Source organism: Phoca vitulina, unplaced genomic scaffold (genome assembly GCF_004348235.1).
Source record: "Phoca vitulina isolate PV1807 unplaced genomic scaffold, GSC_HSeal_1.0 scaffold2, whole genome shotgun sequence".
NCBI classification, from domain to species: Eukaryota; Metazoa; Chordata; class Mammalia; order Carnivora; family Phocidae; genus Phoca; species Phoca vitulina.
The window spans coordinates 54597632-54741810 of record NW_022589705.1 but is presented as its reverse complement, the minus strand read 5'-3'; the positions used below and the strand labels follow the sequence as shown (position 1 = coordinate 54741810).

At 39.6% G+C, this 144179-nt stretch overlaps 2 protein-coding genes and 1 long non-coding RNA gene across 5 annotated transcripts; 1 reads left to right on the top strand and 2 right to left on the bottom strand.

Annotated features, from left to right (window-relative positions):
* Positions 1-32999: 32999 nt before the first annotated feature.
* On the bottom strand, positions 33000-112593 carry OMA1 (OMA1 zinc metallopeptidase). Of its 3 annotated transcripts, none has more exons than XM_032427926.1 (10): positions 112412-112485; positions 111865-111979; positions 103586-104104; positions 100657-100885; positions 98381-98554; positions 98173-98280; positions 95394-95522; positions 91057-91131; positions 51445-51594; positions 33000-33450 (listed from the first exon to the last, which is right to left on the bottom strand). In XM_032427926.1, exons 3-10 carry the CDS (start codon positions 104083-104085, stop codon positions 33238-33240), a joined length of 1578 nt encoding a protein of 525 aa, XP_032283817.1. In that variant the 5' UTR covers positions 104086-104104; positions 111865-111979; positions 112412-112485; the 3' UTR covers positions 33000-33237. The 3 variants fall into 3 exon arrangements, with proteins under 3 accessions (XP_032283817.1, XP_032283808.1, XP_032283822.1); XM_032427917.1 differs by having other exon boundaries at positions 111865-111982; positions 112412-112465; XM_032427931.1 differs by lacking the exon at positions 111865-111979 and having other exon boundaries at positions 112412-112593.
* A 128-nt stretch (positions 112594-112721) lies between these two features.
* On the top strand, positions 112722-122608 carry LOC116646907. The gene is made up of 3 exons (XR_004302239.1): positions 112722-112801; positions 120803-121013; positions 122343-122608. It is a non-coding gene; the product is annotated as an uncharacterized LOC116646907 (long non-coding RNA).
* A 7848-nt stretch (positions 122609-130456) lies between these two features.
* Positions 130457-132295, bottom strand: TACSTD2 (tumor associated calcium signal transducer 2). Its single transcript, XM_032416666.1, has one exon. It carries the CDS (start codon positions 132163-132165, stop codon positions 131194-131196), a length of 972 nt encoding a protein of 323 aa, XP_032272557.1. The 5' UTR covers positions 132166-132295; the 3' UTR covers positions 130457-131193.
* Between the last annotated feature and the right edge of the window lie 11884 nt (positions 132296-144179).

Below are 144179 nucleotides of genomic sequence, written 5' to 3'. Positions count from 1 at the left end.
ACAATGGACTGCTCGCTCATTTGTACATCCATTCTTTCATTCAACAATTAACTACAGGGGCCTCTTTTGTGCCAGGCGCTGTGATAAGTGCTGAATATGCTGTGGTGAGCTGAACTGGGATGGTCCCTGCCTTCCTTACAGTTTGGTACTATGCCGCCCAGTATGGTGGCCACTCGCCATGGGTGGCTACTTAAATTTAAACTGATCTTAATTAAATACAATGAAAAATTCAATTCCTCATTTCTATGAGCCACATTTCAAATGCTCAATAGATACATGTGGCTAGCAGCTACCATAATGGAGGGACAGGAAACACTTCCACCATCACAGAAAGTTCTATTGGACAGCACTGGTTTAGTGGGACAGGGGGACACTTCGCATATCTTCCTGCATCTAGCCCTCATAGAACCTTTTGAGGTGGATGTTGGTTCCCTTATTTTAGAGAGGAGGGAACAGTGATCACCTGGTGAGCCGTGGAACCAGGGACTGTTCTACTCTAAAACCTGTAAGTAAATGAGAGGAACCAGGATCAAAGCCGCAGGTAGAAAGGCAAAGTAGTTTAGAGCATATGGCTTGCAGTGTGACCTATCAATGTTTAAATACTAATGTGGGCCAGTTGTTTCTTTAACCTCTCTGAGCCTTGGTTTATTCATCATGTGGGGATAATCATATGGTCTTCACTTCATATGCTGGTAGAGATGAGAGGCAGGATAGCGTAGGTGCGCACATCCTTAGAATGGGATGACTGTTCAATATTCGGTAGCCACTGTTGTTTTGGATGAGGAAACTGAGCTCTAAACAAGAGAGGTAGCAACAGTGGTTTGGCACCAGAAACAGGCAATAAAATCAGAAATCATTTGTTTTAGAAAACTCAAGAAAGCAAAAATTAAAATCAGTGAGGAACAAAGAAAGTGGGCCTAGGATTTTGAACATTTTATTACATATCTTTTTCTGTGTAACGAATTACCCAAAAACTCAGTGCCTTAAAACAACAAATATTATTATCTCCTAGTTTCTGAGGGTCATGAATTTGGAAGCACTTGAGCTGGGTGGTTCTGGCTCAGGATCTCTTTTTTTTTTTTTTTTTAAAGATTTTATTTATTTATTTGACAGAGAGAGACACAGCAAGAGAGGGAACACAAGCAGGGGGAGTGGGAGAGGGAGAAGCAGGCTCCCCGCGGAGCAGGGAGCCCAATGTGGGGCTCGATCCCAAGACCCTGGGATCATGACCTGAGCCAAAGGCAGTCGCTTAACCGACTGAGCCACCCAGGCGCCCTGGCTCAGGATCTCTTACAAGGTTACAGCCAAGCTATTGGCTGGGCTGCATTATCTGAAGGCTTGACTCAGGCAGGAGAATCAACTTGTAAAAAGACTTAATCACAAGGCTGTTGGCAGAAGGCCTTGGTTTCTCTCTGGCTGTTGGCTGGTCATGTTGGATATTCGCCATATGGGCCTCTACACAAGGCTCCCTCAGTGTTCTTGAGACATGGAAGCTGCCTTTCTCCATGGCAATTACCCAAGGGGGAGAAATAGCAAATGAGAAAGAATCACAGTTTTGTTTTTTGTTTTTGTTTTTTTTTATAATACAATCTCATGAATGACATACCATCACTTCTCCCATATTCTAGCTTATTAAAATCAAGTCACTAGATCCAGCCCACACTGGACCAAGAGCTCCACATCTTAAAAAGAGAAATATCAGGGGCGCCTGGGTGGCTCAGTCCTTAAGCATCTGCCTTCAGCTCAGGTCATGATCCCAGGGTCCTGGGATCAAGCCCCGCATCGGGCTCCCTGCTCAGCCAGGAGCCTGCTTCTCCCTCTTCCTCTCCCCCTGCTTGTGTTCCCTCTCTAGCTGTCTCTCTCTCTGTGTCAAATAAATAAATCTTTAAAAAAAAAAAGAGAAATATCAAAGAATTTGTGGACATACATTAAAACTACCACAAGTATGAACTGGGCTGAGTGCCCAGAGCTCTCTTCAAGCAGAATGCATAGACGGATCAACCAGAGTTAAAGACACAAAATCTAGGAGAGGAAAAGATGGTGGAGGAGTAGGGGACCCTATTCCAACCAGTCCCCAGAATTGAGCTGGATATCTACCAGACCACTCTGAACACCCACAAAATCAGCCTGAGATGTAAGAAGATATATCTGGATCTCTACAAACAGAATATCACAGGTGGTTGGTTTCGAGGTACGAAGCGGGGAGCCGTGATTCCACGGGCACATATCTGAAGATAAATGGAAGGGAGAGGGAGCCGTGGTGATCCTACACCACTGGTAAGCAATAGCCTCCTGCGCTGGGGACGGGGCACAGACTCGCAGCAGACCAGTGGCGGTGGGGAAAGGACTTTAGGGCAGCCCCCCAGACTGAAACCCGGAGTGGCCGGCTGTTTGAGCGAACTAGGGGCAGCTGGCGGTTTTAGAAGCACAAAGGGCAGAGACGTGCCCCAACCTGGAGGCGAGGACTGGGAGCACTGCTGAGGGGCACACAACTCAGGACGCTGCAGTTTTTAGCAGCATAGACAGAAATGGAGATAGTGTAGCCTGGAGAGCTCACTGAAGAACAGACTGTGATCTCTCTGTTCTGAGGTAGAGGGTTGGAAACGGTCTCTTTTGCTCTGACTCTTGGAAGAGACGTGGAAAGCCACCAGGGAAAGTCACCAGAGAACAAAAGCCCCAAAAAACCGGTTTTCACTGAGTCCATCCTCCCCCACAGGGGACAGGGCAACTATGCCCAAACAGGATTGCCTGAGTAACAGCGCAGCAGGCCCCTACCCCAGAAGACAGGCTGGGAGAACAAGAGGCCGGCAACCCTAAGGTCCCTAGAAAACAGGTGCATCTTGGGTTGTGGTCAATAATTTGGACTCTGTACATTCCCTCAACCACTCCTCAACAGAATGACTAGGAGGAGGAACCCCCAAAATAGGAAAGACTCAGAGACTGTGACTTCTGCCACAGATTTACAAATGGATACAGATATAACCAAGATGTCGGAACCAGAATTCAGGGTAGCAGTTGTAAAGACAATAGCTAGAATAGAGAAATCGATTAATGGCAACATAGAGTCTCTAAGGGCAGAAATGAAAGCTGAACTGGCAGAACTTAAAAATGCTATCAATGAGATCCATTCTAATCTAGATAATCTAACAGCTAGGGTAAGCGAGGCAGAAGAAGGAATTAGTGATCTAGAAGGCCAATTGATAGAAAATAAGGAAAAAGAGGAGACCAGGGGGAAAAAAACTCAAAATCCATGAAAATAGAATCAGAGAAATAAGTGACACCATGAAACATTCCACTGTCAGAATTATTGGGATCCCTGAGGGGGCAGAGAGAGAGAGGACTAGAAGACATATTTGAGCAAATCGTAGCTGAGAACTTCCCTAATCTGGGGAATGAAACAAACATTCATGTCCTAGAGGCAGAGAGGACCCCTCCCAAGATCAAGGAAAACAGGCCAATGCCCCGGCATGTAATAGTAAAACTCGCAAATCTTAGAACCAAGGAAACCATCTTAAGGGCAGTTAGGGGGAAGAGATTCCTTACGTACAGAGGGAGGAACATCAGAATAACGTCAGACCTATCCACAGAGACCTGGCAAGCCAGAAAGAGCTGGCAAGACATATTCAGGGTACTAAACAAGAAGAACATACAGCCAAGAATACTTTTTACAGCAAGGCTGTCATTCAGAATGGATGGAGAGATACAGAGCTTCCACAACCGGCAGAAACTGAAAGAATATGTGACCACTAAGCCGGCCCTGCAAGAAATATTAAGGGGGGTTCTATAAAAGGAGAAAGACCCCAAGAGTAATATAGAACAGAAATTACAGAGACAATCTATAGAAACAAGGACTTCACAGGCAACATGATGACAATAAATTCATATCTTTCAATAATCACTCTCAATGTGAACAGCCTAAATGCTCCCATAAAACGGCACAAGGTTGCAGATTGGATAAAAAGACAGGACCCATCCATATGCTGTCTACAAGAGACTCATTTTGAACCTGAAGATACATCCAGACTGAGGGTGAAGGGATGGAGATCCATCTTCCATGCCAGCGGACCTCACAAGAAAGCTGGGGTAGCAATTCTTATATCAGACAATTTAGATTTTAAGCTAAAGGCTGTAGTTAGAGACACAGAAGGACACTATATCATTCTTAAAGGGTCTATCCAACAAGAAGATCTAACAATTGTAAATATCTACGCCCCCAACATGAGAGCAGCCATCTACATAAGCCAACTGTTAACCAAAATAAAGAGTCATATTGATATTAATACGTTACTTGTAAGAGACCTCAATACTCTACTCTCAGCAACAGACAGATCATCTAAGCAGAAAATCAACAAAGAAACAAGAGCTTTGAATGACACACTGGACCAGATGGACCTCATAGATACACACAGAACATTCTACCCTAAAACAACAGAATACTCATTCTTCTCGAGCGCACACGGAACTTTCTCCAGAAATGACCACGTACTGGATCACAAATCAGGTCTCAACCGATACCAAAAGATTGAGATTATTCCCTGAATATTTTCAGAGCATAATGCTTTAAAACTGGAACTCAATCACAACAAAAAATTTGGAAGAAATTCAAACACTTGGAAGCTAAAGGCCACTCTGCTCAAGAATGTTTGAGTCAACCAGGAAATCAAAGAAGAACTTTAACAATTCATGGAAACCAATGAGAATGAAAACACATTGGTCCACAACCTATGGGATACAGCAAAGGCGATCCTAAGGGGAAAATACATAGCCATCCAAGCCTCACTCAACAAAACAGAAAAATCCCGAATTCACCAACTAACTTTACACCTTAAAGAACTAGAGAAAAAGCAACAAACGATGCCTAAGCCCTGCATTAGAAGAGAAATAATTAAGATTAGAGCAGAGATCAATGCATTAGAAACTAGAAACACAGTAGATCAGATCAATGAAACTAGAAGGTGGTTCTTTGAAAGAATTAATAAAATCGATAAACCACTGGCCAGACTTATCCAAAAGAAAAGAGAAAGGACCCAAATTAATAAAATTATGAATGAAAGGGGAGAGATCACGACTAACACCAAGGAAACAGAAACAATTATCAGAAATTATTATCAGCAACTATATACCAATAAATTAAGCAACCTGGAAGAAATGGATGCCTTCCTGGAAACCTATAAACTACCAAGATTGAAACAGGAAGAAATTGACAACCTCAATAGACCAATAACCTGTAACGAGATTGAAGCAGTGATCAAAAACCTCCCAAAAAACCAGAGTCCATGACCTGATGGATTCCCTGGGGAATTCTACCAAACATTCAAAGAAGAAATAATACCTATTCTCCTGAAGCTGTTCCAAAAAATAGAAACAGAAGGAAAGCTTCCAGACTCATTCTTTGAGGCCAGCATTACCTTAATCCCCAAACCAGGCAAAGACCCCATCAAAAAGAAGAATTTCAGACCGATATCCCTAATGAATATGGATTCCAAAATTCTCAACAAAATCCTAGCTAATAGGATCCAACAATACATTAAAAGGATCATCCACCACGACCAAGTGGGATTTATCCTCGGGATGCAAGGGTGGCTCAACATTTGCAAATCAATCAGTGTGATACAACACATTAATAAGAGGAGAGAGAAGAACCATATGGTCCTCTCAATTGATGCAAAAAAAGCATTTGACAAAATACAGCATCCTTTCCTGATTAAAACTCCTCAGAGTATAGGGATAGAGGGAACATTCCTCAAATTCATAAAATCTACCTACAAAAAACCCACAGCAAATATCATCCTCAATGGGGAAAAGCTGAGAGCCTTTCCCTTAAGATCAGGAACACGACAAGGATGCTCACTCTCACCATTATTATTCAACATAGTACTAGAAGTCCTAGCAACAGCAATCAGACAACAAAAAAATAAAAGGTATTCAAATTGGCAAAGAAGAAGTCAAACTCTCTCTCTTCGCAGATGACATGATACTTTATGTGGAAAACCCAAAAGACTCCACCCCCAAATTACTAGAACTCATACAGCAATTCAGTAATGTGGCAGGATACAAAATCAATGCACAGAAATCAGCTGCTTTCTTATACATTAACAATGCAACTGTAGAAAGAGAAATTAGAGAATCGACTCCATTTACAATAGCACCAAAAACCATAAGACACCTCGGAAAAAACCTAACCAAAGAGGTAAAGGATCTATACTCTAGGAACTACAAAACACTCATGAAAGAAATTGAAGAAGACACAAAAAGATGGAAAAACATACCATGCTCATGGATTGGAAGAATAAACATTGTTAAAATGTCTATGCTATCCAGAGCAACCTATACCTTCAATGCCATCCCGATCAAAATTCCAATGACATTTTTCAAAGTGCTGGAACAAACAATCCTAAAATTTGTATGAAATCAGAAAAGACCCTGAATCACCAAGGAAATGTTGAAAAAGAAAAACAAAGCTGGAGGCATCACGTTGCCTGATTTCAAGCTATGTTACAAAGCAGTGATCACCAAGACAGCATAGTACTGGCACAAAAACAGACACATAGACCATTGGAACAGAATAGAGAGCCCAGATATGGACCCTCAACTCTATGGTCAAATAATCTTTGACAAAGCAGGAAAAAACATGCAATGGAAAAACGACAGTCTCTTCAATAAATGGTGCTGGGAAAATTGGACAGCTATATACAGAAGAATGAAACTCGACCATTCTCTAACACCATACACAAAGATAAACTCAAAATGGATGAAAGACCTCAATGTGAGACAGGAATCCATCAAAATCCTAGAGGAGAACATAGGCAGTAACCTCTTCGACATCAGCCACAGCAACTTCTTTCAAGGCATGTCTCCAAAGGCTAGTGAAGCAAAAGCCAAAATGAACTTTTGGGACTTCATCAAAATAAAAAGCTTCTGCACAGCAAAGGAAACAGTCAACAAAAGAAAGAGGCAACCCACGGAATGGGAGAAGATTTTTGCAAATGACACTACAGACAAAGCGCTGATTTCCAAGATGTATAAAGAACTTCTCAAACTCAACACCCACAAAACAAACAATCAAGTCAAAAAATGGGCAGAAGACATGAACAGACACTTCTCCAAAGAAGACATACAAATGGCTAACAGACACATGAAAAAAGTTTCATCATCATTAGCCATCAGGGAAATTTAAATCAAAACCACATTTAGATACCACCTTACACCAGTTAGAATGGCAAAAATTGACAAGGCAAGAAACAACAAATGTTGGAGAGGTTGTGGAGAAAGGGGAACCCTCTTACACTGTTGGCTGGAATGCAAATTGGTATAGCCACTTTGGAAAACAGTGTGGAGGTTCCTCAAGAAATTAAAAATAGGGCTATCCTATGACCCAGCAATTGCACTACTGGGTATTTACCCCAAAGACTTGGATGAAGTGAAAAGAAGGGCCATATGCACCCCAATGTTCATAGCAGCAATGTCCGCAATAGCCAAACTGTGGAAAGAGCTGAGATGCCCTTCAACAGATGAATGGATAAAGAAGATGTGGTCCATATATACAATGGAATACTACTCAGCCATCAGAAAGGATGAACACCCAACTTTTACATCAACATGGATGGGACTGGAGGATATTATGCTAAATGAAATAAGTCAAGCAGAGAGAGTCAATTATCATATGGTTTCACTTATTTGTGGAACATAAGGAATAGCATGGAGGACATTAGGAGAAGGAAGGGAAAAATGAAGGAGGGGAAATCGGAGGGGGAGACAAACCATGAGAGACTATGGACTCTGAGAAACAAACTGAGGGTTTTAGAAGGGAGGGTGGTGGGGGGATGGGTTAGCCCGGTCATGGGTATTAAGGAGGGCACGTCCTGCATGGAGCACTGGGTGTTATATGAAAACAATTAATCATGGATCACTACATCAAAAACTAATGATGTATTGTATGGTGACTAACATAACATAATAAAATAAAATGAAATAAAATAAAATAAGAAAAATTTTAAAAAAGGAAAAAAATTAAAAGTTCTAGTCATAAAAAAAAAAAAAAGACACAAAATCTACATACATAAACATCACTTTACCATCCAGGAGCTTGAGTCAGGTCTAGGAGGGTAGCAAAAGGCCTGACCTTATCAGATGAAGAAATTGGCACCAGTGGGAAATACCAGCAGTATATGTTTATGTGGGGCAGGGTAGGAAGGGCACATCATCTGTATTGTAATAGGATATGAACTTATTGTGCAGGCCTTTCTCCTAATTGGGGCATTGTGTTCATGGAAGAACCACCAGAAAGACAAACAAAGAAGCACTTCCAAAATTGCACTGTTTTATTTCTGGCCAGAATATCTTCCCTGAATCCATCTCCTTTCTTTCACTTGGCCTCAGGTTGAGTAGCAGAGAAGGGGAAGGAAGGAATCAATATTCATTGAACATTTACCATACCATTTTATTTATTTCTCATAATTATCCTATCAGATAGGTGTCAAAGATAGATTATTAAAATATGGTGCCCTCCCACTGGAGTATGTAGCTGTCCATAGTTCTGAATCTCATTGTTCTCTAGCACAGTGGTCTCCAAAATGAGGTTGACCAACCCAGACAGCATGCACAATGATTCATGGAAGCTTTAGGGGAAAAAATATATTAGCCCTCTATTTATATATTTAAATATAAAATAAGTAAAATATTAAGGTTTACTAAGGTGTAATGTACAGATTGGACACCGATGCCGTGATATCCTATTTGTTACCTATTCTCTGTGAGGGATCCTGAGGAAACTGTAAGTGTCTTACAATGCAGAAGGGCTACCTATGGAGTCCTCGTTCAATTCTTGGTTTTCAGTATTTCATGGTTTATTTTAGTTGGCATATGCACAGTTAAGTGGATTTATAGATTATGTTATCTGAAATACTAGAGCTAGGTGAAGATAATGAAAATCTTCTATACCAAATAGAGGTTCACTAGTTATCCCAAAGCTAAGTAGTTGAGGGAGTTGTCTAAAGTAAAGAGGACATATGCAACTGTTTTTCAAAAAGTCAAGAGTTTGCAACATTTTTGCAAACATTTTCTGTGATGAAACCAGCTATCGGGAGTCTCTTACAGCTTAGACAATGATTAAATTCAACCTCTGGCATAAATTAAACATTGGACTAGATCTTTGAATAACTATCTCAGAAAGTGTTAAACCAAGATTTTCAAAAGCATAATATTTTAGTGTGAGCAAACATTTTTGTCTCATTAATAAATTATTTTTTAATTATTGTTTATTTTTATCTCATGCTTTTTTTTAAAAGCCCCATCTTAGAAATCTCCATTTGTATATGTCTCATGCATAAAGTACTAGTAGAGAAGTAACAATATAATTTGTGAACAAAGAGATATGCATACACTGGTACTAGATGCTCAAAATTTCCAAGGCCAATAGAGGCTCATGATCAAAAAAGATTAACCTAGAAACCAGTTGTTTCTCCTAAAGTGGTTGAGACCTGCACTCATTCTCTTGAAAGAATTCTAAATAAGAAAAAGACAAGGTGGGTGAGAAAGGAGAGACCAAGGATGGAGATACATCACAGATGGAGGCTTTGGAAGGCCAGGGCTCCTCAGGGATTGGCAAAGAGAAAGCAAGATTTGTTCTTAAGTTGTTTTCACATAAGCACAATAACTAAGGACAAAACCACAAACAACTCTTGTTAAACTACTAAATAGCTAAAGAGTGACACAGAGGCAGGCAAGCATCGAGATGAGCAATGGTGGTCCTGTGGGAGCCCCAATAGAGTGCCCATGAAGAGAATGAAGTCTCTCTGCAGCTGAGTTATTCCAAAGAGCTCCTGGTTTTTCTCTGTTCTTATTTTCTATCCTGATGAGAAATGTGCTGATTTCCACCCTGTCTCAGGGCAAATAGAACTTTGACGTATAGTTCACAATTTATGTAACTGATATCATATACTTCTGCCGGCTGTATCGTGTTTCTGACAATTATAAATACTGCTTTCCTCACTCGGAGGTGTTGTGGGGGCATCTGTGATCACTCTCCTGTGCCCTGATGCTCCAGTTACAGGTGCTATGGTTTCCATCGGACACTGCAGGGAAGCGAACCAAGACTCAGACAGGTATGTTACTTGCCCAAGGACACAAAAGGGATAAATGGCAGAGGCAGGATTTGAACCCAGGTCAATCTTAGGAAGTACCTTAACTAAATTCTCTTCCATATCTTAGGTGTCTCCAGCCTGGATCCCCTCAATCCCAAGGCATCTCAATCAGTAGCAATGTTTGGGAGGTTCAGGGTACCCCAAACTATTTTCAAAACTTCAAAAGTCTCATAGAAATGGCATAAGGCAAGCTATTTCTTTAAAAAAAAAGAGATTTATTTATTTACTTATTTGAAGGGGGGAGAGGCAGAGGGAGAGAGAAGGTCAAGCAGACTCCATGCTGAGCACAGAGACTGATGCAGGGCTCAATCCCATGACCCTGAGATCATGACCTGAGCCACAACCAAGAGTCAGAGGCTTAACCAACTGAGCCACCCAGGCGCCCCGAGACAAGCTATTTCTTAATGACTATACTGAATAAAATCTTTTAAGGGTGGAATCAGCGATGTATGAAAATCCTGTATGTGGTCATTGGTGGTCAGAGCATGGGGAGTCATTGCTTTAGATTTTTTCCCAAAAGACAAATACCCTGTGCCAAGTCCCTTTAACTGCATACAGCACCTGACAGAGCCAGACCGCTTACCAAGTAGGTGACTTCAGTCTGTTCATATGACCTTACTGTGCTTCAGTTTCCTCCCTGTAAAATAGGAATGACGACAGACCTACCTCTTAGTATTACCATAAGAATTTTTAAAAATTGAAACACGCAAAGTACTTAGAACAAGGGCCTCACACACAGTAGGAAGTCAGTGACAGCTATTTTTGCTGTTTTGACCTTGCTGTCCTCATCCGTAGAATGGACTTATACCACCTTTCCCATAGGCTTATTGTGAAACTCAGATAAAACGGTACTCAAGTGCCTTACAAGCAAGAGCAGGCTCTGAAGATGGGAGCGTGTGCTGTAATTTTTACTCTTATGACTCACACATGAAACAAGTCTAAGAACAGCATATTCCAGCCGGGAAATTAAAAGCTTTGTTCCTTTGGAGTCAGAGTGTGCCCCTGTATAGATCAATGTTGCTGAAGTGAAGAGAAAGATTTAATTACCTCAAGCCTTGGTGCCTTCCCTGCTGAGAGCAAAGAGTGCCTGGTGAGAGGAGTGGCTGAATGTGGAGGTGACAGGCCAGCGTGTGGCACCTGGGGAACCCCGGACCACAAGTTCTGGCTCTGTTCCTAGGGCCAGACAACCTGGAAAAGGCAGAGCTGGCCCCAAGGAGAAAGTGGGAGCCTGTGTCTTCCATGCTGTGATGGAATCTTCCTTGGGAGGAGTAGGCTACAGCTCCCTTCCTTGCCCTTCCACACATGTGTGTGTCTCCACGTAAGTGCATGTGGAGCTGTGTTTGCACACACTGGTATCCACATGTGGAGGGGGATGTGCACCACAGACCCAGGCTCAGTGGCACATGGTGGACACTTGAGAGTCTTGTGCGTACCCGTACCTGTGCATCTGGGCATGCCTGTTGTGTATAAAACATGAGTGGGTTTGCACGTGGGCCCTTTGTCCCCAAGGGCACAAGTGCGTGTCTCTGTCTCTGCTCTTGGCCCACTGGACCCATCTGTGTAAGTCCCCAACTTCACAGGTATAAATGAGTCTGTACCTGCACTTGACATGTGTCTCAGGAGTGCCCAAGAATGTGAGACAGGGCAGACTGTGGAGCTGCCCATGGGACATCTGTGGAGCGGGCTCTGGGAGATTCTGGGTGGATGCCCCAAAGCTAGGAAGAGGCAAGTTTAGAAGAGAGAAACTGAGCTCACACCTGGAGGGGTCAAGGAAGTGTGGATACTAACTGAGAGGAGATGCAGAGCCTGGGCTGTGGGGAGGAGAGAACAGGGAAGAACACAATGCAGAAATAGGGAAGCAAAGTATCTGGCTAACAAATCCATAGCTGCTGGTGGCAAAGACAGGAGAGCTGGTTTTTGTTTTTTTAAACAGAGTTGCCTCCTTAAAAATGGTGTCATCCCAGCTGCACCAGGCACATGCATAGAAGGTGTCAGCTTGAGTGATGTCATACACGCATGGAGTCTGTATTTGCACAGGGCTTTTCTAGAGCTTGACATATGATGGGATTGCATCTCAAGAATGTTGGCACTTAGTACCTACTGTGTACATGAGGTGTTTGGGAGGAATTAGAATGAAGTGGAATCGTGTTCTTATATTCTAAATGGAGGAATGAAACATGCAATGCAAAGAAAAAATATAAGCAACATAAAAAAGGTGGGTAGGAATTCTAATTTCGAGATTTGTGTTCAAGTCTGAACTCTGCCTTTTACTAACTGTGTGGTCTTGAGAAAGTTATTTAACCTCTCTGAGTTTCATTTCCCTCATCAATAAGATGAGATGGTAACACCAACATCACTAGGTTGTTGTGAGAATTACAGGAAGTAATGTATATAAGGTCAACTAATGAACTATAAAGTACGAAGCAAATGTGGTAGATGTGGGCTTGGTCAGGCAGGCTCCCTGGAGGAGGAAGGAGCTGACCAGGGGGATGAGCAAGGCTCACCCCTTCCCCAAGAGAGGATGTGGGCAATCCTAAATTCCCACACCTTAGTAGGCTCCAAATACCTGCTCTTGCAAAACCTTAAATGTCAGGGCAGAAGAGTTCCTTAGAACACAGATAGAACCCCTCATGTTACACAGGCAGAAACAGACTCAGAAGGGTTTATCCAGAAGTTTCTAGGAGAGCTAACATGCTGTGAGGCACTGTGCCATACTCTTGCACATGTTCTGAGCCCTGCTGATTGGCAGAGCTTCTGTTTGCTGACACAGCACCTTTTACAAATAAGAAAAGAGCCCTTCTCTGGGTAGGTGCAGCTCAATGATGCCCAGCTTAGCGAGCTGTCAGAAACTTTGTGTGAATGCAAATTAGAACACTGTGCCTCCTTCAGGCAGACACAGTGACCCTGAGTATACTGCACGGCATCCAGAGCATGAGCAAGATGGCAGCCTCGCTTCCCTCTCAGGTAGACGCCCTGTGAGACCATGCAGGATGACCCTGTGTCTGAGCCTTGTGAGGGTTGGGACGAGGCAGCATGCCAAGCTCTGAAGATGCATCAGTGAACAGGACACTGCCCCCACCCCACAGGAACTCTCAGTTTAGTGGAGGAAATGACAGCAGTGAGGAAATTGCAACCAGTCATTGTGAAAAGCTCCATGGGAGAGGAGACTGCAGGATTAAAGGACCCCAAACCAAGCCTCAGGGTCAGGAGAAGCTTTGCAGAGACATGGACAAAGGGTCAAGGATAGAGTGAAGCTCCAGTGAGTCTGGCATTTGTAGGGGTACATAAAGGGTTTTTACATTTTGAGCAGCCTTGTCAATCCAATGCATTGAAACAGCCTCTGAATCAAAATGGCTCCATTAAAATAATAATGGATAATGCTTATTAAGCATTCATCATGTATTTTAATTCATTCACTCCTACAACAATCCTATGAGATAGGAAGTGCTATCATCCACATTTTCAGATGAGGAAACTGGGGGGTCAGGTACCCAGCCGGTAAGTGGCAGAGCTGGGGGGGATGGCTCCAAGCTGCCTTCCTTACTACCTTACACCACCTCTGCTCAGATGTGTTTCCCCTGTTGCAACTCAGGAATAGGGACCAAAGGAGAGCCGGACTTTGGGATGAAAGACCTAGGGTGGCATGGTGGCCTCAAGAACGTGCCTCTTGGATGTCCAACTTCAGACAGTATAACTGACCAATGGTCCCACCAACTGCTCTCGGAAACTAGGCACCGCCTTTGCACCATGCTTGCCCCTGACCTCTCCCAGCCAGTGGCCGAGCCAGGGAGGGCCACTCATGCAGGGCTACTCCCGGAAGACTCAGCTCTCTCATGGGCAACTTTATCTCCAGGACTTCCAGGCAGCCTTGCCAAACCTAGCACTGTCTAAGACATTTCCTCCCAGCCTTCCTTCCCCCTCTCCCTCACTCGGGGTCAGATCAGCATCACAGACTACAGCTCACCCGGCCTTTCCTGGCCTCTCCCTCATTTTCTCTCACAGGTGGTTACCCTTCTGGACGTCTGCACATGTGATCCTGTCTCAGTTTCTGCTCTCTGCTTTTTCAGAGGACCTGGCCTCACACAGCTAGGGGTGAGTAGGTCTAAGTAGAAGCAAAGTAGGTGCCCAGGAAAGGTCTCTGAAGCCTAGGATCCTGAACCTGGAGGGCAGATGAGAGGGATACTCGGGGAGGATCCCAAAGGGTTGTCACGTAAAGCCCTGACACTTTATTTTCCCATCTTCAGACCTCAGAGAGGCTATTCTTTCCTAAAGGAACCATTTCCCTCCCCTGCCACACACCCTCTCTTGCCTTCACTGGCTTTACCTGGGTCTCATCTGGAGGTCATTTTTTTCTATAAAGACTTGACACCTTCTCTGGGTGATGCGCCACGTCTTCGTTCTGCCACTGCCACCTGACCTTCCCTTATTATGCAACTCACCCCACAGCACTGGCAACCTGCTTATGGCAACCCGGACAACCTCTGTCTGCCCTGCTAGGTGGGGAGCTCTTTGAGGGCTGAGTCTGTGCTGTTTATCACTGTATTCTGGTGTCTGTCACAGCAGCACCTGCAAGGTAGGAGTGCTGGATGGAAGAGTGGCCTCCCAGCAGATAGACACGTCCTGCCTCCTGCAAAACAGACACCTGACCTGGATGCAGAGCCCCGCGGTGGACAACTGAGACCACCAAGACTTTTGTGTGAACCTGGCCCTGCTCACTGGCCGCTGGGTGGTTTTGGTGGCTCTCCACTTTGCCAAGCTTCCCAGTGTCTTTCTCTGTAGAAAGGGGTGATGATGCCCAACTCTCTGAGTGGGGAAGACTGAGAGTAAAACACGTGACGCTGTTAATAAAGTGGCTGGTAGAGTAACAGGAAGTCAAGTATGTCAGCCCCTCCAGCCTGGCCCCAGAGGCACGTCACTGCAGATCCCATGCCACGTGCAGTGGGGCTCAGACCAGGGCTCAGTGCCTTCCTGGCCACGTGGAAGCCCTTGGTTATGTGTGCTCTGCCATCTCCTCCACCTGCCTGCCTTCTCTCTGGACAATCCCGTTTTCTCATCTCCTGATTATTAAACACACAATAATATACATACTGCTCCCCTGCTACCGTCACAGCCACCGGGGATTCCGAAATAAGTGTCTGAGCGTCTTCCTTCTTAGAGCTCGTGGTCCAGCAAGGGCTGGGAGAGGGAGAGAGTAGAATCAACACAAAAATAAGTAATTGCTGCTCAGGGCAGGACCAGCCACGAGAGACAAATCCCCAGCTGCTGGCAGGTGACAACACAGATCCCCGATTTTCCACGAAAGCCAGTTCCAAATCATTTTAATATTTTTTTTCAAAAGAGGCCCTGGGTTGGGTGTGATTTAACATGTATTAATTTTTTATGGAATACTTCAGGCATATAAAAGGCATAAGTACAATGCACAACCATGTACCCACGATCCAGCTTAAAACAGGAAACCTGATTGCCTTCTCCTTTCTTTATCCCCAGTGGTCACCTCTCTCCTGAATTTGGTGCTTATCATTCCCTGGTGTGTCTTTTATACTTTTATTGCATGTGTGTGTATCTACAAACAAGGTATTACCTTGTTTCACACATTCACTTTTTTGCCTTCCAGTTATTTATTTCCATCCTTTTGCCTTTTTTCAAATGAAGTCCTCCTACACATTTTTAAAACTTTATATAAACATTACATACTGCATGTATCACTCTGCACCATTTTTTGGGTTTTGCTCAACATTATATTTTTGAGATGTTTCGGTGTTGATACCTGTATCTCTGAGATCTTCGTTTTCATTGCTCTATAGTATTCCATTCCATGACAATATCACTCCATTGATCTGTTTTCCCAGCAGTAGACGGTGGGTTGAGGAAATAGAATCACTAAGTCTGTCCCTTAGAGTTCTCCAAGGAGCAGACACTGAGATGGGATCAGATGTGCAAGAGAGTCATTGGGGAAACACGTGAGTGATGAGGGGTAGGGTAGGTGGGAGTAGGAAGGGAGAGCCTTCAGACCACAGTGCAGGGGAGCAGGGAGGAAGGAGGATGGAATCAGAAGAGCTTCTGACTGTAGCACAGTTCTAAGAGGCTCAGCAAGGCCAACAGGAAGTCCCTGAGCAAAAGTCGCCCATTCCAGGTACCTCACGGGAGGCAGGAGTGGCCCAGCTCAGCCCTGGCACCCCTGCTGTGCTCAGTCACCTGCTGGAGGCAGTCCAGGTTAAGCATCAGTGGTGGATCTGGAGGAGTGGCAGCAGGAGCACTGGTCTCCCATGTTCCCCACAATGGGTTCTCTTAAGGAGGGGAGGGGTCTGAGTGGTGTCACACCTTCCATGACTGCCATACTGTAAACGAGCAGAGAGGAGGTAGATTCTTACTCTGTCTGGCAGACTTTCATTCGTTCATTCATTCACTCATCCGCTACCTTTGGAAAAAAGTGAGATGTTCGAGAAGGTCATCATAGAAGAGTCATTAATGATGGGTCCTGAGGGACTGTTTCAAACATCACTGCTGGAACCAGCAATCTTAGTAAGCACTTCCATGGATTTCTTGGTGATTACATGGAGCTCGGCTGCCAGGGATCTACAGTTAAGGTTACAAGAGGCTCTGTGCTAAGGTTCTAGAGTCAAACAGACCTGCATTTCATTCTCCTCTCTGCCACCTGGTCATTTATACAAGTCATTTCACTGCTATAGGTCTCACTCTTCTCATCTGTAAAATGAGGATAACCAGACCTATCTCACAGAATTGTTATGGGGACTAAAAGAGATGATATAAGCAAAGTGTTTGATACACATAGTAGGTGCTTTCAAAACCCTTAGTTCCTTCTCCTGTCCCTCTAGGTCATTGCTAGAGATAATTTTTGGATGCAATATATTTTCTCAAACTGAGAAATGTTTAAAAACTTAGAACCCTAGCTCTGCAAACTCTAGATATCTATAGCAATGGGGGTGAATCGAAATGATGTCCACTGAACCTTCTTATTCATACCCATCACTCTTTCTAAAGCAGCATTTGTGATTAATCTCACTCTAGGGCTAAATCGGTCCCAAGCGTTTCCAAGGCACTTGATAAAGAAGCTCTCTGATTTATAGCAAACACCATTATTGAGCGGTGGCAGAGAGAGGCCATTGGGGGATTTGTCTTGCTGGAAACTCTGTCCGTTGGAGCCATTTCTTCTATTTTCCTGGATAAGAGCTCAATTTATTTCAAAATAGATGAATGGGATCCTTCTTTTGCTCCCTTGGTGGGGTAGGAAGGAGAGAGAAGTTGCACAAATTTTAAAAATAAAGAATAATACTTAATATTTTAAATTTGGAAAGCTCTTTACAGCTTACACAGACATCAGGATTCAACAGAAGGCTAGGCACATAGTAGGTCCTCAATAAATGTTTGTGGAAGTGTATCATCATCTCCTTTAATCCTCACAGTGGCCCTGTGAAGTACACCGAGTCCATTCTTCCCATCTGGCAAAGGAGGAAGCTGAAGTTCCCAGCTAAGGAATGGCCCAACTAGGACTCTGACACAGACCTAGACCTGAACTTTACCAGCCACCACACCACAGCCCCCAGCAGTCCAGGAGCAGAGCTATTATGCCCATTCTCTACGCACAAATGCCTGAGACACTTGCTCAGAGTGAAAACCTGGTCAACCAAGGCTGCAACTTCTTTTTCACCTGGTCTTTGGGGGTTCATTCGGTTCTATTCCAGAACACATTTATGGAACATTTGCCTCTTAGAGTCCATCTTCCTTACTTTATCTGCTCAGAGCCTGACTCTCTTCCCCAACGACACTTATAGTCATCTTCACTTGCACATTTCCAGTGACACAGAACTCCCTACCCAGTGGAGCTGTCCACTATTGAGAGCTCTTCTTACTTGATTGGGCTAGTATATTGCCCTGGAATGTAATTCCCTGGACCTTAGTTGGACTTGGCTCCCGCAGAATAGTAGCAGTGAAAAGCTTAGGCTCAGGCAGACCTGGCTTAAAGCACAGCCATTCCACTTACTAACTCTGTGACATTGTTATTTAACTTGTAAAATGTATTATTTAACTCATAAAATGGAAAATGGAACCAGTAATGTTTTATCAGTTGGAATTCATTTGGGTGCAAGTAAGAAAATAATTAATAGTGGCATAAACAATAAAGACATTTAATTATCTCACTTCACAAAAAGTTTCAAGGGAGGCAGTGCCGGTGTTGGCTCAGCAACAAGGTGATATTAGGGTTCTTGGCTGGGATCTTCATGAGTCTCAGGTTCGTGAGAAGGCCACAGCAGCAACAAACATCGTATCTTAACACAGTACTTGCAAAGCAGAAATGGAAGACACCAGTTACAAAAAAAAAAAAAAAAAAAAAAAAAAAAAGAGCCTTCATGTGGCCTCTCTTATCAGGGAGGGAAATATTTGCCATCTCCGGAAAATATTACATGTTCCTTTGTTCCTCATTGACCAGATCTGGTCACATGCCTAACTCCTAGATAAATCACTGTCTTTGGGGGATAATGTTGCCTTGATTGACTTAAATGATCATGATTTATCCCCTTGGGCGGGGCACAGCCACCTAAACAGAACAAAGTTTTGCTAGAAAGGTAGAGGAAGAACAGCTGTTGGCTGGGCAGCAACAGTATTGGAGTTGAGGATAAAAGGGAAGAACATATGCAAAGTGTTTAGTTGAGTCTCTGACACGTTTTACTCTGTGTTAACTATAATTGCCTACTATTGTTATAAACGTTAATAAAAGTATCCAACTTCTCTCTGACCATCTCCTCTCCCAGCTAGAACTTGAGTTCACTGTAAATTATGTTCTACCTTGATGGTCATGCTCCCTGGCAGAAAGGATAAAGGGATCATAATAGATAGAGCTGCCTTGTTGCACAACTATACTGGGTGTTATCTACATTGTTCTGTGGGTGGATGGCGCCCCCTGGAGGTGTGCGGTTTATACCTTGTGTGACCATTCGATTCAGTCCTAATAGGAGTAAAATAATTATTTCTGCGTCATTTGTCTTCACATACCATCTTCTCCCAGAAGTGGTCCCCCCTGTCCATGGTATATTTGATCCCAACATAACCTTTAGTTTTAGGGTATTTTTTTTTTAGTTTTAATTTTTAGCTTTTTTAGTTACTTTGTTTTATTTTTATCATAATCACTTTTTCTAAGTTTCACTTCGAAAATTAGCCTGATTCAACATCTTGTCAACATCTTGGGTAAAAGAGGCAGTTCCCTTCAAGGGAGAAAGTCAATGATCAGTCATAGTCATTGAACTTGACCCTGGGAGCTCTATCTGCCCTTCATATGTCAGTGGGGCCTAGGGTGAGGAGGGCTCTCTGGCTCTACTAGGACATTTGAAACAGTTCAAGGAGAGAGATCTCGCCAGCAGAGGGCCAAGAAACCACAGCAGGTAATGCCTCATTAATACCTAATGTTACCTTGAGTAGAAAACAAATGACTTTGTTGAAAAATACTCTTATATTTGACTCTTGACATTCTCTGCCTTACAGAAGAATCTCTTAATTTGAGGCCTGGCCTCAAAGAAATGAACTTCCACTCAGATCTTGGCCCCAAACTTTCCTTTGTAAACCATCTTCAGAAGTAAGTGAACCATAAGCCACGAAGTTGAGAGGGAAAGAGAAATAGCAAGGAGGGATCAGTTACCAAGTGCCAAGCACCAACATGCCAAAACCCATTGCCTTCTTACACGTGTTCTGGGAGGCAAATACTATCAAATATTTGGTAGGAGTGAAATTAGTCCTGGGAGAGTGAAATAATTAATCTAACGACTATCTGGTTCGAAAGACATTTCTCTATATCACACTGTATTTTTGTGCACTGTATACCAACCAACCAGCCAAAGAACCAACGTACTACCACCTAACACCTCCAGATGGCATCAATCTGGGGCCCAAAAGCTTGGAAGGGCTAGGTAGTCCAAACCGTGGTGTCTACATGAGGTCACTGAGGCTCTCCGGGCTCTGATTTCTTCATTCCTATATACAGTGGGACAATCATAGCCACCTCACAGAATTGTTACAGGAATCAAATATGTCAAGGGCTTTGGGGGCCTGGTTTGTACGAGGCTTCAGCAATGAATGGTCACTCTTATTATTGCTCTGGTTACTGATCTTATTGTCTGTAACTTGATCTTGGTAAGCCCTAATGACCACGTCTCCAGAACAATCCAACCCCAATGTCCTCTGCAGAGTAAGTTTGAGTGCTGCTAAGCAGGCCTCCCCAAGACTGGCTTGTCTTTGCAGCCTGCCTTTCCTTCACATTTTGACTCCTGACAGATTTCTGTGCTCTGGACGAGGCCATTGAGTGGTAACTCTGCAATCTGTTCCGGCTGTTAAATAAACTTCTCCTGCTCCCGGACAAGCTGTCACATGTGTGTAAATACCACTTTATGCCTGGACTATGATTTCCAAGTCAAAGCTCCCACTGTATGGGTGGCTATTAGGGTCACTCCAGATCCAGAGCCCATGAATCACAGATAATAGGTTCAAACTGAGAGGCTGCTCTGGGAATTGACTGTGTGGCCTGAAGTAGGGATGATTAGCTATTGTACTTAGGCATGTTTATGGCTACTCTGGGCATCTGAGGATCACCGTCCACATCACCATCATTAGAAGAGGTAACACTATGAAGGGACAATATGCAATTCATGCCCTGTTCGACCATTTACAGGGCCCATTTATAGCTGATAGTTCACAAGACTTTCTCAAAACGATCCCCAGAGATAGGGATTATTAGAATCATTTGCGAAGCAAACACGGGCCAGTTACTTTACCTCTCTGAACTTCAGTTTCTTCATCTGTTAAGCAGGGTTGTTATGGGGAGTCAATAATAACAAGTTTGACAGTGAACTTCACAGTTTGGTTTCCCCTCAAAGCAGGTCCCAAGGCAGACACTAAGGTAGGGTAGGTGGGCACCAGGTCATTTGGCAGCGATCTCAGGGAAGCACATGCGAAGAAGTGGATGAAGAAAGAGGGAAGGGAGAGAAGCCTATAGAGTCTGCGTTAATGGGTGGGTTAAAGTTCTGGGCGATGGGGGAGCCCAGTCCCACCCACTGACAAACTGGACCACACCCTAGAATCATCCCAAAAGAATGAGACATTTACCCACTGACGCTGATCCCCTGGATGTGGGACACCCCAAAGGAGTTAAACCCCCTGTTCTTCTGGGGTACCCCTGCTGGTGACAGAAAAAAATCATGTGGTGCCACAGAAACCCCTGAGCCGATAAGAAAGCAGCCGGGTGAAAACGACGCTGGAAACTACCCCTGCCCCCGCAGGTGAGCTCGGGCGGGCCGAGGGGACGGGGGTGGGGCCTCCCGGGTGGTCCTGACATGCACTCTTGATGCACATACCTCCTACATGGTGGTAAATGGCTGAGCCCCAGGCATATATTTGGACCTCCCACCCACCCCCTGTGAAGGCCCAACTGTTATTACCTCCATTTACCAGAGGAAGAAAATTGAGCCTTACAGAGTAAAGTGACTTACTCAGAATGAGCCGGCCCCAAATCCAGCTCTGTCTCACTGCAGATGCTGAGCTCTTAAGGACAAGCCTAAGAAGAACATTAGCCTGCTGGATAGACCAGTAGACTGGAAGACTCGCACCGTGAGGAGTTTGCCTGACAACTTTGAGAGGCGATGCTAGTCACTATTCTATTCTTACACTGATCGAAGAGACCCATCTGGAGCAGTGCTTTGGATCAAGAGTAAGAAAGATGACTGCCACAGAGCTCTGGCCCCGGGTCACTCCCGGGCCGAGGGAGGGCTTGCCGTGCAATGCGGCTGGCACATGATTTGTCTCCACGGCATTCCAGGGGCTTGCTCCATCACATAGCCAGTGAGGAAGGCAGGATCTGAAGCCCGTTCTTCAGACCTCAAATGGGGTTTCCTAAACTAGTTCCCTTGACAAGGAAGAGTTGGGTCTTTGTGATCAGCTCCGGTCAAAGCTAGTGACCCAAATGACTTTGGGTAGTCCTGGAGTCAAATTAAGTCCACGATTTCGGAGGGGATAAGTGCTATGAAGATAAATAAAGCAGAGAATAGGGTCAGTGAGTGAGTGAAGGGTACAGAACTGGCAGGACTTTTCTGCACCTGCCATGGAGTGTTTGTGGGTGGCGCTGAGGTTTATGGGACACTGGGAACTGTGAGGAGGTGATATAAACATACCGCCAGTACATGGGTGAGGCTTTCCCTTCAATAACTCCTATTGCTCACTTGTTTGTATTCATTCATATGTATTCATTCGTTCGTTCTTTCAGTCTTTGGACTTGAAGTCAGTGAGTACTTACTTTGTGCTGATTTGTGTTCCTGAGGACTACTGGGCCCTTGTTATGAACCCCTTTCATTTAGCTGGTTGGCTCACTGCAGGTGTTGAGAGATGGTGTTGAGTGGGGGAGACCATGGAAAGTGTCAGGGATCATGGAGCAGGAGAAAAGGTTTGGGCCCTAGAACAAAGGAAGACCCCAAATAAATGTTTCCCGCATTGCCCTGACAGTTGCTCTCATTTGTCGTGTGCCAGACAAAGCAAGTGAATGTCAGTAAAAGCTTGAGTATCACAAACCTAGTTGAATTCCTAGGCTATCTGTGTGACCTTGGCCAAGTTACAGAGTCCTGTGAGCCTCCATTTCCCTGTCAATTGGGAAAATAACCTGTGCCTTGAGGAGGTGCTGTGAAGATTAAACAGAGAGACAGAGAGGATGTGGTATCTTGCCTTTATCAGGGCTCACCAAACATGAATTTCCATTCTCTCAGTCCATAATCTGGAGGATGGGCTGGCCGGGAAGAGGCTGATGTAAGCATCAGAAAGTAGAAATTGATGGAAACCAGATACACTCTCTAGACCAAGGTCATCATAGGATTAATAGAATAACTGGGATAAACACACACACACACACACACACACACACTCATAAACCAGACTAAAACAAAACATGGAACAAATAGGCTTCCCTTCGTCTCACACATTTTCAATTCTGTGTTGTACTAGATCAGGCAAATGGCCATCCTTTTGGAAATGACCTCTCCTAACTAATAATCTTACAGCCCAGACTAAGACAATGCTAGAATATAAGATCAGCAGGGGTATAGCAGTTTGGGTGCTGTACAAAGCATACACACATTACTATATTCAAAACCCATAATAATCCTGGGAAGTAATCAGGGCAGATGTTACTATCCCATGTCCCCCCCACCCCAGAATAAGACTAGTCATATTGCCCTTGATTCTCTCAAGATTACTATAGCATTAGAGGCATAGTTGTAGAAAAAAACAAATTCAACTTGTTTGTTTCTGTACAAAAACAATAATTACTTTAAAGAAATATATCCTTAAATATAGAACAACAGAACCTTTAAGTGGATCATTCATCATCCTTAACCCACAAAAATATGGTTCTACTTTGATATATTGGTCAAAATTAATACATGTCAATTTTACTTTCTTTTATAGTCCGAAGAGAAAAACAAAGCAATCTGACTTTAGACCCATGTTGCCCAGGATGAGGTCCCAGGCTCCTCGTGGTCTGCAAAGATGGTATTGGGCATCTGCCAGCTATGCTTAGTATTTGAAAGAGCCTAACTAAAAATTTTATATTTTCTCTCACATAATTAGGCCACCCCGACTAATTAAAATCACAAATTTTTCTTTTGGCTGGAATTTTGATAATATCAGAGATCACATGATGATCAGAGGTCCTGATTGGTCTTTGATGATATCACAGAAATTCTGAGACATGGAAGCAGGACCACACTGTGACTTCTGCCCCATGCCCAACGAACTCAACTTCTAAACAGCTAGCACAGCAAGAAACCCTGGTCATGAGCCTGGACCCTCCACCCCTTCAAGACAGAACTCTGCTGTCAAAGTCCATGCACACAGTCAGGCCAGGTAAAAGGAGTCTTTGATGACTGAAAGGCTGGGAGTCACTGGCCTACCTTTGGAGGCTATTGGTTTTCTGACAGAAATTCGGGGGGTAACTGTGAAGGGGTATACACTGATAGGGCTCTTTCTAGTAATGAAGTGTGAGATATTTCTCACCACAGATTAGGGAATTCTTGAGGCTCTAATAAAACACAATATAAGATGATTAACAGGAATTTTATCCCTCATGTATATGAATATACTTAAAATATTTTTACCACCTGGCATCTTGCTTGGGTTCTGGTCAATAATTTCGACTCTATACATTCCCTCAAACACCCATCAACAGAATGACTAGGAGGAGGAGTCCCCAAAACAGAAAAGACTCAGAGATTATGACTTATGCTGCAGATTTACAAATGGATGCAGATATAACCAAGATGTCAGAGATGGAATTCAGGCTAGCAATTGTGAAGACAATGGCTAGAATGGAGAAATCAATTAATGGCAACATAGAGTCTCTAAGGGCAGAAATAAAAGGTGAATTGGCAGAACTTAAAAATGCTATCAATGAGATCCAATCCAATCTAGATAATCTAACAGCTAGGGTAACTGAGACAGAAGAGAGAATAAGCGATCTGCAAGACAGTATAATAGATAAAAAGGGAAAAGAGGAGGCCAGGGAAAAACAACTCAGAATCCATGAAAATAGAATCAGAGAAATAAGTGACACCATGAGGCGTTCCAATGTCAGAATAATTGGAATCCCGGAGGGAGTGGAGAGAGAGAGAGGGCTAGAAGATGTATTTGAGCAAATCGTAGCTGAGAACTTCCCTAATCTGGGGAATGAAACAAACATTCCAGTCCTAGAGGCAGAGAGGACCCCTCCTAAGATCAAGGAAAACAGGCCAACACCCCAGCATGTAATAGTAAAACTTGCAAATCTTAGAACCAAGGAAACCATCTTAAGGGCAGTTAGGGGGAAGAGATTCCTTACGTACAGAGGGAGGAACATCAGAATAACGTCAGACCTATCCACAGAGACCTGGCAAGCCAGAAAGGCCTGGCAAGACATATTCAGGGTACTAAATGAGAAGAACATGCAGCCAAGAATACTTTATCTGGCAAGGCTTTCATTTAGAATGGATGGAGAGATGCAGAGCTTCCACAACCGGCAGAAGTTGAAAGAATATGTGACCACTAAGCCGGCCCTGCAAGAAATATTAAGGGGGGTTCTATAAAAGGAGAAAGACCCCAAGAGTGATCTACAACAGAAATTTACAGGGACAATCTATAAAAACAACGCCTTCACAGGCAACATGATGACAATTAATTCGTATCTTTCAATAATCACTCTCAATGTGAATGGCCTAAACACTCCCATAAAACGGCACAGGGTTGCAGATTGAATAAAAAGACAGGACCCATCCATATGCTGTCTACAAGAGACTCATTTTGAACCTAAAGATACATCCAGACTGAAAGTGAAGGGATGGAGATCCATCTTCCATGCCAGCGGACCTCAAAGGAAGCTGGGGTAGCAATTCTTATATCAGACAAATTAGATTTTAAACTAAAGTCTGTAATAAGAGACACAGAAGGAAACTATATCATTCTTAAAGGGTCTATCCAACAAGAAGATCTAACAATTGTAAATATCTATGCTCCCAACATGGGAGCAGCCATACACATAAGCCAACTGTTAACCAAAATAAAGAGTCATATTGATAACAATACGTTAATTGTAGGAGACCTCAATACTCCACTCTCAGCAATGGACAGATCATCTAAGCAGAAAATCAACAAGGAAACAAGAGCTTTGAATGATACATTGGACCAGATGGACCTCATAGATATTTACAGAACATTCCACCCTAAAACAACAGAATACTCATTCTCGAGCGCACATGGAACTTTCTCCAGAATAGACCATATACTGGGTCACAAATCAGGTCTCAACCGATACCAAAAGATTGAGATTATTCCCTGCATATTCTCAGACCACAATGCTCTAAAACTGGAATTCAATCACAAAAAAAAAATTTGGCAGAAATTCAAACACTTGGAAGCTAAAGACCACTCTGCTCAAGAATGTTTGGGTCAACCAAGAAATCAAAGAAGAACTTAAACAACTCATGGAAATCAATGAGAACGAAAACACATCGGTCCAAAACCTATGGGATACTGCAAAGGTGGTCCTAAGGGGGAAATACATAGCCATCCAAGCCTCACTCAAAAAAATAGAAAAATCCCGAATTCACCAACGAACTCTACACCTTAAAGAACTAGAGAAAAAGCAACAAACGACGCCTAAGCCATGCATTAGAAGAGAAATAATTAAAATTAGAGCAGAAATCAATGAATTAGAAACCAGAAACACAGTAGATCAGATCAACGAAACTAGAAGTTGGTTCTTTGAAAGAATTAATAAGATTGATAAACCACTGGCCAGACTTATCCAAAAGAAGAGAGAAAGGATCCAAATTAATAAAATTATGAATGAAAGGGGAGAGATCATGACTAACACCAAGGAAACAGAAACAATTATTAGAAATTATTATCAACAACTATATGCCAATAAACTGAGCAATCTGGATGAAATGGAGGCCTTCCTGGAAACCTATAAGCTGCCAAGACTGAAACAGGAAGAAATTGACAACCTGAATAGGCCAATAACCAGTAACGAGATTGAAGCAGTGATCAAAAACCTCCCAAAAAACAAGAGTCCAGGGCCTGATGGATTCCCTGGGGAATTCTACCAAACATTCAAAGAAGAAATAATACCTATTCTACTGAAGCTGTTTCAAAAAATAGAAACAGAAGGAAAACTTCCAAACTCATTCTATGAGGCCAGCATTACCTTAATCCCCAAACCAGGCAAAGACCCCATCAAAAAGGAGAATTTCAGACCGATATCCCTGATGAATATGGATTCCAAAATTCTCAACAAAATCCTAGCTAATAGGATCCAACAATACATTAAAAGGATCATCCACCACAACCAAGTGGGATTTATCCCCGGGATGCAAGGGTGGTTCAACATTCGCAAATCAATCAATGTGACAGAACACATTAATAAGAGGAGGGAGAAGAACCATATGGTCCTCTCAATTGATGCAAAAAAAGCATTTGACAAAATACAACATCCTTTCCTGATTAAAACTCTCCAGAGTATAGGGATAGAGGGAACATTCCTCAAGCTCATAAAATCCATCTATGAAAAACCCACAGCGAATATCATCTTCAATGGGGAAAAGCTGAGAGCCTTTCCCTTAAGGTCAGGAACACGTCAAGGGTGCCCACTCTCACCACTGTTGTTCAACATAGTACTAGAAGTCCTAGCAACAGCAATCAGACAACAAAAAGAAATAAAAGGTATTCAAATTGGCAAAGAAGAAGTCAAACTCTCTCTTTTTGCAGACGACATGATACTTTATGTGGAAAACCCAAAAGACTCCACCCCCAAATTACTAGAACTCATCCAGCAATTCAGTAATGTGGCAGGATACAAAATTAATGCACAGAAATCAGCTGCTTTCTTATACACTAACAACGCAACTGTTGAAAGAGAAATTAAAGAAACGATTCCATTTACAATAGCACCAAAAACCATAAGATACCTCAGAATAAACCTAACCAAAGAGGTAAAGGATCTATACTCTAGGAACTACAGAACACTCACACTCATGAAAGAAATTGAAGAAGACACAAAAAGATGGAAAAATATTCCATGCTCATGGATTGGAAGAATAAACATTGTTAAAATGTCTATACTACCCAGAGCAATCTATACCTTCAATGCCATCCCGATCAAAATTCCAATGACATTTTTCAAAGTGCTGGAACAAACAATCCTAAAATTTGTATGGAATCAGAAAAGACCCCGAATCGCCAAGGAGATGTTGAAAAAGAAAAACAAAGCTGGGGGCATCACGTTGCCCGATTTCAAGCTATATTACAAATCAGTGATCACCAAGACAGCATGGTACTGGCACAAAAACAGACATACAGACCAATGGAACAGAATAGAGAACCCAGATATGGACCCTCAACTCTATGGTCAAATAATCTTTGACAAAGCAGGAAAAAACATGCAATGGAAAAAAGACAGTCTCTTCAATAAGTGGTGCTGGGAAAATTGGACAGCTATATACAGAAGAATGAAACTCGACCATTCTCTAACACCATTCACAAAGATAAACTCAAAGTGGATGAAAGACCTCAATGTGAGACAGGAATCCATCAAAATCCTAGAGGAGAACATAGGCAGTAACCTCTTTGACATCGGCCACAGGAACTTCTTTCAAGATACATCTCCAAAAGCTAGTGAAACAAAAGCAAAAATGAACTTTTGGGACTTCATCAAGATAAAAAGCTTCTGCACAGCAAAGGAAACAGTCAACAAAACAAAGAGGCAACCCACAGAATGGGAGAAGATATTTGCAAATGACACTACAGATAAAGGGCTGGTATCCAAAATCTATAAAGAACTTCTCAAACTCAACACCCAAAAAACAAATAATCAAGTCAAAAAGTGGGCAGAAGAGATGAACAGACAGTTCTTTGAAGAAGACATACAAATGGCTAACAGACACATGAAAGAATGTTCATCATCATTAGCCATCAAGGAAATCCAAATCAAAACCACATTGAGATACCACCTTATACCAGTTAGAATGGCCAAAATGGACAGGGAAAGAAACAACAAATGGAGAGGTTGTGGAGAAAGGGGAACCCTCTTACACTGTTGGTGGGAATGCAAGTTGGTACAGCCACTTTGGAAAACAGTGTGGAGGTTCCTCAAAAATTTAAAAATAGAGCTACCCTATGACCCAGCAATTGCACTACTGGGTATTTACCCCAAAGACACAGATGTAGTGAAAAGAAGGGCCATATGTACCCCAATGTTCATAGCAGCAATGTCCGCAATAGCCAAACTGTGGAAAGAGCCGAGATGCCCTTCAACAGATAGATGGATAAAGAAGATGTGGTCCATATATACAACGGAATATTACTCAGCCATCAGAAAAGATGAATACCCAACTTTTACATCAACATGGATGGGACTGGAGGAGATTATGCTAAGTGAAATAAGTCAAGCAGAGAGAGTCAATTATCATATGGTTTCACTTATTTGTGGAACATAAGGAATAACATGGAGGACATTAGGAGAAGGAAGGGAAAAATGGGCGGGGGGAATTGGAGGGAGAGATGAACCATGAGAGACTATGGACCTGAGAAACAAACAGGGTTGTAGAGGGAAGGGGGGAGGGGGGATTGGTTAGCCCAGTGATGGGTATTAAGGAGGGCACGTATTGAATGGAGCACTGGGTGTTATACGAAAACAATGGATCGTGGATCACTACATCAAAAACTAATGATGTATTGTATGGTGACTAACATAACATAATAAAATTAAAAACTACAAAAAAAATTTTTTACCACCTGTTATAGAGTATTAAAATGAATGCTATTAAGAGAAAGGAGGGTACTGGCCCCGCTGTTCAGAAGTGAGCAGTTTTCATCGCCACTTCCTTTATGAGATCTGCCAACTAAAGTGGCAGTAACTGGATGAAGAGCACAGACTTTGGAGTCAGAAGATGAGGGTTTGAATCTCATTTCTGCCATAATGAGCTCAGTAGTGCTGGGCACACAGTTGCTTAATTACCTCTGAGCTTCAGTTTCCAGATGAAAAATGAAGGTAATACCTCCTTTTCCAAAGAATGTGGAATTGCTGAAGGAGCACTGGGTTACAACTCAGGAATACCTTCCTTCTCATCCCAGTTCAGCCATTTACTTGAAGTGCATCCTTGGATAACTTCCCTAATCCCTCCAAGGCTTAGTCTTCTCTCGTAGGCTGGTTTTGAGGATAAGGGATACTTCAGGTTGTAGATGATAAAGCCAATATAATGATGCAAATTCACTACCATATCAACATAGAACTTACGCTACATTGTTTTTGCTCAGGTTAAATATCATTTGGGACCAAATCTACAAAGAATTATCTTGTTTCTTTGCCTCCTGAAAGAGGATAAATGTAATAGGTTTTTATTCCAGCTACTTAGTAGAGCGTGTGGCTCTATGCTAGCCACTCTGTTTGAATGGTGTGGACTGTAACCATCCTCAGCTCCAGCCAGTGAGGATTATCCCATCCCCTGTGGTGGTTACCGGTGCAGTTAGCATTGAGGTTCTGCTTCAATAGTTGTGAGGTGAGCCACTCTTCCCAGCTGGATGTGAATGAAACATGTAGCTCTGGCAGCTACTGGCAGCCATCTTGACACCAGTAGGGAAGAGTGAAGCCAGAGCTGAGAAAAATCACAGTGAAAAAGAATCACTGCTCTGATGATATCATGATCCTCTGGACTAAATCATGTCCAAAGCTAGTGTACTTCTGGGCTTTTTTGTTAGGGGAGGCAATAAATTTTCTTGAGTTTCAGGCTTGTGTTTTTTTGGTTTTTTTTTTTCTGTTCTTGCAAGTAAAATAATCTTAAGAAATATATCACGTAACACTGAGTAAGTTTCATTAACCCTCTAAACATCAGTTTCCTGGTCTATAATGGGGAGGGGGGTGGGTAATAGAATACCTATCACATATAGGGCTGCAGTGAGGTTCAACAGTGCTTGAAAAATGCTGAGCACAGTGCTTGGTATAAAGTAAGCATTCAATAGATTGTGGCTATTTTTATTATGTTTGGAGCTCTATGCGTTATGCTAAATGCTTTCAGTACGTCATTTGCCTTAATCATCATGTCAGCCTATGAGGTAAGATCTCTTATCCCCATTTTACAAATGAATAAATGAGGGTTAGAGAGCTGAAGTGACTTGCCCAGGGTCCCATGGCTACAAAGAGGCAGAGATTTCATTAAGTATCTTTCTTTCTTATTTTTCATTATCCTTTGACCAGATGATGTTGAGTGTATGGTATCAGTAAAATACTAATTGAATACCCATAATGTGCCAAAAATTATTAGGTACTAGAGACATAGCAGTAAATATACATATTCTCTTTGAGTTTAGTTTTAGAGGACGGTCCTACAACTACCCAGATTACAGGAGAGATTAGATTGAATTTGTGCCTTGTATTTGCTGGCATCACGCTCCTAACCACTGAGCAACTAGCCAATGACACCTAAATCCTCTGGTGAAAAACCCTGACACTATGGTATGCAATTAAATGCAGACCTTAGAGAGGTCTTTTCTATATACAACTTAGAGCATACGTATACATATTACATTCCAACTGCTATTTAATTTCTCTTAAAACCCTGAGCTGAAATGTAACATTTCTTTTACATTTATTGATCTCATGGGTTAAAAAAATCTTTTTCATATGCGCTATAAAGGTATTCTCTCTATATTTTCTCTGCTCTTTCTAACATGTCAACTTCTATGTTTCCTAGGAAGTCTGAACAGTACAATTAGATGCGATAATGGGATGGAAGGAAAAATAGACTAGGGCCTCCACTACACTATTTTTTAGGAAATCTACAGGGAAATCTAATGGTGTGCTTTACTATTTACCCCTAGGTGACATTCTCCAAATGTCTTTACATGTTACGGAGTGCCTTTGACGGAACTGCAATCGCTAGGAGTGTGAACGACGACTAGGAGAACAGTTCATCTGAACCTCCTCCTTACAAGTGTTGTCTTGTGTGCAGATAAGAAATTCCTCACCAGCAATCTCCAGTAAGCCTGAAAAATTTAAAGAGCCTCTGAAATTCTCTTAACAAGTAGGTACATATTGTGTCTAAGGAAATGTGTCAGGACACATCCCAAATGAGAAGTCACCGGCTTTCAAAGGCAGGGGGAGAGGTTGTACTCTCCTAACCTGCCTCACCCAGGCTTTTCATGTAGTTTGGGAGAGAAGGGTCTGAGAGGAGGAAAGCCATCCTGCAGGTAAGTGATCCTGATTTTATTATTAGATTTTTACCTGTACTGAAGCCATACATGAGGAAACTAACACGCACCTGAGGATGGCGCTGGTTCCCTCTGATAGCTCAGCCTTAGATACCTTCGAGTTGTGGAGATGGACGGACATGCAGTCAGACTAGGTTTGCTCTTTCTAGCTGAGTGGCACTGGATGTACTACATAACCACTCCAATCTGGGTTCTCACTGTGAAAGGAGACTGCTGCAACCTACTTCATGGGGTCTGGGAATAGACTGGCCCAACTCTGAATAGACATTCAATAGACGATCGTTTCTTTCCCCTTTAATTCTTAAGAAACTATGTAATATAATGTGTTTCAAGAAAAATGTCCCTCAACATCACTAGACTTCACCAGTTTGGAAGTACAAATAATTTTATACAAATAATACATTTTAGAAATTTATTTCCAGACTAATATAACACAGTAACGTCTGAGTACCACCAGGGATGTGCCTTGTGCTCCCTGACCCATCTTCTTCCAGCCTTTTGCCCATGTCTGCTGCCCAGGGAGATCCAGTCGGGGGCGACACCTTCTCTTGCCCCTCCTGGTGGTTCCCCCAATGAGAACAGGGTGGTTGCCTTCTCTGAGAACTCCAGAGATTCCCAAAGCATAGTATTGTGAAGGAGCCAAGATGACACAACTTTCTGTCAGGACTTCAGAACATCAGCGGCACACTGTGTCTGCAAGGAAATGACCCTCTCTTACCATTTTGTTTCACACTTTGTCGCCTGGACCACGACGAGCACTACTTTTGCCTCCTACGAAAACAGCTTCTTTAGCTTCTCCCTACATATCCCTTTTTCCCTCAGAGTCCATAAGCGAGGAGCAGGAAATTCTCCATCCCACAGTCCCCTCTTCCACATAATCCTATCCCAGGGCAAATCAATTTCTGCAAACAGATGCTTCAGATTGTCAGCTTCCCAGTTCATCATAACCACCCAGACTCTGAACCCCAGTTTAGGCTCGGCTGGAACTCTCTCCACATTAAGAATTACTGCACATTCCGATTTCTCATCCACTAGAGGTCTGCCTTCCAAATGAAAAGCAAGTATGAGACAGAGTAAAATGTGTAATATAAATTTATTCTGTGACATTTTCCTCATTGAAGATACTTTAAAATAGATTAAAATACATCAATATTTCATGAAAATACCTAGAAGAATTTAGATAATACTTGTAATATACATGATTTGACCCTGAATATACTTTTTTATTTCAAACATCATTTTTTAAAAAATAACATAAAAATGGTAACGAATGCTGCATTCTTCATATATCCCATGTCTCATAAATTTTAATTCAACTGCCAGTTCTTTTCTCAACTATATATGTTAAGGGTATTTGCTTCTGTTGTTGAATGGTGAGAGTATCCATTTTCTGTTTCTCGGCAGTGATTTTTAGGTCTTCTTTCTCTGATTCTTCCAGGAAATGCTTCATGCTGAGTTTGAATAGTAATCGAGGGTCTGGTCCAGAAAGTGGTGGGCAATTACAGATCTCTCTAATTTTAAGAGCCTATAAATAAAGAATACAATACAATACAATATATATTTATTTATTTATAAATAAAATATATATACAAAATATATTTAAATTTATTTATTTATACATTTAAATTTATTAAAATTATTCCAGTAATTCCTAATATGCTTTTTGTAAAACAATGAAATATAAGAATACATTCTCTATTTTTGGAATAAAAGGTATCTTAATTATAACACATGAAAGAGAACCATACAGAAATTCATGGTACATAGTTACATTTTCATTATTTGTTCACATAGCAACATATTTGAAACAAACAAATCTGCAGTGACTGCCCAATGTCCTATTGGGGATAAACAAGCCTTCTTAGAGGTGTCTCTATGATTTCAGTCAAATAAGGCCTGACTGTGAGAATACCCATCCAGATTTAAAAAGATTAAGACTCAGAAACAAAAACAAGAGCATACAGAAGTGTGAACATACTGAAAAAAGACACACATAACTAGGGCAGTCTGCGGGAGCACGGATGCTAATAACCCAGAAAAGTAAGCAAATCAAAACCATAATTTTTAATTCCAGGAAAAATAAAATGCTATAGGAAAAGTAATCACAGTCTACAACATGGGTCAGCTGTGACTGGTGTTTCCAGTTTTAAAAGCACTGAATCTTGATCTAACCCAAATCACAACTCAATACCGAGAAGAGGGAGAGTTGGATCATGTGTGTGTGCGCACAGGGTGTGCCAGTGATAAGGGGAACCTTAGCTTTCATCCTCTGCAGGGGAAAGAAATTGGTAATGCCTAAAATTGAAAAGTTAGGAAGTAGCAATAGAAGTATGTTTGTTATGTAGACACACTGGGAAATACCAAAAGAATCATTTAAGAGAGCTGAAGATGGTTACCCTTAAAAAACTGAGGGCAGGGTAGGGGGACTGCTGCTTTAAATAAGTAGACTTGGAGACCCAGGTGATTCTTTAAAGTGGCTTACATAAATGACTTTAAGACACAAAAACTAAAATAGAAAATTTTTAAGGAAAAACATTTTATATCTAAGGAGGGGTTAAAAGAAAGATACTTAAGGGAGGGACCTAGTTTAATTTTTTATTTCTTCCCTTGACATGCATCACTATAAAAAAGTTAAAAGTAAGTAAAAAGCAGGGAAGGAGACAGTCTTTGTGGGGATAGTAAAATTTTGGAAAGATTAGCCCAGCGAGGTCTCACTGATAAAATAATGATGGCGGTGGGAGGGGTTGTGCTTGGAGGGGGGCCCAGGGAGGAGGGAAGGAGGCGGGGAGAGCTGAAGGACATGAAGGAAGAGGTCACATGGATACCTGGAAGAAGAGCATTCCAAGAAGCACCAGCAGGGAGTGAAAGGACCTGAGATGGAAGCACGCCTGGACTGTTCTGGAACAGTGAGGAAGCTAGTGCAGCTGGAGCCAGGCGGGGGAAGGGCAGGAGCAGATTATGGAGGATCTCATGTGCCATGGTAAGGATTTTAGGTTTTACCATGAGTGGGCCTACCCCTGATATTTGTGGGGTCCATGGCAAGAATGTAATTGGAGGATCAGATACCAAGTGTTTAAATATCTAAAAGCGGTTAAGTCAAGCTAATAAACTACTATAAAAAATATGTTCTATTCCCGTACCTTGAGGAACACACATTCAAAATGACCCTGAAGGCTGGGTCCAAAATTAGAATTCTTGAATTCTGCAATGTGTAAGGTTGCAGGGAGCCTGCCCACCTCCTGCCACTGACCTGCTGTCCACTCCCTTCTCCTCCCATCCCTGGCTTAGCGGGCACTGTGAGGGGCCTTGTGTGCATGTATCCAAGGGAAGAGATCCACACAGGCCCCAGGAGCAGGTTCAAAGGTGTTTGGGCAAGGAATTCCATTATCCCAAATACCCAGAGTGCACTGGTAGGGGCACAGGTTCTTAGGAATATTCCTTCAAGTTCCACAAGAGAGGAAGGCATGCAGCCAGAGGCAAACCAGAAAAAGGTCTTCTAAATGGATGAGGCCATGGAAGGAGATTGGATCTAGGAACACTTCTGATTCTGAAGGAGGTTATGAGTTACCAAAATAACTAACGAGGAAAAAGCATTAAAGTGAAATTCTGTGGTGACAGGGCCTCATTTGATTTTCTTTGTATCTCACAATCATCCATTGAGCATTAAAAAAAATTTCATTAAAGTAAACTGAAAAATCAAGAAAATGTTTCACAACTATAGCACTGAAGTAAACAGAAAGTCAGAGCCTCAGCTAAATGGCACCCTACTGTCCGAACCCAGCTACCTTTGAGAGCGGAAGCTGCTATCAAGCTTTACACTGAGACAGCCAGCACAGACTGAGACTGCCCTGGCAAAATGGGGACACACAGGCTACTCTTGCTCTAGCTCCTGTACAGCCACGGTGATGTCCTTGTCCAAGGAGAAGCTGCTATGTGAGGCCTACTGTATCACATGCCTACGACGTTCACTGGGGTCAGTAAAGGGGCGAGTGTGGAGTCCAGCACGTAACAGCGGGTACAACTGAGTGCAGCAAAGAGAAATGCAAAGCAGCAAACAAAGGGAAAAGCAGAATGCCATCGAATCTTCTATATTCAGCAAAAGCTCTTCTCTCTCCCCTAAGTTCTTTTTCAGTATTTTTACATTCAGCCAATATTTATAGAACACCACACTGAGTGAGGTGCTAGGCACACATCAGTCTGAATAAATAGTCATGATCCCTGCCCTCACACAATTTACTCTGCATTTCCCCATTATGGGGCATTTGAATTGTTTCCATCGTTTTTATTTTATTTGGCTTTAATAAATTACCCTACAGGGGAGCCTGGGTCAATCAGTCTGTTAAACGTCTGCCTGCGGCTCAGGTCATGATCTCAGGGTCCTGGGATCAAGCCCCATGTCAGCTCCCTGCTCAATGGAAGCCTGCTTCTCCCTCTCCCTCTGCCCCTCCCACCACTCCTCCTCTCTCCCTCTCAAATAAATTCTTTTTTTTTTTTTAAAGATTTTATTTTATTTATTTGACAGAGAGAGACAAAGCGAGAGAGGGAACACAAGCAGGGGTAGTGGGAGAGGGAGAAGCAGGCCTCCCGTGGAGCAGGGGGCCCAATGCGGGGCTCGATCCCAGGACGCCGGGATCACAACCTGAGCCGAAGGCAGACGCTTAACGACTGAGCCACCCAGGCGCCCTCAAATAAATTCTTTAAAAAATTTTTTTAAATTACCCTATGAAAATCTTTGCTTAAAGAAAAAATGTTATAACTTCCATTTGGATTTACTTGAAGTACACCCCCCAAAATAGAATGACCTGAACAGAGTATAATTTTAGTTTATATAGAACCAAACTGCTTTCTATCAGAAAGGCTTTACCAGCTTATAATGTCTTCAGCATATAGGCCTACCTAAGTTATTCATAATCAGTATAACATAAGATTTAATGATTTTTATCTAGATAACCATATCATTTCAAACCTCAGAATCCTTAAGAATCATCAGCTACAGTTTACAGATTGAGCAAATCGAACCCCAGAAAGGTTGTGACTGGCAGGGAACAAAAAATTGCTTGGCAAACACTTACTGCAGCTTTATTCACAACTGCCAAAACTTGGAGCAACCAAATGTCCTTCAGTAGGTGAATGGATAAATAATCTGTGTTATATCTAGACAGTGGAATATTATTGAGTGCTAAGAAGAAATGATCTATCAAGCTATGAAAACACATGAAGGAAACTTAAATGCATATTTTTAAGCAAAAAAAAAAATCTATCTAGAAAGACTATATAGCATATGATTCCTACTATAAACATAACATTTTGGAAAAGGCAAACTATGGAGATACCAAAAAGATCCATGGTTGTCGGGGCTAAGCAGGGAGAGAGGGACCAATAGGCAGAGTATTTTTAGGGCAATGAAACTACTCTCTCTGTGTGACACGGTAATGGTGAATACAAGTCATTATATTTGTCAAAACCCACAGAATATACACCAAGAGTGAAGCCTAATATAAACTAGGGACTTTGGGTCATAAAGATGGGTCAGTGTAGGTTCACCTTTTGTAATAAATGCACCATTCTGGTGCAGGACTTTGACAGTGGGGGAAACTGAGCAGAGGCAAGGGGTATATATTTCTCCTGTACCCTCCATGAAATTTTGCTGTGAACCTAAAATTGCTCTTAAAAATAGTCTAATTAAAAAAAAAAAAATTAAGGGGGCATAGAAGCAAAAAGGCTTAGAAAAAAAGGGATTAGAACCCACTTCTGTTGTTTTTGTTTTTGATGCTTTTACATTACAATGCTTTTGTACTTTTTTTTGCACCACATTTTGTTTCTTAAGTAAATCTTTTACTTAAAAAAATGTCCTCTCGATGGGGCGCCTGGGTGGCTCAGTCGTTAAGCGTCTGCCTTCGGCTCAGGTCATGATCTCAGGGTCCTGGGATCGAGCCCCGCATCGGGCTCCCTGCTCAGCGGGAAGCCTGCTTCTCCCTCTCCCACTCCCCCCTGCTTATGTTCCCTCTCTCGCTGTGTCTCTGTCAAATAAATAAATAAAATCTTTAAAAAAAAAAAAAAAAAAAAATGTCCTCTCGAGATGTCTAAGCTATGCTTCATTGCTAGAAAAACTATATATTCTTCATAAAGTTTTTCTCTTAATATTTTTACATGTGATGTTTCTCTCCAACTATCTGTCAAAACAAAATTCTAGGGACGCCTGGGTGGCTCAGTCATTAAGCGTCTGCCTTCGGCTCAGGTCATGATCTCCATGATCCCAGGGTCCTGGGATGGAGTCCAGCATCAGGCTCCTTGCTCAGCAGGGAGCCTGCTTCTCCCTCTGCCTGCCGCTCCTCCCTGCTTGTGCTCACTCTCTCTCTCTGACAAATAAATAAATATCTAAAAAAAATAAAATAGTCAATTTCTTTAAAAAAAAATCTATTACAGACCATACACATTTCTATCAAATCTTCGTCTATTCTGCATAGTAAGATTTTATCACATACGTTGGTAAATTTTTATTTTTTACTTTCCTTTCCACATTTATTTTATTACATTTCAGGGTGTCAACATCTTTTATTTTTATAAATTCAAATCTATCTTATTAAATGCACTTATTAGTGTATTATGCTAAGTGAAGTAAGTCAACCAGAGAAAGACAATTATCATAAGGTTTCACTCATATGTGGAATATAAGATATAGGGCAGAGGATCAAAGGGGAAGGGAGGGAAAACTGAATGGGAAGAAATCAGAGAGGGAGACAAACCATGAGAGACTCTTGACTCCAGGAAACAAACTGAGGGTTGCTGGAGGGGATGTGGGTGGGCGGATGGGGTAAATGGGTGATGGGCATTAAGGAGGGCATTTGATGTGATGAGCACTGGGTGTTATACACAACTAATGAATCATTGAACACTACACCAAAAACTAATGATGTACTACATGTTGGTTATTGAATTTAAATTAAAAAAAGATGCTAACAAATGATACTTTTTAACCAGGTGAAAAAAAAAATAAACGAACTTATTAAATATCTCCTTAAAAGTGAGCAACATTTTCCCACTATACAACTAAAATATGCCTTTCCATTGCCTTTATTTTGTTTTCTGCATTTAACTTTATGCACTACACATAACAGGTACTTAATAAATGCATGCTGAATTTTAAAGAAACACCTATAGAACACAAACTATGAATAAATCATTATGATAAATGTCATAGGGAAAACACTGAGTTGAGAGAATAGGAGAAAGCAAGAATGTACTGTAATAGCAAAAACATACAGTTCCCAAGAGAGAATCCCAAGGAAGACCGGAGTTAAATATGGAATTGGCCAGCCTACAGATTCCTACTAGAAGTGAAAGAAACGAACATATACTGTTCACTTTCTATGTGCCTTCAACTGTGCCAGGTATTTTATTTATGTTATCTCTATTGGTGTTATGGTAGGAAGCAGTTCTGAAATTTTTAACCCAATATTATTTTACTTCTTTTGCCTATTATGACCTATCATGCAATCATGTAACGAATATTCATGAAGCATCTCAGAAACTGTCACAGGCACTAGGGAGACAGCAGTGAACAAGGGCCTTACATTCTGCAAGGAGGAGACAGACAATAAACAAGTAGTAAACAAGATCAATTTAGTTAAGTACATGAAGAAACAAAACCGTGAACTTTGTTAGAGAACGACTGCACAGAAGAAGGGCTATTTGAGACTGGGGGAATCAAGGAAAGCCTCCAAAGGGAGATGGTGTTTGGGTAACAAGAGCTGAAGGAAGAATATTTCAGGCAGAGAAGTCAGCAACTAGAGGAGCAGTGAGAAGGAAACAAGCTCAGTGTGAAATAACTGGACTCAAGGAAAACCTGGGGAGGAGGGACATGTGAAAAAGTTGGAGAAGGAAGCAGTGGCCAAATTACCTGACTTAAAGACAGCGGGAGTTTGGATTTTTATCCTGAATTCGAGAGATGCCACTAAAAGGTTTTACACAGGGAAACGACATTTAAAAGATCATTCCGGCTACTGTACTGCAAACAGGCTGTTGTTAGGGGATGAGGTGAAAAACAATAGGAAGATTAAAATATGAGATGACTGTAGTTAATCCAGGCGAGGGATGACGGTGGTGGAGAAGGGGCAGTAGACAAGATCTTCTTGTGGGTAGGATATAGAGAAGGAATCAAAAATGAGTCTTGAGTTCCTTCCTCTGTGTTAACAGCACTGCCTTTATTACGCTACCCATGTATCTAAGGATAATTTACTTGTTCCGAGTAAATAATTATTGTTACCTAGTACTGTACTCTTTGCTGGTTAATGACCCCAGTCTATAAATTCTTTTAAAAGTGGTATTTTTATCAATTTGTCAAAACAAAATGTTCACAAAATGAATCAGATAATTAACAATGTCCCTTTCTATATTTTGAAGCTACAGTTAATTATTCACTGAATAACTGTTCTTTAAACTTCCGAAAAATTCTCCAAAGTAAATCCCCATCAGGGCTAGGTGCTCTTTTCTTTGCTAATTTGTTATGACTCTGGGTTTGTGATACAGTTGTTTTTATTTATTTGATTTAATTATACCTTACCTCTTCAAAAATTAATTTGAGGAGGTACATTCTAGTTACAATTTCTACTTCTAGCTGTATCCACTTTGGCAGTTCTCTCTCTCTCTCTCTCTCTCTCTCTCTCTCACACACACACACACACAGGCATGCATACACTTTAATTACTTCTGATTTTGACCTGAGTCATTAATTAACATCATCTACCTAAAAATAATATTCTCTCAAGTATTTTGGTTTTCCTGCATGTTAATTATCACAGCTCTTCTCCTGACCCTATTTACCTTTTACTCTTTGTCTAAATAAATGACTTGATAATTTTCACTTTGACAAAATTTCTGAAAAAAACCAACTATTATAATTTTATTTCTGCTTAATTTTATTTTCCCTGTCTGGAGCACACTATGTGTATCAATTTTGTTTCTCTTTTTCTGTCTAATATAGACATTTAAATTGGTAAAGTTTTTTTTTTACATATAGGTTTGACAGCAATCCATGAAAATACAACTACAACCATTACAAATTTTTTTTATTCTAAGGCAGCTCTTATTGTTATGGATTTCTTGTCTTATACATACAAGAATTTTATTTTAATTTTCATGTGGCTGCCCATATTTTAATTTTTGTTATATTAATTTTAATATATTATGTTCTGATAATTTGAACCATAACATTTTTATATTAAGTATACATATTTTTGTTCAAGTTAATGACCAATATTTTTCTGAAAGATGTATGTACATTTGGAAAAAAATACATCTCTTTCTCAGCATTTAGTTTTTTGTCAGTTGAATCTTATTTATCGTACTTTCAACTCAATTCTTTATTAGTTCCTTACTTTATCTGTGGTTTTCTAAGAATAGCAGGGTGCAAGCTAGCATCACAATCATATATAAACAGAATAAACTACAAATTCTATCTAATTCTTGATCATCTGGATTCTGGAAGGAGAACTCCAGCTACTAAGTACTTTACTGATATATTGTTCTATGTGTTCCATGTGTTAAGGGATCTTCTATCTTCAAAGAAAGAAAAGTGGGTTTCGCTAGATAGCATACCAAAGTGTATTACTTCCACTGGTTTTTTTTGTTTGTTTTATTTCTTTTACCCTAAACTCTTACACTTCTCCAAAATCTAAAAGGTAAGATCTAAAGTCATTCTTACTCATATGCATCTTTATATTTTCTCTTTACACTTGGCAGCTTATAAAATCCTATCTCTGCAATGAAGATTAAACACTTGGCAAATTTAAATATCTAGGCATTGTTATTTCAGGGCATCTCAGGCATGATGCTCTGGGGTTCTAAAAACCCATCTTGAGAAATGTTATCTAAATCAAACGTGTTACAGAAACCACAGTCAAAGAAATTAAGACATAAATGAAGGTACTGGTGTTTTCTACTGTTCTATGTAGCTTGATTTCATGTTTTTCAGTGTTCTTCCATTTTTCAGACTTTTTTTTAGCTTTGGGTGTTTTAATTTGGCTGTGCTATGTTCCTTTATCTCCAGCATCAATGAGTCTTTGCTCTGGGGCATCAATTCTGTTCTTCACAGCCTCCACTGAAAGTTTTACAGCTTGTCTGCTGTATTCACAAGTTTAGCAATTTTCTGGAACGGATGTATCTTACATTTGTAAAGTCATTCTTTCTTCTTCTGTCATTTTCAATGTAGTTAAATCAGCCTTCTCATGCCAGCTTCAGGGGGCACCTAGGCTGTCCTCTCCAATGTAGGAAAGCTTTTAAATTATACCTGAGATTTGTTTTTTTTAGATTTTTTTACTCTTTGAAGCTTATCTTACTGGAAGAAAATGGGCATTTCAGAGGCTTTTTGTTGTTGTTATTGTTAGATTTAGTTTGGATGAAGGTCTTTGTGGTGTTATTAGTTAAGGACACTCATACACAAAATGTCTATTAAATACAATTACCTATGATCATCTTTCCTTTCAACTCTTATTAAAATCTTTCTGATTTTTTTAAAAATCTCTCCCATCTACCTCTTACATCTACTCTTGCATAGGAGAAAAATGTGGCTGCAACATCTTTTCTTCCATTAGATTTAATTTGGCTGGTCTGAGTTCCTTCTTCACTGTTCTATATAGATTCCTCCTGAAGACGCACACACAGGTTAGCCTTTTGAGACAGAGGACAATGATAGTTCCCCTCAATCAAAGAAACTTCTCGGGTTGTTGAAAAACTGGATATTTATGGAGTGCTAAATCATTACCCTACAACCACTTGCTGGCCAGACGAGGGAAAACCATATCGACAAAGGAAGGGGCAGGCCATCACCACCCAAACCCCTGATCAAATGTGGCATCACTAAATGTGAGCAGCCAGATCAAGAGAATCCTGATGTAAAACAATATGAAGCATAGCTGCACTGCCTATAAAATATTCTTGCCAAAATTTAACTTCTGTTTACAGGTATACAGAGAAACAAGTGTTAAAAAAAAAAAAAAAAGAGAGAGAGAGACCACAGGCCCAAAATAGACTCAAATGTGGTAAGCCCCACATCAGCAAACCAAGACTTAACAGCTAACCTAACTGCAGTTTCAACCTCTTCCAAAATGGAATCTTAAACCAGTAAATCTGGAATTTCCCAGTCAGCATTTAGTGAGGTAATCTGCCAGATAGACCCCTTCCGTCCCACAAAGAAAGATGAGGTAACTCCTCTTTCCTTGTCCCTGCCCCTTACTGCTTACAAAAGTCTCTCATTTTATTGAATTTTTTGGAGCTCCTTTCTATTGCTAGAAGGATGCTGCCCAATTCACAAACTGCTGAATAAAACCAATTTGGTCTTCAAATTTACTCAGTTGAATTTTGTTTTTTAACACAAATTAGATGATATCACAAAAAAGCAATCACATAAATCTAGAATGTGAGGCTAGATTTATTCAACAAGTCAACGGCATATTTAAAAACAAACAAAAACAAAGGGAGGGGGCACTGTTCTGAAGTCAAAGAGACAAGGGACAAAATAATCAAATGCAAAACATGAATTTGATGGATCAGGATTTGAATAAACCAACAGTAAAACTATATTTTGAGACAGAAAAATCTGCATATGGACAGGATATTTATTTTTAATAAGGAATTACTATAAATTTTCTTAGGAATAATAGTATAACTGCGGATGAAAATGGTACTACTTTCTAAAATACATATTGGAGTAACTGGGGAGAAAGCCCTCATGTCTGGCATTTACATTAAAATTCTAATGGGAAAAAATAAGAGGAGATTCAAATGAAGCAAGTTACAGAACGGTTGATACTAATGAATGTGAGCGGAAAATGAGGATTCATTAAATTATTCAAATTATTCTCTATCTTTACATGTGTTTTTAAGATTTATAATAAAAAAATTCTTTTAAAGATATTTTTCCTATCCTCCATTTTCCTGTCATTTCTGCATTTCTGTGACTTCATTCTTGATTTTATATCTATACCTTTAGTTCAAAATAATTCATGAAAGGTTTAAATGTTTTTCCTTGAAGGGGTACAGAAAAAGTCTCCCTAAAACGTGCCATTTTGGCACATAGACTATTTTGAGTTGAAAGCAATAAACCCCAGTGGGTTCAAGAGAAGATTTTGCTCCTCTCTTAACTACCTAGAAGAATATAAATTGGGGGGTCTTTCCCAGAATAAGAGTTATTACCAGAAATAAATTTTATCTGAGTGACCCATCTGTATGAAAGAGCAAACATCTCATTACCAAATATCTGCTCTTCTTCTTACTGCCCTGGTGAATTGCTCTCCTCCCCTTTGAAGCCCCAGGGCCTTATCCCATTCCTTAGTGCAGAATGGCATATATACTTCATTTTACCTGTCTTTGAATCTCTCATGTATGTGGTGTTCCCATATGTACAAAATTAAATTTGTTTTTCTCCTGTTAATCTATCTCATGTCAATTTAATTTAGACCAGCCAGAAGAACCTTTGAAGGGTAGATAAAAATGTTTTCTTCCCAACATCCTGAAAAAATGAAACCAATCCCTTTATACCCCACTTGAAGCTCTCTCCCTTAATTTCTATAGGCAAGCATACACTTCAAAAAAAAAAAAAAAAAAAAAGCCTAGGATTTTAACTAACCTCAATCAAAAACTCACTGGAAACAAATTTAACAGGAATGAATGAGAACAGTAGTTTGTTACTTTAAGAGAAAGAAAAGAAATACAATAAGGATAATGGCTATGTGGCTACTTACAAATAACAAAACAAAAACTTCTATTTATATATTAGCCTTATAGGATGATTTTAGTGTCTTTACTTGAAAGGCAAATGGATGACAATAGAAAATAAAAACAGAAGAAACTGTGAAAGACTTTGAAATGGGCAAAAAAGAACACTGGATATCCTATCAAGTGCATCCTTGAATGTCACCTCTGCCTTTCAAGGCCTTAGAGCTGTTTTACAACTCCATAATCTGTAGAAAACTAATAACAATGCAAATAATACAAGTCTGCAGAAATGTAAGCGAACTGTCTCGTGGAATGCAAATTGATCATTGCCTCATGAATAGATCAGTTTTCCATCTGTCTGTAAAGTCGGTTCAGCATTCCTGATTGTCTATATACCTATGGTTCTGAAATTCTCCCGTGAGCTAGCTGTAACATATTACTGGCTCTCTCAGTAATAATAAGTTAAAGAAAATCTCAGATATTGCTCATCTTATATTTGTGTAAGTCACAATTTTACCTTTAAAAATGTTTTACCCTCAGTCTCATAAAAATGTTTTCCCTCTAATTCATTTCATTTCCTTTCATAATAAACTGCAATGGAAATTGGAATCTGACTAGTTTTTGAAGTGGTCTAAAAAAGTTAATTATTTAAGTAACTCAAAATTTTAATAAATACAAAAAATTTAAAAATTAAGTCCACCTTGACACATGTCAATTTTCCTCTAGAATGATAAATAAGAAAAAGTTTTCAAATAAATTTTATAATCAACCACTCCTGACACAGGAGAATAATAAATTATGAAATGGCTGTATTTATTCCCAATAACAACCAAAGTATTTATGAAACTGCTGGTACACATCAGGATTCTTCTAGGCACTTCCTATCAAGTAAAATAGCAATTACTTATTCATAAAAAATAAAACCACAGTAATTAGGTTTAAAAAAAGAAAAAAAAACAAGAGAAAAAAATTAATGGCCAGAGAAGCTTCATAATTAGATTAAAAGCTTCCTTTGAAAGTAGAAACCAAGTCATTTCAAGAGAAAAAAAAAATCAACTCCATTTTTCAACACATTTTTCTAAAAATATCATACTTTTCTTTCCCCCTAAAAGCAATTTTTTCTAATGGCCCATTCACTTCAGCCTCAAGTAGATACACATCACATGCACCATAATATTTTTTTAAGGTTTTAGACAATGTTACTGTCAGGCTTCCTGGCTTTATATGATTCAGAGGCCAATTCAATTACAGTAGCTGCTATGATATTTGCCTTTTCCTCAACACTCTCCATGTCAGACAAAATGAAATTCTGTAAGGTGAACAGTGTACGTTTGTGTACACTGGCCAACAACGACATTTCACTTCAATGTTAAACATTCATATTTTCTACTCATGGGATGTATAATATTAATGATTTATGCATTTACTTCGTCGAATTATAAATGCATAAGAATGATTTACAAGATCTCAACCCCCAGATTCCTGAAAGTTTAAAGAATTCAAGATAAAATGAGATTAAAATGAATGCATTTATAGCCTGCCAGTATCTATAAAAACTGAATGCAGTAAATTTGAACACCAAGATTTAAAAAACAGTTTACAAATAAGGCTGACGTTGAAAGTCCTAAGAGTCATTAAAAAATAAATCCTATTCAAAATTATTATAATAACATAACCCTAAACAACAGTAAGGCCAAATGAAATGTTTTTCCTATACATTCTATCATTCCCCAACTCCTTCCCCCAACCAAGAAAAGGATGGCAGAGAGTGAGTCAGTGAGAGAAACAGAAAATAAAAAATTCAGTCTAAATGCTTCCGGTTGTAAAATAAATCTTTCAAGTAAATTTCTATCCTGGGTTATCATACCATTTCCTTTATTCACATCTATTCATCCATATTTTATAACAATCTTTACAGAAAGAAAGTTAAATAAGGGATCTCTTTCAAGGACAACTTATGTTATACATAAATTTAAAATCTGAACAGTGTTAAGTATAATCTTAAAACTGTCATAAAATTAAACATCAACAGGTTGATTTAACATCTGTTCTTCAATTTTTCACCCAAGTTGTTATGGTAACCAAAATGCGTGGAATATTTGTTTCCTAAATTTAACTGATTACTTCAAGTAAATAAAATTATAGCATATCATCTCTTATTAACTACAAATATTATTAATACTATAACCCTGTATTTATCATTTTTAAATGCTGGTAGATTACAGGATTATATTTAACTACGTATTTATGCATGCTTTATCTCAGAATACACATTAAAAAATAGCAAAGGTGTAGTTTTTTCTAACTTGGGGGCATTTTCTTGATTTTAAAAGCAAAACAAAACAAGGAACTAGTCTATTTTCTGAACAACATACTATATTAAAATACTTCAAAATTATATTTTAGTGCTTTGTAGAGAAGCTATAGATCACATTCTCTCCAAACATAAGTCAATCCTGTTACTCCTCTAGTGCTCTGCTCCAACTTTCCACTGGTGTCCCACCTGTGACCAAAAGCCAAAGTCCTTACACTGGCTTCAAAACCCGCACTCTCCACTTTCCGTTGCTTACCCCATCCAGCCACATTGGTCTCCTTGCTATCCCTCAAATACACCAGGCTCACTCTGACCTCAAGGCTTGGTACTTACTATTTCTTCTGCCTGGAAGGGTGTTCGCCTAGGAAGTCACATGGCTCATTCTTTCATTTATTTCATTCTTCCTTCAAATACCATCTTCTCAGTGAAACCTTCTCTGACTAACCCCATTTCAAACAGCTGTTCCAGGACCTTGACCACCTCTGCTCACATATTACCTACCCACTATGGAGTGGACTGTTCCCCCCTACCCCAGATTCTTATGTTGAAGCCTTAACCTCCTATGTGATGACAGTATTTGAAGATAGGGAGATGAGGTAATTTAGGTTTAGAAGAGGTTATGAGGGTGGAGCCCTCATGAAGGAATTAACATGCCCTTATAAGAAAAGGCTAAGTCAAGTGTAGTATCTGTTATCAGTTTGATAAGAAAAGGAAGAGACACCAACACACTCACTCTCTCCACCAGGTGAGGACACAATGTTTTAGAAGACAGCCATCTGCAAGCCAGAAAGACCTCACCAGAAACTGAATCTGCCAGAAAAGTACTGGACTTCTAGCCTTCAGAATTATGAAAAAATTAATTGCTATTGCTTAAGCCAGAACCTTGACCTTGGACTTCTACCCTTCAGAACTGTGAAAAAATAAATTTCTGTTGCTTAAGCCACCCAGTCTCTGGTATTTTGCTACGGCAGCCCAAGCTGACTAATACATTGTTCTTCCTTTATTTTCTTCATTAACACTCATTACTGACTAGTATACAATATATCAGTGATCTATTCTATACATTACTAATTAATGCTATTTATTGTCTGTCTCCCTTTACTGCATAAGCTTCATGAGGACAGGGATTTTTGTGTAATTTGTTCACAACACTTGTAACACCTATGGTCTGGCATAACACATGATCAATAAATATTTGTTGAATGCACCAAGTATAGATTTAAAATATCTTAAATCTTGATATGCTATGGTAGGAAATAATACATTTCTTTGATGATATTCAGGGAATCCAGTAAGAAATAAAAAATACACAATCTTCAATAAGTTAATTTTTTTAAAAAAATCAAAATTATCAAGATTTATCATAGAACCAAAGAATCTTACTTTCCTGATTTTCTTGATCTTTTCTCCTCCTATAAATCTGATTTACTACAGGCTCAATCTTCTTCCTACCAATTAAATATGTAAACTACTTTATACTGTTAACCTCTGTCCAGGATCTTTTTCTCTGTTTACTTCCTAAGTGAACTCATCTACTCTGCTTCAACTATCACCTTTTTCAGGTGACTCTGAAATCCTCATCTCTTGCCTAGATTTCTCTGTGTTCTGGTGCTGTATTCCCAATTACCTCTGAGATGTACATCAATTCAAGCATACTGTCAGGAGCTTTAGGTAGAATATAACACTGTATTCACGTAAATGAAGGGAAAAAAAAAACCTTAAATAAAATTTAACTACAACAACAACAAAAGTAGTCCTTAGTAGTAGTCTATAGACTCAGATAATTCTATATATTGCCTGAGGAATCACTTTGTTTCATTATAGAAATTAGAATGGTAGGGAATTCCAATCCCCCTCATGCTTATCACTACTTGACATTCTAATTAACAGTATACTCTTTCACTATCAGCTTCACTTCAACCACTGAATTATTCCCAATATTGTAGTAGAGTTTTATTGCTTTCAAATTGAATTTAATCACTTGGGGGTAAAATGTAAGAAATTATATGAGGTTTTCAAATTAAGTTTCTGAACTAGGATAGTTTATTTTTAGAAGAAAAAAAAAAATCTCCCAGTGTTTTTCATCATTGGTTCCCAAATAACATATTTGTTTCTCCAACCACTTTTCCTCATACTCACTAATCAATTCATTATTATTTTAAAGACTTCTCTACAGCACATTTTTTACAGAATATAGGACAAGCTTCAGACGAAAGGTGGCTAGAATTCATTATCCAGCTTAAGCAAGCCATATATTTTTAGAATTTCACTGAGCAAAAATGCAAAGAAAGGAAATTCTAAAAGAAAACCATGTGGTTATTAGGAATTAAGAGATAGGCTAAACTTGCCAGGGCAGTAGAAGGGCCCTGGGTCGTAGGTATCACTGAGAAGACTCTCAGAGCCAGTGAGCTTCAGTACACATCAATTACTAACACAATATAATCCCAGTCCTATGTTGCCCTTTTAAGATGAATTATTACTATATATTATATCAAGTAAATTTCACTGTTATTTCTTTCTCAAATATTTTTTTCTTCGAATTAGGAGTATAAATGAAATATATTTAGGAAAGGTCTTAAGAACCCATGTCTGGCTATTCCCAATGCTCATGAAAGGTACAAAGTATGCCCAAGCTGTGGACAAATTCTGTTATCATCCCTTTCAAAATATATCCAAAATCTGACCACTTCTCTCACTCTCTTCTGTCTCCATAATGTCTTACCAGGATTTTTGCAAGAGCCCCCTAAATAGTCTCCCTGATTCCACCCTTGCCCCACTACAGTCCACTCTCCACACAGGAGCCCCAGTGATCACTATAAAGCACATGAGTCAGGTCAATTCACTCCTCTGCTGCTCACACCAGACCTGAGTGATGAGGGAACTAGCTTCCCTCATCACTTGAAATAAAAGACCTTACAGTGGTCTAGAAGACCCTTCATGGTCTGGTCCCCCTACATCTCAACCATTCTCCCCTCCTCCCTTACTCCATTCCACCTCCATGTCTTCCTGGCTATTCCCTGGACACATCAAACATACTCTCACTTTAGGTCCTGTGCACTGGCTACTTCCTCAGCCTAAAAGACTCCCTCCATATATTCACAGGATTTGCTCCAGGGCTTTTCCAGATTCTATTCAGTGAGGCTCTCCTTGACACATGAACACAGACTAGTAAACCTTCTCTGCTGCCCAGCCCTCTCTACTACCTTTAACCTGCTTTATATTTCCCCCTCATGCTTATCACTACTTGACATACTACATGTATGTTTGTTTGTTTATTATTTGAATTATCTAATTAAAATGTTAGCTCCAAAAAAGCAAAGACTGTTTTGTTTTGTCCTTGCTCATTCCCCGGCAACAGAACACAGAACAGTAGATTAGAAATGAGTATCAACAAATACTGATCACATAAACAAATGAATGAATCTTGCGATTGTTTCTCATTCCAAACTAGATGCTGGCTATTATTACTTCAAATTGCATACCACAACCTTTTTACTTTTCTTGTAAGTCATATTCCCTGTTGTATTAAGAATCAATCTGTACTTATCTTAGCATGAAAGTATCAAGAACCATGTCTTATTTCTCTTTGTACCCCTGTACTTACTAGCATCATTTCTTTCTTATAACAGGAACCCAATATATCTTAAGCTGAATTTGAAGTCATACTGAAAGATAACTTTTATAATACACCTGGATCCCTTTTTATCCTTTAGCAAACAGACCAATACCAATTCTTAAATTCCTAAAGAATAGTCTGCTTTTATAACTAATCAGCAAATTTAGTTCAAGTGAAATAGAAGAGAGATGTAGCCTGGCTTAGACATGCCTGACATCCATCCTGTACCAATGTGATAACTACAGAAAACATCTTGAATGAAGTCAAAAGATTTTCAAAAGATAGTAAAAACTACTTGAGAGAAAGCTGCTTCAACTTGATCCACTGAATTCTACCAAAAAAGAAAGAATGCCACACAGCACATGCTTTATAAACAAATAAATAACCAAAAAGCAAACTAATACAAAGAGATTTTTTTTCTAAGAAAACAAATTCCAGCATCACTATCAAAATTAGTAATTAATTGACCCCAAAATTTTGCACAGTTCATTAACTGGTATTTTTAACAAGCTTTTTAACAAAGCTTAAATCACCAAGAAAAGACTAAATTATGATCAGTATGTATGAAAAATACATACTTTGAGTTTTAGACTTTTGCCAAATCAGTTAAAATTAAAAGGTATGATTCTAAAAAGGTTAAACTTTCACCATCAAGAAAAGTCAACTAAACAGCAATTTATTCCCCAAGACTTGTGGACAAGCAGGATTTTTACTTTTCAGTCAAATCCTTTAAAAACCGAGAATCCATAATTACAGTGATCAAAATATTTGATAGGCTAGACTAGAACTCTCTTTTTCTAAACACAAGAAGCAACTACATTAAAAATAAATGATACAGTAAAAACAATGTCTTGCCTTATACAGCGTTAGCTCACCTGAGGTATGAGTCTATCCAAGTGCTCAGCTCGATTTCCATGAGAAGGGTGTGTGGATAACCATTCTGGCAACTTGGGATGGCCTTGGAGGCTATCTGCAAATTCCATCTGCTGCCAAAATACTGAACTGGCTCTGACATCCACACAAGCCTAAAACCAGAATTAATTAAAAAAAAAAAAATGAGCTTAGTTAATGAGAACATTTTTTAAAATTTAAATCATTATGTTTTAAAACTATTTTCTATCATTATTTGCAAATGACATATCTGATAAAAGGCTAGTATCCAAAATGTAAAAAGAACTTATAAAACTCAACATCCAAAAAACAATCCAATTAAAAATGGGCAGAAGACATGAACAGAGATTTATTTCTTCAAAGAATACATACAGACAGCCAACAGACACAAGAAAAGATGCTCATCATCACATTATCAGGGAAATGCAAATCAAACCTACAATGAGATACCACCTCACACCTGTCAGAATGGCTAAAATCAAAAACACAAGAAACATCATGTACTGACGAGGATGTGGAGAAAAAGGAACCCTCGTGCACCACTGGTGGGAATGCAAAGTGGTGCAGCCACTGTGGAAAACTGTATGGAGGTTCCTCAGAGTTAAAAATAGAACTACCCTACAATCCTGCAATTGCACTACTGGGTATTTACCCAAAAAATACAAGAACACTAATTCAAAGGGATATATGCATCCCTATGTTTATAGCAGCGTTATTTATAATAGCCAAGATATGGAAGCAGCCCAAGTGTCCATTGATCAATGAATGGATAAAGAAGATGTGGTTTAATACACAAACACACAATGGATTATTACTGAGCCATCAAAAAGAACAAAATCTTGCCATTTGCAGTGGCATGGATGGAGCTAGACAGCATAATGCTAAGCGAAATAAGTCAGAGAAAGACACCATAGGATTTCATTCATGTGCAATTTAAGAAACAAAACAAGGAAAGGGAAAAAAATAAGAGAAAGACAAACCAAGAAACAGACTCTTAACTATAGAGAACAAACTAATGATTACCAGAGGTGAGGAGGGTGGGGGGAAGGGTGAAATAGGTGATGGGGTAAGGAGTCCACTTATCATGATGAGCACTGAGTGTTGTATGGAACTGCTGAATCACTAAATTGTACACCTGAAACCAGTAGAACTCTGTATGTTAACTAGAATAAAAATAAAAACAAAGAAAAAGCAAATGAAAAAGCAGTAAGAAACAAAAAATAAAAGTGATTGCAATGAAAAAAATATTTTCTTGCATTTTAATAAAAGTAGAATGTGCTCATTGCTTTAAAAAAAAACTCATACAATATGGTATTAGAGAAGCCCAAAACTCTCCCTATACAGCACTCAAAGATAATCCCACTCCCAAAGATAACCCACTATTTTCAGTATGACAGGTAATAAGAACACATATTGAGGACAAAAATCTTCCACGCAAATTAATATTTTGTTTTCATAAAAATATGGATTTAAAATCTCATTATTAAACTGTACTACAGAAATTTTATTCTTAATCTATATCACTAGAATAATTATAAGACTTCAAATAAACTTAAAGAAATTATATTTTTGTTACATTTTTAATGTTCGTATCAATTTATCTACTTTTCCTCAGTGTGTGTGCTAAAGAACATATTTAAGTCACTCAAAATACCTTATAAAAGTATATCTTCTTTTAACAAATAGGATACATACGTCTTGTATACGTGTGTATAATTCCATTAGACAGTCATACACATATACTTATCTACACAAAGAATATTTCTGGAAGGCAATTGAAGAAACTGTTAATAGTAGTAGCAACCCTAAGAGTATAAGTGGGATGTTTGATGATGGAGAAGGAGGACTTTTATTTCTGAATTATATAAACTATATTATTTTTATAATATAACTACTTCTAAATCCTATATAGGGTGATTAAGTAAATATTATTATAAGCATGTTCAATTTTTTTTTTTTTAAAGATTTTATTTATTTATTTGACAGAGAGAGACACAGCGAGAGAGGGGAACACAAGCAGGGGGAGTGGGAGAGGGAGAAGCAGGCTTCCCGCCGAGCAGGGAGCCCGATGCGGGGCTCGATCCCAGGACTCTGGGATCACGACCTGAGCCGAAGGCAGACGCTTAACGACTGAGCCACCCAGGCGCCCTAAGCATGTTCAATTTATTGACATTTCTAATTTTTTCTATGAGAAGTGATTGGATAAAGTGATTATATTTCCCAACTAGTTTACTTTTGAGTAAGACAATTAAGAAAAAACTTACACCGTACTGACTAAAATGTGCTATCAAAGAGCCTTAATGTGCTTTCAGCCTTAAAACAGTGAGATTGTGACACACAAAAAGGCAAATACACAATATCATGCTGACCTAGTCAACATCCATGCCACTCTTTAACACACACCATTAAAATATTTTCAAATGCTGGAAAATGAGAAGAAAAAATAATTTGAAATCCAAGTAAATTTTATTCAATGTTTAAAATAATACAATTATTTTTACTGTGGTAAAATACACATAACATAAAATTTGCCATCTTAACCATCTTTAAGTGTACAGTTCACCGGTATTAAATACATTCACATTGCTGTGCAGCCACTACCACCAACCATCCCCATAGCTCATTTCGTAAAACTGAAACTCTATACCTATTAAACAATTAATTCCCCATTCTCCTCTCACCCCTGTCCTGGGTGACCACCATCACAAATTCTGTCTTTATGATTCTAACTACTCTAAGTACCTCATACAAGTGAAATCATACAGTATTTGTCTTCTTGTGACTGGTTTACTTCACTTAGCATAACATCCTCAAGGTTCATCCAGTATTATAGCATATTGCAGAATTTCCTTCCTTTTTAAGACTGAACAAAATCCCGTATGTCTCACATTTTGCTTATCCATTCATTGGTCAATGGACACTTGGGTTGCTTTCACATTTTAGCTACTGTGAATACGCTGCTATGAACATGGGTATACAAATACCTTTCTGAGGCCCTGCTTTCAATTCTTTGAGGAATATATCCAGAAAGGGAGCTGCTGGGACATACGGTAACTGAATTTTTTTTTTTTTTTTCTGTGAAACTACCATACCATTTTCACGATGGCTTACCATTTACATTCCCACCAACAATGCACAAGAGTTCCAATTTCTTCACGTTTTCACCAATATTTGTTAATTTGTTATTTTGATAGTAGCCATCCTAATGAGTATGAGGTATTATCTCATTATAGCTTTGATTTGCATTATCTAATAAATCAGTGATGTTGAGCATCTTTTTGTGTGCTTAGTGGCATTGAGATATCTCCTTTGGAGAAATGTCTACTCAAGTCCTTTGTCCATTTTACAATCAGACCTTTTGTGTTGTTAGGCTTTAAAAGTCCTCTGTAGGGGCGCCTGGGTGGCTCAGTCATTAAGCGTCTGCCTTCGGCTCAGGTCATGATCCCAGGGTCCCAGGATCGAGCCCCACATCAGGGTCCCTGCTCCGCAGGAAGCTGCTTCTCCCTCTCCCACTCCCCCTGCTTGGGTTCCCTCTCTTGCTGTGTCTCTGTCAAATAAATAAATAAAATCTTAAAAAAATAATAAAAAATAAATAAAAGTCCTCTGTATTCTGGATATTGATTCCTTATCAGATATATGACTTGCAAATATTTTCTCCCATTCTGAGGGTTGTCTTTTTACTGTGGATGGTGTCTTTTGATGCAAAAACTTTTTTTTTTTATTTTCATGAAGTCCAATTTGCCTAATTTTTTCTTTTGTTACCTGTATCTTTGGTGTCATATCCAAGATATCATGACCAAATCCAATGTTGTGAAGCTTTGGTCCTATATATTTTTTCTAAGAGTCTTATTGTTTCAGGTCTTACACTTAGGTTCCTGATCCATTCTGAATTATTTTTTTGTATACGTATTATGTAAGGGTCCAATTTCATTCTTTTTCTGAATATCCAGTTTTCCAGCATCATTTGTTGAAAAGACTGTCCTTTGCCCAGTTTCCATCCTTGACAAAAATTATTTGACCATATACGTGAGGATTCATTTCTGGGCTCTCTATTCTATATCTTTTTATTATGTTAATCACCATACATTACATCATTAGTTTTTGATGTAGTGTTCCATGATTCATTGTTTGTGCATAACAACCAGTGCTCCATGCAGTATGTGCCCCCTCTGTAATACCCATCACCAGGCTAACCCATCCCCTCACCCCCCTTCCCCTCTAGAACCCTCGGTTTGTTTCTCAGAGTCCATAGTCTCTCATGGTTCGTCTCCCCCTCCGATTATCCACCCTTCATTTTTCCCTTCCCACTATCTTTTTTTTTTTTTCTTTTAACATATAATGTATTATTTGTTTCAGAGGTACAGGTCTGTGATTCATCAATCTTACACAATTCACAGAGCTCACCATAGCACATACCCTCCCCAATGTCTATCACCCAGCCACCCCATCCCTCCCACCCCCCACCACTCCAGCAACCCTCAGTTTGTTTCCTGAGATTAAAAATTCCTCATATCAGTGAGATCATATGATACATGTCTTTCTCTGATTGACTTATTTCGCTTAGCATAATACCCTCTAGTTCCATCCACATCGTTGCAAATGGCAAGATTTAGTTTTTTTGATGGCTGCATAATACTCCATTGTGTATTTATACCACATCTTCTTTATCCATTCATCTGTTGATGGACATCTTGGCTCTTTCCATAGTTCGGCTATTGTGGACATTGCTGCTATAAACACTGTGGTGCACGTACCCCTTCGGATCACTACATTTGTATCTCTGGGGTAAATACCCAGTAGTGCAATTGCTGGGTCGTACGGTAGCTCTATTTTCAACTTTTTGAGGAACCTCCATACTGTTTTCCAGAGTGGCTGCACCAGCTCACATTCCCACCAACAGTGTAGGAAGGTTTCCCTTTCTCCGCATCCTCGCCAACATCTGTCGTTTCCTGACTTGTTAACAAGTCAAGTCTATGTGTCTTTTATGCCAATACCACAGTTTTGATTACTGTAGCTGTGTAGCAAGTTTTGAAATCTGAAGTGTGAGTCCTCCAGTTTTATTCTTTTTCAAGACTGTTTTGGCTACTCTGGTCCTTTAAGATTGCATATGAATTTTAGGTTTAGTTTTTCTATTTCTACCAAAAAAAAACAAACAAAAAAAGTCACCAGGATTTTGATAGGGATTGTATGTAATCTATAGATCACTTTGGGTACTACTGACATTTTTAAAATATTAAGTTTTCCAGTCAGTGAACATAGGATCTTTCTATTTCTTTATGTCTTGTTTCAGCAATGAATTTTTAGTTATCACTGTGTAAGTCTTTCACCTCCTTGGTTAATTTTTAAATCTTTTATTCTTGCTGAGGTTATTATAAATGGAATTGTTTTTATAATTTCCTTTTCAATGTTCATTGTTTGTGTATAGAAATGAATTTTTGAGTGTTGACACTGTATCCTGATACTTCACTGAATTAATTTATTAAGTTCAAACAGCCATTTTTCAAGTCTTTAGAGTTTCCTACATTTAAGATCGTATCATCTGCAAACAAAGATAATTTTACTTCTACCTCTCCAATGTGGATAACTATTACTTCTTTTTTTCTTTTTTTTTTTTTTTTTTAAGATTTTATTTATTTATTTGAGAGAGAGAGAACGAGAGACAGAGAGCATGAGAGGGAGGAGGGTCAGAGGGAGAAGCAGACTCCCTGCCGAGCAGGGAGCCCGATGCGGGACTCGATCCCAGGACTCCAGGATCATGACCTGAGCCGAAGGCAGTCGCTTAACCAACTGAGCCACCCAGGCGCCCCTATTACTTCTTTTTCTTGCTCTGACTACAAACTTCCAGTACTATGCTGAACAGAAGTTAAAGTGGGAATCCTTGCCTTGTCCCTGAACTTACAGAAAAAGCTTTCAGTCTTTTACCACTGAGTATGATGTTTGTTGTGGGTTTTTCATATATGGCTTTTATTATGTCGATGTAGCTTCCTTCCATTCCTATTTTATTTTAATCATGAAAGGGTGTTAAATATTCTCAAAAAAATTTTTTACATCAATTGAAATGATCATGTGGGGTTTTTTTCCCCCTTCCTTTTGTTAGGTGTGGCATATTACATTGATAAAGTTTTATATGCTGAACCATTCTTTCATTCCAGGAATAAATCTCCCTTGGTTATGGTGCATATCCTTTTAAAATGCTACTGAACTCTGTTTGCTAGTATTTTGTTGGGGATTTCTGCATCTATGTTTTTAAGGGATATTGGTCTATAGTTTGCTTGGAGTGTCTTTGTCTTTCTATCAGGGTTATGCTGACTTCAAAGAATGAGTTAGAAAATACTCTTCTGGGAAAGTTTGAGAATTGATATTAATTCATCTTTACATGGTTGGTAGAATCTACCAGGGATGCTGTCAGCCTTTATTCTTAGTTAGATATTGATTACTGATTCAATCTCGTTACTAGTTATAGGTCTATTCAAATTTTCCATTTCTTCATGATTTAGTACTGGTTAAGGTTTTGTGTTTCTAGGAATTTGTCCATTTCATCTAGATTGTCCAATGTTTGGCATGCAATTGTTCACAGTACTTTCTTATAATCCTTTTATTCCTATAGAATCATTAGTAATCTCCGCACTTTCATTTCTGATTTCAGTAATTTGAGTCTTCTTTACTTCTTAGTTCAGCTAGCTCTAGTTTTGGCAATTTTGTTAATCTTTTAAAAGAACAAATTTTGATTTTAATGGTTCTCCTCTAATTGTTTATCTAGTCTCTATTTCATTTATCTCTGCTCTAATCTTTACTATTTCCTTCATTTTACTAGTTTTGGGTGTAGTAATTTTTGTAATCCATTAATTTGTAAGTTAGGCTGTTCATCTGAAATCTTTGTTTTTTAATATAAGTATTTATAGTTATAAATTTCATACTCAGCACTGCTTTCACTGCATCTCATAACTTTCTGTATGTTGTTTTTGTTTTCATCCATTTCTAGTTTTTATTAAATTCCTTGTAATTTCTTCTTTAATCCATTGGCTATTTAAAGTATACCGTTTTGGGGCGCCTGGCTGGCTTAGTCAGAAGAGCATGAGACTCTCGGGGCTATAGGTTTGAGCCCCACATTAGGTGTAGAGATTATTTAAAAAAAATAAAAATCTTAAAAAAATAAAAAATAAAGTATACTGTTTAATTTCCACTATTTTGTGAACTTTCCAGTTTTACTTCTGTTATTTATTTCTAACTTCATCCCACTGTGGTCAGAGAATATACACTGAATGATATATACCTTAATATATGAGAATTTGTGGCCTAACATATGGTCTATCTTGGAAAATGTCCCATATGCCCTTGAGAAGAATGTGTACATTCTGTTGTTTTGGAATAGAGAATTCTGTAATATTCTCTTAGATCTATTGGTTTACTGCAGTCCTTTATTTCTTTATCTCCTATCTGGTTGTTCTATCCATTATTCTGGGTAAAGCTACTGAAGTCTCCAACTATTATTACAGAACTATCTATTTCTTCCTTCAGTCCTGTCAGTTTTTGCTTCATATATTTTGATAGTATGCAATTAGGTACATAAATCTTTATAAATGTTATGTCTTCTTGTTGTTTGAAACCTTCATTACTATATAATGCCATTTTTTGTCTCTTGTAATCTTTCTTAATAAAGGTCTATTTTGTGTGATATTAGTATAGCCATTCCTACTCTCTATTGGTTACTATTTGCATGGAATATCTTTTTTCATCCTACCACTCTCAACCTGCTTATGTCCTTGGGTCACAAATTAGTCAACTATAGACAGCATATAGTTGGGTCATGTATTTTTATCCATTCTAGCAATCTCTGTCTTTTGATTGTAAAGTTAATCCACTTATATTTAAAGTGATTAATGATATAGAGGGACTTACTTCTATGACTATGCTAATTGTTTTCTATATGCCCTCTACCTTTTTTGCCCTCATTTCCTACATTACTGTCTTCTTTGTTTAGTTGATTTTTTGTAGTGAAATGTTTAAATTCTTTTCTCATTTCCTTGTGTGCATATTCTATAGCTATTTTCTCTGTAATTACTATGGGGATTACATTTAAAAACCTAAGTTTATACCAGTTCAACTTCAGTAACATATAAAAACTCTGCTCCTTCACAGCTCTGTCCTCATTCTCTTCAGTCTCTAATGTAACAAAATTACATCTTGATACATTGTATAACCAAAAAATAATAATAAAAAAATAATTCTTTTAAATGCATTAGTCTCCTAAATTACACAGAAAACAAGATTTGGAGATACACACTAACCTTACAGTAATACTAGCTTTTATACTAAATAGTTGTTGTTTTTTTCTTTAAATATATTTCTTAAATTGTGCAGAAACAAAAAAGTATAGTTACAAACAACTGTTACAATAATACTAGCTTTTGAAATTGTCCATATATTTACCTTTACTACGATCTTTATTTCTCCATAAAGCTTTGAGTTACCATCTCGTATCCATTCATTTCACCTGTGGGACTCCCTTGAGCATCTTTTGCAGAGCAGTTCTGGTGGTCATGAACTCCCTCAACTTTTGTTTAACTGAGAATGTCTTCATTTCTTCCTCACTTTTGAAAAAGTTTTGCTGGACATAGGATTCTTGGTGACAGTTTTACTATTTTATAGCACTCTCGATATAACAAACACTGTCTTCTGGACCACAACATTTCTGATGAGAAATCTGCTGATAATCTTAGTGCAGATCCCTTGAATGTGATGATTCACTTCTCTCTTGCTACTTCCAGGATTTGCTCTATGTCTTTGGCTTTTTAAAGTTTGATTATAACATATTTCAGTGTGGGTCTCCCTGGTTCATCTTTCTTGAAGTTCACTGAGCTCCTTGGACATTTATATTTAAGTATTTCCACAAATTTGGGAAGTTTTCAGCCATTATTTCTTGAAATATTCTCTCTGCCCCTTTCTCTCTTCTCCTTCTGGGACTCCCACGTTGCATATGTTGGTCCTCTTGATCATGTCCCCCAGGTCTCTTAAATCCATCTTTTTTTTCTGTTCCTCAACTTTGGTAATTTCCATTGTCCTAAGTTCAGGTTCACTGATTCTTTCTTCTGCCTGTGAAATCTCCCTTTGAATCTGTCTAGATTTTTGTTGTATTTTTCAGCTCCAAAATTTCTTGTTAGTTTTTTGGGGGGGTTTCTATCGCTATACTGATATTTTCATTTTGTTCATAATCACTTTCTTGACTTACACTTTCCCTAACTTCTTTAAGCATCTTTAAGACAGTTCTTTTAAAGTCATTGTCTAGTATGTCTGCCATTAGATATTCTTAAGGAACAGTTTCTGCTAATTTTTTTCCTATGAATATGCCACACTTTCCAGTTTCCTACGTGCCTGTCCTTTTTAGTGAACAATGGGCATCTGAATCTAGTAATGTAACTCTGGATATCAGATTCTACCCCTTCTACAGAGTTTGCTTTTTTTGTTACTGTTTTGTTATTGGTTTTTTGTTTTTTTGTTTTTTACTATTGCTTTCTCTGTACCTAGGGTTAGCCTGAGACATAAATATAATGTCTCCTCAGGATTTTTCTGAGCATGTGCAGTCACTTTCTAATTTTCCTCAATATGCAGTTTCAAAAGTCCTAGTCTTTAGTATCTGGCTCCCCTCATCAAAAAGTGAAGTGGGGAGGTGGTGGGAGAGGAATATTACCAGATGTTTAAGTCCCCTGGAAGTCACTTCAGCCAGGGGGGCAGGGCTTGCTATAATAGGGAGAGGTACAAAACAATGGCTGACCACCTCTATGCACCTAATGATCAAAAGCAGTATTCAGTGACCAGAGCACAGATCACTGATATTTGGAGGACAGGGACCTTTTTGCTTACCCTGTAGTCTATCTGGGGAGACAAATCCCTGGTGCTTCCTACTCCACCATCAGAATTGCAACATAATTCTTTAAGACCTCTGAGTACTCTAAATTAAAAAGAATCCAAGGTACTTTGCCCTATTGTACATATATAGACAGACATGTATACATGTTTATAAATAGGAATATATATTTAAGACAAACATATAAATATGTGACCCAAGTCTACACGTGTATATCTATATATGTGTAAGATACATATGTAACATATGAGTGAGCTTGTGTGTGTGTATATCCACACATAAAAAATTATCTGATACTGAATTCTAAACACACACAGAAATATGTCCTTCAATAGCAGATCAATATATTCATAATAATATAAATACAAGCTGAGACAAGCAAGATATTCTTCTAAGATAATTCATAAAAATATGAGTTGAAAGAATTTTAACTGAAATAAGTTACTATTTTAAAAAGCACAGCCCATATAGCAGCTCAAAAAAAAAAAAAAAACCTGAAAACTGTAAGATAAACACTTCAATAGACATTACAAATTCAGGAATTATCTACTATGAAGGATTCTGCTACACATACCAAAACAATATCCAACATTTTTTCACATTAAAAGTGTTATCAAGGGTGTCTGGGTGGCTCAGTCCATTAACCGTCCACCTCTTGATTGTGGCTCAGGTCATAATCTCAGAGTCATGAGATCAAGCCCCACGGCAGGCTCCACACTGAGCATGGAGCCCACTTAAGATTCTCTCTCTCCCTCTTCCTTTGCCCCTTCCTCTCCACTTGCATGCTCTCTCACTCTCTAAAATAAAATAAAAATAAATAAAAGTGTTAATTGAAAGTGAAATAAAGCACTTCCCTCTTCAATCTCTTAAAAAACACAGAAGGCAATCTTTAAAGCAATATTTGATATGCAGAAATAGAAGAAAATAATTATCCCAGACTGAAAAATATTCCAAACTTAAAAGTATTCCAAAAGGACTGAAGATATCTGCTTTAATAGTAAGATAAAGGTATTGAAATGTGTCTATAATTCTAAAACCCAATTCAAAGAGCCACTAATGTAAGATAACTTTGTTTTCAAAAGGGGTATTTTATTTCTATTTTTCTAATTTATGAAAAACAAATGACAGGGTATCAGTAAAATACTGGAATAAGAAGCACTGGACCCTTCTTTCACCATAAACACACTGACTTAACAATACACAGACAAATTCCCTTTCTGAGAAATCCAGAAACTAGCTCAGAGACTTCTGCACCTTGGGCAACTATGAAACCAGACACATCAAAGCCAGTAGGAAAATTTGGGATGGCCCCTTGCCATAACCCCTACCCTCAACACAGTGCCATACAATTGGAAGGAAACCTCAGTTCCCAGCTTCTCCCTAGTGAGGGAAAGAACTGGATCATGTATCCAACATTCCAACTTTTCCAGGGCTGCCCAAGGAACTGGCTTCTGTCTTGTCCCAGAGCACTAACAAGATGCAGCACATGCTAGGCCTGGAGGATAGCACTCTGAACTAGCACACAAACAACTGCAATAGCCCCACCCCCAGCTCAACACAGAGTGAGTGGCAAAATTCCCCAGATCCGAGCTTCTCCTCCCTGGGGAGGAAAGAAAGTGAACCACATGTTTAACGTTCCAACATTATGGGAGATGCCCGAGAAACTGCCTACTATCTCACCTATCTCAGAGCAATGATGGGACCTGGTATACATTATTTAATTTGGGGGAGGGGGGGACAGAGAGAAAGAGATAGAGAATCCTTTTTTTTTTTTTTTTTTGTAGTGTTCCATGATTCATTATTTGTGTATAACACTCAGTGCTCCATGCAATAAGTGTCCTCCTTAATACCCATGTTTTTCCATCTTTTTGTGTCTTCTTCAATTTCTTTCAGGAGTGTTCTGTAGTTCCTAGAGTATAGATCCTTTACCTCTTTGGTTAGGTTTATTCCAAGGTATCTTATGGTTTTTGGTGCTATTGCAAATGGAGTCGATTCTCTAATTTCTCTTTCTACAGTTACACTGTTAGTGTATAAGAAAGCAACTGATTTCTGTGCATGGATTTTGTATCCTGCCACATTACTAAATTGCTGTATGAGTTCTAGTAATTCGGGGGTGGAGTCTTTTGGGTTTTCCACATAAAGTATCATGTCATCTGCGAAGAGAGAGAGTTTGACTTCTTCTTTGCCAATTTGAATACCTTTTATTTTTTTGTTGTCTGATTGCTGTTGCTAGGACTTCTAGTACTATGTTGAATAATAGTGGCGAGAGTGAGCATCCTTGTCATGTTCCTGATCTTAAGGGAAAGGCTCTCAGCTTTTCCCCATTGAGGATGATATTTGCTGTGGGTTTTTCATAGGTGGATTTTATGAATTTGAGGAATGTTCCCTCTATCCCTATATTCTGAGGAGTTTTAATCAGGAAAGGATGCTGTATTTTGTCAAATGCTTTTTTTGCATCAATTGAGAGGACCATATGGTTCTTCTCTCTCCTCTTATTAATGTGTTGTATCACACTGATTGATTTGCAAATGTTGAACCACCCTTGCATCTCGAGGATAAATCCCACTTGGTCATGGTGGATGATCCTTTTAATGTATTGTTGGATCCTATTAGCTAGGATTTTGTTGAGAATTTTGGAATCCATATTCATCAGGGATATCGGTCTGAAATTCTCCTTTTTGATGGGGTCTTTGCCTGGTTTGGGGATTAAGGTTATGGTGGCCTCAAAGAATGAGTCTGGAAGCTTTCCTTCTGTTTCTATTTTTTGGAACAGCTTCAGGAGAATAGGTATTATTTCTTCTTTGAATGTTTGGTAGAATTCCCCAGGGGACCCATCAGGTCCTGGACTCTTGTTTTTTAGGAAGTTTTTGATCATCGCTTCAATCTCATTACTGGTTATTGGTCTATTGAGGTTGTCAATTTCTTCCTGTTTCAATCTTGGTAATTTATAGGTTTCCAGGAAGGCATCCATTTCTTCCAGGTTGCTTAATTTATTGGCATATAGTTGCTGATAATAATTTCTAATAATTTTTCTATTTCCTTGGTGTTAGTTGTGATCTCTCCCCTTTCATTCATAATTTTATTAATTTGGGTCCTTTCTCTTTTCTTTTGGATAAGTCTGGCCAGTGATTTATAGATCTTAATTCTTTCAAGGAACCAGCTTCTACTTTCGTTGATCTGCTCTACTGTATTTCTGGTTTCTAATTCATTGATCTCTGCTCTAATCTTAATTATTTCTCTTCTAATGCAGGGCTTAGGCATCATTTATTGCTTTTTCTCTAGTTCTTTAAGGTGTAAAGTTAGTTGGTGAATTCGGGATTTTTCTGTTTTGTTGAGTGAGGCTTGGATGGCTATGTATTTCCCCCTTAGGACTGCCTTTGCCGTATCCCATAGGTTGTGGACCAATGTGTTTTCATTCTCATTGGTTTCCATGAATTGTTTAAGTTCTTCTTTGATTGCCTGGTTGACTCAAACATTCTTCAGCAGAGTGGCCTTTAGCTTCCAAGTGTTTGAATTTCTTCCAAATTTTTTTCTTGTAATTGAGTTCCAGTTCTAAAGCATTATGCTCCGAGAATATGCAGGGAATAATCTCAATCTTTTGGTATCGGTTGAGGCCTGATTTGTGACCCAGTATGTGGTCTATTCTGAAGAAAGTTCCGTGTGCGCTTGAGAAGAATGAGTATTCTGTTGTTTTAGGGTGGAATGTTCTGTATATATCTATGAGGTCCATCTGGTCCAGTGTGTCATTCAAATCTCTTGTTTCATCATTGATTTTCTGCTTAGATGATCTGTCTATTGCTGAAAGTGGAGTATTGAGGTCTCCTACAATTAACATATTATTATCAATATGACTTTATTTTGGTTAACAGTTGGCTTATATAGTTGACTGCTCCCATGTTGGGGGTGTAGATATTTACAATTGTTAGATCTTCTTGTTGGATAGACCCTTTAAGAATGATATAGTGTCCTTCTGTGTCTCTATCTACAGCTTAAAATCTAATTTGTCTGATATAAGAATTGTTACCCCAGCTTCCTTTGAGGTCCGCTGACATGGAAGATGGATCTCCATCCCTTCACGTTTAGTCTGGATATATCTTTAGGTTCAAAATGAGTCTCTTGTAGACAGCATATGGATGGGTCCTGTCTTTTTATCCAATCTGCAACCTTGTGCCATTTTATGGGAGCATTTAGGCTGTTCATGTTCAGAGTGATTATTGAAAGATATGACTTTGTCATCATGTTGCCTGTGAAGTCCTTGTTTCTATAGATTGTCTCTGTAATTTCTGTTCTATATCACTCTTGGGGTCTTTCTCCTTTTATAGAACCCCCTTAATATTTCTTGCAGGGCCGGCTTAGTGGTCACATATTCTTTCAGTTTCTGCCGGTCCTGGAAGCTCTGTATCTCTCCATCCATTCTAAATGAAAGCCTTGCCAGATAAAGTATTCTTGGCTGCATGTTCTTCTCGTTTAGTACCCTGAATATGTCTTGCCAGCCCTTTCTGGCTTGCCAGGTCTCTGTGGATAGGTCTGACGCTATTCTGATGTTCCTCCCTCTGTACGTAAGAAATCTCTTCCCCTTAACTGCCCTTAAGATGGTTTCCTTGGTTCTAAGCTTTGTAAGTTTTACTATTACATGCCGGGGCATTGGTCTGTTCTCCTTGATCTTGGGAGGGGTCCTCTCTGCCTCTAGGACACGAATGTTTGATTCATTCCCCAGATTAGGGAAGTTCTCAGACGATTTGCTCAAATATATCTTCTAGTCCTCTCTCTCTCTCTCTCTGCCCCCTCAGGGATCCCAATAATTCTGACATTGGAATGTTTCATGGCATCACTTATTTCTCTAATTCTGTTTTCATGGATTTTAAGCTGTTTCTTCCAGGCCTCCTCGTGTTCCTTCTTTTCTAAGAGATAGAGAACCTTAAGCAGACTCCACGCCCAGCGCAGAGCCCAACACAAGGCTCGATCTCACCACCCTGAGATCATGACCTGAGCCAAAATCAAGAGTTGGACGCCTAACCGAGTGAGCCACCCAGGATCCCCAAGGACCTGGCATACTTTAGATGTCTGGGTTCCACTATGAACAAAGACAGGGGGCTGGACAGGCACAAAAGCTTGAGAGGTCCACAAAATCTCTGGCTGGGCTAATTGGTAAGGATCTTCTTCTGTACAAGGCCAGTCCACAAAGACTGGAAAAGGTGGTTGTTTTTTCAGTGTAAAGACACCAACTTAGAGTCAAGGAAAATGAATAGCCACGGAAACAGGTCCCAAAGGAAAAACTTAAATCTCCAGAAACTGACCCTAATGAAACATATATATGATTTACCTGAGAGATTCAAAGTAACCCTCATAAAGGTAGTCACCCAGGTCAGAAGAAATACATAAACAAAGGTGAGAATAACAGAGATAGAAATATTAAAAAAACATACCAAACAGAAATCTTACAACTGAAAAATAAATGAACTGAAAATTTTACTACTAGAGGAGTTCAACAGCAGACTTAGATCCAGAAAGGACCAGTGAACTCAAAGACAAGTCACTGGAAATTATCCAGAAAAGTAAAAAGAAAAAAAAAATAAAAGAGTGAAGAAAACTTAAGCATTTATAGAACACCATCCAGTAGACCAATATATGCATTACAGAAGTTCCAGAAAAGGAAAGAAAGAGAAAGGGGCAGAAAGTTTATTCAGAGAAATAATAGCTGAAAACTTCCCATTTTGGAGGAAAGAATTGGATATCCAGATCCAGGAAACCCATAGACGAACTGGAAAAGATGAACTCAAAGAAATCAATTATAAAGACACATTATAAGCAAATTTTTAAAAGTCAAAGACAAAGAATTTAAAAAAAAAAAAAAAAGAAAGAAAAGTGAATCAATATGCACAAGGGCATCTCCATAAGAATATCAATTGTTTTCTCAGCAGACTCCTTGCAGGCCAGATGGGCATGGTACATTATATTCAATGTGCTGAAAGAAAAAAATTACAGACCAAGAATAATATATCAAAACTGTCATTTTTTACTTTCTCAGACAAACAAAATCTGAGGGATTTCACTGTCAATAGACCTGTCTTACATGAAACATTAAAGAGAACTCTTCAAAATGAAGAAAAGAACTATAAACAGCAATATGAAAGCACTGAAAGTATAAAACTCACTGGTAAAGGTAAATATATGGACAAATACAGAACACTGTAATATTGTAATAGTAGTAGGTAAATCATTTTAATTCCAGTTTAACGTCAGTAATATTAAAAATAACTACAAGAATATGTTAGTGGATATACAATATAAAAATTTGTAAACTGTGAAATCAATAACATAGTGTGGGGGAAATAAAAGTGTAGAATTTTTGTATATAACTGAAGTTAAGTTATTATCAGCTTAAAATAGACTATTAAAACTACAAAACATTTTAGTAAGTTCCATAGTAACCACAAAGAAAATACCTATATAAGATATACAAAAGAAAAAGGAATCAAAGCACGTCAATACAAAAAAATCACAAAATACAGTAATGGCACCAGAAGAAAAGGACTAAAGAACTATAAGACAAAGAGAAAACAATTACAATAGCAACAGTAAGTTCTTCCCCTATCAATTTCTTTAAATATAAATGCATTAAACTCCTCACTCAAAAGACAGAGTATCTGAAAGAATGAAAAAATAAGATCCAACTATATACAGTCTACCAGACACTTATTTAGATTTAAGGACACAGGTTGAAAGTGAAGAGCTAGAAAAAAAAATATTCTATGAAATTGGTAACCAAGAGAGCAGGGGTGACTATAATACTTAAATTAGACAAAACACACTTTAAGACAAAAACTGTCATAAAAGCAAAGGGACATTATATAATGATAAAAAGATCAATAAACATGGAAAATATAATTATAAATATATATGCACCAATATCACAACATCTGAATATATAAAGTAAACATTGATAGAACTGAAGGGAGAAACAGACAACAATATGATAACAGTAGGAGACTACAAGACCCTACTTTAAATAATGCATAGAACTTCCAGACAGAAAAATCAAGATGGAAACAGTGGACTTTAGCACTATAGACCAAATTGATCTAATAGACATCTATAAAATATTCCAATCAACATTAGGAGAATACTCATTTTCTCAAGCACACATGGAAGATTCTTCAGGATAGATCACATTAGGTCACAAAACATGTATCTTTTCCAGCTACAATGAAGTGAAACTAGAATCCAATAGCTGAAGGAAAACTGAATCTTTACAAATAAGTGCAAATCAAACAACATACTCCCAAACAACCAATGGGTAAAATCAGAAATGAAAAGGTAAACTACAAAATATTTTGCGACAAACAAAAACAAAAATACAACATATTAAAACTTACACAATGCAGCAAAGGCAATATTAAAAGGGGAGTTTACATCAATAAACATCCACATTAAAAAAGATCTTAAATAAACAACCCAACTTTACACCTCAAGGAACTTTAAAAAGAAAAAAGTAAGTACAAAGTTAGCAGAAGGAGGGAAATAATAAGGATTATAGCAGAAATAAACAAAATAGAGAATAGAAAAGCAACAGAAAAAGAAATCAATGAACTAATAAGAGCTTTTTGAAAGGATAAACTAAATTAACAAATCTTTAGCTACACTAAGAAAAAATGAGAAAAGACTCAAAATCAGAAATGAAAGAGGAGACATTACAACTAAAGTCACAGAAATGAACAGGATCGTAAGAGACCACTACAGTTACATGCCCCAAAATTGGATAATCTAGAAGAAATGGATAAATCCTAGAAACATGCAATCTACTGAGACCAAATCATGAAGAAACAGAAAACATGACAAGACCTAAAACAAGAAAGGAGATTGAATCAGGAATAAAACATTACCAAAAAAGAGAAGTCCAGAACCACATGGCTTCACAAATGAATTCTACCAGACATTTAAAGATGAATTAACACCAATTCTTGTCAAATTCACACAAAAAAGTTGACAAGGAGGGAACACTTCCAAAATCATTTTGCAATGTCAGCATTATCCTGATACCAAAGCCAGACAAAGACACTAAGAAAACTACACACCCAATATCCTGAAAAACACAGATTCAAAATCCCTCAACAAAATACTAGCAAACCAAACCCAATAGCACACTGAAAGAGTTGTACAACAGGGGGAGCTGGGGGGGGGGGGGGGGGGGGGGGGGGGGGGAATGGCAGAGTAGGAAGATCCTAAGATTATCTCCTGCCATGGATATATCAAGGCAACAAATACGCAACTCACTGTGAAAATGACCTGAAGACTGGCAGAAAAGATCTTCCACAGCTAATGACATAAAGAGAAGGCCACAACAAGAAGCAAAGGAGGGACTTTGACACCATAGAGAACCAAATCTCCGGCACAGCAACCAGTCAAGAGGAGAAATAATAACAAATATGGAAGAGGAAGGGGATTAGGCCTAATACAGTGCACTTCCAGGCCTAAGGACCTGAACCAAGAAGACAAATCCCCATAATATCTGGCTTTGAAAATCAATGGGGCTTAACTCCAAGGGAGCCAGAAGGCTACAGGAAACCAAGTCTCTGTGCTTAAAAGGCCAACGCACTATATCGCTCAGTCACAGACCCAGCACAGAAGCACCAATTTGAAAAGTCTTTGTTAAACATGAAGGAGATTTATTGTCTAACTTTAGGATGTATGCAAGAGAGGCAGGAATCTGCAGATTTCTCTGGGAACAGAAGTGATGACAGGCTCCATTCTTCTTGCCCTCCTTTAGCCTAGCTAGCAGGATGCTTGCAGGAGCCAGTTCTGACACTCTCCATCACCTTGCTAGCACCATTTGCCCCACTGCAGCATTTCCCTATAGACCCATCCCAGCAGGCACCACTCTGAAGCGGCACAAGCCCTTCCACACGGTATATAGCTAAGCCAGGAGCAGTGCCCCTCTAAAGTGACTCCTGTCTAGAGGAAGGTAGAAGCAAATGCCACCCTCCAGCATGCCTACAGTATCTACAGCTAGGTTTCTCAGCCAGCTGTGCCAGTGGCAAGCCCTGCCCACCAATGCACCCACAGCAAGCACAGCAGATAGCGAGGTTGAGGGCTGGCCTTATCCACCAGCATACCCACAGCCAATCCTCAGCCAGCTGCACCAGCGGCAAGCCATGTCCACCAGTGTGTCCACAGTAGTTTCAGCCAGTCATTGCTGAGAGGCAGGTTAAAGGCCAGCTCCAGCCACCAAGACATCCTCAGTACTCACAACCAAGCCACAACAGGAGAGTGCATACAGCTCACACAGGTGATACCCATGGAGCACCTGTTTCTGGCGACCAGGAGGGACTGAGCTACTGGGCACTACATGACACCTTTCACATAACACTACTACTTTCAAGACCAAGAGACATAACTGACCTAGTTAATACACAGAAACAAACACAGAAAGTCAGACAAGATGAGAAGACAGAGGAATATGTTCCAAACAAAAGAACAAAACAAAACCCCAAAAAGAGTTATATGAAATGGAGATAAGTAATCTATCTTATATGATACAGTTCAAAGTAATGGTCATAAAGATATTCACCATACTTAAGAGAAAAATGGATAAATTCAGTGAGAACTTCAATGAAGAAATAGAAAATATAAAAAAGAGCCCAATCAGAGCTGAAGCATACAATAACTGAAATGAAAAATACACTAGAAGGAATCAAAAGCAGATCAGAGGATGCAGAAGAACAGATCAGAGATCTGGAAGACTGGGTAATGGAAAGCAACCAAGCTGAACAGGAAAACGAAAAAATAATTTAAAAATGAAGATATGGCACAAAAAAAGACATATAGATCAATGGAAAATAAAGGAAAGCCCAGAAATAAACCTGTGTTTATATGGTCAATTAATCTATGACAAAGGGAGAAAATATATACAATGGAAAAAAGATAGTCTCTTCAATAAATGGTGCTGAGAAAACTGGATAGCAAGATGCAAAAGAATGAAACTGTACCACTTTCTAATACCATACACAAAAGTAAACTCAAAATGGATTAAAGACCTAAATGTGAGACCTGAAAACATAAAAATCCTACAAGAGAACACAGGCAGTGATATAACATTGGCCACAGCAATATTTTTCTAGGTATGTCTCCTAAGGCAAGGGAAACAAAAGCAAAAACAAACTACTGGGACTACATTAACACAGAAAGCTTTTGTATAGAGGAGGATACCATTAACAAAACAAAAACTCAACCTACTGAATGGGAGAAGATATTTACAAATGATATACCTGATAAGGGGTTAATATCCAAAATATGTAAAGAACTTATACAACTCAACACCAAAAAACCCCCAAACAATCCAATTAAAAAATGGGCAGAGGACATGAACAGACCTTTATCCAAAGAAGACATACAAATGGTCAACAAACACATGCAAAACTGCATCACTAATCATCAGTGAAATACAAAAAGAAAGCACAATGACATATCACCTCACATCTTTAAGAAAGGCTAAAATAAATCAAGAAATAACAAGTGTTGGTGAGGATGTGGAGTAAAAGGAACCCTCATGCACTGCTGGTGGGAATGCAAATTGGTGCAGCCACTGTGGAAAACAGTATAAAGGTTTCTCAAAAAATTAAAAATAGAAATACCATATTATCTAATAATTCTACTACTGGGTATTTATGCAAAGAAAACAAAAATGCTAATTTGAAAAGATACATGCACCCTATGTTTGCAGCCCAAGCGTCCATCGATAGATAAATGGATAAAGAAGATGTGGTATATATACACAATGGAATATTACACAGCCATAAGAAAGAATGAGACCTTGCTATTTGTGACAACCCGGAAAGGCGTTGAGGGTACCACGCTAAGTGAAAAAAGTCAGATTGAGAAAGACAAATACCATATAATTTCACTTAATGGGGAATCTAAAACAAATGAATAAATAGACAAAAAGCAGAATCAGATCTGCAAATACAGATAACAAACTGATGGTTGCTGGAGGGAAGTAGGTAGAGGAATAAACAACATGGGTGAAGGAGAATGAGGGATATAAGCTTCCAGTTATGGAATTAGTAAGTCACAGGAATAAAAGGCACAGCACATGAAATACAGTCAATGCTACTGTAAGAGCACTGTATAATGACAGATTGTAGCTACATTAGTGGTGGGCATGGCATAACATATAGATATTGAATCACTATGTTGTACACCTAAAACTAATATAACATTGTGCATCAACTGTACTCAAATTAAAAAATTAAAAATTAAAATAAAAAGTTTTAAAATGAGGATAAGTTAAGGCACTTCTGGAACAACATCAAGCATACTAATATTTGCATTACAGGGGTCCCAGAAAGAGAAGAGAAGAGAGAAAGGGACAGAAAACTTGCTTGAAGAAATAATAGCTAAAAACTTCCCTAAGCTAGGGAAGGAAACATTCAGGTACAGGAAGCCAAGAGAGCCCCAAACAAGATGAACTCAAGGAGGTCCACCAAGACAAATAATAATTAAAATTAAAAGATAAAAAGAGAATCTTAAAAGCTTCAAAAGAAAAGCAAACAGTTACGTACAAGGAAAACTCTATAAGGCTATGAGGTGATTATTCAGAAGAACTAGGCCAGAAGAAAGTAGTATTATATATTCAAAATGCTAAAAAGAAAATACCTACAACCAAGAATATTCTACTTGGCAAGGTTGTCATTCGAAATGAAGGAGTGATAAAGAGTTTCCCAGACAAACAGAAGTTCATCACCACTAAAGACGCCTTGCAAAAAATATTGAATAGTCTTCTTTAAATGGAAAACAAAAGGCCCCAACTAGAAGAAAGTTATGGAAGAAAAAAATTTTACTGGTAAAAATAAACATATACTTAATAAGCATACATCTATATGTTGCCTATAAGAAATTCACTTCAGGCCTAAAGACACATAAAGACTGACAGTAAAGGGATGGAAAAGATACTCCATGCAAAAGTAAGCAAAAAAAAAAAATTGGTTACCAATACTTATGTTAGACAAAACAGACTCTAAAACAGAGACTGTAATAAGAGACAAAGAAGGGCATTATATAATGATAAAGAGGTAAGTCTAATAAGAGGATGTAACAGTTGTAAATATCTATGCACTCAACATAGGACATATAGAGTGGGGAAAAGGTAGTCTCTTCAACAAATGATGCTGGACGGCTACATGCAAAAGAATGAGACTGGACCACTTTCTTATGGCATATACAAAAATAAACTCAAAATGGATTAAAGACCTAAATATAAGACTTGAAACCATAAAATTCCTTCAAGAAAACATAGGCAGCAATCTCCTTGACATCAGCCTTAGCAGTATTTTTCTGGATATGTCTCCTCCAAGGAAATCAAAGGCAAAAATAAACTATTGAGATGACATCAAACTGAAAAGCTTTTTCACAGTATAGGAAACCATCAACAAACTGAAAAGGTAACCTACTGAATGGAGAAGATATTTTCAAATGATATAACTGATAAGGGGTTAATATCCAAAGTACATGAAGAACTCATACAATGCAATACCAAAAAAAATCCAATTAACAAAAAAGCAGAGGACCTGAATAGCCATTTCTCCATAGAAGACATACAAATGGTCAACAGACACATGAGAAGATGCTCAACATCACTAATCATCAGGGAAATGCAAATCAAAACCACTATAAGATATCACCTCACACCAGTTAGATGGGTAGTATCAAAAAGACAAGAAAAAAACGTGTTGGCAAAGGTGTGAAGAAGAGGAAACCCTCGTGCACTGCTGGTGGCAATGTAAACTGGTGCAACTACTATGAAAAACAGTATAAAGGTTCCTCAAAAAAATAAAAATAGAGATACCGTATCACTCAGTAATTTCACTTCTGGGGATTTACTCAAAAAAAAAATGAAAACACTAATTCACAATAGACAAGATATAGAAGCAACTTAAATGTCCACCAACAGATGAATAAAGAAGATATGGTATGTATACACAGTAGAATATTACTCAACCATAAAAAGAATTAAATCTTGCCATTCATGGCAACATGGATGGACTTAGAGGGTGTTATGCTAAGCGAAATAAGTCAGACAGAGAAACACAAATACCATGATTTCACTTAATACAGAATCTACAAAACAAATGAACAAACAACAACAAAAAAAACAGAAAGAGACTCATAAATACACAGAACTGATGGCTGCCAGTGGGGAAGGATTGGAGGAATAGGAAAAATAGATGAATAGGTACAAAATTCCAGTTATAAATAAGTCACAAAGATGAAAAGTACAGCATAGGGAATATAGTCAATAATATTGTAATAACTGTATGGTGACAGATTATAATTACACTTATCACGATGAGCACTGTGTAATGTATACAATCGTTGAATTACTACGTTGTATGCCTGAAATTAACGTCGACTAAACTTCAGTTAAATTTTTTTAATTTTAAAAATAAATTATACTCAGCCTGAAAAAACAAATCATACACTATGACTAGGATTTACTTCTAGGATGCAGGGCTGATTCACCATACAAAAATCAAGTAATGCAATACACTACGTTAAAACAAAATGAAGGATAAAAATTACATGAACACCTCAATAGATGCAGAAAAAGCATCTGATAAACTTCAACACCTTTTCATTAAAAAAAAAAAAGTCAACAAACTAGGAATAGAAGGCAATTACTTTAACATAGTAAAAGCCATATATGAAAAAAAACCTAGCAAACACATACTTAATGGTGAAAAGCAAAATTTTTCCTCTAAGATCAAGAACACTCTTGTCACTTCTATTCAACACAGTACCAGAACTAGCAAGAGCAATTACGCAAAAAGAAGAAAAAGTACACAAATCAGGAAAAAAATAAATAAAATTATCTCAGTTTGCAGATGGCATGATCTTTTATGTAGAAAACACATCTAAAGATGCCACAGAAGAAAACTGCTGGAATAAATGAATTCACCAAAGTTGCAAGTTACAAAATCAACATATAAAACATATAAAATTCAGTTGTGTTTCTATACACTAATAACAAACTATCTGAAAATAATCCCACTTAGCATCAAAACAATAAAATACTTAGGAATAAACTTAACTAAAAGGATCAAAGACTTACATACTACAAACTATAAAACAATGATCAAAGAAATTAAAGAACATACAAATAAATTGAAAGATACCCTGTGCTCATGGATTGGAAGACTTAATGTTGTTAAAATCCCCATGGTACTCAAAGCAACCTACAGATACAATACAATTTCTACCAATAGCCCAAAGGCAATTTTTACAGGAATAGAAAAAACAATCCTAGGGGTGCCTGGGTGGCTCAGTTGGTTAAGTGGCTGCCTTTGGCTTGGGTCATGATCCCACGGTCCTGGGATTGAGCCCCACGTGTCAAGCTCCCTGCTCAGCGGGGAACCTGTTTCTCCCTCTCCCTCTACCAGCCGCTCGTGCTCTCTCACTCTTTATCTCAAATATATAAAATCTTTAAAAAAAAAAAAATCCTAAAATTCACAAAGAACCACAAAAGATCCCCAAAAGGCAAAATAATCTTAAGAAAGAAGAAGAAGAAAGGTAGAGGCATCATACTTCCTAATTTTAAAATATATTACAAAGCTACAATAATTAAAACAGAATGATACTGGCACAAAGACAGACATACAGACCATCTGAACAGGACAGAGCCCAGAAATAAACTTAAGCATATCCAGTCAAGTGATCTTTGACAAAAGTGCCAAAAAATACACAATGGGCGAAGGATAGTCGCTTCATTAAATGGTGTTGGGAAAACTGGATATCGACATGTAAAACAATGAAAGTGGACTCTCACTTTACACCACAGACAAAAATCAAATCAAAACGGATTAAAACCTTAAACATAGAACCTGAAACATGTGAAACTCTTCAAAGAAAACATAGGGGGAAAAGCTTCATGACACTGGTCTTGGCAAGGATTTCTTGGAAATGACATCCAAAGCATAAGCAACAAAAGCAAAACCTGACACATGGGACTACATCAAACTGAAAAGCTTCTGCACAATAAAGCAAATAATTAATAGAGTGAAAAGGCAACATACAGGATGGGAGAAAACGTGTGCATATCATACAACTAATAAGGGGTTAATATTTAATACAAAGAACTCTTACAACTCAATAATAAAAAAACAAAACGATTGAAATTGGGCAAAAAACTTAAATAGACAGTCCTCCAAAAACAACATACAAATGACCAATAGGTATATTTAGAAATCCTCAACATCACTAACCATCAGGGTAAAGGAAATCAAAACCACAATGAGAGAACACCACACATCTGTCAGGATGGCTAGGATTTAATTAATAAATAAATAAATAAGTAAGTAAGTGTTGGTGAGAACACAGAGAAAAGTGGAACCCTAGTACACTGTCAGTGGGAATGTAAAATAGTACAGCCACTACAGAATACAGTATGTAGGTTTCTCAAAAAACTAAAAATAGAACTATTATATGATCCAGTATTCCCACTTATGGGTACTTATATAAAAGAATTGAAAGCAGGATCTCAAAGAGATATCAGCACTCTTATGTTCACTGCAGCATTATTCATAACAACCAAGATGTGGGAACAATCTAAACGTCCATCAGTGGAAAAATGGATAAAGAAAAGCAGTATATACATACAATGAAATATTACTCAGTTTCTAATCCTGCCATATGCAACAATATAGATGAACTTTGAGGACATTATGCTAAGTGAAATAAACCTAGTCACAAAAGGACAAATACAGCATGATTCCACTTATGTGAGGCATTTAAAATAGTCAAACTCATATAAGCAGTGGGTATATGGTGGTTGCCAGGGGCTGGAAATAGGGAGATACAAAGTTGCTATTCAAAAGGTAGAAAGTTTCAGTTATACAAGATGAATAAATTCTAAAGATCTGCTGTACCACACCATGCTTACAGTTAATAGTACCGTATCATACACTTAAAAATATGTTAAGATGGTAGATCTCATGTTAAATATTCTTGCTACAATAAAAAAAAGATAAAATGATAATTATAGATCAAAACAAATATTTAGAAAATATTCAGCCCATCACAAGCCTAACTCACTTGCCTCAATACAAATTATGGCAGGGGTGCCTGCATGGCTCAGTTGGTTGAGTGTCCAACTCTTGATTCTGGCTCAGGTCATGATCTCAGGGTCCTGAGACTGAGCCCTGTGTCAGGCTCTGCGTTTCGCATGGAGTCTGCTTGAGATTCTCTCCCTCTCCCTCTGCCCCTCCCCCTACTTGCGTGCTCTCTTCTCCCTCTCTCTAAAATAAATAAAATCTTTAAAAAATAATTATGGCAAAGTAAGGAACTTGTGTTTACCAAGTGTCTGCAAGCACATTAAGAAAAGGTGGGATAATTTCTAGACAAGGTTTTCTTCTTAAAATAGAACTAGTAATGGTCAGAGTTGACCAGCGAAATACAAGAAAATATGTCTCAGTGAAATACATTGGTCCTGGAATACTTTTTGAGGCATTATACTGGGACAATGGGAAGAGCAAAAACAGAAAGACTGGGTTCAAAATACCACTTATTTTATTTAACTAATAATCACTTACATGGAACTAAATGCCAGGTATTGTTTAAGCGTATGACAAATATTAACTCACTGAGTCATCATAACAAACTTTGGAGGTAAGTACTATTATTACATTCATTTTACAGATCAGAGGAAGAAACCAAGGCCCACAGAAGTCAAGTAATTTGCTGAAAGTACCATAACTAGTATGTGACAGAGTCAGGATTTAAACACAAGTAGAATGGTTGAAATGTTTGTGACCTTGGGCCAATAACTTAGTCTCCAGGAGTCTCAAATTCATCTGTAAAAATGAAATGAAAGCAGGGGATCATTAGGATTAAATGTGATAACTCTTGTAAAGTAGTCAGTCCAGATCCAGAACACAGTGGATACTATTTCTACTCTTACCTTCCCCTGGTGAGCAGCCAATATTGCAGGATGTTAGGTTTGGTCGTAAGTGATGATATCACAAATTTACAACTAAAGAAGGATTTAGTTTAATTCAGCCTATAATATCAACATGCATGAATATGCATTAAGGGACATATTAATTGAAAAACAATTTGCTACTATTCAATTAGAAACTCAGTGGGATATGATAGTCATAAGAGTACAATAGTAGAAGAGCTGCTCTTATATTTGAACATTTTCCAACGCCAAAACAATGGCAGAAAAAAAAATGTATAAATAAATCCAGACCGAGTATATCCTACCTGTAGCCAAAATTTTCATTAAAAATGTAACAATAAAAGCATCTCTGAATTTTGCTTTCTATCCACCTAGACTCTCCAACAAAACTCCTGCCAGCCATAACCCTAAGAGGTAAAGTCTGACATTAGCAGTTCTGAGTCATTTTTCAGAATGCCATTAACAGCTTACACTTCTCTCAGTCCTTGTGACATCCTCTCCTATATTTCACAAAGACAAGTGGTAGGGAAAATAGTCGTCAGAGATAATACTAGGACTATGGCAGAAGGGTAGTTGGACTCCTAGAGGTAGAAGAATACACTGAGGCTATTTTAAGATATGATTTAAAGGGACCAAAGAGATTCTTAAAAATGGTGATCTTAGGGGCAGTGTGGCAGAAAACCAAAATTGTTCCTGGTGCATTAAGATATTATAGAAAGTTCCACTTCAGAAACAAATGCACTTTCATCATAGGAGGGAACTATGGAAGTCTTGCTATCTGTGAGACCTTTGGCAGGTTACTTAGTTTCTCTATCCCTGAGTTTCATCTATAAGATGAGGATAATAACAACACCTATACTTCACAGGGTTGTTATGAAAATTACAGAGTTAACCCATGCAAACAGACCAGCGCCCTGCACACAGAGATGTTAGTTAACATTACTGCCAGTGTTGTCAATGTCATCACCACTGTCACCATCATCTGCCAGGAAACCGGTTCTCCCAGTCTCTCACTTTCATACATTCATTTTCCCAATACCTCTGATGGCATCACTCACTAAAGCTCACTTTACTGTGGAACCAACATTTTCCAGTCAATACTTACAAATTGCTCTTTTCCAACTGAATGTGACATAGTCTTGAGACGGTTTCAGCTAAACCAATTTCAATATCTGCCAATCCCTCCCATTAAAAACAAAACAAAACAAAAAACCCTCGACTTACCAAAACTATTTTATATGCCCTAACAAAGAGAAATAGGAAGACTTGCTTCATTTTGTAAATTCATTTCATTTTAAAGTTTTTTGCGTCTTTTGACTGATGTCAATCTTTTGATGTCAATCATGTCAGTTCATCAATCAATACAATAACGTTTTAATAAACTTTCACGTACAAATTTTTCCCTATCCTAAAGTTTTATCATAAGATTCAACATTTAGAGCTAAAAATCATTGCAACTAAAAAATGAACTGAATACACAAAAGCCTGTCTCATTTGTCTAGGTGATACAATGAGGTTCAAATAAGATGTAATATATGATGTATGCTTTATGAAAATTTACATTATAACACGCCTAGTAAACGAGATGTTCTCTCCATTCACTGTTTTTTATTCTTAAATCACTAAGCAAAGCACCTAAGGTATTAACCCAAATAGAACACAAAAATAGTCAGCTTGCTATGACAAGGGCTGAGATTACCAACCTGGAAAACTCTGAGACCTGGACATGGGCTCTTCCTAACTAGGTGCATGCTATGGGACAAATCACTTCACCTCTTTGGACCCTAATTTCCTTACCTGTAAAAGGAGAATGTAGATTAAATTATCTCCAACTTTCCTTCCTGCTCCAAAAGTCTATGATTTTAACCTATTATTTACAGAAATTTTAGAATTTTGATTTTATTTCTGTGATGAAAGTAGATTCTGTTTATTACCTATTTCCGTCACTAGATGGTGCTATCTGCATAGTTATTCAGGCTACTTGAAGAAACCTGGCAGCACCTCTCAACAGGAACACTTAACAAACTTTGGGACTCTCCAGGCCGTTATAGGGTATTTAAGATCTCTGTCCCCATCCCCCACCATCGCATGACCATTAAACACCAGCAATCTCTTCTACCCTAATCACTGTGACAATCACAATCATATACACTGCCCTACTAAAAGGCTGCTCCTGCGTTAAAACCACTGAAACAAAATTAGTTTCCTTTTTCATATTTAAGAAACAGATATTAAAAAATAAAAATGATTTAGCTGTTAGTGAAACCAGTCATCTATATAAATGACTGTAAAGTGTCAAATTATCTTTACAGTGACAAATGAATATACACACACACACACAAAATCAAATACTTAATTTGACTGTCAGCTGGTAACTGGACATCTAGTTATTATTCTGTGGGTAAGTCACACCTTAGTCCAACCAGTTTTTACCAACCCTATATTAGTCTTTCTGATAATTTATATAATGATAAACTAAATGTCTTATAAATGAAAAATCAAAACTATAAAAATATACAAAATAAACTCACACCCAATAACAAAGCCACAACGAGAGAGCACTCTAAGTGAGGCAAGCTGCCTATTTTCAAAGAGGCCTCCTGAGTAACTTGATTTTAATGAATTTTCCATATCCTGTTTAGTCCTGGCCTTAAAATCTCACAAATCTAAAGGGACAGCACATGACCAATAGATCCATCTCACAGGAACAGTTCCCATTAACCAAGGTCACAAGATTGATATAAAAGCAGAATATCAACTTATTAATGTGTGGCAATAACTATAACTGCCCAAACTACCAAGGGCACAGGGCATCTACGTCCTCAAGTCATCATGTTCTTTCTCTTTTAGCATGATACGAAGGAAGCCAAGTTATAATGAGAAGGTTGCCTAATAAGGACAGAATTAGGAATAAGATAATTGCATTCTGTGATTTGAATATTAAATGGCAAAAAGTCAAGAAAGTCTGATCCATCAATGTTTAAAAAGAGGATATAAGCCAGAAGTAAGAATCAAGTATAGGACATGCAAAATTACCCTTTGAGGTAGGTACTATCAGTATTCCCATTTTTCAGACTAGAAAAGAGACTTAGAAAGGTTAAGTAATTTGCTTACAATCACAGGAAAGAGACAAGAGGTCAAACACAGATTAGCCTGACTCTGGAGTCCCAGGTCCCAACCACTACGCCAGATAAGATATAAAATCCTCACAAATGCTAACAAGTCTCTACCTTTCAGTTTTATCTCTTGACATTGGTGCCCTTGAACTCTACATTTTAGCACACTGAATTTTTAACTCCTGGACTAAGCAATCATTACTTTTGCCTTTGAACATGCTGTCCGCCATGCCAAAAACACCCCCATCAACATCTTCACCAGGATAATTACAACTTAGCTTTCAGATGTCTGCTGTAAATATCTTTTTCTCAGTCTAATCTCTAGGCCAAGTTCTCATCCCTGCTAATGTTACATTTATGCTCTCCTTTTTCAGGGGATCCTGTATATCTCTATCACAATACTTTAAACTACAAAAATTGTTTATTGAATGTCTGCTTTCTACTCAAATTCTGACCTCCATAAAGATATTGTGTATCCCTACATCCTGGAAGATGGTACATACACATTAAATATACATTGAATTAATAAATGGAAATCAACATAATAGGTCAGAGAAGGGCTATGTATATCAATTTAAAGAGACCTAGGTCTCAAAGATGTCTTCTAATAGCATGTATTAACAAATATGAAAAAGAATGTGCCAATCAAAAGCAGAATCTGAAAAATCATGGCAAATGCTGGCCAGTGTCCACTTAAGTCTTCCCTTGAGAAAGTGAATATCCTAGCTGACTGGACCTAATTATTATTTATGGCAAAGTGGAGGGAAATATGATTGGAGGCAATGAAAGCTGTAATGAGGCTGACACAGAAGTTCAGGTAAAATGCTAATGGTAGAGATAGAAACATAGTGAGATATATTTTATAGATATAACTACTGACACTTGGTGAAAGATTCCATGTGAATGATTAAGAAGGAAGTTCTAAGGAGGACTCCAGATTTTTTCCAAAAGCAACTGAATAGAAAGTGGTGTATTTATTGGGGAAAGGAAGACTAGAAGTAGACTGAGGGAAAAATCAAGGATATACTGAATACATTAGGCTTGAGATACTTGTGAAATAGAAAGAGGAAATAACAGGCAGATACTTGTTTTTTTTGTTTTGTTTTTAATTTTTTGACTGTAGCTGAAACACAGGCATACATTTAAATATAAGTGATTTAGAAGATTAGTGCTCCTAGGACTTTAACTGTATTAATTCTATAATATAGGTCCAATTACTATTCCTATCCTATAGATGAGGAGAACTGAGGTATAGAAAGGATAAAAACTCACCCAGGATCACAGAGCTAGTACTCTAGAGCTGGCAAAGCAGATTCTCAAACTTAGGCAGTCAAGTTCCTGAGCTCGCTCATTATCACTAAACTACACTGCTTCTTTGGCAGCTGACTGATACCCCCACACCATGGGGACTCCAGAAAGGTTCTGTATTTGATACTCAAGGTAAAAGGGCTGAGGTGTAAGATTCAAATAGAGAATTAAAAGAAGAGTCTCCACAATGAATGGGATAACCCCATCTCCCTCTCCCTTTCTAACCCTTAAACAATAGCCAGTTTTATAGGATTCTTCTGCAAAGACACTTAAACAGCCACAGATAAAGGGCCTATATATATTCCATGCAGAAGTTCCCAAAGAGAGAGCTAGCTCACTGCCCTATCATCTTACAGTGGAGTCCACTATCCCAACCTAGGTATACAGAGCTTCTGAAAAGTATCTTAGTGCCTTCTTATAAAATATGGACAATCATGAGTTACAAATTTGGGGATGTATATACTTCCATCCATGAGACTAACTGGTACTGGATTTGTCCTCCCACCACAAATAACCATGAAACTGGACAGACTACACGAGGCAAACATTTTCAGGTACTGGACAAAAGGCAAGATAAGACTGTGATTCTTGAGAGGAAGAGAAACACTGTGTAGTACTAGCGATCCCTGGATTTGCTCCTGCTCTCTGCCTGGAGGCAGTTTCCTGACCACAATGTAAATGGGTAGAACCCAAGCAGAACATGGTAAGTTTGGCTAAGCTAAGGAGTTAGAAGATAAGACTTTAGGGCTGCAAGGAGTAGTTGGAATTTGTGGGTTAAGGTATTAGAAAGAAGCTCACCCCAGAAATTGGCAGAGTTTCCTTGGGGGTACCTTAAACTAGGTTTCATTAAAAATGTTTGCTCTACAAAAACAAAACAAAAAAACAAAACACACATACACACACACAACTTTGTTAAGAAAAGATGAGCCACAGATAAGGAATAAACATTTTCAAATCACATATCCAACAAATGACTGTATCCAGAATACGTAAAAAACTATTGACTCCAAAGTCAATAGTAAGAAAACAGACAATTCTATTAGAATGTGGAGGGGAAAAAAACTGAACAATACTTAACCAAGAAGGAAATATAAATAGCGAATAAGCACATAAAAACATTAGTCGGGTTATAAAAGATGAAATCTACCATAACAAGAAATCAATCGTCTAAACCTAATGAGTCAAGAAATTAAAAAATAAACAGATTATGTGGAAATACAGAGGTAAACCGCTAAAGAAGTTAAGGTGACTTTCACTTCTGGGGTATAAGGCGACAGGGCAGTAAGGGCTGATATTTCCCAGTATGAGTTTACAATACTAAACAACAATGAAATGTGTAGCTAATCACACAAATATATACATATTTTTAAAGGGGAGTATGGTTAATAGTGTCAAATGCTACTAAGAGAAAGAACAAGATAAAGGTAGAAAAGCATGCATGGGATATGACAACATGGAGACAACAAGTTGATCTTGAGAAATATAACTGTGGTAGAGGTTACGATAAGACCAGAAACAAAACCAGAGCAACAGACTTTGAAATCATACACACTTGGGTTTGAATCATGGTTTTACCCTTTTGTACCTGTAAGAACGTAACTTAACCTATATGGGCTTCAGTTCCTTTATCGATAATGATACTAATCACTACTTCACAGAGTTACTAAAGGATTAGATCAGATAATACATATATCATACTAAGCACGGTATTAGAATATACTGTTAAATGACAGATAATGGTGTTATCATCTAAACAGGTGATATCACAGAATAAATGGTAGTATCAATATATTATCTGAGGTTCTAGTAGTGTTCCTCCCTTTTGATAGGAAATAAATACCTGTACTCAGACACAGCATTTTTATATCCTAAGTGTTCCAGAGGTGCCTGGGTGACTCAGTCGGTTAAGTGTCTGCCTTCGCTCAGGTCATGATCTCAGGGTCCTGGGATCGAGCCCTGCATCAGGCTCCCTGCTCAGCAGGGAGTCTGCTTCTCCCTCTGCCTCCCCCTACTTGTGCTCATGCTCTCTCTCTCTCAAATAAATAAATAAAATCTTTAAAAAAAAAAAAAAAAAAAAGAACATTATATCCTAAGTGCTCCATAGCAAAGATACTACCTTGATCACTATGCATTCAAGACTTAACATCTGTAGCAGTATCGTTTTCTCCTTTGAACCAAGTGTGATATCACAACTGGCAAAAGGTCACCTCGTCCACAACACAATAGTTAGATGTGCTTTAGAAAATGAAATGATAATTATATCTATCCAGGTATACTCTTAAAAAATAGATGGCTTGTAATATCAATATTTACTAATCTCTCTAATTTCATTCTACTTTCTTAAATAAAACAGAAAATTTAATTTACCAAGCCACCCAAAAACATAAAACTAGCATTTGATCACTCAAAGTAGTAATTCCCAAACCTGCCTAGATAGCATAACTTGGAAGTTCCTAAACATATTCAGATTCAGGGTTTCGTCATCTAGCTACTGACTCAGAATTTCCAAGTGTGGGGCCTAGAATATGTATTTTTAAACTCTACCCAGAAAAACATTTTAAAAAAGGCAATCTACAAAAGAAGAAATAAAATAGTCAATAAAAATGAAACAATATTCTCAACTTTACTACTAGGCAAGAAAATGCATTTTTAAAAGCAATGAGATTCCATTTTTTGTCCAAATTAACAAAAACTAAAGATACTGAAAAGAGTGCTGATGTAGGTATTTAAAAAAGGGTATTCTGATATGTCATTGGTTAAGATTTGCCATAATATTCTGTAATAACTGGGAGTATCCTTTAAAAATAAACATAGCAATGCCAGCAATCCCACCCTACTGCTATAAAAGTGCAAGGAACATAAGGATATGTGTATATGGATGCCAACTACAGAATTATTTGCAATTTAAACAATGACAAAAAACCCTGGAAAGAACCCAAAAGTACGTGGATACATAATTAAATAAATTATTGACATTACAGAATATTAGGTAGCTATTAAAAAGACTAACTTAGAGACTTCCTCTTCTAGCAGTGACAGAGTAAATAATTACAGCAGAACAATGTTCCTATCAAACACAATTAGAAAATCTAATAGGTGAAGGGGATTAAGAGGTAAAAACTTTCAGTTATACAATAAATAAGTCATAGGGATATAATGTACAGCAGAGGGAATATAGCCAATAATATTGTAATAACTTTCATGACAGATGGTAAACACACTTATCATGGGGATTATTTTGTAACGTATAAAAATATTGAGTCAATATGATGTATACCTGAAACTTAAAGGATATTGTATGCCAATTATACCTCAATAAAAAAAATTAGAAAATCTGGATAAAATAGAAATAATATTTGTTCAAAGGTACTGGAGAGTTACCGAGTCAGCCAAGACTAGAAAAGCCAAAATTCCAGGAAGAAGGAAAGTTCAAGGAGGTGAGTCTGATCTGTGTGTTGCTCTTGCTTTCAGTGAAATGTTAAATTCTAAGCACTGAAGAGCCAGAGGCTGAGAATACAAGCAGAACTCAAAGGAAATCCAAGCAGAAAGAGGTGACTAAGGAGAGTTTTAAGCTGTTTAGCAGGACTAGAGAGCCGAAACTTACAAGTCAGGCTTGATAAGGCAGCCAAATTTGAGAAGCTAAAATTTAAAAGCTAGGAGGGCAAAGACACCACCCGATGCCAGTTCACCAAGGCATCTTATCGATTCTTAAGCTGCACAGGGCACTTTTTTAAACAAAAAGTGGATGAAAACCGAACAGAGATTTCAACAGTCTCATGGTGCTGGCAGATCAAAAACCGCAGTTCAAAAACCACTACAGAGAAGGAACTTAGTAAATACTCCACACCTTCAGCAGACTTCCCTGAACAGCAATACTCTTATGAATGAAGGTGAAGTAGAGGTAAATTGGAACTTATGAAGACCCAGCTCAGGCTCTGACTGACTGAAATAATCTGCTCTATTCTAGTTGTCCTCCAGACTAAAGGGAGAATCCCCTATAATGGAAGAAACTATCATTCAGAGCCAATAGTACTGTTTATATGAAATGTCCAGAATTCAATCAAATATGAGCAAGCATACCAAGAAACAAGACCAAAGGCAAAAAACAGACAGTAGAAACAGACCCAGAGATAATGAAATTAGAGTTAAAAACCATGAATGTTTAAAAAACAATTATGATTAACATAATCAAGAATATATGAATAAAATTATAACAAAACAGAGAATTTCACCAGAGAACTGAAATTTATAAGAGAATCAAATGGAAATTCTAGAATGGAAAAATACAATAACTAAAATTTAAGTCAAAGATGAGTTTAATGGCAGAATGGACACAGCTGAAAGTAAAATTAGTGAGCTACAAGACAGTGACAGAAAATACACATGCTGAAATGTGTGTTATCTGTGGGAAAGAACCACAAGACAGATCTGCTAAAACCATGAAAGAACCAATAGTCAAATTATTTTAATCTTAGGTATTGGCATTTCCCAATAATCTGTACTATTCCAGGGTGTGACAGTCTAGGAGTGAATACAGTTTGAACTTATTCGTGTTTAGAGGGTATGTGAAATTGAGAACTAGGCAGATCCATCTACTCAGACCCTAAACATGGCCCTAAAGTAAACTGCTTAAAGAAATTGGATCTCAAATATTACAGCTGGTGAATTTCTGAAGCATGTCCATATTCAAGTGGAATCAAAGAAGCCAAACTAAAGAACTGTGGACTGAGCAAAACTTCTTTTTAAAGATTCATTTAATTATTTTGAGAGAGAGTACGTTAGCAGGGGGGAAAAGGTGGGGGGAGAAGGGCAGAGGGAGAGAGAGTGAGAATCTCAAGCAGACTCCTCACTGAGCCCTGCATGGGGCTTGATCCCACAACCCTGAGATCACGACCTGAGCTGAAGTCAAGACAAAACTTTTTAAAAAAAGGGCTACCTTGAAGATTATGACTTAAACTTTAGAAGAACTAAGGTGATTGGCAGTAGAAGGAATCACAACATGTGAAACTCCTTAAATAAAACTGTATTAACTTTTCAATAAATAAATAAAAAAATATATAGCTGTAGAATGCAGTATCTTTCAGACATTAAAAATATAGTAAAGGTAACAAACTGATGGTTGCCAGCGGAGATGGGCATGAAGAGGCAGCAAAATAGGTGAAGGAGCAGGAAATACAGGCTTCCAGTTATAGAATGAATAAGCCACAGGATGAAAGGTACAGCATATGGAACACGGTCAGTGTCACAGCACTGCGTGGTGACAGACGGCAGCCACACTTACGGTGAGCATAACATATGGAGTTGTCAAATCCCTGTTTTGTACACATGGAACTAATGTAATATTGTGTGTCAACTATACTTCAGTAAAAAAACACAAAATGCAAATATAGATTTATATGTAAATTAAAAAACTTTATACCAGTAATGTTGAGAATTTAAACAAAACATACGTTTCTAGATGTTCTAACTTATAAAAACGGACACAAAACTGGGGCGCCTGGGTGGCTCAGTTGGTTAAGCCTCCATCTCTCGATTTCAGGTCAGGTCATGATCTCAGGGTCAGGAGATCCAGCCCCACATCGGGCTCTGCGCTCAGCATGGACCTTGCTTCTTTCCCTTGCTCCCTCTGCCTCTCCCCTCATTCATTCACTCTCTTTCTCTCTATTAAAAAAAAAAAAAAAAATGACAAAAAAACAGAAAAATGTGAATAGTTCTGTATCTGTTAAAAAGACTGAATCATAGGGGCGCCTGGGTGGCTCAGTCGGTTAAGCGTCTGCCTTCGGCTCAGGTCATGATCCCGGGCTCCTGGGATCGAGCCCCGCATCGGGCTCCTTGCTCTGCTGGAGGCCTGCTTCTCCCTCTCCCTCTGCTGTTCCCCCTGCTTGTGTTCCCTCTCTCTCTCTGTCAAATAAATAAATAAAATCTTTAAAAAAAAAAAAAAAAAAGACTGAATCATAACGAAAGACCATCCCACAAAAAAATCTGTAGGCCCATATGGCTTTACCCATGAAATCTCCAAACATTTAAAAAATAAGTATCATTAATATTACACAAACTCTTCCAGAGAAAAGAAAAAAAAAACAAAAAAAACAAAACACTTCCCAACTCATTTTATGAGGCCAGCATAATCTTAATACCAAAACATGACAGGATATTACAAGAAAAGAAAAGTCCAAGCCGGTATCTCTTATGAAGCTAAGCTAAACGTTAGCAAACCAACTTCAGTAATATATTGAAAGGATAATGTAATTGATAAAATTGGGCTTATTTCAAAAATAACAAGTTGTCCGAATGTGTAAAATAAAAATCAATGTAGTTTGCCACATTAGCAGATTAAAGGAGAAAAATTATATAGTCATCAAGACAAAAAAATGAATTTGATAAAATTTAAGTTACTCATAATTTTAAAGAAATCTCTTGGCATATTAGAAATAGAAGAGCAACTCTTCTAAAAAGTCAGATATAAAAAAAAAAAAAACCTTAGACACCAGAATGGTGAAATACTGAATGCTCTCCCCCTAAGGTCATGAAGAAACAAAAGTGCTCTCCGCTCACCCTCAACATTGTACTGAAGTTTCTGCCCATTTCAGTAACGTAAAAAAAAGAAAGTACATAGATTGGAAAGGAAGAACTAAAGCTGTCATTCACAGGCAACACAAATGTGTATAAATAAAATCTAAAAGAATCTATACACTATTAGAATTAAGTGACTTTAGCAAGGTTGTTGGATACAAGTTCATTTATAAAAAACAAACTGCACTTCTATATATGATCATTTGAATGACACTTCACGATAACATCAAAAAAGTCAAACACTTAGCAGTACATTTAACAAAAGATGTGTAAGTCCTATACACACATACACACACACACACACACACACACACACTTGAAAATAATACTGAAATTATAAGAATATCTAAATAAATGGACAAATAAATCACTCATGGGCTGGAAGACTCAATACTATTGACAGTAGTCAACTGTCCCCAAATTCACACAATTCCAATCAAAATCTCAAGCATGTTTTTGTACAGGTGTGTAATTTGATAAGCTGATTCTGACATTTATATGGAAAGGAAAGGGACTAAGAATAGCCAAGTCAATCTTGCAGAACCACACTGGAGGACAGAAGATATCAGATATCACGGCTTACTACAAAGCTACACTGACAATGTGGTATTGGCTCAAAGACAGATAACAGGCCAGTAGAATACAATAGGGAGTCCAGAAATAGACTTCTCTATAGCCTCCCACATTTATGACAAAAAGACACTGAAGTATAGTGGAGAAAAGATAACTCTTCAATAAACAGGGCTGAGGCTATTAGATATCCACATGGGAAAGAAATTATCTTAACCTCTTCCGTGTAGTATATTTTTAAAAGGTAATAAAATAATAAGCTTCTTTAAAATAAAACAGTAACAATTTATTGAAATAGGCAAAGATTTCTTAACCAGAACACAAAACACACTTATATTAAAAGCGTAATTTCATAGACTGTAGTACACTGAAATTAGGAAACTGTGCCAATCTGTGGCCCCCTATTTGGGAACCTCTTAATCTACAGTCAGACAATTCACTCAGTTCTCATTATACAACATTCACATAACTACTTTTGCTTTTGTGAATGAGTAATATCTTCATTTATGAAATTAAATCTATAAAACTCATAATAAGAACTTCAAATAATAGTGATTTCTAATAGCTAGGACTTTTAATAACTACTGGAAACTCAACAAAGAATCAAGTACAATTTGAACTTAATGTACAAAGTGGCATTGTTTTTTACTCATTTTTAAAAATGCAGTTTTACTTCTAATATTAAATTCTACTAATAATGCTCAGTTATCACAGATGATAAAAACAGCAGGCAGGCATGCAGTGCCCTGTAAAGGAGACATGAGCAAAAGCCAACTTAAATCATAGTAAAGGCTCAGAGCTGCTCTCTGGCTAGCCAAGGTCAGTTATTTGCTGCAACAAAAATAATCTCAAAGATACAAAGTAATACGCCTGTTCTTCTGTTTATTTAAATTGTAAAAATTCAGGTGGTTCATCTAGGATCATACAATAGAAATTTGTATGATCTACAATAGAACAAACCTTTCTCTGAGTGGGGAAAAACAATTATACATTATTTTACTAAAAAAAGCCCCCTTAGATCAGCAAAAAGAGGAGAGGAGTAAAATAAAGATAGTATATCAGCTTCTAGAGTACACAAATTTAAAAAGGTATTAATGAAAAATTTCATACAGTCCAACTCTCATTCTCTGCTCATGCCACAGCTCATTAAGACAATGTACATTTATCTTTTACTGTGCGAAGGGCACTGTGTTTTCTCAACTACCAAGCATTTTACCTTTGCAGCAAGCTGTAGTCCAATTTTGTCAGCTTCAGCCTCCAATGTTCTACTGTACGGTCTATCAAACATATACTAAGAAGAAGTAAGAAAGAGAAGCTCCATTAAGGATATTTATTTCACAGTAAAAGGAGTAACAAAGTGTGATTTTTAAAATCAATTTCATGGAGCATCTAGGATAAAGTTTTAATGCTCTCCATGATGAACATTTAAAGAACACCATGATGTAAAACACGAAGTGCAGCCTTTATTTCCTCCATCACAGATTAATATTTTAAAAACATGAAAAGAATATTAAAAATATTATGCCTACAGACTTCTGGACAGTCTGTGGTATCACATGGAGTACAGCAATCCCCCTTATCCATGGTTTCACTTTCCATGGTTTGAGTTACCCGCAGTCAACAGGGGTCTGGAAGCAGATGGTCCTTCTAACACATGGTCAGGTCTATGGTAGCCTAATGCTACACCACAACGCCTACATCATTTACCTTACTTCATCCCATCACATAGGCATTTTAGCGTCTCACATCACCACAAGAAGGTGAGTACATACAATAAGACTTTGAGAGAGGCCACACTCACATAACTTTTTTTACAGTATGTTGTTATAATTGTTCTATTTTATTATTAGTTATTATTGTTAATCTCTTATTGTACTTAACTTACAAACTTCATCACAGATATGTATGTATAGGAAAAAGCATGGTATATATAGGATTTGATACTATCTGAGGCTTTAGGCCTATCCACTAGGGGTCTTGACTATATCCCACCCTCCCCCCACCCCATGGATAATGGGGGAGGAGTACTACTCTTCAAGTATCCCCCACTTTCCAAAAGTTTGCCTCACACTACTTTGCTTTTACAAAAGACTTAGTACCTTAGTACATTAGTACCTGTTTTCAGGTACCAAAAGAAATTCAAAGAGTATGTTTGCTTTTATGAAAAAAGCCTAAAAGCCAAGTGACATAACACAAACTTTCAGAAAGCAGGGGATACCTGCACTTTTATTTTCCCAATTACAATCTCTACCTACTATGTAGAGGATCCTCTAAGAAAGCTCATTAAAGCAAGTTTTTAATATGGCCAAGGAACATTTTGATCTTGCAGTTTTAAAAGGCAATTGAAAAAATATAGCTAGATAATAACCACTGACACTACTAGAGAATTTATTTCAGTTAGAAAATTAACCATAGAGAATTTTCTTTCTTTGATAAATTATCTTAATTCCATCTTTCTTTTCTAAGTATTGATTAGTTAGGGAAATGAAATTTTCTTCCAACTTCAATAAAAAAATACAAATAGATATCGTAATTTTAACTTTCCTAATTACTTGTATTTATGTGAATGCTTTCCAGTTAAATTCTAATTTTCAGTAAGTACTAAAATTTATAGGAGGTGGATCAATAGACAGGACTTTTGAGAACAGAGTTATTAATAGAGGAAACACTTTTTCAGAGGTAGCTACATGTCAGTGATGTCTAGAAATAATATAATCAATCTGATCCACAGCACATGACTACTAGATATGACTTTCTTCCTTCTCAATCATGTCTTTTCTAGGTTGCTGAACATACTATATCGTGTCTTCACTCTCAATGAGCAATCTGCCAGGGTCCCTCAAGTCTCCTGATAGCATAACTGGTTGAAAACATTGGCTTTAAAAGGACAGAAATTTACACTCAAGTCCAAATGCTGACACTTATTAACTGTGAACCCTTGGCTAATTGTTTAACCCCGCTAAGCCCAGTAGCATCATATGTAAAATGGAGTAGCAATAGCACCAACCTCCTAGGGTTATAGACAGGATAAAATGAGCAAATAATAATAGCTCCTATTTAATGAGTCCTTACTTTGTATTAGGTACTGTGCTAAATGCTTTATAATCACTGGTTCTCAACTGGATATGATTTTGTCCCCCAGGGACATTTGGAAATGTTTGGAGACTTTTTTTTTTTTTTGAGAGAGTGCACACAGGTGGTATAGGGGCAGAGGGAGAGAATCTTAAGCAGGCTCCACACCCAGCACAGAGCCTGATGTGGGGCTCAATCTCACGACCCTGAGATCATGACCTGTGTGAGATCATGACCTGAACCGATCGGGATCAAGAGTTGAACACTTAACCGACTGAGCCACCCAGGCACCCCGGAGACATTTTTGATTGTCACAACTGTGGGGGAGGGAAGAGGGGGGTGAAAGTGCTACTGGCATCTAGTGGGTAGAGGTCAGATGTTTAGAGTAGATGTTTAGAGGCTAAACATCCTGCAATGCACGTGACAATTTCCCACAACAAAGAATTATCTAGTGCAAAATGTCAATAGTGCTTAGATTGAGGGATCCTACTTTAAAATGCATCATTAAACCCATAGAAGTTCTTTGAGTTAGCCAGTATTATGCCAATTTACAGATGAAGAAACAGACCTATAATTGGTGAAGTAATCTGCCCAAGTTCTATAGAATTTAGGTCTAACAGAGCCTAAATTCAAATATAGGTCCATCTGTTCACAGCTGTATTCTTAACCCCTATACATAATTAATCTACAGTGTTCATCCTAGCGCCTAACATATGGTAAGTACTCAATAAATCTTAGCTACTATAATTATTATGAATAGCTTTCAAAAACCGTACCTGGTAGCACTCTATGAGGGCTGCTACATTATACCCCAATCTTTTAAGATTACAAAAATAGGATTCCCCGATAGTTATGTGAAGGCCCCTGTTTCTTCTTTTCTCTGGCAAATGAATGTCCACAATTCCCACTCCTTTATGACTTCACTATCAATATCCTCTCCTGCTCTCCAATCATAAGGAGCAAGGCTTTCTAGAGAAACACTTCCTCATCACCAAACTTGCTGGGGGAGCCTTGATTTAGGGAAAAAGGGTTCAGAGAGAAGTAATCCCTACTTTATTTTTAGTTTAATTATTAAAGAATTATATGAAGTAGCAGGATTCATCAAGTATTTCAAGGGAGAAACAGCCACAAGTTATCTTTCTTATGACAAAATCTTCAGATTACATTACAGAAAAAAAGCTATGTACTGATAAATGGGGAAAAAACTAAATTAACTCCTTTGACTTCCCAGAATATCAGTAACAGAAATAAAATTCAAAATATGAGATCCTGTAACCTAAGTAATAACCATTCTTTTTTTTTTTTCCTTTTAAGAACCTTTATTTCAATATAAATGCAGCCAGACGATATGGTAACACTGAATAAAAGACTTAGTTATCCAATTTCAAAAGCAATTTGTCTCAAAGAATTTTACACATTTAAACAGCACCCAGATGGCACAATGATGGGTGCTCCACAAATCATTAAATAAACAAATAACAGATTGTTCCTGAATCACCACACCTCCCAGGACAAGAGGAAATATGTGAAGAAAGATGTAAAATAAAATAATTAATCATAGCTAACAAAGCAATTATCAAGATTGCAAGACCTACTTTCAGTAGTGCAATGTTTTGAACAAAATGAGGACCTCAATAAATTTTACAACGATTATCATTATACATAAGTACTAAAATGAAAGTTAACAAACACCTAATAAGATTATCCTTTCGGTATTTTCCAGGTAATTTTAGTTTAACTGGGAGTAAGGAGATGAGGGTGGTAAAGCAGCTTCAGCAACACGGTGCCCATAAAAGTTTACAGGTTTTAAGAGTTCCCCATCAGAATGCAAATATTTGGGGAAAGGGAGAGTCATAATAAGTACACCAGTTACTATGAGAGACAAAACTGAAAAGTCTGAAGGTAAAGTGATAGAAGGAAAGAAAGGATTTGTGACCATGTTTTCTCTCCTTAAGACCAATAAGTATGTTCCCCCCCCTCACAATATTATGTTAGCCAAAAGTTGCCAAGCCCTGGTAACACATCTATCCCCCATCATTTAAAAGATGTAGTATTTTCTAATTTGAATGCTCGTTATTAAGAATATCCCCTAAAGGGATGCCTGGGTGGTTCAATTGGTTAAGTCGCTGACTCTTGGTCTCGGCTCAGGTCATGGTCTCATGGGTAGTAAGGTCGAACCCTGATGGCTCCACACTCAGTGGGGAACCTGCTTCTCTCTCTCCCTCTCCTTCTGCCCCCTCACCCTGCTGATGCCTGCGTGCGTGTGCACGTGTGCGTGTGCTCTCTCTCTAGAATAAATCTTTAAAAAAAAAAAAAAAAAAAAAGAATATCCCCTAGAAATGAGAAAACATAAGACACTAAAATTTAGTAGCTGTATTTCATGGTATGTGAAAACATCCCTGGTATCTATTACTTTACAGTAATATTTAAAATATCCTCATCACAGGCCATTACAAATTCAACTTACTGTCTCACACTTACCTCCTGCAGTTTAGACTGTATCCAGTGGCCCAAAAGTGCCAAACTATCTCGAGGGCAAATGGCCCAAATCATTATGAGAAAAATCAGACCTAGGAAATCCAATAAATGAACCAAGCTAGCCTTTTCTGCCTGAGAATAATCAAAATAATGAAAATTACATTTAATAAATTAAGAGTATATACCAAAAAAATTAAAAGACAGTATACACCTGCATTTTCTAGTTCATCATGTGTAATCACATTAAATAATTTACATGTTTAATTGACCTTCACCAACTAAAATCATATTCTTTTTCTTCTGTGTGCTTTAATTCAATCCCTTGCTCACATACTTTCTTACGTGTATATACATTCATTCATTCATTTACTGAGCCACCTAACATCATTTAGACACAATGACAGGTTCATAGATATGAATGTATATTCTTACATGAATATGTAAGAATGTATGTTTATATTACCAAGCATAATAATCTTGTGAAATAGGTACAATTATCCCTATTTTATAAAGAAACTAAGATGAGGAGAAGCTAAGAGTTGCCAAATTTCACAGAGCTATTAGTAAAAGGACAAGGAATCAAATCCAGGAAGTTTTAGTTTCTAATGTAGTCGTTAATTTTTAAAGTAAACAAATGTGCTTATTATGCTTATACCTTTGGACAGACTAAATACTACCTAACATATGAAAGAGTTAAAACACAGGAAATTCAGAAAAAGATTAGAAATTTATTTGAAATAAAAGTCTTTTGGACTTTATGACCTAACATATAAAGTATGATTCATTTATGCCAGTTTGCAATTTTATCACTCTGGTATTTCTCACTAGGAAGTCAACTTCTTTGAAGTTTTTATATTTATTTATAGCAGTAACCAATTTTACTTAAAATAGTTGTTTTGAGTAGTAATTTCTAAATACAAGTTTAACACACTGGATTGTTCATTGTTCCCTACTAAAGCTGATTAATAAATGTTAATGTAATGCTGACACTGACAGTATAGGAATCATTACCTGAACGTATGAAACACGGCTGACAACTAAAAATAATCACATAGAACACTTCTCTTAACAATATAATCTGCACTCACAAAGCATTCTTTGCTTTATTATACGAACTGTGTGTCATGAAAAACAATTATGGAATTATTTTAGCACAAAAGAGTATAACTACAAATGATAAAGTCATTACTGAAGAGAGAATCCTTGTTATTATTTATTAAAGAATAAAATTGCTATTACAGAGTTTTAGAAAACTAAAAAATTTTTTTAAATATGTATTTGTGGAACAAAGAAAACAACATTAAAGGCTACATCAAATCAAAATGGAGACTGCTAAAAGAGAAAATACAGTACTGATAATGTGTAAGACCTCTACAAAAAAATATTAATAACTATTTTCAATTTTTAAGACTATTTTCTTTTTATATCTTATCTAATTAGCATTCCTGTGCTGACAGAGATGACAATATGCTGAATGAGGCACTGATCTAAAGGCCAGAAAAGTAAAGGCACAGAATATGAACATCTCTTAAATGCTAAAAATGACCAAAATTGATTGATTTTGCAGTTATGAAGCCCTTTCTTGAAAGGCAATCTATTTCGATTGCTTAGATTTATTTTTATATATATCTGTTCAAGGAAAATGTTTTTTATATTTTTCTGTAACTCAGAAGAAATGAAGGAGATAATTACTATTTGTGCTTCAGAAAAGCACAACTGTGGCCCACCTCAATTTATTAATACTTTAAGGAATAGACAGAATTTGAGATGACTTTTAGAGAGATTAATAACATTATCATTTCCATTTAAAATTAGTATTACTTGCATTTCCAACATAGCATTTCATGATCCTTTCACTATTTACCTTCATGTTTTCAATTAGGAAATATACATCTTCCTAATTAATGTGGACAAGAGACATGCTTATTTTTAATGAATAAAAATAAATATATGAGTAAACAAATACATTAGTTTTTTGGATTCATACCAAGTCAAACAGATGTGTGTTCACAGGAATATAAATCAATTCTATGATCCATTATAAAAAAGTGCTGCCAATAATCAGGTAACTGTGGTAAAAAGAAGCAGTGTTGGATTTGCAAACACAAGAACTTTGTTAAAGTCCCAATTTGCCAGTTGGCCACATTACTCATGTTACTTAGAGTCTTTTTAAACATGAGTTTCCTCATATAGAATCTAGGGATATTAAATACATACTTAATGAGGATGGTATTAAAATTATAATTGAGAAGGTATGTATTTAAAAGCTTAGCAAACTGTAAAATGGCAAGCTATCATTATTATTACTCTGCATTAATTATATATGGCATATCATTCCAGAGATTTTCAGAGATGCTCCAAGCCATCCTCTGGGAATGAATAAAAAAGCAAGAAAACTGATTTACCTACTTAAATAGTAATATCACTTTCATATAGTTAAATTTTCTGAACAGGTTACAAGTATGTTAATAATTATGGAAAGTTTAAAATCTAATTTGAAATAATTAGAGGTTGAGAATAATTACTTTTTAACAAAAGAGACAGGTGATAACAACAGTATTTAAGAGAAATACTAATTATTCAGGTATCAAATACTAAAGACCATAAAAATTCTCACAATTAGCCAATCACATTTTTTCAAGTAACAGAATAAGTCAATTATTAAATCTAAAATTACATCTTTTAAAGAAAAAGAAAACTGAAAAGATTCGGTTTTAAAAGATTTAACTTGCTAACTTCAAAGCAGTATTGCAAGAACTAAACATTCGTTCTAGGTACTTACAGCATGCCCAAGTACTGCGTGTGCTATTTCATGGCCCAGAAGGAAGGAAAGTTGATGGATATCAGTCACACTATTTAAAAGCCCAGTGAAGATAAACACTTGTCCATTCTGCACCATAAAGAAAATAATGTAAGCAAGTGGAACACCTTAAAAAAACAAGGACATTAAATTGAACAATTAAACATTAGGTGTGAGAACTTTCACTTACTGGAAGCACGAAGGCATTTACATCTGGAGAATCAACCATATGAATAATCCAATTGATCTCAGAGATCCCTGGGATATCTTTATTGCATTCAATCAAATGATGAACCACCTCTTTAACCATTAGGTATCGGGCATCCTTCTCAGTGAGCATATCATTTTTAAATTCCTCCATCCACTGAAAGATTAAAAAGTCATCTTTATTTTAAGAGAGTTGTAGCTCTACAAAATGTTTATGTTGCTTCATGAAAAGTTATATGGCTACTTATTGTGGAACATTTTAATTTTTAATTATGTAAAAATCTACATATACTAAACACTCAAATCCTTAAATTTGAATTATTCATGCCAAGGCACTGTGGTTTCTCACAAATGGAATGAATTCTAATAACTAAGATTTTTCATATAAATTGGTTGAAATAAAGCTTTCATCTTTTCTATTAGCCTATAAACAAATAGAATGCTTAAATATGATTTCTACTTTCCTAAATATTTTGGAAAACAAAACATTGCCTAGGGAACAAAGATTTCACATAAGGAAGTACAATACAAAATTACTTTCATACCGCACTGAAAAAACACCCTATACTTAATGAAAAAAAAAAAAAAACTTCTACCAAAAAAAGGACACTTCATTAATTTTAAAGTTTTATTCACACAGAATCAAAGGAAATTACTGAAATTTTAGAACTAATGGGCATGTCATTTTCTGTACGCTATGTTGAGTAAGACTAGCCACCATATGAAGACACTTTTCTGGAGCTATATTCATGAGAAACCCTTTCAAGTGTAGGAAAATTAAAGATGTTCTGAAAATATTAATTTCCATAAAATGTATAACTCCTTTCACATATGGATCAAGAAGTTTATAATTCCCTGAGATGTTTTTATAGAATTGGAATCTGAAATAGTCTTTAATATCAATAGCATTTTTAAAAAAACACAAGTCACCAATGTAAACTGAAACAAAAAACATTATTATATTAACCCTTCTGAAGTAGATGAAGCAAAATTATATATAATAATAACACTTTATAATATCTCTATAAGAACATGTCCTTGAATTTTTGTATCAAGCAGGTTATTACATTTGTAGGTTAAAAAATAAAAAGAATATATATGAAGATATATATAATTTTTTAAAGCTTCTAAGTGATATGAATGGTAGAAGCAATACTAATTTAACCCTAGGCTTGCCTCAATCTTTCCAGAACATTTTCCTCAAACTTGCTTCAGACAAGACTATCCTAAAAAACGCCTCTAATCTCTGTATAAATTCTACTAGAAGAGATGCATCTTATCTTTACTAGGAACAACATTTTTAGTGAAAAAACATTGTTATTTCTTTTTTAATGGTAACTTGCCACTGACAAACTCAGAAGCTTAACTGAAATAAAAAGATGTAAAGATTTAGCCATGCCAAAACTGTCAAGTGAGACTATGAGACTTTAATTCAACAAATACTAACAGCATATACTATGTGTGTGCTAAGAACTGGAAAAAGAGAATCTGTCCTCAAGAAACTCACTATAAAATGCTTAACTTACTTTGTACTTGCTAAGGAGTTAAGGCTTCTGAACTCCAACTTTATTTTGCATTCAAAAAATATAATAAATTGCCAAAAATGATGTTTTAGAAAAAAAAAAATCCTATTCTACATTACTTTCAAGGTACAAAATTCTATTACATACCTACTTATCCAAAAAAATATATTACTAAGCACTAATTTGTACATTGTGCTAGTACTTAAGATAAAATGATAAAACAGGGTGTGTTCCCATAGAGCTTAGGCTAACAAAGGAGACAGATCAGCAAATAAATAATTATGCAAATAATTATGTTACCCTCATGATAAGTGATTTAAAGGAAGAATACAGTATGCAAAGAGAAAATAAAAGTAGGAGACCTGACCCCAATAGAGCCAAGCACTGGACACAAATACAAATGAGCTCATTCATAATTTAGTCTGTATGAAGGATACCCCCTAGAGCCTAATGTAGCCAACCTACCTAACCCAGCCTGGATAATCAAGGAAGGCTTTCCTGAGAAAGTGACATTTAAGGTGACATGTGATGAGCAGGAGTTAGCTGGGTGAATGAGAAGAAAAGCAACGTAGGCAGGAGGAATACTAAGTATGAAAAGTTTGAGACCTTTTGGGAAAATGTTAATTTTCTATCAAAGACTAACATAAAAAAGTAGTGCATCTTTCATACTTAAGAAACTCTCCTGCTTTGAGTATTATATTAAGCAATCTAATTATAAACAATTCTTACTACTTACTGCTTCATATTCCAGTTCTGATAAAAGTCTGAAATGTTCTTTCCCCAATAATAGTAGCCTGCTCCTTCCTGTGACAGGACTCACTTCCAGGTGAGTAAAATAAAACACTACAAAGAGCAATCCAAAACTACTGAAACAAAGGAGTAACTTCCATTGATTCTTTCTTAAACTTTCTTTAAATAGTTCCTTCTTGTTAGGAGGAAGTGCCTGCCACCATTTCCTTATGCCCCTAGAGCAAAAAGAAAATTCAAAGTTCTGACAATAGTATCAGCACATATCACCAAAACTTAATCTCATGCTAGGATTTTATGTCATCAAACACTTGAATTTTTGTGATATATTTCTCTGTATAGATGAATTTTTTCAATTTATAAAATTCTTAGCTAAAAGAAAAAGTAATCCGTTATATAGAACTATAGTTAAAAATTCTAATGTTCATTTAAATTTTCTTCTTCGGTTATTTTAAAGGTGAACACTAAATGAGTAGCTATTTTACACAACTTCCATTAATTAACATTTATTGACTGTTTACCACATGCAAACTACTATTCTAATTGTTATACATGTCATCTCATTTAACCTTCACAATAACCCCATTACAGAAGAGAAAACTGAGACAAAGAGAAGTGAAGCAACTTGCCCAAGGTTGCAGAAGTGATAAGGGAAAACCAGGCAAGGAAGAAAGTGTGATCCCAGAGTCTGAGCACTTAACCACTTAGTAGGGACAAACTGGCCCAATAAACATCTGAGGGGATTACAGTACAATAATCTATACTTTTAACCACGATCCCCCCCACCACTCATCAGACTTCTGGCACAATCTGCCAGGACTTTAGCAAGGTACAAAGGTAACCACCTCAGCGTTGATTTTAGAAGTAAATATTGCTCACCAGCTAAGAGTCCACTATCCCCTCAAGAACATGACAAAGGAGAGGTAATCAGAACATAAACACCGTAAATAAGGAAATGAGAGACTGTATGGTTAACACATGAGGAGGTCTACTTTCTACCAGGCAACAATACTCTTTGCTGGTTATTGGGGTTCACAGACATTTTGAGAAGCAATGTTTTCAACACTGGGACAAAATTTTTCCTTGTAAGTTCATCTGTGAAATCACAACAAAAATTTAAGATATATACATCATTCTCTTGATACAGTTCATCTTATAAAACAACTTCAAGTTATCTTAATTTTATTAAGTGACACACCTAAAATGCCTCAAAGTGTTTCAACCTGAAGAAACTTAGGCCAGACTTATTTCCTACTTAAAACTTTATATGACTTATTATTCTTTGCTTAAAAGTATGATGAAAACATGAAAGAAAATGTTAAGTTGTTAAAATAATAATAAAAACAAAAAGTTAAAAATAATGATTAAAAAGGATGAAAAAGCCATTGGCCTAAGAACCTGGGCTGAGCTGTGACAAAGATTCTCTCTCTTCCACCAGACTCTACTCAGGCTTTTTTCAACTAGGCCTCACCTTTAGACTTCTGTATTTCTCTCTTCGTTGTCCAGTTTCAGCAAGAATCCTGCTAAATCAGTTTACCCAAAATCCCCCATCCTCCATATCTGATCACCCTCAGTATCTGATCAGGTTCCTCATCATTCACCAGCCCCCAAGTGATATCTGACCACCCTTACCTGCCTTCAGCAAGAAGCCTAGTAGGGTCAGGTTAGGGAGAATCCCCCCCTTACTCCTAATGTTTCCTCTTAGTAATTTTCCATCCACCAAACCTCACCCTGCTCCTTGGCTATAAATTCCCACTTGCCCATGCTGTATTCAAAATTAACTCTGGTTCTATACTTAGGTCTCTCTTCCCCTACTGCAAAAGTCCTGCATCCAATCTGTATTTACTGCTTTAACTGTTGTCTAGCTCTGGTTTTCTCTGACAGCCGTTACTTACACAAGAGTTAACACAGCCGTATTTTTTTCTGGGTGCCAATGTCAAATCATAAGGAACACAATACATTAGAGAGTACAAGTTCTCAACTTCTGATAGGAAGAAAATTGGTTTGGTTAGTATGGGAGTCGGAGGGCTAAAGGGCCTTCACAGTCATCAAAGGGAAGAAAGCTTTATGAGGAGACAATGCCTAACTTTACCTTTCTTCAATAAATGGAGCAAATAAAACAAGATTATTTATGGGGAAAGGTTTAAATTAAATATAAGGTACTATTTAGCTGTAAAAACATAATTATTATGATGGACTACCCAAGAGAAAATAACAAAGATGTGTTGTAAATAGAATAATTAATAAATACTAGTTAAGCATTAACTTGGCTAGGAATGAGCCCATTCTTAAATAAGTGAAGCTCTTCAGTTTCATGACCCATTGCCTCAGATTCTGTAACTAAACACATTTGTAAGTACTGCTCTTACACACAAGCTATGACCAACATTTCTCATTCTTGCAATCATAAACATTTTTGCAATCATTTAAAGATACTTTAAAAAGTATCTATATAATTTTTTAAAGATGATATTTTTATACTATAATATGCAGTAAATTGGGGCACCTGGGTGGCTCAGTCGGTTAATGATTCAAGTCTTGATTTCGGCTCAGGTCATGATCTCAGGATTGTGAGGCTCACAGATCTCAGGCTCCATGCTCAGTATGGAGTGTACTTAGGATTCTCTCCCTTTCCCTCTGCCCCTCCCCCTGCGCTGGCTGTGTGTGTGTGTGCGTGTGTGTGTGTGTGTGTGTGTGTGTGTCTCAATAAGTAAATAAATAAATAAAATCTTAAAAAAATAATATGCAGTAAATCATTTCAAGATCACTAAACCATTAACAAAACTGGGTAGACCCAACTGTTTAGAAACTTAATTTTGAGCTAAATATGGGTGGGAAATCTAACAAGTTTTCATTAAAAGTATAATTTTATAAATACCTTTTAATATAAAAGTTTATTTTTTTTAAAAGCTTTTTACCTGCCTACAATGATTGCAAATAGTTTCTGCACTGGTTTAAGAATTATCAACAAGAGAGGAACCGGAGCAGCTTGAAACCGAGGAGAAGTGTGGAAACTCCTGATATCTCTTTCATGAAGACAGTTTAGAGGATGCAATAGTGAAAGGGCAGGAACTCCTGTAACTTCTTTTATCAGTAGCTGTCTTGAAAAAGAGTCATTCCACACAGTACATTTTGGGGTAACCATCCCAATTTCCTTACATCTCGTGCTCAAGAGGCATCCTGGTCTTTTGTTACTAAAAGTCTTACAGAAATAAAAATTTTCAGGAAGAAAAGTCAACCTATCACACTGATTTACTCCCAGACCCTGATACTTATTAACTATATGATTAATTTGTACTTGATGACAGTCTGGTGAGGTTACAGCTAGTGTGTTACATTTTCTCCAATTGGCCAACATATGAAATCGGAAGAAAACACAGTTTCTAGTAGGAGACTGCAGTCCATAGATGAAATTCATCTTTCTTCTCCTTGATTATCTGGAACACACAAAAAAAATAAGTCATAAATATCTCTGGAAAATACTTATTTACAAAACTGGGAACATAACACTTAAGAAAGAGGTGTGTCAATCGTTCTTCCCTTGACATATCCCAGACTGAATTACCTTAGGTTTCTACCACCACCCCCACAGCAATGCCCCCCAGCAATACAAACCAAACAGCTTTTACTCTTTTTTTTTTTTTTTTACTCTACAACACATACTTTAGAAACTTGGATTTTTTCTTCTTTTCATTTTTTAGTTTTAGTTGGGGGAAATCTTTTTATTTTAACAGCTACATTATTGGGGAATAAGAAATGGGTTAAGCAAAAATAACAGTAGGTTTTAGCAACTGGCAGTAAGTAAGGGGAAAAGCATGTAATGGAATAGTAAAATCTAAGTTTCAAAATCTCTTTTTTAAAATACAAATCTGATCCTTTCAAATATAATCCTCGTACTACTGATTGGGGTCAAGATGGAATAAGAGGAACCAGACTTATCCTCCCACTGAAAACAACTGGAAAAAAAAAAAAAAAAAACAGAATAAATGAAACAATGGTCTCAACACACTGGACATTAGGCAATGAAGACCAGTGACCCATGAGAGATGGGAAACAAATGTGATGAGCCCTACAATTGCCCCAGCTTCCTGCCTGAACAGTTTCTAGGCCACTATGTAGAGAGGGGAAACCTAGCACAGCCCAGCAATGTTCCTAAATTGAAGAGATGAAGCTGGGAGCTCAAGCAGGCCACAGTAATTAGACCCCACATAGCAGAGTACAAGAGAAGACAGAACTGTACAGAGGAAGAACTCCAGAAGGTGTTACGCAGGGAACTCTGTCTGGTGTACTCAGATGAGTTCTCAACAGGGCACTCCCATGAGGGAAGTCCCTAGAGATGGGAAAGAATCACCTGACAGTATTAAGGAGCAATATTCAGGGCTCATGGAGGGCAGAGTAGAGTGTCTATTTCTACCCTGCAAAGTGGAAAACCTTTGAATTCATGGGACATTGGGTAGAGTACTCAGAAGGGTTTTGCCTCATTAGAGAAAAATTAGTCCTAGACTAAAAGCTACTTTGGCCCTACCCAACAAAGATTAAAAGCAAGACTCAAAAAAAAAGATCAAACTGTTTCTAAGGAACTTAACCCCATTCTAGAAAAAAGCTCAAAAACAGTTATAAGAATATAAAAATATACACCACTTAATAAGGTATAATTTATAATTAAAAATTACCAGGCAGCAAAGAAGCAGGATATGTGAACCATAATCAGGAAAAATATTAATAAAAACTCACTTCTAAATAACATGAATGACAGCATTGACAGATAAGGATATTAAAATAGTTATTACAACTATATTCCAAGTGTTTAAGAACTTAAAGGAAAATCTGAGAATGCTATGTAGAGACATGGAATATGTTTTTAAAAAGACCTATACTGAACATCTAAACAAGGAAAGTACAAAGTCTTCGATGAAAATCACACTGGATAACAGCAGATTAGATATTATAACAGTGAAATAAAGACCTGTAAACCTGACATATCAATAGAAACCAAGAAAACCAAAATAAAAAACCAAGGGAAAAAAAAGGCAGAGAGCATCAGAGAGGTTTAGGATAACTCAAATGGCCTAAAATATGTACAACTGGAGTCCCCGAAAAGAGGGGGGGGATGGAAAACCAAAAAAAAAAAAAAAAAAAAACCTTGAAAAAATAATGGCCATTTTCCAAATTTCATGAAAACTGTAATCCCACAAATCCAACAAATTTAAAAAGCCACACACACAGTAAACACAAAGGAAAGTTATTTCAAGACATATCCTAATCAAATTTCTTAAAACTAGTGGAAGAGAAAATCTTAAATTTGATATCTTTGATGAAATGGACCAATTCCTTGAAAAACACAAACTACCAAAGCTAACTCAGAAAGAAATGGATATATCTGAAGAGCCCTATATCTATTTTTTTAATTGAACTTGTAGTTAAAAACCTTCCCGCAAAGAAAGCTCCCAGCTCAAATAGCTTCACTGGGCAATTCTATCAAACATTTAATGAAGAATTAATAATAATTCTATTCAAACTCTCCAGAAAATTGAAAAGAAATTAATAGTTTGCATTTTATTCCATAAGATCTGCATTACTGTGATACTAAAGCCAGAAAAAAAAATTACAAGACTATAGAGTAATATCTCTCATAAACATAGATACAAAACAATATTTTAGAAAATCGAATTCAACAATATATAAAAAGACTACATCATGACCAGCTGAGATGTGTCCCAGGAATGTAAGGTTGAGTAAAAATTCATAATCAATGTAATCCACCCTATTTACTGAAAAAGAAACACCACATGATCATCCTGATACAGAAAAAGCATTTGATAAAATACCACATCCAACCCTGATAAAAAACTCTCAGTAAACTAGGACATCTATAAAAAACTATAACCAACAGCATATTTATTGGTGAAAGACCATACTTTCCTCCTAAGATCAGGACTGAGGCAAGGATGCTCGCTCTCACCACTTAAATTCAATACTGTACTGGAGATCCTAGTCAACACAATAGAATGAATAAATGCCTAACTAAATAAATGGCATCCAGACAAGAAACATAGAAGCTAAATGGTCTTTATGCGTACATAACATGATCATCTATTTAAAAAACCCAAATATATCACAATGAGTTTAGTTAGGTGGCAGGATACAAAAGCAATATACAAAAGCAATTTTATCTCTATATACTATCAAGTGATAGAAGCCAGACCCTACTCCCTCCAAAAAAGTTCATACTCTATGATTCCAGCTCTATAATATAAACTATAGAAAATGCAAAATAATTTATAGTTACAGAGAGATCAATGGTTGCCTGAGGATGGGAAGGTAAAGATCAGGAAAGGGATTATAAAGTTTTGGAGGTAATGAATATGTTCACTATTTTGACTGTGGTGTTAGTTTCATAGGTGTACACACGTCAAAACTTATACTATACAGCTTAAATAGGTACAATTTATTTTATATCAATTATACATTAATTAAGCTATTTTTCAAAAGATACTAAAAAGAGACAACAATAAAATGCAATGTATGAACTCTGATTAGATCTTAGTTTGGAAAAAAAAAAAAAAACAGCTTCAGAAGACAACTGGGACTCTTGGGGGAATTTGCATATGGATTTGCTTTCAGGTTATTTTAGGTAAGTACTGCTTATTGATGATAATGATGTGGTTATGTAGGGGAATATCTTATACCTGAGTACTTGCTTAAGTATCTCCTTATGATGAATAAAACTCACTTTCAAATTACGTAATACACACACAAGACATAAAGCCAATGCAGTAAAATATTAACAATCATATCTAAATCATAGTTATATATGTGTTCATTAAATTTTTTTCAATTTTTCCGCTTCAAAATCTTCTTAATAAAAGTTGGGAGGCGGGCGCCTGGGTGGCTCAGTCGTTAAGCGTCTGCCTTCGGCTCAGGTCATGATTCCAGGTCCTGGGATCAAGCCCCGCATCGGGCTCCCTGCTCCGCGGGAAGCCTGCTTCTCCCTCTCCCACTCCCCGTGCTTGTGTTCCCTCTCTCGCTGTCTCTCTGTCAAATAAATAAATAAAATCTTTAAAAAAAAAAAAAAAAAGTTGGGAGGAAAATATGTAAATCTAACTCGAACTAGACTAATACAATACTATCTAGAAAGATGCTTCAGAACATCAGTTTTTAGGGCGCCTGGGTGGCTCAGTTGGTTAAGCGACTGCCTTCGGCTCAGGTCATGATCCTGGAGTCCTGGGATCAAGTCCCACATCGGGCTCCCTGCTCGGCGGGGAGTCTGCTTCTCCCTCTGACCCTCCTCCCTCTCATGCTCTCTGTCTCTCATTCTCTCTCTCTCAAATAAATAAATAAAATCTTTAAAAAAAAAAAAGAAAAAAAGAAAAAAAAGAACATCAGTTTTTAAAAAAATTTAAAAAATAAAATTAAAAAAAATAAAAGAACATCGGCTTTAATGAACTGTATTACCTATTTATCAAACTATTTGAAAGTCACTCAAAATTTTTATATACTTTATATATTCCACCCTTGCATTATTAACATATAATATTAATATATGTTAACATTATATATAATGTTATAAATAAAGGGCATGCTAAGTAAACATTAACTCCAAGTTAACCTTTCGGAATTACTATCCATTTTAAATCAGAGTCCAGACTTGATACATAATAATCTGATGTTATTAACAAGATACTTTCTAGGTTTTTGGGGGTTTTTCTGAACCAAGCTGAAAGGAGTAAAATAACTGAAGCCTAGAAATCATTTCAAATTAGTATCTGAGTAGCTAGTAAGGTTCTTCATTGGCTAGGTGGCTTGAGAGTTACAGATGCAGCATAAAATCCAGTCCCTGCCCTCATGGATATTACTGAGTTAAGGGGGTTTTAAAATGTATCTAAGTAAGACTATTAAGGGATAATAGAATACAGTTCCTCATTAAGTGTTATGCACTATATGAATTTTTAAAAAAGAAAGGATATCCATGAGTAGCAGAAGAGTTCAAGGCAACTATTATTTTTTATGCCATTGGGGCAGATGCAGAAAAAAATTGTTTCAAATGGGAAAGTATACTTAAGGTTTAAAAATAGGTCACTTGCTAGAAGTCAAACTGCAAAAACAACACAAACCCACATTCTTAGATCCTTTACTATAGGAGATAAGCTTCAGACACTCAACCTGATCACACTCCCTTTATAAGGGCATCCTACAGCCTCAACTTAAGGGACAGGCCCAGACTGTCAATCTTTCCCAGTGACCTCTGTCACTGGCCACAGAGCTAGGAGTGGATATCTGACACAGAAAAGACTTTTGGTGAGGCAGTGTCAGGCAAAAGAATAAGGGCATGTATAAATTGGAGTTATAGTTGGTGCTATGGCAACACAAAGCAATATGCAAGCAAGAACTGCAAACAAAAACCTTTGCAAAAGAAGTGGATCAACAGAAAGGACAATGGAATCAATGTGTGGAAAGTAAAAGATCATGAAGCCTCAGGGAGAGAAAAAGAGAGAGGGGGCAAGATTCATACCCTCCTGGTTCCCAAGAGTCCACTGTACTTCCTAAATGTGACTGAGCTTCATAAGCTTTTACTTTCTTCCTAAAACAATTCCCTCTCTTCAAAGGGTTTCTGTATCTTGTAAATAAATGATCTCTGACTTAGGAAGTTACACAGTATAAAACAATTATACCTTTCATATACAAGCTGGTAACATTTTAATATTACACGTGTTGCTTATTAGAATTAGCTAAGGGTTCCTTCTAGACTTTGCGAAGCCAAATTCCCAATTTTCAACACTGCATCAGTTCCAGTTAATCAGTTCTGGATAATCTCTGCAGTGACTTTACATGTCAATTTTGCCTCCTTAATATCTCAATCTAGCCTTTCCCGGGCTCTGTGGCCTTAGGTTGTTGATTACTATATGCCCTCCAATCTCTCCATATTAAACCACCAACTCCTACCCCTCCAGTTCATTCCCACCCCCATCAAACTAGAACTAGAGCAATCTTCCTAAAATGCAAATCAGACAACAGAATCCTACTCCCACAACTCCCATAAAGTCCTACATCGCTAAATACTATGCAGCCATTTTAAAAAATAGGAGATTTGTGTAATGACAAAGAGACACACAAATCTTAAAAATAACAACAAATGCTACTTGCAAAAATTTGGTAGATCAGGAATGGCAAACTCAGATGTGTAAACCAGCGCTGCAGGACAGAAATTTCTGCAATGATGGAAATGTGTCTGCGTTGTCCAATATGCTAGCTCCTACCTATGGCTACTGAGCACTTGAAATGTGGCTGGTGTGACTGAGAAATAGAATTCTTAATGAACTTAATTTTAGTTAATTTGAAACAAAATGGCCATAGATGACTAGTGGCTACTAGTGCAAGTTTGTAGGGTCCAGGCAAAGCCATACTGGTGTAAATGCAGATTCGTGCCCATCTAAAGAAGGTGCAACAAGTGTAATGTAACTTGAGCTTAGTGTTACCACAGTTCAATATTTTCAAGACAGAAATTCAAACTTTATGTGAAAGTTATCAGTTTTAAAATGCTGGTAACAAACTTAAAAAAAAAAAAACTTTTTAACCACCTTGGCCAAACAAACCTACACAAGACCCCATTCAGTTTTTTATCTCTGAATGATGTTATTCATTCATTAAATATTTAATGAGTGCCTCCTACATGCCATACCACATACCACTCTGGACTCTGGAGATACCACAGAAAATAAAGCAGACAAAAATCTCTGCCCAATTTGCAAAAATAGTAATGCTGAAATATGCTAGTACATATAAATATAAATAAATCTAAACCAAAACGTAGCAAACTATTCATTATCATTATTTTGAGCGGCAGAATGGTGGATGTAAAGGATTTAGTATTTTCATCTCATGTATTTCTATGCTGTTTAAATTTTTACAGGATGTATTATTACTCTTGTAAGCCCCAAAGTCTATAAAGGCAACTATTTTTGTAACTTCCAATGGTTTCCATGGGCTTCCATAAACTCCTCCATATAGAAGACCAGGCCTCTCACAATGCCACCTCCCACTATTTCTCCAGGCACCTTCCCCCAGCTCTCCTTCACCCATTCCCAAGCTCCAGACCCACTAATTTACTGATAACCTTCAGAAAAGCTCTCACCTCTATTTCTATGCACATCTATTACACTGCTTAGCTCTGTGATTACGGCAAGCAAACTCTTGCTCATTTCTCATGACTTATGTGAAATCTTTAAAAAATATTCTGACACAGAGGTATAAGCAAAAGCCCCAAACATTACATGAACATAACTAAAAACGTTATCATTTGTATTGCTGACAATCAAGTGTCATTTAGAACAGAAATAGTGCCTGAAATTTTACAATCCCTGGTTTATCCTTAAGAAAGGATAAAGAACTGGTGAAGAAATCTATTTATACATTTCCAAAGAGCAACACTAGACTACACAGAGCCTAAGAAAGAATCAGGACTGACACATCCTCTTCGAAGAACTGTAGCAGGTCAACAAACATAGCTGGCAAACTTCTAAGATTACTAAATTAATGATGTGAGAAAATTAAACAGTTTGGATTGTTAGCCTCTAAGAACATTTCAGATCCTTAATTCTTTAAGTACCATCTCAGAATGAGCAAATACAGCACTCACTGGCACTCACAGCTGAAGCCTGGAAGACAGTTTTAACAACTCTGCTGAAAATGACTATTTCTTCTCTAGTTTCTATGGAAACAGCTGTCAGATTGGCAAAAATAGAACGTGTACTTTAAAATAATCATTCAAGCAAAGTACACCCATGATGGAAGACTTAAAAAAATAAAATAAATAAATTGGAAGGCAACAGACTTGGTTCTTAAGCTTCCAAATGTCAGCCTGCACCCCTTCGCCACGGCTGAGATGATGGATATAAACCTACATCATTTTCGTGAGGGTTACACAGCACTGGTTGGAGTCACGATAGTTGATCAATCCCTGAATTCCAAATGAGCTATTTTCATCGCCCCGGACTAAAATTTCTCACTGAGGACTGCACGGCACAATAAAACTGTTGCTCCGCTTTACACAGGCAAGTGACATTATTTAAAGAGTATAAAAAGTGGTATTTGTAGACAAGTTTATAAAGAAATTATCACAACTCCCGAGCATTGTTTAGGCAGGAAATGTTCAGTTCTTCATGGCAGGGTTTAGGTAGGAAACTTTTATGTTCTCTACCTTGAGAGTGAGGAGGTAAGAGAGGGACTGCCTCTCGAGTTGCTTTAGGCGGCAAGAGGCGGTTTTCCACAGGTGAAGGTGTCGATGTGAGGCACACCATGCTGCGTTAATTATACTACTTTAAAAAAAAAAAAAAAAAAGAGCCGCTAAAGAGAAGGAAAGGCTGCGGGGAGAGGCAGGGAACCCGGGAACCCGGAAACCACAACCACCTGCCAACGAGCACCTCCCCGGGGGGCAGGGGCCCCTGAGGTCCCTGCACTTCACGCCGGGAGGATAGGGAGGGCTGAGGCTTGACTCTCCCGTACCCCTTTTCCACTCGCCCCTCCCCCGACGGCAGACGCCGGCCCTCCCCACTCCGGCCCGGACGCCCCTTCGTCCCTGCCCCCCAGGCTCCGCCACCCCAACCTCCCCCGCGGTGCTCGCGAGCCCCGCCCCTCATCCCGGCGCCCCTCGAAGTCCTCTCTCCCCAACTCCCGCACTCTGCCCCCGCCCCTGGGCCCGGCCCAACTCATAAAAGAAGGGCAAAGGCGTCCCCAAAAGGACAGACCCTAACGGTGGCGAAAACGTAGATGACTCCTCCGACCGGACCTTTGCGCAAGCGCATACCCCATCACATAAGCCCCGCCTCCTCACTTCCTGCCCTGTGTCCGGGCCCGGGCGCCTTTTGCTCCGCCCACAGCGGGCAGTCGCCACACCCGCCCAGAATCGTCCTCACCGCGGGCCGCTGACCGGGAGCGCACGGTGGCGCTCTCACGCCCCCGCGTGGCCGGAGGAGGGACGTGGCTGCGGGCTGGACTCTTCTTGGCACGTCTTCACTTATGTCCTTGGAACCTGATTTGGGACCTCTGAAGAATGATCCAGGCAAGACTGACGGCTCAAGATTCTCAGGCAGTGCTGGCCAAAGGGAAAGAGACTCGAGGGCTGCCAAAGGACTAAGGTTTCTTGGTTTTTTTTTATTTTTTTTATTTATTTTTTTTTTTTTTAAAGATTTTATTTATTTATTTGAGAGAGAGAGAATGAGACAGAGAGAGCACATGAGAGGGGGGAGGGTCAGAGGGAGAAGCAGACTCCCTGCCGAGCAGGGAGCCCGATGCGGGACTCGATCCCGGGACTCCAGGTTTCTTGGTTTTGAAGTTGCACTGATAGAAGTAGACTTTGGAGTGAGAGAATTCTCTGCTTTCACGTGACTTCTGGAACGGCACATTTTAAGAAAAATGAAGTACAACCTGAAGCATCTGGAAGTTAGTTGAAAATAGCTAGCTACAAAATAATGTATCTAGTACGTATCGTTTATGGCACCAAAAAATACTTATCCAGCACCAAGTGCATCTAGGCGCCAGGGATACAGCAGTCAATAAGATAAAGACATGACTTTCACAGAGCTTGTATCACAGTGAGGGAATCTAGGCAGTAAGCAAGCAAACAAGTAAGTAAACACGGTATCAAGATAGTGGTATGATTCTGTATTAGTTTGTTAGATTTATATTCTATGCACGATGAAAAACATCTTAAAAGATGTAAATGCTAGAAACAATTTTAGAGGATTATAAGCTTTTATAAGATTATAAGCAATATTTTCTTTTGCCTTGCTTATTTGTGTTTTCTAATTTGCCTTTTACTTTGAAGGAACTATTCTGGCAGATCCCTGACCACTGGTTCCCTAAAAACTGAAGTGGCTGGTCCCTGAATCTTCATGGGTTTATCTGAAGTGCATGTGTCTTCCCAAGTGTTGCAATGTACTAGCTATCTCCTGCTCAGCATGCCTCATGAGCATGCTGCTATCAATATAACAGATAGGGTGGGGTTCTCTGGGATGTCCAGGTGATCCAGATCCTTTTGGACTGTGTTATGAGAGATCACCAAGATGGTACAATGACTATCATCAGGCCCACTACATGGTTAAATCCACAGTCTATAAACCGTTCTCCTGGTTTCTGAAGCAGCCAGACTGGCAAATTAAAGGGAGAAATGACAGGGACAACTATTCTGTATCCTTTAAGTCTTTAATGGTGGCATTAATCTCTACCATTATCACCTATCCCCTTGGATGAAATATTGGTTTTGATTTATTATCTCATCTTGGTAGGGAAGGGACAGTTTTAGTGGCTTTTACTTGGTCTTCCCCACCATGAGAACTCAAGGCCAAAGACCTAATGTGGAGCTTGTTCTCAATATACAGTCCCAATGATACACTCAGAGACTGAGGAAAGACCAATGGATAGGTCTATGCTCCCATGGACTCATTGTAAGCTGGATATTATCCAGGAATCTGATTACCACCATTAAGTCCCCACTCTTACAGAGGGACCATGATAACACTTTGGGTTTCTGGGTAACAAGATCCTTTCAGACGCTGCAAAATTTCTGGCTGTTTCTCTTTCCCCAACATAGAGTTAGCTGTGAAAAGGGTCACAGGCCATAGAGTAATCATTGTGGTAAATATTTGTTTCAGTGTTGCAGGGTCCTTCCTAAGGACCCACCCACCTCTTCAGTCGATGGGTTCTGTGGTCTTGGTCTGAAGATTGACTCAGAATCTGAGAACTGAGCAAGAAGCATGACTTTTTTATTAGGGCAACCACCCTCAGACTCCTGCTCCCCCATTCTTGCCTTCTTCTGGTTCTAGATATTAAGCAGCACCCTGCTGGCTGCCCATCTACTTTTCCCCTAGGGACACCTTGTACTATTAAATACCTTCACAGCCCCTGAGGATCAGGTTCCCTGTTCGGCCTCTCTTGCCAGCTATTCTAGTAATTACAGTCCCCAGGCTTCTGGTGGTTAAAGTCACCACCTGGCTTCTATGGCTCCAGGATGCTGTCATTACCAATGGTATTATTACCAACCCCAGCCCTGTGATTGCTTCTCTTCCCATCATCCTGGTCTGCAGAAGAGAGCCCCCTCTGAACTTTTAAGTGATGCTGGTACTTCTCTCACTAGTGCATTTCCCATTGCCATTGTGTATGGTCTATCCCTTGGGCCTCCTGTGGAGCATAACCCTCCGTCTGGTCTTCTGGCTCCACAAGAAATCCTTCCAGCAAACCCACTTCTCTCGGGACCTTCTTTTCTTCCTCAACAGTCTGCTAGGTCAATTCAGCTGCCTTCCTTCCTGGAGACTTCCCTTGGCTGAGATTGATATAACCTGCCTCATCCAAGAATATGCCTTCTCCCCAGGAACAGCATGCATCCAATGACTGATTAATTTAGGACATACAAAGGCCTGGTCCCTGTGCCTAAATTGAGGACAACCCTGCAAGGCCACCCCAGCTCTAGGGCTCTCCATAGGATTGGCTGAGAAGCACCACTTCTCCCTCTGCCCAGTCCTCTGTCCCTTACTTATGGGTGTTGTCCCTGAGGACCCCTCCACCACACCGCAACAACCCTGCACAGAGACTTATCTCAAAGTCTGTTTCCAGAGAACCCCACCCAAGGTAACTCAGTTTTCTCCAGAGGTAGAAGCTGCCTAGATACAGAAAGACTTTCGTCTACACCTCCCAGAGGAAGTACCAGGAACTGAATCCTAAGTTAAAGGGAGGGTAATTCTGAAGAATTGTGAGGTTCAGCTTGTTTTAAAACCAGGTGTAGACAGTAGCTCAACAGACAACACAACTCTCCGCTGATCTCGATTCAGGTTGAGAGCCAGGCAAGGTGGCCACGGGATTTGATAAGGGTCACACATTTGGTAGGCTGCAATGAACGGGTGGTACCTTGACTGAAGGGAACTTTCATTTTTCTTGAACATGTGCCAGGCCTGATTGTTCCAAATGTTGGAACAGATCAGTTCTAAATCTGAAATGACCCCAGTACAGACAACTGCAGCATCTTCTACTTCAACAAAAACTAGTTCAGCATTTTCTTCATCCACAGGCTTGACTGACTTTACTTCTTCTGGCAACCCAGCCTTTCTTCCCACAGAACATGAACAGGCATGCCTTTAATTTTTTTCCTTTTTTTTTTTTTTTTTTTGGCTTGAAGAGAGTAGTCACACCAAGTTCTAGTGTGTTATTTTCATCAGTTGCCACCTGGATTGTTAGGCTCCAGCTTGCTGAGTGGTCTCCCAGCCTTGGTCTCATGCCTCTTGTCTAAAAAGCAGCCACCTGGCCCCAGGTCCTGAAGTTGGGGGCCAAGATGATGCAATATGGGTCAGCAACTGCAAGCCAGGCCCGAGAGGAAGCCCATCACTTTGACACATCCTTTGCTCATTCCCCAGAGATGAATTCTCCAGGGATTTCAGTTGAGCACTTTTCTAAGAGTCAGCACAAACTATTATTCCTTTATTGCAAAAGTAAACTATTAATGCCAAGAAAAATAAAACAAAAAAGAGAAAAATATCCTTAACCCACTACCCACAGATAATTAATCACTGTCAACACTCTGATATGCAACCTTCTTGAAATGCAAGATTAAAATGACTTTAAATATTTTAAACTTTGATAGGATGGAAGATTTCTCACTGTCCTTTTAATGTGTATTCCTTTGATTCCTCAACGATGTAAACATTTTTCCATGCTTATATGCTGTTCGGATTTCTTCTTTGGCAACTATCCTGTCCATGCCCTTAACCCATTTTTCTATCAAATACTCCTCTGCATTTTATTGTCTTATGAAAGCACTTTATATATTTAAGAATTTTCTGTCATTTATGTAATAAACATTTCCCCTGCTTGGCATTTGTCTTTCAACTTCATTAATTCATGTATGCAGATACACAAACTCTAAAAAATTTTGATAGAAACAAATCTATCCATCTTTTCATCATGGTTTCTGCCTTTAAGATTGTATTTATAGTCTATCTCAAGCCCAACATTATATATTTACCAATATTTTCTTCTGGTATTTAATGACTTGGTTCTTTGTTCTTTCTTTATCAGGCATTTATTTCAGTACAAGGTCAGACAGAAAAAATATAACCTCAAATATTTTCTGAATGATCAGGCTAGTGGACACGTGCAGGTGTCGTGCCCATGGGAAGGACCACCAAGGCAACTGCTGTCCCAACAGTTTACTGAATTGCCCATCTTTTCCTGACTGACTTGAAGCGTCACTTTGGTATAAACTAAATTCTCTGCTTCTGGAGTTTTCTCTTTTGTTCCTTTGTCTGTTCTAGCGCTAGTACATGATGCTAACGTTCTAACTTTACAATATAGATTTCATTTTCAAATACTTTCTGGCTCTTCTTAATATGTTTGAACTTCAGGACGAATTTTAGAAGACTTTTTCAAGTCCTCCCCACCCAAAAATGCACAGGGATATTAATTTTGTTATTGCTGTTTTTAAACTTAGATTAATTTTGAGGAATGTTATACTTCTACAAGGTTGACTCTATCAATCCAAGAAACTTGACATGTGTCTCCATTTAGCTAGGTCTTCTTTTATGTCCCTCCATAAAGTTTTACAGTTTTCTTATATGGGTCAAAGCAGTATATTTTTTAAAGGAACTATAAACTTTGACTTCATGGGATTACAGAATCTCGGAACTGGAAGGGACTGAAAAACCATCTTGTCACCCCACCCAGTCTGTTGCTGAGCCCACCTCTCAAACAACCAAAGATATAGGGGTATTTTTGTGTTTGTTTTAACATGATGACATCATACTATATGTATTTTCTGTGACTACGGTTTATCACTTAAACAACAGGTCTTGTAAAAAGTTCTGTATCAGTGCATATAAATCAACTTAATCCATTTTGATCACTGCATGGTGTTCTATGAAGATGATATTGCATCATTTAATTTATCATGCCCCTGTCCCTGGACATTTAAGCTATTTCTGTCATTTTGCTGTTACAAATAACTCAGCGTCCAGCCTTGAACCCTAAGTAAAATCAAAGTCCCCAAAATTCTAGAGCACAAGACCAGTGCCTGCAAAGCACCCCCTCCTCAAAATCACCACTAGGTGGCACAATGCCTGTTCAAAAAGCGTCTGACGTTCCAGTGTCCTTCAATTCTGTTCAATAAACATTGAACATGCATTATATAGTAGGCACTGGAATTTTTTATACACTAATTTCAATAAAATAAACAAGTTCATTAGTTCTAAAACACTTATGGAGTGCACACTACGTGCCTGGCACAGTGTAGGTCTGAGGAGTCCAGGGAAAATTAACAATCCCCTGCTGCTCTAAACTCCAGCGATTCCCAAAATAAAACAGGAGTCATTACAACATGGTACCCACTGATTTCTAAGCCCTAGATGAGTCCACACGGTAGACCAAGAGACCAGGATAGCAGATTCTCAAATAATTTGGACAATCACTTAAATGTGTCATGAGATCTCCATGCTTATGTCCCCAGGCTCTTGTACAAGCCATTTGCTCTGTATGAGATGCTGTCTAATTTGGTGTTCCTTCAGAGGGATAACCTGAGACAAGGATTCAAATGCAAGTCATTCACTGGGAGGTGATCCCAGGAAGCACCAGTTGGGAAGTAGGGAAGTGAGACAGGGAAGGAAAGGAAGCCAATAAATGATGCATTAACAAACTAGTTACAAATGGGGGCAGATGGAGTGGAGTCCCTCTGATGAATGTGGGACCATGTAACACACAGCTCAGAGTTTCCAAACTGAAGGCTGAAGTTGCTGGTCTATTTATCCACTAATTGGTCATTGGTTGAGGGCTGTCCTGGAGATGATTAATTCTCTAGCACTTCCAGCCTCCTTCATGTGCTCCTGGGAGCCCAGAAAAAGCCTCAAGCAAAGGGATTCAGATGCTGGCAGTTGCCAGTTGGACCCGCATGTGCAGAAATATGAGCCAGACACCAACATGCCGGGAGATATGAGTGGGCACTGGTGGCATCTGCTAAGAATGCCTTTTCTACTGTCACCTGGCTGATTTATTCTTCAAAACACAGGGCAGAAATCACCCACGCGGGCAAGTCTTGCTTCTAGAACTTCCTGAAGCAGATCTTCCCTAAGCTGATACCCACCTCCACCTCAGATTTCATCAGTTCTCCCTGATGGATGTTGTCAGAGCCCAGTACTCCCTCACTATAACGATGTGGAAATGGGGTTTGGAGCCCACAGCCATGAAAGAATTCTTGAGACGTCTTTGGTGCAAAAAGGTGGTTTTTTTAAAGCACAGGGACAGCACCTGTGGGTAGAAAGAGCTGCACTGGGGTCATGAATGGCCAATTATATACAAGTTGGGAGAGGGTTGGGGATAGTGTAAGTCTCTAAGAAATTTTGGAAGCAAGGTTTCCAGGACCTCGAAGGGGCTAGCTATTGTTGGGAAAGGTCATTTATTACCATCTAATAAAACTTTAGTCATGAGACCCTTCAGATGTGTATCAGTGGGCCATGTGCTTGGGGGATGATTGCTAACATATATCCTGGGGGAGGTAGAGATAAAGGAAATTTCCAAAGGAATTTTTATATGTGAAACTAGAGTCACAGGGTCCTAGGGTGGGGAGGAGGATCAGGATAATGTTAAGCTATGATTGCCTTTTGCCCTTAGCAAAGGGTCAACATTGAGACAGCTGAGCTCTGGGAGGAAGGTCACTCTACCTGTTTCAAAGGTTTGTCAGTGGGCTGTAGGCAGGAAGGAAATGTAATTTGTTATTTTGCCTCTGTTTCCCACATCAGTAACACTTGCACCACACTACTGCAACTACCTTTTTAATTGATCATCCAATCCCAACACCACTGATGCATTGACATGTAAGATCTTTGAGGGCAGAAATTGTTTATTGCTCTATTCCTGTTTCTAGCATAGTGATGCAACATAGCAAATGGCTAATGTCTATTCACTCATAATTTTGAATCTTCATTTGGTTTTCAAAAGTATAGTAAAATAAACGATGACCAAGTGTAAGCGTTTTTGTGTAGCTACTAGATAGTTGTAATATGTGCTGATTAATTTTTAGTATAAAAGCTAGTAATTGCTTTTACTTAGGATTTCTTAATGAAATAATAATTTTTTAAAACTCCCCATGCTGATCAAAGAGAATAATTTGAAGAGGATAATTATACTCACGAAGGATGAAAATTATTACTTTAATAGTATTTAGGGGTCTGATTAGACTAAATAAAGGAAGAACCCAGTTTGCCAGGTCTTTAAGCATTTTCTGAAGATCTGGATTAAAGTCTAAATAATATATCACCATGAACTGTTCTTTTAAATAATTTTTGGGATTTTTTCCTTATTATTAAAATAAATTATAATCATTATGGAAAATTTGGGAAATACATAAAAGCATAGTTGGAGACAAAGAAAGCCCTATTCTCCCCATCAATAAATCTTTGCATTTTATTTCTGTGTGCATCCATAAGCAGATACCAGCTCAGATCCCGGCTCTCCCCCACAGGGATGCTCCTGCTCTTTCTTACCTTATGCTCCTATGGGGTTCCTGATTTCACTTCTCATGGTTGTTCCCTTTTTATCTCACAGAAACAAAGACATGCCTTTTCCTTGATTTCTACACAAACACTGCCCATATGGCACACTAGCATAGCCAACTTATACTAAAAATTTGGGGGTCAAGGCAAGGAGGAAATTCACATCACAGGTCCATATACATCATTCATTCATTCAGCAGAAAGAGCCTTTTAAAAAATGGAATATTAAGGGGAGCCTGGGTGGCTCAGTCAGTTAAGCACCCAACTCTTGATTTTGGCTCAGGTCATGATGTCAGGGTTGTAAGATCGAGCCCACATAGGGCTCCGTGCTGGGTGTGGAACCTGCTTAGGATTATCCCTCTCCCTCTGCTCCCCCCTTCTCCTTCTCTTTAAAAAAAAAAAAATATGGAATATTAGAATTCCTTTCTCAGTCAAGTCCCACACTAGGGGTCCGAACTGGATTGAACAGTACCCTCCCCCCAAATCCATGTCCACCTGGAACCTGTAAATGTGACCATATTTGGAAATAAGGTCTTTGCAGATATAGTCAAGTTAAGACAAGGTTTTACTAGATTAACATGGGTCCTAATCCAATGACTCTTGCCTTCTAAGAAGAGGGAAATTTGGACACAGACACACACTGAGGAAGGACCACCTTCGGAAGGAGGCCGAGATTGAAATTATGCTGCCATGGGCCAGGGAAGACCAAGGACTGCTTCACAACCACCACAAGCCAGAGGACGCAAAGGATGCTTCCCCAGAGCCTTCAGGGAAAACGTGGCCCTGCTGACACCTTGATCCTGAACGGCTAACCTCCAGAACTGTGAGAAATTGCTTTCTGTTATTTTCAGCCATCAGATTTGTGGTGCTTGATCATGGCAGCTCCAGGAAACTAATAGAGGCTCCAACCCCTGCTAAGTGATCCTTCCTTTCCCCCACCCCCCAGCTTCCACCCAAAAAATTCCCTCTCAAAGCAATTCAGGTTCTTTTGCCCTCCCCCAAGCAAGGGGCCCTTCCTCTGCATATGCAAAGGCTCATTCTCAGCTTCACCAAACAGGGAGGCGGGAGGTGGCCTAGGAGGGCTTCCCTTTCTGCTGCCTTGGCAGGCTGCTCAGAGAAAGCTGAGTGTGGCAAAGACGGATTCCTATCCTGATAAAAATTATACCTTTCTGCGTGAAGATTTAAAAAAAAAAAAAAAAAAAAAAAGAAGAGAGAAAGAGGGGAAAGAAAGCAGATATGGTCAGCTTAGATGTAAGACAGCAAATGGTGCATTTAAAGTAACAAATGTGTTCCCATTTTTCTTTTTTAAAAATGGAGTGGGATCATTCTATAGTTTTGTTATTCTCCCCCTGCCCCATATTAGAAAGTCCTCAAAAATTATACTATAACTTACACAGATCCACAATCCCTTATTTATACAAGTCCAAATTGTTCCAAAAACCAAAAGCTGTTTGGAAAGTTTGGTGCCAGCTCATTTGGCAGCAAAGCTGACCTGAAGTGGCCTAGGGCTATTTTTGGTTTATTTATACCAATTAGTGTGACTATAAATAAGTTTCATGGCAGAAACCTGGACGTGTGGACCGTGCTGCCACAGACCCTCCTGAGGGGGCTAAATAACATGCACCAAATTATCCTTCTAAAATTCCAAAATTCTGATTTTTGAAACACTCCCTCAAGGAGTTGTGGACCTGTATTTAGGTTCCTTTCAGCGTTTTGCTATTATAAAATTGCTGCAGGGAACACATCTTGTATATGAACCTTTGTGCGCATCACTGTTTTATTTCCTTAACATAAATTCTTTGACATGGAATTAGGAAAGCAAAGAAAATAAACATTTCTAAGGTCTTTGGTGGATGTTGTCAACTTGTTTTCCGGAAAGGTTATACCAATGAACACCCCCCTCATCAGCACTGAATAATACCAGTTGTACTAATTTCACAGAGGAGAATTTTTGCCCCACTTTGCTTTGAACAGCTGTAATTACTGGTGATGTTAGGTATATTTTTGAAAAATGTTTATTATCAGGGCGTCTGGCTGGCCCAGTCAGAGGAGCATGCAACTCTTGATCTCGGGGTCGTGAGTTCAAGCCCCCTTTGGGTATGGAGATTTAAATAAATAAAACTTTAAAAAAGATATTTATTATCATTTCTAGGTCCTCTTCTGAAGTCATCTATTTGTGACCTTTGTCCATTTTCTACTGACCTCAGGACCACCTCGTAAGGTTGTTCTGTGTATGAGCTGCACCAAGATCAAGGGTGTACAGTGGCCAAAATCAAGTCTGACTCCAATCATCTACCTGTTCACCCTCAACTGAGGAGGGGCACATTTTTCTTCTTACAAAGCTACCTCATGCCTGTGAACTTGGCAAGCCTGCACTGCAAGACTGGGTCCAACTACGTGGGGTGCCTTTTTCTAATTTATCTGCCCAGAGGGGGGCGCCCTTTCTAATTTGCGCCAAGGTACCTAACTAAGGCCTTGATTAGAGCATTGTTTTTCTAATCAATTTGTCTGTTCTTTATATAGTAAAGCTATTAACTTTTTGCATATCATTTCCTGCTGTATTTTCCTTGCTTATTGTTTTGTGTTTGTTCCACTCATAAATTATTTAAATGTGTTCCACATTGCTTTTCATTAACAAAATCTTCATGGAGTTCTAAGTGGCTTTCTTTCTCTTCCTTTTGCTTCTGAATATTATTTTGAGTGGAGAGATATGAGTAGAAGCATATGAGATTTACCTCCTTAAATGGTTAACCCCAGTTGTCAAAGGGACACATTTGGCTCTGTTTAAACTCCCAGGCCAGAGCTAGCCATGTGGGGAGACATCTATATCCACCTCATCTATCCAGCCATTTAATCAGCATTAATTATTGAGCACCTGCTATGTTCCAGGAACTGTGCTAGACTTTGAAAATGCAGAGGTGAATAAAAAGAAACAGCCCCTTCCTTCATGAGCTTGCACTGGACACTGTGTATTCAAGTTTAATGTAGCTATTAACAATAGCTGACATTTATGAGCGCTCACAGTGCACCAGGCCCTGGTCTAAGCGCACATGTGGACTAGCACATTTACTTACCTCACCAACTCTTTGAGGAGGTAGGTATACTATTGTCCCTATTTTATAAGTAAGGAAACTGAGGCATGAGAAGGTTAAATAACTGGGTCCAAGGTCACACACTGACAAGTAGCTTTGCCAGACAGCCACCTGCCCTCCCACAGCACTCACAGATTAGTCACTTGAGCTGCCTACGCCAACCCTCCCCTTGTTCCAGACGGTTGCCCCCAACCAACAGGCAGTGGGTGGACAGTAATCACAAATGGCAGACACTCGAGTCTCTCTTAGTCTGAGGCTTTGCTCCTACCAACACTCTCCTCTCGATCTGGTCAGTGGCCCTCAACTTCTGACTTGGTCTTGTCTCCTGGTACCAATCTGGGCTTGTCCTTCTGTCTCCATCCCTAGGTTTGACCCTTCCTGGTTTCCTTCTACAATTCCTTCTCCTCTTTCTGCCCCTGGAGTGCAGGAGCCTTTTGAGGCACAGTGTTAGTTCTCTTCCCTTTTCAGTCTTTTACCTTTTCCTAGGCAATCGCATCCCTGCTCGTGGTTTTGAAGTACTACCTATATTCCAGTGCCTTTCAAAACCCGTGTGCCAGTGCTTCCCAAATTCCCATATCCAGCCCATAAAACACCAGACATCTATATCCAACTCCTAGCTGAATCCAACATGTTTGAAAACCATACTCATTATTTCACTCTTACCAAAGATGTTCTCAACTTCTGTGTTCTCTGCCACAGGGAACGAATGGTACCACCAACAGGTTTTGAAAGCCAAACACCTAGGAACCATTCTTGACACCTCCCTCCTCCTTACCACCCCCATGTTGAATCCATCCCCAAGTCCTATTGATTTTGTATCCTAGGTATCCCTCCAATACACCCACTTCTCTCCATCACCACCACTATCCTATACACCTGCTCTCAGTCCAAACTACCTTTATCTCTCACCTGAGGTTCTTCTTCTTCTGGTCTTCTACTGTTTCCTTACCTCTACTCTTGCTCCTTTTTACTCTGTTCTCCATACTCCAGCCAGTGATCTTTTTAGAACACAATACGATTATGTCATTCCCTGAAAAATATGATACCTTTTCAATGATTTCCCTATGCTCTTGTCTGGTGTGGGCTTGAAGCTGTGTTATCAGGGAGGAGGGGGTCCCTTGTTCTTCACACAAAGGTCCTCACCAGCTCCTATCCCAATCCCTGCATGGTGGGGTTAAGCCCAACTAGAAAGGATGCCTCTTTATGCTTGTCTGCACAGAGGACATGCCCTTTGCAGATTTGCACAAAGGTCCTGAGCTTTAGGACCTTTGCACATGCCATTCTCTCTCACCAAAATGCTTCTCTTCCAATAACATCTATTCATACCTTGCATCTCAGATTTAGTGTCAATTCCTTAATGATGTGACTCCTGCTAAGATTAGGTCAGAATTCTATATATGCTCGCCTGGGGCTAACAAGGAACTGAGAGTCGTATACTACTAAGGAGACCAAGTCACATCCAGTGTGGGAGCCCTGAGTGCATAAGGCTTCTGAGGGTTAGAATGAACTAGCTAAGGGATTCCTGCCCCTGTCCTTCCAAGGAGACACAATACAATAGGTGGGCAAGCTGAGCTGCCTGCTCTGAAACCACTGGTTAGTGTGTTCCAACCGTCACTCTGGATCATTGCTCTTTCCCTTTTCACCCACCTTAGTTTGGCCTCCTGGCACACGGTGGGCTTGAGAATTTCCCCTGAAACTGAGGACATAGGGCTGTGGTACCTGGAGATGCAGCTCTCCCGCATTCAGTGTACCCCTTATCCATTCTCACTCCCCCGACAATTCCTTCCTGAAGTTTGTCATAAAAAAAAGCAACCAAGAAGCCTCTGGTGGTATTTAGCAATGACAGAGAATGGTTTCAGGAGGGAAATGATGGCTGAAAGAGGCCCTCCAGGATTCTCTATCGGTTGTAAAAGAAATCCATTAAGTTCCCAAACAGTCCTTTGAGGGATTCTATCTAGGTCCCGGAGAATCTGCCTCCCCACTTGCGTCTTCACTACTTGGCGTGGAACATGGGTCTTTACTCTGCAGTGTCATAGAGTGTAGGGGTAAAAGCACAGACTCGGAGGGGGGTGGCCCTGGGTTTAATTTCAGCTTTCCTCTTTACTAGCCATGGGATTTCTGGCAAGTCATTTATTTTTGCTTTAGTTTCCTCATCAGTAAAACTAGAACAGCAAAACATATTTCATGTTATGGGGTTGTTGTGAAATAAATGAGACAATGAGGATAAAGCTCGCCGGACAGTGTTTGGCATGTCCTGTGTCAGAGGGCTGGCTGAGGACAAAGCGCAGGCTGACACCCTGCAACCTCCCCCCACCTCCCACTCCTGGGTGGGATGTGTGATATTCTTCCAGGAAGCTCCCAACTGTCTTAATGTCAACACCTTCCTAGAGGGAAAAACCACCTGAACTTGACAACGGCAAGGCCTCCGGTATCTTGTAGGTTCTCTTTAACATATGAAAATCCTTTTGAAAACCTCTCTTTTCCTTACCTCCCCCAACCCCATAGTATATAACCAGCCACCCCTCACAACCCTGGTGCAGCAGCTCTTTCTGCCCATGGGTCCTGTCCCCGTGCTTTAATAAAACCACCATTTTGCACCAAAGACCTCTCAGAATTCTTTCTTGGTCATCGGCTCCAGACTCCACCCCACCGAACCTCACCTATATTCCAAAACCCCATCAGTTGGTATCCTTTCAAGTCAAAACACTTTCCTGAGAGCTTATTACTTGCCAGGCACCCTGGATGACCCAGTGTGGGTTACAGGATTAATTTCCCCAAGAATCTGTTTTTCCCCCTTGGAAGGGCTTTGTTCAAAAAGGGACAGAGGAGAGGGCCATGGGAGAAAGAGCTCCTCTGTAAATAAACATGAAAATGCACCCTGCCTTACAATTCTCCAGAGGCAGGATGGTATGTTGGTTGAGAGCATGGATTTGGTAGACTGAATAATGCCCCCTGCCACCAAAGAGGCCCACTCCTAATCTCCAGAATTTGTGAATATGTTACATTATATGGTAAAAAGGGCTTTGCAGATGTGATTAAGGTTAGAGACCTAGAGATGGGATAATCTTGTGGGGCATTCTGTGGGTAGAGTCAGCCTGATCACGAGTCCTCGTGAGTGGGAAACCTTGCCCAGCTGCGGCCAGAAAGAGATGAGACAGTGGAAAGACGGTCAGAAGGATGCCTTGTGAGGACTCAGCAGGCCATCGCTGGCTGCAAAGATGAAGGATGGGACTATGAGCTAAGGAAAGCGCTAGAACCCAGGACAGCGCTTAGTGTACACCCAGTAAGAAAGCAGAGATCTTGGATCCCCAGCAGAAAAGGAAGTGAATTCTGCCAACAACCTGAATAAAAAGGAAATCAAATTTCCCCCGGCAACCCCCGACAGGAACACAGTCCTGCAGGCTTCTTGATTTTAGGCCTAGTGAGATTTGTATTGATCTTCTGACCTAGAGAATAGTAAGATAATGAATGTGGGTCATTATAATAAATGAGTAAAAACTAATATAGTCTGGCTTGCAAATTTACAAATTATAGGAGGCACTATAGTACAGTGGTTATGAACATGGATTTGAGGGCCAATTTGCCAGATGCACCACTTATTAGATCTGTGGCCAGAGGCAAGTAAGTTAACCGTTAGTGTCTTAATTTTTTCATCAGTTGCAAGAATAATAATATAGACACTCAAACTGGTTAGACTAAAAAAGTATGCTAACATAAAGTAAAAGACTATTACACAGACCTAATAATAATGTAATTTCAAAAGAAAGACATTTATTTCTCACACCATAATGAAGGTGTCCCACTTGGTGTGGGCAGCTGTCTTATACAAACCAGATGGGCCATGCCTCTGCCTTTGAAATAGGTGGCTTCCAAGGTTGCTCTAGTCCCCTTAATAACAGAAATCTAGGGACAGAAATGTCCCCTTAAGAAAGTTCAGTGGAAGTGCTATTCACATTGCTGGAGAGAGCTTAACAATTACTAATTATTTTTCCCCTGATTCTTGGGGGCTTTGCTGTCATTCTAACAAGAGTGATCATTTACAAAATACTCAGTTTTTTCATATCTTCCATAGTAATTTTTTTTTATAGATTTTATTTATTCATTTGTCAAAGAGAGAAAGAGAGAGAGAGAGCACAAGTAGGGGGAAGGGCAGAGGGAGAGGGAGAAGCAGGCTCCCTGCCAAGCAAGGAGCCTGATGCGGGGCTCGATCCCAGGACCCTGGGATCATGACTCAAGCCGAAGGCAGACGCTTAACCGACTGAGCCACCCAGGCATCCTTTTTTTTTTTTTTTTTAAGTAAACTCTACCCTCAACATGGGGCTCGAACTCACGACCCCAAGATCAAGAGCTGTGTGTTCCAGCGACTGAGCCTGCCAGGCTCCCCTCTTCTAATGTAATCTTTAAAATCAAGCATATTAGGTAAGACTCTACCTATTTTACAAATAAGAAAACAGGAGTCGGAAAGACCAGGTAGCTTCAAAGCCCATACATTTTACATTTAAACAAAGTATCTCTCCCTTAAATTTAAGCGATATTAAAAAGCTAAGGACAACACAACACAATTTAAGAGTAGAAATGATCAAGGAAAAAAATAAAAACAAGCAGGAGACTAACTAGGGAGACAAGCAGAACAAACATTAGACAAGATAGGAATCAGGGTATTGGCTCTCTAGAGTAATGCAGCCACTCTCTGCCTGACTCGGGTAAATCCATTCTCCTTTCTGGGCCTCCATTTCTTCATTGGCAAAATGGAGTCACAGACTCCATGATCCTTTTTCCACCTCTGACATTCTGTGATTCTATTTGGAAAACAGTGAAGCCAAAAATGTGTAAGCAGGGGAAAATGATGTGATTTTTTTTTTTTTTTAATTGCTCCACTTAAGGAAATAGCAAGAGTGGAAGAAAGCCCCAGTGACCGAAACAAGGAAATCAGATGAGCCTCCCACGGGGCTCAGAAGACAAGCTGTGACCTGCTTGGTGAGCCACACCAGCTCCTCACATTCCTTCCAAGGGCAGTCCCAGGCCTGTGCACAAGGCAGTGAATGGGAGTTCTAGGGGAAATCCTGGAGGTAGAGGCTAAGCCCCTGGAGAGCTAGGTCTGGATAATCCTGCCCTCAGCCGATGCAAGCTTGGTTTCAAAACACGAGTGTGAAGAGTTCTTCCTTGGAGGAAGTGACTAAGAAAGGTGGAAAGGTCTTTCAACCTGCTTGGTGCATGGAATAGCGACCTGGGCTAGGAAGCCAAAGACAAAGATTCTAAACCCTGGCTTTGGCACGTGGAGGTTGTGTGATCCTAAGTTACCCCATCTCTTTGGACCTCAGTTTTCTGATATATGAAATGGATACGATTTCTAAGAGAGGAGGAAATTTAAGATACCCTGACCTCTAAGTGCCCGGATCATTTCAGGTACTTTTATCAGTTACTTCATTTAACCTTTGCATTGATGAAATAGATTTTTAAGTTTCACTCAACAGATGGGGAAACTGCGCAGAGGTAGGTGACTTACTTGCCTAGTGGAGCAGGATTTGAACTCAGGTTTGTCATCACTTGGGTTATTTCCAGTAAGCCAATGTCTCAAAGATGATAGGTGTAAAAACTGCTTTTGGGAATTATTAAGTGCAATAAAGTGCAAAGACTCTTAGTCCCGAATTAATGCAGGAATTTAGAAATTATCCAGAAGTGATACTCTATGAAGAAACAGGCTTTTTCAGGGCTTTTCCCATTGCTCAGCTGCCCACTCAATCCTTAATCTGTTTATTTTGTAGGCAGTCAAGTGACAGTTTTTTGAAGTGACTGTTGAAACAATGGCAGCCTGTGGTCGTGAAAAGAATCCTGGGCGAGGGAATGTGAGACTGTCTAGTTCCAGCTGTGCCACAGGAACATTTGTCTTGAGAAATCACTCGCCTGTGCCTTCTGTAAAATGAGGGGCTGGGTTAGAGGTGATGGCCAAGGTCCCTTTAGCTAAGGTACTTCAGGGACTCAGGAGAGCTGACGGAGAGAGTGGAGTCTCACACTTTTACAGCTCCCATTCTGGCCTTGGGCACTTGTACTTTGGGAAAGCCAGCCTACACCCACCCTCTCCCCTCCTTAAGCCCCACCTGAACCAGAGAGGACTCTGGGGGATGGGGGCGCGGCTAAAGGGAGTGTCACCCTAGCAGGAGTGCTTATATACTTAGGGATCCACCCCAAGCGGGGAAGGCCAGCTGAAAGCCACCTCCCCGGTTCTTAACTGGTGTTTCAGCCTTTGAGGGGTAGGCATAAACCAGAGTAGGAGTGGAAGGAGGAACAAGAGATGGATTCCAGGGGAGGGAACTGAAGTCCTGCATTTAGATATTTACCGTCAGGTGTACCAACCACTCCCTCCTTTGTGCACACCCATTGTTGCACCAATTTCCCAGTAATTGCTGAAACTTGTTTATCTGTAGGCTACTCAACAGTGACCTTCTAACACACTCCACATAAATGAACGAGAAAAAGTGAAAATGAGGAAAGAAGGATGAAGGAGACAGGTTGCCGGTTTTACACTTGATCTTAGCCAAGAGGCCGGGAAATGACAGGTTGCCAGTTTATACAGCTAATAGGAAGTAGAAGTTTTTAAAGCATATTACCTGTGAAATTTTAGGAAAACAACTTGGGTGTGTGCTGTCCTCCCAACACACGCCAGGGTGTAGGGCCCACTACATACTTGCTGTAACTACACGAGAAAGTCCTTTAACCTGTCTGGGGAGCCACGATGCTTTGACATGAAGTAAATCGCCAGGGGCTACATGGGAATAATACCACCACTTCCAAGTAGGGCTACGAGTCAAAGGAGATACCCCTCCTGAAGCAAAGGTAGTGCTTTTTTTCCTCCTCTGGAGATTCTTTAGAGAACCTAAAGCTGGTCCCCCGTTCCCTACAACAGCCACTAGCTCTAGCCTCCTCCCACCAGACCCACCCTCCTGCACTCTGGGGGAAGTTTCCAAACAATCTTATTTAGAAAGACCAGTACTTTTACCAGCCTGTATAAGGTATCTCAGGAAACACCAGAGTGGCAAAATGAAATGCCTGCTCCTGCAAGGAAAAAAAAAAGTGTTAGAATTTGGAATAAGAAATCGGAATCGTGGGAAATGAGAGGAAACCCAAGTGATACAAATCTGAAGCGAGTTTTCACAAACTCCACGTTTTGGTCGGTGCCTTCTCCATATTTTATTAAATTCGTGTTTTTAAAAAAAATCACAGCAGCATTATCAAAGACAAAATATGTACAAACATTTTACAAAAGAAACATTACTAATATCAGCTATAATAAGGGCAGGCTGAAGAACAGACGCTGAGTTTCTGGGGCACAGTCTGCCCGCAAACAAAGATACCTCCAATGTGTTCATGTAGCTGAAACAGGCTTCTTTCCCGGTGACAAGCATATGCGGTTGGTAATACAGCGAATGCGGAGAATACGCGGCCTGAGGTGGCGAACTCCTCTTCTCACCAGCAAGGCCAGGATATATGTGGAGCTAATCAAATATCTTAACCCAAGACGGTAAAAAGCGCTGTCTCCCCTCCTCCCCCATCTAAGCGCATGTAAGCCTTTTCAACACCGACGATGTCCGTGGCAAACGATGCCGGATTGTAATACAGACAGGTGATTCTTATATACGTAACCCTGCGCCGAACTTTCCTGAACTCTTCGAGTCAGGTTTCTTGTTGGACCGAAAGGGAAGGAATTTTAGCAATGCTTCCTCTGAAAGCCAGAAGTCAGAAAGAGAGGTGACCCTGAGCCCAGGATCTATTAAACTCGATGGGGGTGGGGAGAGGCAGGAATTTGGAAAGAGCGAGGTCTCCTCTGGGCCAAGAGTCAGGGAGCGCGGCTCACTTCGGTCTGGGGCCCGGCCGAAATCCGGTGCCCCGCCCCACCCCCTGACCCGCCGGTACCTACAAGCTCGGTTCCTTTCTCAACTCCCCCAGTTCCTTGACCTCCACCTTCCTGTACTTCCCCGACTTCCTCCGGTTGGTGATCACCAGGACGGCCACGCCGGCGACGAGGGCCACCACGACCACCACGATGACAGCGACGAGGCCGGCCGTGAGGCGCTTCATGGAGAACTGGGGGGGCTTTTCGTCCAGGTAGTAGATGAGCGTCCGCTCCACCAGCAGGGGCTCGCCGCGCACGCGCATGTCGAGGCCGCCAGGGCCCGGGAACAGCGACTCGCCCTTGACGTCCCTCTCGAAGTAGTAGGCGGCGTCCGCGATGTCCACGTCGCCGGGGGCCTTCTCGGACGCGTTCTGCCGCAGCTCGATCTGGATGGTGGGCCGCTCGTAGTGCACGGCCGCCACGAACCTGGGGTGCAGCCGGTAGCGCTCGCGGAAGAGCCGCCGCAGCTCGGCGTCCAAGTCCGAGTGGTTGAAGGCGCGGGCGGCCGGGCTGTGGCGCAGGTCGATGAGGATGTGGTGGGTGCGCACCAGCTCGTCGCAGCGCAGGCTCAGGTCGCCCTTGTCGGTGCGGCGCACGCCCACCGAGTTCACGCACCAGCACACCGACGTCTGGTTGCACTGGCGGGCCTTGAAGCGGCCCTCCTGGTCGCAGTCGGGGTCGTACAGGCCGTCGTTGTCCAAGAGTGCGTGCTCGCTGGGCCGCACGAGCGCGCGGCCGCCCTTGGGGGCTCTCATGCGCGCCTTGAGCAGCAGGCACTTGGAGGTCAGCGTGGAGCAGTCCACCGGGAAGTCCAAGCCGAGCACGCGGCACTGGCAGCGGCCGCCGGGGCCGTCCGCGCGGCACAGGGTCATCTTATTGGTGGCGCACGTGCAGTTGTCCTTTGCGGCCGCGGGGCCGATCGCCGCCGCCAGGAGCAACAGCAGCAGTGGCAGCGGGGGCGACGGCAGCGCGAGGCCCGGACCCCGGGCCATAGTGGGGACGCGGAGCGCAGACGGGACGCGCGGGCGGACCAGGCGCTGGGGACTCTGCGGGGCTCCGGCTCCGCGCTGGGACAGTCTCGGGCGTCTGCAGCTGGCCGCTCCCTTCCGCTCTTATACTCCGCCGGACCTGCCCGGCTGGTTGGGCGGACTCACCCTCTGGTATTTGGGTGACACATCCCGCGGCCCCCTCCCCCCCCGCCCCGTCACCGTCCCACGGAAGGCACAGCCCGCCCTGCGCCGCCCGCGATAGGATCGGGGGAGCGGAGGCTGCTCCCGCCTCCTCCAGACCGAAAGCCCGGGAGAAGAAAACCGATACTCACCTGCGGGGGGGGAGGGGGGGGAGGCGCGGCTCACCTGGGGAGGAGCCTGAGGACTGTGGGTGGCCTGGCGGCTCTCCTGGACTGGAATTCTTTTTTTTTTTTTTTTTTTTAAGATTTTATTTATTTATTTGACAGAGAAAGACAGCGAGAGAGGGAACACAAGCAGGGGGAGTGGGAGAGGGAGAAGCAGGCTTCCTGCTGAGCAGAGAGCCCGATGTGGGGCTCGATCCCAGGACCCTGGGATCATGACCTGAGCCGAAGGCAGACGCTTAACGACTGAGCCACCCAGGTGCCCCTCTCCTGGACTGGAATTCTTAAGAATTTCATTGAAAAGTGAGGCGCGCGAGATCGCCAGGCTTTTGTCTCCTACCCCCTCCCTTTCATGTTCCCTTTCCCAAACCCTATCCCAACCCTACCCGTTCTCCTAGTAGCAATCAGTTACGTAGTTCACAGTTCACAAGCATTATCTCATCCTCAGCTCAGTCCTGACAGGTATGGACAATCTTTCAGACCCATTTAAAGGCGATGCAGTTGAGGCTGAGACTTAAAGTCACCCAGCCATCAATATCCTCAGATTTTTCGGAGGAGTCTTTGGTATTCTGCCTGGTGGTTGTGAAACCTTAAATCAATGTTTATGGAAACAGAGTGGTGCAGAATCCGAAGAAAAGGAGCTGTGTTTGTTACCATATCATGAGTAAAACCCAGGTGTCCCCATGTCCAATGTGTCAGATGTTCTGTTAAACACCTTTTTCCTCTATACACACACACACACACACAGAGAAACATAATTTTCACACATGTACTCAGTGTAGGGAGACATAAAGGAACTTGTTCTTAAAAAGAACAAGCAAGGGGTGCCTGCGTGGCTCAGTCCGTTAAGCGGCTGCCTTCGGATCAGGTCATGATCCCAGAGTCTTGGGATCGAGCCCCGAATCAGGCTCCTTGCTCAGCCTGCTTCTCCCTCTCCCTCTGTTGTTCCCTCTGCTTGTGCTCTCTCTGTCAAATAAATAAATAAATCTTTTTTTTTTTTAAAGAACAAGCAAGATTATAAGGGGTTCGTTGTATAACGATTCTAAAAGAGTAAATCGTTGCTTTTCTTTTTCTGTGTCGCATATAAGTAGCTGAACCACTGCAAATAGGAAAAGAATGGAGCCTGTGGGAAATTGCTTGTCTGCCTCTGTGTGGCTACTTTAATGGGATGGAGGGGTTGCAATCTCTTTTTTGAATCATTGAGAAAGTCCAGGGTTTCAAAGCTGTGGTAAAATTAACAATAATTAGCAAGCTATAATTATTCCCGGCTCCTCCGTTCAAAGCACATTTTATATGTTCAGCATTTAATGAACACCAGCAATCGTACAAGGATGTTGTTTAACACATGAAAAGCCAGCGAGGCCTCTATCCCATTAATTTTCAAGCAATTCCTGAGGCGGGTAGGTGGAAATACATCATTCTGCCTTACAGGTAGAGAAAGCAGAGTCATGTGAGGGCAATTTCTTACCCACAAGCACCAGGCATTGTGGGAATGCTCCTCTGCTCTCTACCCCACTCTGTTCAGCTTCTTGAACCAAAAGCCTAGTCAGATTCCCGTTTCCTTCCCCCTCTCCAACATCCAGTCCATCCTGTGTCAGAAAAGGCTTTCTAAATCACAAATCTGTGTCCGTCTCGGCTGAGAGCAGAGTGAGAGGTGCTCTTGGCTCTTGGAATAGAATTCACACCTTTTAAGTTAGCAAACAAGATCATGTATGGCCTTGAGCAAGGTACTTCCCCTTAATTTCCTTGTCTGTTAAATGGGGATAATAAAAATACCTACTAACAAAGTAGGTGTGAGAATTAATGTAGATAAATAGCTTAGAACACTATCTGTTCTAACAGTATCTGCACTTAGTAAGCATGGATAGGTGTTAGCTGCTGTCATGGTTCCTACCACCACCACCATCGTCATCTTCATCTTGCTCCTGCCAGTGTCTCCAGTCTTCTTCACACTTTCAAGCCTTTGTGAAATCATATACTGGGAGTTTCCCCCTCATTTATTTCGTGCATTATTGTGCTTTTTCTACTGAGCTCCTGGATTGCCTCCAGGAAGCCTTCCCAGATAGGCCCTGTCTACTGTACTCAGGGCAGTTCTCCTCTGTGATTTCCTAAATCCTGTAACATATCAGAACAGCAACACTTACTTTCCTGGGCTTCTGTCCTCCCATCTGTAAAATGGAGATAATAGCATCTCTCTATTTCACAAGGCATTCTGATAATCAAATCTAAAATAGATGAGATGGTAGATACCGAAGTTTTGTAAACTGTAAGACATTGTAAAAATGTCAGGGTGCATTTTTATTTTTTAAATACCTACCCTATCTTTTTACTTTCCCAGCTACTGACTAAATGGCCATAATCCTCTGTAAATGGCAGAGCTACCTGTTTGATATTCCAGTGCGTCCCAGGCTGTTGGGAGGAAAGCTAATGGGGAAGGGTTCTCAGGGCTGGGGAATAGTGTACAATGGTGTCTTTGACTGCTTAGCTATTCAGGCTAGTGCTCTGAGGTTTCCAAACCTTGGCCTTTTTCAGCCATGGTAAGTGTTTGGGAGATTGGGGATAAAGGGAGCCTATTCTCAATGTCCTCTGTAGAAGACAGAGTGACCCCCCCCCTTTCTTAATTTCTGTGGTCGTTCAGGCTTTCCCCAACAGGCACACGAACACGATGATGAGTTTGTTTGTTTTGTTTTAATTTTTGTATAGATTCTTTTGGGAGTTAGTTGGGAAATACAGTTACTTTTTCTAAGTAGGCTCTATGTCCAATGTGGGCTTTGAACTGCCGACCCCAAGATCAAGAGTCGCATGCTCTACTGACTGAGCCAGCCAGGAGCCCTTATGATGAGTTTATTAACTAAGCACAGCCTCAGCTCTGATTCTCCCTTCTTCCTTCAACCCTTTCCTGCCTAGGTCTGCAAAATATCATGTGTGAGCTTTAGCTCTTTGTATTTTTTTAATTTTAACTTTCAAGTATTTAACAAAAGCATTCCGTGAACTCAGGCTTGTCAAATGTATATGGGGGACAGGGAACCATATCTGAGCACTATAGCCCCAGCACCAGCATATATTAGGGGCTCAGTAATGTTTATTGGGTTAATTAACAGCAAGTTGTGCCCAGAATGTCAGAGTATCAATATACATTCCCAGGAGTGTTCATGGTGACCATTTCAGTTCTTCTCTGCAAGTCCAATTCTCATCACTAACCCCAGCCACGAACCTCTATCCCCACCCTAACTCAACCTCCAAACACCCAGTTTCAGGGAAGACTGAGTAATGACGAACTGTTACTTTTGCTTTTATGCATGATCCCAAACTTTTACCAGCCTATGGCTATAGGGAATAGGGATACAGTCTGATCAGTCTGTGAGCAGACAGGGATTCTGAGGCACTCAGTATAGTGTAGCCAAAGGAAAATAGACTTTGGATCTAGTGAGACTTAGGCTCCCATCCTGGCTTCACATCACTCACTGGTTGTATGATTTTGAACAAGTTACTTCACCCCTCAATTTCCTGAATTATAAAATGGGGGTAAATCTACATTTCCCCAACATCTGTGAAAAGGATGACTTCCTACCTTGTTATTACGAACATGCTTTTCCCCAACTGAACTTCATATTTCATCTGTTCTTGTGCCCTGTTTTCTAAACTGGTGGTGATGATCTGACTTTCCTTGGTATAAGACCAATACCACCTTATCAGTTTTATATTTCAGGGTGTGATTTATAAAAACAAAACTGTATTTGATTAATTAAAAAAATACTTGGCATCTATAATTATTTTAATGATTCAAGATAAAGAATATAAAATACCCAACATGATGTTTGGCATACACTAAGGAGAATTCATCTCAGCTCTTATTATCAGCCATCTCAGGAGCGTGAGGATGCTTGGAGATCATTATAGGTTCCTGCACAAAGCTGGTGATTGTGGGGATTGCTGAAGACCAGGCCCCAGGAGCTGTGTGCAAGGGAGGGGAGCTGCCCCCAAGCCCTTGTCATCCTGACCCCCAGGACGCAGGAATATGGAGACTATCTAGATGCAGATCATGCTTTAGCGTTCCTATGCTCATCATTTGCTGAAGGCCCTACAGCAGCCCTTGGGGAGTAGGCAGGGAAGACCTTATCCCTATTTTACAGATGTGGAAACAGAGGCCTTGGGAGAACAAGAGAAGGACTGGCTCATGGTCACATGCTTGTAAGTGGTGAGGCCAAGCCTAGACTTTGGGTCTCCTGACACCACTTGTACATACAAATTAACAAAGGTGGAAGAGGATCGAAGGGGTCAAGAGGTTAGAGTCTCATCTGAGTTTCTTCAGATTTTCTTTTTCTTTCTTTCTCTTAGTTATACAAATATTTTTTAAGAAAGTTCTGGTTTTGTGAAAAGCAAAACCTAGCTACTTGTGTAGGGCACAACAGTGATCCCACACCTGAAACCCTAAGACTCAGGCCATTAACCACCAGTTCCTCCCACATTGGAGTGGACGTGTTCCTTGCCGTCTGCCTTGCTGGGATGAGGCAGCCCACGTTTGAATTCTGCCCTGCCAGGCCATGGGCAGCTCCTTCCGCTTGGTTTGCTTTTTTATAGAACAGAGATGATGTTGTCTGTGAGTGACACGGGGGATTCCATGGTGTAATGTCTGTGAAACTGCCTGGGCCAGGTTGGGAAGACCCCTCTGTCCTCTTTTCGCCTGACCACGGTCAGCTCTGGCCTCTGTCAGCAGCAGCCACTGAGGCAATGGGCAAGGCTGGAAGGCCGGTCAGTGTTTCCCCTCCTCCCGAGAGACACTTGGAGTGCTGGAGGAAGCAGGTGATCCTTCAGCCAGAATGCAGAAAAGGCAGACAGAGAAGTGGGCTGTGGTGATTGTTAGCTCAGGATGGAGGAAGGAGGCTCCAAGAAACCATAGAAAGAATGGGAAGTCAGCCCAGGGGCTGGGGAGCAGGGGTGCAGACCACGGAATAGATAAAGGTGTACCTGATTCTAGCTTTAATGTTTCACTTCTTTAAAAATGTAAAAAAAAAAAAAAAAAAAAAAAAAAAAGGCATTGCAAAGTATTAGAATTCAAAAGAGCTAGGGGATAGGTATACCCTCTATATTTTCTCATTTATTGTTATTAAAATGTTTATAATAAAAAATTTTTTTAAATAAGCGAATCCCTCAAATTAAGTTTTAGGAGAAGTATTTGGAGTAACATTTCTGTTTTTGCTTCTAATTGTCTTTTTTTTTTTCCATTTCCATAGTTTCTGTTATTAATAGGAACTGCCATTTATTGATCACCAAACTGTGCCAGGCACTTTATAAATAAATTCCCTATAATCCTTTCAGCATCTCTACAAAATAATTACTCTTGTTCCCATTCGCTTGATGGGGAAGCTGAGGTTTAAGGTCACACCGCTAGGACTCAGTGGAGGAGGGCCTTGAATGAAGCCAGATCTGGAGACAGGGGCATCTACACTTTCTGTGACACAGTTTAGTGTCTTGCTGAAGAGTCTTGAATGAGCCCGAGTAGAAGGAAGACGTAAGAATGGTAAACTGGGTGTGGTTTGGGCGTGGTTTGGGTCTGGGCTGCCTCAGGAATGGAATGTCTGATCTTTTCACTTTTCTGGAAAGACAATGGTTTCTCTGTTGTGTGCTCACTTGGGTGTGGCCTTACTCCGTTTATTAGGAGAAGTTTGCTGTGAACATTTGTGACCTGCGTGGCTTTTGTAGTCCATCAGGATCTGAAAAGTGACTGCAGTATCACCTGAAAAGTATGTGTCACTGTTTCATTTCAGTATCTCCTACCTATGAGCTTCTCTTCATGATCCTGTCCCCGTCTCCTCGTCAGAAATTGCCAACCATAACCGGCCCCCTCCCATCGTGGCTGGTCTCTCTGCCCCGGGCTAGTTGGCTTCTTTTCTAAGGGTTTTACACTCAGGGTAAAAGCCGATAAAACACCCAATCACTGTGTACTTACTTTGTAGTTAATCACTGGCTCTTGGGCCCATTGTTTCTGGAGCGATTTGGCAGCAAAGGAGGAGAGATTGGGAAATCTTGTCACAACATTCCCGAGGCAGCCACGTTTCTCCAACCCCACGTTTGTGAGTCACGGTGCTTCCTTTCCCAGAGCGGGCCAGCTGGGATGGGAGGCTTCCAGGAGGGGGTGTGGAGGTGTTGCTGTTTCTGAGCGCTTCCAGCTGGTCCAAGGGGAGGGCAGTGGTGACAGGTCTCAAAGGTGCTGCTGCCTCTTCCAAACTAGCCTGCCTGTCTTGGGTGGTCCTGGTCCGAGGGATGCTCCTTAGGGTTATTGAGAAGCATGTCAGAGGTCATTTATCTCAGTCTCCCACCCAGAGTGTGGAGTCCTGTCTCCGAGTCCTGAACAGGTGCTTACATACCGCTGTGGTGTTGAAACAACCGTCCTCCCCACAAGACAGCCTGGCCCAGTCCCAACCAGCTCCATGAGAAGGCTCATCATGATATTCAGGGCAACTCTGGGCCTCTGTAATCTTCACACCCTCTCTGAATTTCCATTCTTGAAGCAACACCAAGTAAGCCATTTTCACCTTCCACTCAGTGGCTCCTCAGGTATTGACTTGAAGCCAGCTCTCCTGTCCCCCAGCTCTCTTCCTCAATCCTTCCTGCCTCTTTCCTTGCCTTTCTCTAGTGAAACCTCCCTATGTCCTCATCCTTACTCCTCTGCCAATGTCACACTCGGGGTTGTGGCATTCTTTCCACCAGCGGCCCCGTTCAACCCATGATGTTATGGAATGAGGCGGTCTGGGGAGATCCCAGCTGAGGATCCTCCGGAAGCTGTGAGGGAGGGTTTGTTTCTGGTGTCCCGCCTCTCTCCTCTGCCTGGGAGGGTAGGTGTAACCCAAACCATCCCTTACCTGTCTACTCATTCCCTCTTTTCTTGGAACAGATGGTGTCTGAGCAATATTTATAATTTCTACACTTTACTGAGAGCCTATTATGGGCCAGCTGCTCAGCATGTCTTATCTTTAACCTTACATCATCTAAATGAGGCAGGTTCTGGTATTCTTGCCATACAAATAAGAAGCCCATGGAGAAGGACACTTGCCCAAGAAGATATAGACAGTAAATGGCAGAGCTGGAATTCACACTTGTTTCTGTCTGGCTCTGAGAGTCTGCTCTTTGTGACACCATGCTGCTACAGAGCACGTTTATCTCCCCGGCCCGAATGTTTTAACCTCCACCACACCTTTGTACAAGTTCACTCCTCTGCAAGTTCAAACTACACCGCAACTTCTTTTTCTCCTGCAGCTGCTGAGTCAGAGCATCAAAATAGTCACTCAAGTGAAGCTTCGGTTTTATAGGACAACTTACAGTTTTGCTCCCTGATGTGTTGGTTGAACTCACCCTTTTGGGGAAGCAGACAAGGCATGATATACACCGTGCGGATGAAGAAAGCGCAGCTGAGTGCGGGTTAGTGGCTCGTCCAGCTTGAGAGCAGGTCAGAACCTTCCAGACTTCCCAGCAGCAGACGCTTTCCTTAGCTCTTGTGTTGTCCTTCCACGGGAATGAGCACCCCAGCCCTCTCCTGGGCTGTGGTGTGCCCTCTGCTCTTCCCTGCCTCTGCGGTTGTTTATCTCTAGATGTTTCCAGACCCATCAGCCCATGGAGCCGGCTGTGCGGAGGGGCTTACACTTCTACCCTCAGTAGCTGTGAGTCACTAGACGGAAGTAGAGGCGAGGAGGAGTGGGAGAGAGGAAAAGTTTGGAAGTTTGGGGAGAATGAGAAGGAGGGAGAGAGGAGACTTCATTGTTCTCCAGTGTGGGGATGTCTGGGTCCAAGACAAAGGGCCAGGAAGCCCTCATTGTTCCTCTGGCCTCTGTGGGATGCAAGAGATTGGACTCATTTCTTTAGATTCATGTGGGAAGTCCTGGCTCTGTCAGTTAAACATCAGCTATAACCTTTCAAACCATGGCTGATGGGAAAATGAAGACTGCCCTCCAAAACTTCTCCAAGAACACAGGAGGCTGCCGATTGGAAAGCAACGGGGAGCCAGCAGAACTAATCTGCTCACCATGTGCACCTCCTCCCCCCACCCACAGGACTGGTTTCTCTTACACCCCTCCACCGTCGAATTATCCAGCCAGCCAGGCATCGCTGGTTCATTTCAAACGCTTATGGAGTGCCTACCACGTGCCGGGCCTGGAGCTGGCCATGGGGCTAAAGGCCCATAGCACCTGACCCCTGACCCCGAGCAGCTCACTGTCCACACACAGTGACGACTGTTGAACAGATAACAGAGAAACACAGATAATTACAATGAAGGGAATAGAGTACAGTTCCCACCCTCCCCACTCACAGTCTTATTCACCTCATTACAGAATACATCAGTAGAAAAACCTCCCTTGCTCTTAAGTGTGTCTGTTTTTTTTCTCCTTTTTCTCAGGGATGAGTATGAAGAGCTTTGGGACTGGGCGGGGGCTGTGGGGGGGAACCCAACCCAATAGGTAACATGTACAGAAAAGATGACTGAAATAAAGAACATTTGGATGGGAAAAGACAGCTTAAAAAGATACCACTTGAGGGACAAAACTCACAGCCCAAAGGGATAACATCAAACCACGTTAAAGCTGGAAACGACTTTCCAAGAAAGCTAGCCCAGTAGTTCTACTCTGTTTGAGTCATGGAATCCATTCCTGAGGGGTCGGGGGGTGACTTGGATTCTCTCCTCAAATAAAGGCAACTGTGCACACACACGAACCTTTACGCTAAACTCATGAACCTTGATTGGGTTTCCAGGGGAGGCATCTGGGATTCCCTGGAGTTTATTTCTCTCAGGGACCCTCCCACCCCCAATTTAGAATCTCTGATGGAGTTCAGGGCCTTCAACTCATTTAGCAGAGACTGCAATGACTTCTTCGAGGTCACGCAGTCAGTTCATGAAAACATCTGTTTGGTTTTAAGAAGGAACTCAGAAACCAGCTGCTTGGGTTCCATTTCTTACTATTTGCCAGCTATTGATTTTCAGTAAACCACTTAACTTCTCTAGGCCTCTTGTTTTCTCATCTGTAAAATGGAGGTAATAGTAACCTACTTCATAAGGTTATTGTGAGGATTAGGAGTTCAGCGATGTGAGGAAATTTGAGCGGAGGTCAGCAAGCTTTTTGTAAGATTCTAGATAATAAATATTTTAAGCTTTATTTCATGGCTATTATGGTGTCCTTAGAGAATTATTTAAAAATGTAAAATACATTCTTAGCTCATGGACCATATAAAAATAGGTGGTCATACAAGAACGGGACTTGGCCCACGGTTTGTAGTTTGCTAACCCTTAGCCTAGAGCAGCATGTGGGCCACCATAAGCTTTCAGTAAGTGTTAGTTTCTGCTTTCCCAAACCAGGACTTTTTCAAATGCCAGAATTACCTCCATGGGGCTTACATCACGACAGGAAACAAGGTGCTGGCCACCCAACTCAGCCAACCTGTTTGTTACAAATAAGTCGACGTTGCCAAGGTGTATGGAGCCTCCCTCTCCTCCCTGTTGCACAGGCCCTCCCATCCACGTCCGGCTTGAGTGGGCGCAGTGGCAAAAGCTCTAATTATGTTCAGGGAAGCCTCAAATCCGATGCCAGCAAGCATCATAGGGCAGAGACCGCTGGGAGGGGCTGGAATGGGGACCACAGGCCTTGGTTTCTGGGTAGGGGCAGAAGCACAGGAAGGAGACCGGGCCTGTCCCAGAGCTCCCCGTGTTCTGGGCTCTGGGACACACTGCCATCTTCCCGTCCCGGGATCTTGGGAAAGCCCTGACTCTTTTCCCTAGAGGAGGCCAGTTCTGCCAGCTCAGCCACCTTCTGCCCATACCTACCCTACTTTAGAGGGTCCCTGACGGGGGAAACTCCAGACACAAACACAACCACAGGTGTGAGTTAGGGGGACCCCACCATCTGTCCGCCACTGCTTCATTTTACCGATGGGCCAACAAAGGCCCAGGTTGGGGAAGTGACTTGCCGGAGATCAGATGGCAAGCAGAGCTGCATGGAGATTAGACACCTGGACTCCTGCCCTCCCGCCTTCCGGCTCAGTGTTTTTGCTCTGCCTGCATTCGTACAGGTTTCTGTCTTTGGCACATAATGGAAACTAGATGAGGAGTTGGCCAGGCTTTTTTTTTTTTTTTTTTTTTTTTTGTGGTGATGCTCATTGAGGTGTAGCTGGATTCAATCTGAAAACAGCTCTTTGCAGAGTACATTCACTTGTGTAGCTCACTCTGAGCGCCTCCTATGGCCAGGCTCTGTGCTGGGTGCAAAAGAGGAAAAAAGCTCCAATTTTTGCTTTTAAGGACCTTAACTTACAATCTGGTGTGATTACTGTTACTCAATAGTAAACACAAGGTCAGAGATGGAGGTAACCAGCCATCAGTCTTTTTTGCCAGCCCCACAGGGACATCCATTTGTGGTGTTTATAGTAGCCCACTACTCTGGGGACTGTGTCCCCTCCAGAATCCTGATGCCCTGGGATGCCTCTTCCTGGCATGTCCCCACGTTCTCCCTCTCTCCATTCAATCCCTGCTCTCAACCAGGGGTCCCTTTGGGAATGAAGAAAGTCACATACACCGAGCATCATTTGGCTAAGCATTTTTACCTAGCACTAGCTCATTCAGTCCACAGAGCAAGCCTATCACATAGAAACTGCCACAGCTGGTGGAGAATCGAGGCCCAGAGCGGGGGAGGGCCTTAACCAGGCTCACATGGCAAGTGCACTCCAGAGCCTAAATTCCAACTGTTTGTCTACAATCTGTATGCCTTCCACTGGAAAATGGGACTAATGTCAGACAGAGCCACAGGGTTGTCGTGTGGTGTGAGGGAGATAACTCTTGCAGACATGCCAGCCCAGCGCCTGGTACATCGTAAGTGCTCAATACATGCCACCTCCCCTTCCCCTTCTCTCCCTTCACCCCTGCTCCATCCCAGAGAAATTCATGACTTGCGTCGTCCTTGAGCAGAAAAATAATAAGCAACATTTATGAGCTCTCTGTGGTGTAGGCTTATGGAGTATCTAATTTAATCCTCACAAATATGCTCTGAATTAGGCACTATTATTAGCTCCACTGTATAGATGATGAAGTCAAGGCAGCAACTTGCCCAAGACCACACAGCTAGTAAGTGGTGGGTTCAGGATCCAAAATCTGGTCTCTTTGAGTCTGAAGCCCATGCTCTTAAATAGGGCTGCCTTGGTCCCTGAATTGGCACTCCTATGCCAAGTGCATGCCTGGCAGGCTGCCTGATGGAGCAGGACCGGGCAGGCCACTTAATGAGGGGACTGACCTGGGGAAGGAATGAGGTCACATTCCAGGAGGCTGAGGCAAGGTAGTCCACGCATCACTTCAAAAGAGTTGCTCTCTTGGAAAAAAACTAGCAGGGTCAGGTACCCGTGCCAAATAAGAAAACTGGATACACAAAAGGGATATCAGGACTGAGCAAAGGATTCAAACTTCCAGGGCCAGGGGCCTAAAGGGGACCAGTCACTCAGACTCCCGTGAGCCTGGGCCCCCAAGCAGAAACCATTGGCATCACCCTTCAAGGACTCGTTCCTGCCCTGTCCCCTTCCAAACTCCAGAGAACCAACTGGCCTTTCTTTCAGGCTTTCACCCCTCTGTGTATGTGCCTTAAGCACTTACCACATTATTAATTAATTCACTTATTTTAGGAATGT

Excerpts from the sequence above, each read along its gene's own strand:
- OMA1 (XM_032427931.1), bottom strand. The coding sequence starts at position 104,085 with ATGAATTTCATCTATGGACTGCAGTCTCCTACTAGAAACTGTGTTTTC. Across the intron at positions 98,281-98,380 it reads TAAATGCCTTCGTGCTTCCA|AATGGACAAGTGTTTATCTT; the intron begins GTAAGTGAAAGT and ends TTTATGGTGCAG. Across the intron at positions 91,132-95,393 it reads TACAGTCTAAACTGCAGGAG|TATATGTTTGATAGACCGTA; the intron begins GTAAGTGTGAGA and ends ACTTCTTCTTAG.
- TACSTD2 (XM_032416666.1), bottom strand. The coding sequence starts at position 132,165 with ATGGCCCGGGGTCCGGGCCTCGCGCTGCCGTCGCCCCCGCTGCCACTG.